This window comes from Pelecanus crispus, chromosome 9 (assembly GCF_030463565.1).
Source record: "Pelecanus crispus isolate bPelCri1 chromosome 9, bPelCri1.pri, whole genome shotgun sequence".
In the NCBI taxonomy this organism is placed as follows: Eukaryota; Metazoa; Chordata; class Aves; order Pelecaniformes; family Pelecanidae; genus Pelecanus; species Pelecanus crispus.
The window spans coordinates 23,180,717-23,324,895 of NC_134651.1; the positions used below are offsets into that span (position 1 = coordinate 23,180,717).

At 40.3% G+C, this 144,179-nt stretch overlaps 1 protein-coding gene across 1 annotated transcript; it reads left to right on the forward strand.

Moving 5' to 3' along the window:
• The first annotated feature begins 11,684 nt into the window (after positions 1 to 11,684).
• Positions 11,685 to 79,888, forward strand: SPSB4 (splA/ryanodine receptor domain and SOCS box containing 4). Its single transcript, XM_075717004.1, has 2 exons — positions 11,685 to 12,378; positions 79,761 to 79,888. The coding sequence occupies exons 1-2, from the start codon at positions 11,685 to 11,687 to the stop codon at positions 79,886 to 79,888; spliced, it is 822 nt and encodes a 273-aa protein (XP_075573119.1).
• Positions 79,889 to 144,179: the final 64,291 nt, after the last annotated feature.

Consider the following 144,179-nt stretch of genomic DNA (forward strand, 5'->3'; position numbering starts at 1 on the left):
TGATGATGAAGCCTCTGGAGTGAGGTCAAGAAGACTCACATGGAAAAGAGCTCTGAAGATAGGGGAGAGTCAAAGCCTTAATTCTTCAGAAGAGAAAATCCAGCAGGGGCACACAAATAAAGTCTTTCCTTCTGTTATGCAATGAGATGAGTTTGGTGTAGAATCTTATGTCTTGATGACTAATGAAAGCCGGTTAGCTTTTATAAAGCAGTCTTGCCTCATTGTAATTATTTTGGGGATGTTTCAGCTTTTCGTGAATAGTTGAGTCCTAACAGGAGAGCAGATTTAAGTCCATGAGGAAGGCTGCATGATTAAGCAAGCCACATGTGGCTTCCCAGTGTTAAAGAAGCGGATGATGGGATTTGCAGGGAAAGGAGGAGGGGAAGGGGTGGAAAGGAGAGGGGGACTGGAAAGACCGGGACTGTAACAGAAAGCCCTTTGCCATAAATCTGTGATGAAGATGATATCTAGGGGAATTGAAGATACCTGTTTTTCACTCCTTCCCTTACTGTTGGGGCAGATTGTTGTTCATGAGAGAGATTCTTCAGGTAGCTAGAAGCATTCATAAACTTCTGGATTTTAACACTCCATTTAACTTCTGTACTGTGTAAATTACTTTCTTCAAACTCTGTTTTTGATCTGTCTTTACTGTAAACTGTAACAGATTTAATGATAAATATAAAAATGCACAGCTGCTCTTGATACTGTGATTCTAGTAGCAATTTCCTTGTCTGCACAACGCTTCTGGGAAAAGCGTATGTCAGTTTGTCTTTTGAAAGACTGGTTGAAACTTAAAACCCCTCAGATTTCTAGTATGTTTAGATACTCCTTTTTCTTAACCTGTTGGCCAAAGGGCTTGCTTTCCTCTACCGAAGCAATTTGTAGTGTTTGTGCAGTATCCAGTGTGGTTTTACACTCAGAGTGGGGCGGTTTGTATGTGACTTCCAAGTCTTTTGTAATAATAAACCATAGTGTGGTTGATAAATGCAAATTTGCATTTATGCTGATGTGAATGCCTTGGTTAGATGTCAAATGATTCTGGAAGGACATTTGTATTTATCAACTCAGTTCTATCCTGCCTGTGCTGTTCTTGAGGATGTGGTAAACAAAAACAAGTCTAGCTCTGATAAAGTTGAAAAAAGAATCATTTTCCCTGGTATTTGTTTGGGAATGTGGACTGTATTGAGTATGTTATGGTTTTGTAACTGAATGGGAAAATGACTCCCCCCTGCCCCGAGGTAGTCCCTTACTTGTAAAGACATTTCTAAATGTTACTTTTATTCTTTATTATGCTGGAAATCAGGGTGGTCTGTATATCCCAACGCAATCTAGGGTTTCACTTGTTTTTCCAGATTTAAAAACTCTGAACTTTTTTTTTTTTAAGACTATACCTGTTGATAGATCTTAGTTTGTGTATACTGATGTACTTTCTCTTTGTGTATAGTGCTGCTGATCCGAATTTAGACTGAGCGTACTTTTCTTCAGGGCAAAGCAGGGGCCTGCCTGAGTTACTGGAGAATCAGTGTCTGGCAAATTCAGAGGGTGTCTTAAAGATTCTTTGCAATAATATCAAATATGGGTGTTTTGTGCAAAGATTAATTGGAGCATGTTCATTTCTATATAGCTTTCGCAAGACTTCCTGAATGTGTTGCTAGTTATTTCATTTCAGTAACAGTAAACCTAGAAATTGAGTACTAATATCTTCTTATTACCATCAAAACTTGCATCCTAGTACAATTTTTTCCAAATAATTTTCAATCTTCTCCCCCCCCTTTTCCCCCAATGCATTAAGGAATGAAATATGATTAGTAATTAATTGTTACAAAGAAAATGCCTCTTGAGAGAAAATTCTCTGTGGAAGACTGCTTAGCAGTGGGAACTTCAGTGTGAAGTTATTTTGAGAAATACAGACCTTGCATTGGAGCTTACAGATCAATGTTGAGACTCCTGTAGGTAGGCACAAAGCTGACTTATTTTTATCCATACCTCTATTAGGAAGTCTAGTGGTTTTTTTTTTTTTTTAAGTACTTTCCTGGGGTCAAAAATACCTGGAATTGTTGGCACTTGTAGCATGAAATGCTTCTAGGATGTACACTGTTAGGTCAGTAGCAGGGAGATGTAAATGCTACTCAGAGTAGCAACTTCTTTCACCATGGCTTTTCCTAGTTGGAGGCCCTCTCTGATTTTTACACTGGAAACGGTTTGGGATACTTTTTCTGTGTAGAAGAGCATTTGTTTGAAAAGGCAGCCTTTCAGCTTAATCTGGCTCTAGGACAATGAAAGATCCAGCAAGACAATAACATTCCACGTAGCCTTCACCACTGCGAGTCCCATTCTGGGTTCTCACCAAGGCATCCCTTGTGTCTTCAGGAGGAGCCACAGACTCTTGACATGGGGACATAACTGGCTGTAAATCTTTAACTCCTTAAATCCCTGTGGCCTTTCCCAGCCTCTCCTGCTTTACCAAGTGCCCTATTTCATAAATTAATAGCCAACACAAACGAAAATACTACTTTGTAAAATAGGAAAGCTTTTATGTGCATAAAGAAAATCAATTTTGTTGCTTGGAGCTCAGGCGGTTTGTTTCTATGATATTACTTCATCATCCTCATTTGTCTGTGCAATTGTTCTCTACTGACAGATGGGCTTTAGCAGAGGCGTGTGTTTAAGACAGATGAAATTCATTGCTGTTGCTTAAAAAAAGTGTTGATTTTTTTTTTTTGTGAGAAAACACTTATTTCAACAGGAAGTTGGTTTGTCTTTTTGTTAGTGCTCAAAAGCTGTACGTAACTTCATTTGTCACCTCATCTGGGAAATACAGTATCATCCGCATAATCTGAATTTGTGATGGTGCTTCCTTTAAGAGATATAAAGTCTGTTTACTTCATTTCTGTTCTTTAAAAAAAGTCACGTTAGAAACTGCAGGACTAATGAAGCGTTGCACCCTGGATTTGTGTCTTGTGGCTGACTTGACTTGAAATCTTTAGGACACTTTGCCTGCAGTTAGAGCTTTGAAGTGAGCTCATTCTCTTCTGGGTTCCTTGGCAAGATGCGAACTCTCAGCCCAGCCTGATCTTCCATGGGGTTGCTTCCAAGGTGTCTGTCCTATCCCCAGCTGTCCCTCCTGTAGGAACATAGTTATCTTTGAGCCTGCTGCTGCTGTGTCAAATTTGGCTGATGGTGGCTATTGACTGAAATAGTTACGGGGGAAGGGTTAGGAGGGGTGCAGATGGTGTCATTGTGTAAGCCTATTTTCCTATTAAACAAAAGAATACGCTTTTGTTCAGGATCGAACTTGTTCTCATGTATTCATCTTCTACATGTTTGTGCAAATACAATGGCTGGGTTCCCTCCAACCCTGCCCTCCCCCTCTCCCAACGCAATCCTGAGTGGAGGGAATGGGCCTGAGCCCTGCGTGCGTTCGTGGCTCCCCCGCAACAGATCACCCACGGTTTGTCCAAGACAGCCTTTTTGGGCATCATCTTCTTCTGAGTCTGTTCAACTTGCTGCAGGGGGAGAGTATCTTCAACTCTTGTCTGTTGTGTTTGGCCAGAGGCACACTATGTTTTTGTCACTGGAGTTTGGCAGCTCTGTTGGAGGTATTAAAGCCGTCCAGGTCAGGTCAGCAACTGCCTCTAATGGGCTGCTTCAGCTGGAGCATCTGATGGCTTTGCTTCTGGCCCACCAACGGTGAGAGCATCTGACAGGTATCAATTGTATGCTGCTGCTTCAGTTCAGCTGAGAACTAAACAAAGTAAGGCTTAAAAGCAAAAGAAGATGACAAAAGTATCTTGGCCATTCCAAAAGCATTGCAAATTTTAAGCTGTTAGTGAATGTCTCTGTAGACAGAAAGGTAGAGAGGCTAAGCACTTGACTCATCCACTGACTGCAAAACATATAGACAGGCACTGTGAGAGTAGAGCCATCTCTTGTAGAGTCTGGTAAGTCTACAGCAGCCTTGTGATTAAAAAAGAAGAGCTGCTATTAGTGGGTGTTCCTCCTTACCCCCATCCTCATCATGATACTGCCCCTAGAAAACCAGTTGTAGACTTAGGCTCCATTGTGATTTACAAAGACTCTCCAGGCTTGGAATACACTGGCATGTATAATACTACGACTGAACCCTGAGGGGCCAAATTCTCACCAGAGCGTGTTATTACAGTTTCTACAATTGCAATAAAGTTCCAGTGAGCCATTGTGCTAAGCTAGAGGAGCTCTCGTCTGTCTGATTGTCGCTTTCTACCATGTTTGGACCTCCCCTCAGTCCGCTTGGGGATCGCCTCTGGCACGTCCCCTGGGATTTGCTGCTGGCTAAAATAAGGAATGATGCTTTTCAGGAGTCTTTCTCATCTATGACTTTCTAACTTTTCTTTCATTTTGAAGGCCAGCTGTCTCCACTGTACCTTACAGCGAAAGAAAGGTAGTGGGAAGGTATTCAGCCGTTGTGGTCATCGTTTAATGAATGTTCTGGTTTTGAAATTGAAGCTGTAGGGGTATTGATCCTCTATAAAGCTGTAGAGGTAAGAGTAGAATAAATTGTCTGAAAAGTGTTAGGCTGGTGAAAAGTAGTAATGACTGGAGAGAAATTGCAATATTAAAACTTAATTATTCTTCTGCCTTTAAATCTCACATTGTCTGACACCTATGGGTATTACTTATTTGGTGAAGCACTGCTGAGTAGAAATGTAAAATGGCAAATGATCCTGTAAAATGCAAAGTAGAACTGAAAACATAATTCTCAATTTAGTGTTAAGCCTTTTTCATGTGTTAGTTTGCTCTTTTAATATAACCCTGACACTTGAATATTCAAAATGGCTACATCAGGCATTCAGGAAAGACAGGAAGGTATTTACTGTAACAGAGGGGTGGCTGAAGGATGAAAGATTCATGGTTTTGTGCCAGTAGGGTAAAGAAGATGTAACCAGAAGCTCATGACTGTACTGAATTTAGACATGAAGTTCAGCTGTGCCCCTTAGGGAACTTTAAGTGACTGTGGAAATTCACTCCACAATTTGGGCTGCTGCTTAAATAGATGGTTCTGCCTTTCAGCTTTTTTTTTTTTTTTTTTCCTCTCTCCCTTTCCTTATACCAGATCAAGTGTTTACATGACTGTCTGATGTGCCAGATCAGCGGGCTTATCCACCTGAAAATAACCTGGCAAAATAAAATACTAGATTTTACCCACTTCAGTTTTCTGAGGCAGACCCATCTTAAGGCCATTTGAATGCAGGTGGCTGCAAGACAAAAGGGAAGAATGAATAGGAAGGGGTGGTAGAAGGGATTGTAGCAGCTTGAAAATCTGTAAGCTTATGGTAATTGTGGAATCACATGGGTATTCCTGTTAAATGCCCTGAAAAGAAAGTAAATGTTTCCTTTCAGTAACTTTAGAACTGGAATGTTGCTGTTTTAAAAGGTACTTGCATAGTAAAAAAAAAAGTAATTTTTATTGCATTATGTTACTATATTTGTTTTTCAAATTACATTGCTGTATTCTAACTGAGAAGTCATCATGCAAAAAACCTCTCTACACAATAGAAGTGGGTTTTTGTCATCTTTGATGTTTCTTCAGAATATAAATGTTTGCATTTAAAACCAACTTTCAGTACCGGAGAGGCAAATCCCAGAAACACATGCAGAGAGATGGAAGGCATAAAACCAACCCAAAACCTCAAATCAGCTCAGTTCCAAAGTACAGTAGATGGAAGTATTTAAAAATATCCATTCTGCTGTATTCATAGTTATTCAACATTCTTTCTGAATTCTTCATCATATGACTAAACTGTTTCTGACTCTGGTGGTACAGATGGTGTGGTACTTCAGATTATTCTAATTCCAAGCGGCTAAACGCACAGTCTGTTTTAATAACAAGCTTATCTTGAATTTTGAAACAATTATATTTTTGTAACAGTACAAAACAAGTTACCCTTTATGGAGGAATGTCCTTGGGATTTTCAGGATTTGCATTCCTTTCAGGAATTGAAGAAGTCATGACTTACTGCTGCATTGTTCATCCCACATGTGAAATGTCATTTGCTAAGCGTGCATGCAGCGTAAAATTTTATCTGTAGCGCAGGATAGTTTAGAGTATCCAAGCATTTTTGGCTGCTTGCATTGTTACTGTTATATTCCCAGTTTGACAAAGAAAGCCAACATTGTTCAAAATGGGCAATAAATCAACAGTGTTGGATACCGGGATCTATGGCTGAATCCAAGCTGGCCAATCTTTTTAGGGTGCCAAAAATGTGCTTAATTCATTGTCACCCTCAAAATGGTGTTGTCATGGTTATGTTGCTGTTTGCACACTGGGAACATAGTTGATAGTCACTGGGCCTCATGCCTTTACATTGAGTGGAGGTGAAAGTCCTTGTTCTTGAACTTATAAACCCTTCTTCATCAACTTGCCCAGCACAGCGAGCTGGTGTTTTTCTTCTTCCTATTCCTTCTGTAGAGACGTTTGGACCAGGGTTAGATTCACAGTACTCAAACCCTGAAGGTATCTCTTCTGTTCAGGCATCTGGGGAATGAACGATTTTGGTGCCCATGGAAAAGAGGCCTTGGTTCAGAGCCTCCTGTTGCAACTCTCTTAGCATTCAGGAGTCCTTGCTTGCTGGTGACAAAACCCAAGTCAGCAGGGGAGGTGGCAGTGAGGTCTGGCTGCAGGAAGGAAAAAAAACCCATGAGGGTCAATAGCAAAAAGAGCGGGAACTGTGGTGTAGAAGTTTGAAATGCTGGTAGACAGAGGGATCACCTTCCATGCTTTTTCTGATAGACAATTTCACCAGTCAGTATCATTAGTTGGGACTCGCCTAGCTTCTCACTTTTTTGGTGTCAATTTAGCAGAATTAACCTAAGCCTTAGCACATTCTTACTGTAGTTTTGCATCGTGTTTATGTGGTGTCATTTCTCATGCATGTTTTTCAAGCTTTCTGCACGTTTAGTTCATGATAATCCAGGGGGAAATATAGCTATGAATGCTGAAAGCTGACTTTGCAGAAAACATGTTTCTTTTATCAGCAGTTATGTTCTACTGATGCCAACATACTGAATTGTTAAAAAATGCAGCCTATTTAATTACAGCAAAGTGATGTCCCAGCAAGCCTTCCTCTGGTAAGTATAATTTGTATTTTTGTTGTGAATAATTTCCCTAAATATTTTGGCAGCCTGCATGAGGACACTGCTAAGCGACACTGACACACTTTTCCTGTTTGGAGTTGGCTTGTTCTTGTACAGTATGTTTAATCTAATCATCGTATCCTGAGAAAGCGTGGCATGAATGTGGAACTGTGAGACAGAAATAATTGAGGTTACAAAAATTAAGTCTTCTCAGCCAGGGATTTCCAGTTGCCACAGGAATGTACTAATGTGTGGTTCTTCTGTTCCCATGAAAACACTACTTTCTTTTCCACAAAATACCTTTTATCACAGGGATAACTGATGAAACTTAGTGTTTCAGTTGTAGTAACCAAACAGGTGTAACAGAGAGGTCATATATATTAAGCCAGATTGAAATATTTTCTTACTTCTGAACTCCTATAATGGTTTGAAGTTACTAGAAGAGCAAAGTTTGGGGAAAAAATTCAAAGCAAAACTATATGGTGAAAATGCATGTTCTTTTAATTTCAGAATATTTGTGTGTCTAGTGAGAAGATACAGGCAAGGAAATCTAAGTTTCTCTAAGTAGTATGATTACAAAAAGTCACAGGAGTTGAATGATGGTGCTGTGCTTTGGCAAATTTTTATTGATTAAGGAGATGGTGAGGAGGTTTTACAACCAAATATTTCTGTAAATGGACTGAATAGTGCATAATCTGAAAGGAACAATCTTCCATCCTTTCAGGTCAACCCACAACTTTTACTAATCCTCTGTGGTGTAGCCATCCAGTCCTGCAGACTGGAAGCCAGTTTGGAGTGCCTTTGCCAGATGAACTGATAGTCACTCCGCTTCCCCTTGTGAGCATCGTGCTCGGCTTTCCCAACGACCGCTGGTGTGTGATAATTGCCTAGCTCCGTGGGGAGAAGCTGCCTGGAGATCCTGACAGTCATGGTGTGAGTGTGACGCTTCCGAGGCTTCTGCGGTGGAAGTATGGTACTACCAGTGGAAGTAGGGAGGGGATGTTTGCCAGTGCAGACAGGCTGGGCCCTGGTAAGCTGCGCTCTTCCGACAGCAGCTTCTGGCGGGGTGAAGGGCAAGATGATGCCTCTGCTGCCGTTCCTCGCCTCAGTGTGGGTCTCTGCCATCTGCTTGATGTAAATGGACAGAATTGGGAATGGGTGATCTTGGCTTTGAGAGAGGTTGCTTCTGCAAGCAACCAGCAGGACTGTTGTGAGCTGCCAGGAGGACTTTCTGCACGAGTCGCTCCCTGTAGAGTTTAACGTTGCATGGGTTGTGAGCAGGAGGCACGCGTTGCAACCCCTCACTGCCCGCTTGTACAAAGTTTTCATGTCAGCTGCTACCAAGCAGCAGCAATCAGAGCTGTTAGATCACAGCCAGGACGGGGTTACACCTTTATTGTTGTACTGGTACAAATGATTAAATGTTGACTTTTTTTTCATTTACTTGTTCAAGTCCACTGATACTTGAATGAGATTAGTGTGGCCGTAGTTGGCCTTCTACCAGAAGCTGAGAACAAGCACCAGCTACACAGAACTAGGATGCAAGAGTGTAGTATGTTACAGTGGGTGGGAGAAAGTATTTGATGAAAGGTAGCTTTTGAGCTGTACTGCTGCTTAGGAACTGCTGCATCTTGAATGCATCAGTAACTAAGGTTTTTACGTCATTGTTCAGTCTGATGTCTACACAAAGCTATTTGGCAAAACATTAAATTATACAATTAAATTGTGTGGTTATGTCTGTATATGAAGAAAGGCTTAATCCTGTAAGATGCAGTTTCAAACGGAAGTACTTACTAAGCACGTCCCAGAGCAAAGGCACAGTTGTGCGCATATCAAGGTACTTTTAATGATGCATTTTACTCCTCTGAATTACCGATCTATCTATTAGCAGCCTATTTATGTTACAGTTTGGGGCACGTTAGGAAGAACGTTTGCCTATGGCTTGCCAAGTGAGTCACTTTGGTGTTTATAATCTCTTGGTGATTTGCCAGGTAAACCTCTGTGCCAAGTTTAGTTTCTCATGTGATCAGGAAGTGCTAGAGGAGGATGCACTGAGGTCTTCCCCGGCCGTCTCCCCCTCAGCACTCTGACAGGAACGTGGCAATTGTCTTGCGCTTTAAAGAAGAAATTTTCAAAGGCATGTAGAGCTAAATCTCTTGCAGAAATTGCTGGGGTTCCCTTTGAACATCTGACACTTTCCCTTTTCATACCCTTCTTTCAAGCTCGAATAATCAAGCACCTTTTTTAAAGGAATTACCCAATCCCTGAGTGTGTGTCCTCCTAGGAAAGCTTACTTACCTGATGACATTTATTCCCTTTTGTTTCCCTGTGTGTATATTAGTATCAGTATATCACTTCCCATGCGATTATTGGTGTGGAATCAAATATTGAACTTGCTTCGGTGCGCAAAATTTGCCATTGTAGCTTTGAAACAACCTATTGAGTGCTTCTGCAACAGTGGAAATGGCAAGTGTTGAGTTAAACGTAATTACTATTCAAACTTTCAGAGTATTTTACATGGTTTGGAAAGTAGTAAGGAGGATTGTTCAAGCTGATTTCATGCGGGGTAATTTTCAAGTTGTGGTACTCCTTCAGTGAGAAGGAGCTCCTGTGAATCGTACTGAATCTTCCTGTAAGCATGATATGAGGGGCTTGGGGGCTTATGTTTAATTCTGATTTTAAAGATTAAAATTAGGTGCAAAGATGTGGTTGTTTTATGCTCAGTTGTGCATGTACACCCATGTGGGACCAGCCATCAGAAAATAATATTTTTATATGGTAACTTAACTACCACATGGATTTGAAAATCAACTTTTTACTTTTTTTGTAAAGAAAGCTTTCACGTAACACAGGTGGTGTTTCATTTCTGTGTTTAATACATGCAGAAAACATTTTACATTGTATTGGCTGTTGTAAATAATGTAAGGACTTAATTCACTTCTAAAACATGGCTGGATGGTAAATTTTACAGGTGTTGTTTTTCTAGATGTCTCTTTATTTCCTTCCATTGTGAGTGCATGTTTCTTACTTGTCTTCTTTCAGAAATGATGTTTGCAATGGGACAGTATATCTGGGGTAGAAGTTCTTTAAAAGGAAGAACATGGACTTGTTGACTTACCAAGTAAAGTCTTGGAATACATCTATGCCCCTGTCTGCTGCTTGGTGCTTTATGAAAACCAGCTATCACCTAGGCTCTTCAGGCTTTTGAGAGCCTGGTGATGTTTGCTGCTTCTTGAAACACTTTATCACTCTGTCGGTAAATAAACAGAGTGGGTCTCCTCAGCTATATTTGAGCATTCCCAGACTTGGCGCTTACTTTGCTAGAAGACAGAAGTATGTCTGCTGGTGCAGATACTTTATTTGATCCCATGTCAATCATCTGCTTGAGTTTATAGGGCTTTGTCTTCATTTTTATCCCTTTAGTACTCTTAGGGGTTCTTGGCTTCCCTTTGCGTTCTACCTGAGCTCTAAAAGGTGAATGTATCTAATTTATCCAGGCTACAAAGAATCTTTTCTGGGTGCTTTTGACCACTTCCAGCTACATTACCATGTTTGTCTATAGAAACACAGAAAGAATACATTTCAAAACCATGTATGCCCCTTAATGTATCTTACTGTGTTCCACTCCTTTGCATCAGCCCAATACTGCGATATAGAAAATGTGGATTAGCCAGTAATCCACAGTCCAGTAGCATGAAGAAATAACTGGTTGTAGCAGATGCCCATATAGAAAAGTCTGCTGAAGAGCTGAAACTGCCATTTTTCATTTGTCCTTCCATGCCTCCTCATCCCTCATTACCTTTTTTTTTTTTTAGCTCCTTTATAAAAAAAGCTAAAGCTTGATGAATTTTTGTTTTTTTCTTTTATTTAAGGACAGGGTATGTTAAACACTTAAACTTTGCAGCCATTTTCTGTTTGCTGTATTTGTTTTAATAATGGCACAGAAGCTGAAGCCCTGTGTCACCAGGACCCAGGGAAGAGAACAGCTAGAAATAAAAGGATTTCCTGACATAGTGCATATTTCTAAGACTATGAAACAAAAGCGCAAGTGAAAGTGAAGCTACCACTGAACATAAAGTTTATCACTGTTGCTGGGGAATAGCGTACGCCTTCTTCAGGACTGCTGTGAACTTGGCCAGACAGAACGGGTGGAAGGGCAGAAGGTGGGGAATGTCTGTATCCTATTATGAATTGGAGGAAATGACTGTCTGCACTCTGTACGCTGGTGGGCTCAGAATATCCTGCTGGCAGGCTGGTTAGCGCTGTAGGATACTGAACAAAGAGTGGTGAATTGTCAGCTTTGGTGTTTAAAATAACTTCTATGGATGAGAAGAAGTTCTTTAAAAATATGCTGTGGGTTTTCTGTTGGCTTTTTTAAACTAACTGGAAACTTTCTGCTTTCTTTCAGGAGCATTTTTTTCTCTGAAAACATTGCTGCTAAAAAGCTCCAAACAGGAGAAGTAAATCCAGTCAGCTTGTCAGGTCACTGGCTCAGTGTAAAAGTGCTTTCATGAGGTAACGTTGGGCCAAAGTCAACTTTTCTTTCTCCTTTGTAAATCTGCAGCCAAGCAATGGGCCAGAAAATCTCAGGGAGCATAAAGTCTGTGGATGTGAGGGAGCCCCCTTATAGACCTGTTAAACGAGAGCTGAGAGGCCCGGACTTCTGCAAGCCAGCACGACTGGACATGCTGTTGGATATGCCCCCTGCCAAGCTGGAGGTCCAGTATAAACATGCTTGGAACAATGAAGATCGCTCCTTAAATATATTTGTAAAGGAAGATGATAAACTGACTTTTCATAGACACCCAGTTGCCCAAAGCACAGATTGCATCCGGGGCAAAGTCGGCTACACGAGAGGCCTGCACGTCTGGCAAATCCACTGGCCCACGAGGCAACGGGGAACTCACGCTGTGGTGGGTGTCTCCACAGCCGAAGCTCCGCTACACTCGGTGGGATACACGTCGCTGGTTGGTAGCAACAGTGAATCATGGGGCTGGGATCTGGGTCGCAACAAACTCTACCACAATTGTAAAAACCAGCCAGGGGTCACGTATCCTGTCTTTTTGGAACCGGATGAGTCTTTTGTACTCCCAGACTCCTTACTGGTGGTTTTGGATATGGATGAAGGGACACTTAGCTTCATGGTAGATGGACAATATCTTGGAGTGGCCTTCAGGGGACTAAAAGGGAAAAAACTTTACCCTATAGTCAGTGCAGTTTGGGGGCACTGTGAAATTACAATGAGATACATCAACGGACTTGACCGTAAGTGTTACCATACTTCTTCATTACACTGTCTTTCAACTTTTCTCATGCAGGATTTTTTTTTTTTCTTTATCCTTTTGTTGTGAACAGAGTGTGCTGAGGGGGAGGGACTGTCTGCAGTGAGTAGGTTGCATCCCATAGTTACTGCCTGCAGCTAATACCTATCAGTTGTGTCTTGTAGTGATGGTATGGATTGTATCAAAATATTTTCCATTTTGGCAAGCTGAGTGGCAAGAAATCTGTGTCCAAAGGAAGTGAACAGACTGAGGAAAAAAGATCTTGAGAAACTTCCTTGGTATATTTAAAATTCTTGTTTACTGGCGGATATGTTTTAAATCTGTGGTTTTCAAATAGGATTTGTGGATCCTGTAAAAATTTCCTGTAGCAGTGGGAACTCTTACATGGTGTGCATAAACATACTTGAATTCAGGCCAGTAGGCTTTCTTTCCATAGTTGCCTTTCCAGGACCCTCAGAAGCAGCTGTGGATCCCCAAGAATCTGGGAGCTCAGGTCAAATACTGCTTTCAGCAGTTTTTCTGAAAGAGAGCTCTGTTCCTTACTTCATTTCAGAAGGTGCTCTCTCAGGGTATTTTCACCAGAGTTCTGGCTTTTTGGATAAGCATTAGCTATTTTTGATCTAAAGGGGTAATACGAAATTAAATCGTTACGTAGTAAGGAACAGCGTGTTGCTGCTGTGACCTTAAAGTAGTAGCCCACCAGAAGATGAGTTGCAGAACTGGGTCTTCTCCAGTTCTTACTGCTGAGGAAGACGCGTGTCCTGCCAGGTCCATACACAGCACAGCGTACGTTCAGTCATGCCCAGTTATCTACAGTCAGCTTATCGGCTGCTGTGAACTGGGGAATGGAAGGCTGCATGAGGTAGTGAGCGGAACTTTGTTCTTGTTTAAGACTGTGTTATCTGAGCCATAGGAGGAACCACGCATATAAATATGTAGATTTAACAAAAATGGATGACTGACAAAATTTTCATGGTTTTTGGGCTTTATGAATGGGACTTGGAAAAGACAATAATAGCAAGTGCCTTTCAATTAGTAATTTCTAAAGGAATTTACTATTTTTTTCAATTAGGATGGGGTGGTCTAATTTTTTTCTGTCAAAAAATTAATTCTCTGCTCATTAGCCTTACCTCTGACATACAAAGTAGAAACATAATTAAATAACTTGACCCTGTTTAAGATTACCTTTTCATAAACATCTGTAACAAGCACTGGGGAAAGGAATCTTTATCCACAGAAACCCTGCAGGTTATTACAGCCAGATGCTAAATGGCAGCTTCCTGAGTGCTTTCATACAGAGGAATATCGGAGGATTGTAAGTATTTGGCAGTTAATCAGACATTGCAAAGACTGGTGTGCTGACAGCTTTTTTCTTTTTTTTTTTTTTTTTTTTTTTTCTTTTTTTGAGGGTGGTAGGGAAGAGATATTTTTGCAAACTGAATATTTGTGTGTGAAAGCAGATTTTATAATACTGGGAATACCTGCCAAACTAAGCAAAGTACAGCTCGGCTTGGTCCACCACGTCCACACAAGGAATCATTCTGCATTCCTTTTGTAGCCTTCAGAGGGCTGCTCAAGGGAGCTCTAGAAAGATGAAAACACAGGCGGGGGAGGTGAATGAGTTTGATAGAAGTTATAAAATAAAAGGGGCTAAGTAGAGAAGGATAGCTGTGGGCTGTGAGATGGCAGAGAGAAAAATTCCCATCCGGTTTCTCGTGGGATAATTTTGCTGGAAGAGGCAGGATAGCTTCCTAAACTATCCCTGAGAAAGTCAAAGTAGTCTCTTTTTTTTTTTAAAACTGTGAACTCATGGCTAAAAGTAAAGTTGTAAACTAAATTTTTATGTACGCCTGAGTGTTAATCTGATCATGTGAAGAGGAAGTTTAAAGCCAGTTTGCTGTGGGGCAGTTTGACATCCTGGAATCACGTAATTTGTTATCACATGTTCACTGATCCGTTACTGTCCTGCAACAGAAACTGCATTCAAGAAACCAAAGTAGCTTGTTTAGCTGGTGGTCTAAAGCAAACACCTTCTCTTCGCTGCTAAAAGTGTTTCTATCCAGCCAGCCCTTATGTAGCAGTGCAGGTTTGGTCGTGGCACTCTTCATGTTCACTCTCATAGCACTTAATATTACAGGTTTTTATAATTGTTTGTTCATGTGAAAATCGGAGTAGATCTTGAAGAACAGCGAGATGCTCATGTTGCATTCGCAAATTTAAATACATTTGAACATACATACCTGTGGGGTATTTTTGTTGTTGTTTGCTTGCTTTTTAACCTTACAAATTCTGTCTTCCCACCCCCCCTTCCCTGGAAGTAGCTCATGCTGCTGATTGCAGCTTTTAGTAGATCTGGCAATAGTAACTTAGCTGTTCTTGAAACTGCGCTGTGAAACAGTGACTTGTAACTTGCTATTTAGTGATTGATTGTTACTGTTCAGAATGCATACCACAGCTTGCAATGGTTGTTTATGTGGTTTCTTACAGAGCAAATGGAGACCTCGGCTGCAGGGATTTCTAGTGTTTTCAATACTTGCTGTTTAAATAGAAGACCTCCGAATACTTTAAAGGCCCATGTATTTCAGTTGCCTGGCAAAGAGTGAAAGGCTTGCAGGAATGGAAGAGCGAAAGAATCAAATGATGGGCTTGTGCAGCTGCAATGAACTTAAACATATGTTGTAGTGGTATAGAGACGGTGCAGACTTTGAAGTATGCTAATTACTGCATAGATGGCAGAATCATAGGAGGATAAGGATGCAGGTCAAAGATCAAGAAACTGTGTGCCCTATGGACTCCGGATATTGCTCCTAGAATAATGCTGTAGTTAAAATCAGTTGTAGTTCTTCCAGCTGCATCTGATACCCAGAGTATTCTGCTTTCAGAAGCTACTTTGAGCATCACATGACGATGTGCTGTGACTTTCACCAGACAGTTTTTCACTCACATTTGAGAGACTCAGAGTTGCAAATATTTGTTAGGGTTTGGGAGGGAATGCAGGGCGACAGGATGGAGAGTGCTCATCATAAGCACATTGAGTTCTTTCCAGGACAAACTTCTTTGATTAAATGCTATCGGTATTTTCCACACTGATGTTTGCCCAGAATTTTTTTGCCCAGTTTTACAGAATTTTATGTCAGACTTCTGAATTCAGACAAAATTTAGAATTTAGTATCTTCCTAGGCGGTGAGAAGGCAGAAGGAGGCTGCAGAAAGATTTTTCCAGCCATCCTTGTGTGATAGAGTTGGTTGAAATGAAATACTGAGTGCTGGCAGGAGGGGTTGTGGGGCTCCGCTGGTCTTGGGAACTGTCCCATGTGCATACGACAGCACAGCACGTTCTCACTAGTGTCATGAAAAAACATCTGCAGGCGTGCATCAGCACTGGCCTTCTGGCCATCTCTAAAAATGCCTGCTGGTAGCGTTTTTAAATGTCTTCACCCTGTAACATGCAGTGCTGCCTGCTACAGCTGCTGCCTTTTTGTGAAGCATCTGGGACATGTTGTGGGATGTGTCCTAATTACAGATACTGTCTCCATATGATCGTGACCATTTTAAAGAAAGCTACAGCTCTTGCCTAAACTCTTGACTGTTGTGCATTTGCATGAAGGAAGGGTAAGTCAATGTCTAAATAAGCTCTAAAAGTCTTGCAATTGCATGTGAAAGGAAAGAGCTCAGAAATCTGTGTTATGAGAAGTTGAGTAGACTACAATAACTGAAGATTAAAAAATTGCACCCCGCTACCACCATTTTTGTGTTTCTGGTTATAAATCCCAAAGCTATTTCTTAGAGATGAGTAAATTTGGCAAGATTTTGGGGTAATGTTGCCCAGCCAACTTTTCGGTAATAATGTCTGATGTCCAGCACAGCCGTTGTTTTACTCTTAGAATTTCTTTTGCCTTTTTTAAGTTCCAAAAAGAATTAACTCCTGTTTTGGTTGAAAATAGACCATAAGACTTTTTAAGATAGACAGTAGTATCCCATTAGCTTTCTTATTCTCTTCCATTCAGAATTTAGCCATCTTGTCTTAAACTGATGTTTTCTTAGATGCAAGAATTACTTTTATGAGACATTTGGGACATTGGCTGGTCTTTATGCCTGAATCTCTTCCTCCTAAATTAGGAATGTCTAGTTCAAAATAGTAACTTTCAATTTCCCTTACATAATAGTACAATTACTTTGAAGTATCCTATAGCAGAGTGTTTATCTCCTTTTGTGTGGTGTTTATGGTTCTTTTTGCCATTTAGGTGTTGAAGAATGTTTCTTGAGCTTGATACCGATAGTCCATTGTGGTTCTTGTGCTAAACCTTGCATAGCCCTTACACAATTTTGAAAATAAGTCTAATTGTCAAGTTTGGGGAGCTGGAAGCATTTGTCTCAATAGAGGAGAAGACTTTACTGACAAATGTAAGTTATGGGAAACATTTGTGTGTACCAAGTTCATATTTTAACCTAGAGATCCTTCTCGTTAGCATTCGGTCCTTATCGACAAGGGTCCCTAGGCTCTCTGTCAGCTGTTGTTGACCACTGCCCTGCAGCATATAGCCTATTTTTAACATCTGTAACTATTTACATCCCCAAATGAAACAGAAGTATTATTCAAAGTATGTGCTTCCAATTTACCTACAATGAATGAACAGGTGGATTAAAGCAATCATCCAAACAGGAATTCTGGGGTCCTGTTTTCATGCAGCCTGTTTGCTGTGCCTGCAAGTGAGCTGGTGCAAACGTAAAACTGAGGATATTTGGAGAACATTAGGCTCAGTTCAGGGAGCCGTATCTGCTCCTGGGTAGAGGCCCAGGAACAGTAGTTCGTGTTTCTAGATCCTGCGCTCCCTCTCCGCCCCTGGGTTGCCTGGGGGAAGGGTGATCCCTTTAGCTCCTGCTTCTCCGAGGTTTGGCTGCTGAGGCTGCCCATGCACCTGCAGCCCACTGGGAAGAAGCCTTGGGGTTGTTCTGCATCGCAGGTGTGGGGAAGGAGGGGGCTCGGGGAGCATCCCCTCTGTTTGCTGATACAGCTACAGAAGTTTTGGGGTCTGGGGTCTATTTGAACCTTTTGCTCATAGCCTTGCAGAAGACCACAACTTAACCCTTGAATCGCTTTCAGACCTGACATTGCATGTGTCTGGCACTGTAAAATAAGGATGATGTTTCTAAGCTAAAATAACAGATTTGGAGCTATGGAGCTAAGCACTACTTCTTTACTCTTTCCTACTGTTCTCAGCTTACTTTAATTTGCATTGCTCTGTCTCTAACATACCAAAAATGCTAATTCTAAATATGGACTCTTCCCCTTGGAGGCCTTTTTACCATAAAGAAATCTAAGTCAAAATCGCAGAATTGTTAACTGCCAGGAGAAATATATAATCTCTCATCAGACTCTCTGGGTTTCTGCCCAAATGGTATTCGATTAAAATTTTTAAATGCATATGGGTTTTTGTTTAGATAAACCTGTTTGTTTTATATGATATTATATATAATACACTACTCTGGAGGTTGCAATGGAAATAATGTACTCTGAAAAACTAGTATTGCTAAACCTTAGGAAGAATTTTCCCTACAGACATGCAATCAGAGGATGAAGTGATAGTAATTAAGCAGCTAATGCTGTGATGAAGCACTCTTTAGCTTTTGAGATAATTTAACAGGAAACAGCATTTTCAGTTCCTACTTCAGGAATCACGTAGCTCATTGTTGGGGTTTTTTGTCGTCTTCCACACGCGCCCCATTTCCCTGGGTTAAGTGCATTTCTTGTCCTTTGATCCTAATTTGTTGACGCTTTCTAATTAATCCTCCGCCTTTTCTCAGCAGGTTGAAGCCAGTACATTGTCACTAGAATACGCCACTGGGTTAATTGGCTTGTTTGCCCCTCAAAAAGGTGGGCTTTTTTGCCCACCCTTCCTGGTGGTCTCTGCATTACATCTCTCTCCAAGATACTCTTGTTTTTTTCAGTCCTCCTGCTTCTTTCCTCTCTTCCCCAGCTGAGTTTCTCTTCTTTTATATTACCACACTCTTATTAATAATAAATTCTTACATAGCTTTTTTTTTTTTCCCTTGTCCTTAACTTCAGATAGGGCAGTTTTTGTTACTGATAACAGTGGAACAGGAAGGACATTTCAGATTTAAGGGTGTGACTTTAGCTGTAATGGTGACTAGTCTTTTGTAATGGTCTTTTGGGGTGAATGTTGAATTTTTTTTAATTTGCATAAATTAATTGTAATCATGCAGAGAATCATCTGATTAACTCAGGTTGGTAGCAGGTAGTTGCTTATGAAAGTATGTAGCTGAAAGAGCTTCTCAAGCTCCTACACTTGTAAGATTAGCCTTGTCTTATTTTATACAACTTTGAGTTAAGACCTCCAGCGACAGAGGCTCCTCAGGCCATCTAAAGCACTCATTAGCTTACAGATAACTGTTTGGTTTTATCCCTTACAATCTAGTCTAGTTTGTTTATTTAGCAGGGAATCCAGTTATTGACCTAAAACATAAGAAGGTGCTGGCATACTTTAATTTTAGTAGCTCCTAAGGCTGAGAACAAGCGTCAGTAGTCCACAGCTGCATCCTGACATATCTGTGCTTTTTCTTCCTGCTCTGGTTCACAAAGGTGCCGTGGCAACTGCCAAATCTGACAGTTTTAAGGAAAGTGTGTTCTGATCATGTTTCCACTGATTTCTCATATATCCTGTTTTTAAGAAATAAGAACCTTGAAGAGCAATGACTACACCTCTGTTCTCAAAATTGAATTGAATGTTGTAATCTAAAGTTACGCTTTCAATATCGTATTTATTACTCTAAAATAGCAATTAGAAATTTGGTAGCCTTGGTTAATGCTTTTCTGAATTTGCTTGAGCTACGGTGCTGGAATTGCTCAGTAATGGGAACTAATTTTCACAGGTTTGTATTAGAAGTGGATATTTGTAAAGGGTATTTATTTTTTGGATTTGCTCTATCTGTATTGCTGTTGGACATTGTGCAGCGTAAATCTAAGCTTCAGTGCAGATAATGATGCTTCTTCAATACGTTATCCAGTGAAATTTTTATTTTATTGACAAAAAGGTGTGTGCTTTGTCCACTTTGACTATGATTTCATACAAGTTTCCTCATAAGTTATATTTCTCCTTAAGATACTATTTTATTTTGGAAGTTTCTTCCCTTCTCTAATCATAAGCTCTTTCTGCAGATGGCCTCTTTTTCTTCCCTTAAAGACAGTGTAGCTTCTCTATTAGGAGAGGCAGATAGCAACCTAATTTCTAGTTTGGGCTCAGAGCAAATTCCACATTAAAAAGATAAACATGAGAGGACCCTGATCTTCCTGGAGTATATTGTGGTGGGTAGCAATTTATATACTAGTCTTCGGATGATAGCAAACTCCGTATTTTATGGTAAATCTACAGGCAATGTGCATGAAAATGAGCATGTCCAGAAATGCTGCCATGTTCTGCAGATGGTTCCACTGAAAGTAGTGATGGTGCTGTCTACCTCCCTGTGTAAACGAGTAGCAGTAACTCTGAGTTAAAATAATGCTGAGGCTGTGAAGTCAAACACGCAGAAGCTGGCAAGTGGCAGAGCGGGATTTGCTTTTTGCAGCTGTAATTCCGAGCTCAGCAGCCTTCAACTGCGCTGTGTCCCACTCTCTCCCAGGCAGCGTTTCACTCTGGTAAAAGGTGGTGAGTTCTGCAAGTCATGCTTTTGTGTTCCTTTTCTGCCAGTATTTTTTTCCTTGAATTTTTTCTCCCCAGTCTTCTGTGTCTGTGAGCTGGTGTATTTTGTAGTTTCCCTGGGATAGCCAGCGGGGAAGTGTGATGGAGCATGACAGCCCCCATGTTTTCAGGTTCAGTTTTGTGTTGCCCTTTGAAGATAACAAATGAAAAGTCCTGCTAGTGAGGACAGGACTGGATCAAAGCTCCCCCTCGTCTTGTTTGATTTGTGCATATACAGAGAACTTAAATAACTTTAGTCTTCACTTTAAACTGTTTTGGGGTGGGACTGGTGATCAGATCTGTCTTCAGGCCTGGTATCAAACCTGATTTTTTGCTGAAAAATCTCCAACGCTGGAAGTGTGAGGTGGGGCGTTTCAACCTGCAGTGCTGAAACTCAGGGTTGAGGCAGAGATGTTACATTAGAAGTTAATGACACAACTGAACTTCAAGTAGAAGAACTATGAGGATTCTTTCAGTTGTGTAAACATTATTTTTAAATGTTAGTTGGTGGTGAAATACAGAAGATAAAACAATGACATCCCTAAGAGGATTTCTGTGGGTAATTTGAAACAAACTGAGCATTTTGTATAACCTTCTGCACATTGACCAGGGTTCTGCATGACTGGTTTGGAGTTGCACATCTTCAGTATTGGTGCTAAGAGTGCCTGTTGCAATGGGAAGATTATTCACATTGGATAAAATATTTTGGTAATGCTTGTTCAGAGTGGCAGGCAGTAATTGAGTAAGACGAGTGTCCAGTGTAACCTCAGGTCAGTTACTCAAAGCAATATATGTATATTCCACGGACATGCCTAAGAAAATGCAAATTTCATAGATGTGTCAAAGTCTTATAATGAGTAACAATATAAGAGTATCTCCCTGCCTTATGTGAACATTTCTTTCTGAAAGTAATGCACTTCCAGACCTGGCATATCTTTGGGCTGTTTTGAGGGGTTTGGTTCTGTTTTGTTTTGTTTTGTTTTTTGAGAAGATTACTTATTAGTGCTGTCTCCGCCAGTTTCCTATCATTGCTTGGCCAAACAAATTATCTTATTCCAGAAAAGTGATTTGTATAAAAACAAAATGTATTTTGAGCAAGGAAGTAGGAAACATTAAAAAAGGATCATTTTTGTTTGAGATTCACAGTTGCATTTTCTCACAACAGGTATTTGTCTGTTTTGTTCCCCAGGGCTCAGTTTTGGGGCCAGCCTTGTTTAATATCTTTATCAGTGATCTGGATGAGGGGATTGAGTGCACCCTCAGTAAGCTTGCAGATGACACCAAGTTGGGTGGGAGTGTCGATCTGCTGGAGGGTAGGATGGCCCTGCAGAGGGACCTGGACAGGCTGGATCGATGGGCCGAGGGCAACTGTATGAGGTTCAACAAGGCCAAGTGCCGGGTCCTGCACTTGGGTCACAACAACCCCATGCAACGCTACAGGCTTGGGGAAGAGTGGCTGGAAAGCTGCTTGGCTGAAAAGGACCTGGGGGTGTTGGTCAACATCGAGCTGAACATGAGCCAGCAGTATGCCCAGGTGGCCCAGAAGGCCAACAGCATCCTGGCTTGTGTCAGGACTAGTGTGGCCAGCAGGAGCAGGGAAGTGATTGTTCCCCTGTACACGGTGCTGGTGAGGCCGCACCTGGAATACTGTGTCCAGTTTTGGGCCCTTCAATACAAGAAAGACATTGAGGTGCTGGAGCGTGTTCAGAGAAGGGCAACGAAGCTGGTGAAGGGTCTGGAGCACAGGCCTTATGAGGAGCGGCTGAGGGAACTGGGGTTGTTTAGCCTGGAGAAGAGGAGGCTGAGGGGAGACCTTATCGCTCTCTACAACTACCTGAAAGGAGGTTGTAGTGAGGTGGGTGTTGGTCTCTTCTCCCATGTAGTTAGTGATAGGACGAGAGGAAATGGGCTCAAGCTGTGCCAGGGGAGGTTTAGGTGGGGTATTAGGAGAAGTTTCTTTACGGAAAGGGTAGTGAAGCATTGGAACAGGCTGCCCAGAGAGGTGGTGGAGTCCCCATCCCTGGAAGTGTTCAAAAAACGGGTAGATGTGGCACTTTGGGACATGGTTTAGTCTAGTCTACCCTTGATTGGCTTAGAGTAGACTTGGTAATGTAGGTTAAGGGTTGGACTGGATGATCTTACAGGTCTTTTCCAACCTAAACAATTCTATGATTCTATGATTTTTATTTCTACAGCACGCTGCATCTCCATTGCAAATGGGAATTCATGTCTGCATGTATTGTTTGGACCTGAAATTTAAAGATGATGTGCTTCTGCTTTTCAGTAAAAAGTAACTATAAATGTTTAATAATATTCTTGTGTATGCCACATATATCTGTATGCCTATTCACTATGCCACTGAATAGGCCACAAAGCCTTGATACAGCATCTTGAAGCAAAAAAAAAAATTGCTTCCTGTTCTCTGTGGTTTCAGCAAGCTTGGCAGCTACAGTATATTTAACCAAGACAAAGTGATTAATTTCTTTTAGATCCTGGTGCATTTCCTCATTTTTTGTAGGGTCTACCTTTTATTTTTTTGGCATTCTCTTAAGCAGAGAGCCTGTAATTGCTCTCAAAAATATGTTCCTCTGTCCATCAAAACAAAACAGAGTGTGGGGTTATATTAGTACCCCAATCACACTTTCAAAATTGAAATGCTTCATGCTTCTGAAAATGCCTCATATCCAACTAATTCATATTATGTAAAATATGCTGTTCGGAGAGGCTTTTTAAAAGATTGTTCACTATAAAGGTTAAAATAATTTTTAAAGGCATAGGAATTAGGGGTTTGTAAGCACTTAATTTTTTTTTAAATTGCAAATTTTAGTTTTAAAGCTAGCATAGGTATTACGAAAATAATGTATTTTCACTGAACAAAGAAATTTTTGTCAGTAAGTTGCCTCTGGTGAAATGTATCATCCAGCCACGGGCACCATGTCAGAGTCTGGCGTTCAAACAAACACGGCCCAGCAGCGTGCCTGGAGTTCACGTACCTTCAGGGACAGCTTCTCTTCCAGCCTGGCTTTGTAAACTTTTATATTCTTTGCAGTATTAACTGCAACAGTGCTGAATTAGCACTTGCACTTACAAATTTGTAAAATTTTGACACTGATGATGTCAAAGGCAGCCACTTTTTATGAAACAAGCACTGTTACAGTCGGTGACTTGGGTTAGATGGGACTGGAACGTGTGCATTGGCTTCTGAAGAAATGCCAATTAATTTCTTAGTTCATACTGAGTTTCATTGCACTGGAAGGTCTCCTCACATATGTGGACTCACTGTATCTTCTGTTATTTTAACTAAAGCAATTGTTCTAATGTGCTGGGTATGGTTGTAGCCATGACTACATTACTGCTCCATGCGTGCTTGCCATATGTGTAAACAATTTGCTGATTTTAGTGGTGTGACCTATTGGCCTCTGCCTGTATAAACAAATGAAGGCCAAAGTTCAGAGAGATCAGAGGGGAAACTTTAAACATCCTGCAAAATCTGCAGTCCATTAAGTGTATGTTAGTATTTGGTTACAGCCAATCCTTTTGTACTTCTAAATAATTTGTTCATGACACATTTGGGAAAGGAGGGTAGCTTCACCTGGTGCATGGAGACTTCAGGGAATGTAACCGCATTGGTTTTCTGTTAATAAACCAGCGTCAGTGGTATTTTCTTGTCTCGGAAAGGGAAGTAATGCTAACACATGCTTTACTTTTCATTTAGATTGAGATTTAAATATTGAAGTTGTGGGGACAGGCCATTGGGAAAAGGGCTGTAGTGTACAAAGAACGAACAATATCACAAGAGACGGATGACCCACAGGCAACAGGATGAAATGTGTGTCAAGGGAGGAGGGAAAGGAAGAGGTAAAGTAAGAAGTGCCAGCAAGATCTGGGAAGATACATCTGCAAGAGCAAATGTGAAGAAGGCACTGTGCTTAAAAGGAAGAGAGAAGGCAGAGAAGTATGCTAAGAGGGTTAAAGGAAAGATGCTGAGATTTTGACAGAAGGAACTAAGCCTTGATGTAGTAAGCCAAGTAGCACATGGAAAAGAAAGGTCAGGACTATCCAAGCTCCTGAATGACCAAACATCCCTACTTTACTTTATTTACTTTCATCAGCAGTTTTTCTGGTGGGAGCACAGGAACTCAGATTCTAACCCGCAGCTGTATGGTAGGGAGTGAAAATTCACCTGGCTCCTCCTGGTGTTAAGCACAGCCATGCTGGGCTTTCCTGACTGCTTGTTTTTGCAAGCCAAACTAAGAGCCTAAGTCAAAGAACTTGACAAATGTTTGCTGTGCTTTCATTGTGAACTTTACAGGAATCGCTGTGATGCTACAGGCATCTCACAGGGTCTTGTCATTTGTGACTTTACAGCTGAACTTTTTTCAATTTGAGTAGAAATGAGTGAGCTGTTAATATTTCTGGATCCCAGAGGCTGAATTAACCCTGCAGGTTTTTCTGACTGAAATGTTCTTAACTAATTTCTGATGTACTTTTATGTTTCTAAAATTCTTTTTTTCTTAATTTGCTGAGACTTACTAAAAATTTAACTCTGTTATTTCTATATAATAGATCTTGTATCCTCTAAAAGAATATTACTAACTTTCAGGTATAACTGATCACCAGTAAGAAGTTTAAGGCATTTTGTAATTTCACTGACCAAGAATAAAGCAGAAGCTAAATCATCTGTGATGCAAATGCTTTCCAAATCCAGCATGTAACTTGATGTAATTGAAATACTGGAGTTACAGATTTTTATCGTCATCCTGGGCAACATTTCCAAAAATGAAACTGATAAATTGGCAGCATTAACAATGTTGTATGCAACCAGCAGCTTCCTGAGTATGCAATGTTTTCCTTAAATCATTTATGCAGAGGAACTTCCGGGCTTCCTCTGGCCCATTTTTTTTTTTTTCCAAACACCTTTAATACATAATGCATATGTAAGCTATAATCTTAAAATATTAATGCAAATAAGTTCGTCTTTAAAACAGAATGGAGATGGAACAAAAGAGCGCGGTGGTTTGGACTTTGTACCAAAGCAGGTTATGCCTTCAGCAGCTTCTCTGGCTGTGGAGCAGCAGCAGTTCTGTACTTCTGCTTCTTCCCCACATGCTGCTTCTCTGCTTTTCTAGATGTCCAGGGCCTGGTACGGCATTGAGATACTAGACACCAAGTTCACAGGTTCAATCCCTGCTCACTGCAGGGGGGTTGGGCTCGATGATCTCTCAAGGTCCCTTCCAACCCAAAGCATTCTATGATTCTATGATGATTCTATGTGAGAACCTACCTGGTTGGGGGGTGTGTATGAGATGCTGCACACATGAGTAGTTAGCAGATGAAAGCTCACTGCTGAGGAGGAGTTGCAGTAGAAATTGGCTAGAGATCGACTATTTCCAAAACTGTCTAAAATAGTCTGCCTTTGGGGCGGGGGTGTCTGTCCACTTAGAGGGGCCTCCCATGTGATGTTTTGCTGCTGCTGTTAGAGATTTTCTATTGTGGAAGTGGCCCATTATTTCGTGCATAGTGCTACTTCCAGAGCAAGAAAAACCATTAAGCTGTTGTGGCGGATGGGTTTCTCGGCACCCACTTGAACATGCTGGTCAACAAATCCTGGAGCTCCGAGTAACTTCTCATCAGACTCGTCGGCTGGAACCACCATCTGCTTTCTGTTCCCCAGATTTCTCTGTTGATAGAAACTTCCTCAAAATGAAAGTATCGAGAAACATTTTGTGTATGAAATATGAGTGAGCATAAAATCTAAATGTCTCTTTTACCATAGTATACTAAATCACTTGCTCCCCATTATTCTGACTTACTGTCATTTTGGTTTAACCGAAATTCACTTTACGTGTACCTGTTTAATTTATAAGACTTAATAAACAGTTACAGTAAGCATGTTACATTAAATAGGGAAAGTGTTTGCTTTCCTAGGCAGAAAATAACAAAATACTATATCTGGTAACAATGTTAGTTTTCCTTCATGTACTCTGAAGAGAACAACTGACTTGCAGATGTAAATATTCAGAACTCATTATGAGCTTGTCCTGGTTTCAGCTGGGATAGAGTTAATTTTCTTCCTAGTAGTTGGCATAGTGCTGTGTTTTGGATTTAGGATGAGAAGAATGCTGATAACGCACTGATGTTTTAGCTGTTGCTCAGTAGTGCTGACACCAGGCAAGGACTTTTCAGCTTCCCATGCTCTGCCAGGTGCATAAGAAACTGGGAGGGGGCACAGCCAGGACAGCTGACCCAAACTGCCCAAAGGGCTATTCCATACCATATGGCATCATGCTCAGTATAGAAACTGGGGGGGTTGGCCAGGGGGCAGCGATCGCTGCTCGGGAACTGTCTGGGTATTGGTTGGTGGGTGGTGAGCAATTGCATTGTGCATCACTTGCTTTGTATATTGTTTTATCATTATTATTAATTATTACTTTATCTTCCTCTGCTGTCCTATTAAACTGCCTTTATTTCAACCCATGAGTTTTACTTTTTTTTTTTTTTTTGACCCGATTCTCTCCCCCATCCCAGTGTGGGGTGGGGGAAGGGTGAATGAGCAGCTGTGTGGTGCTTAGTTGCTGACTGGGGTTAAATGATGACAGATCTCTACCATTAAGTGGCATTTACGTAAGTGCATTTTATGTTCATAGATCCTAACTGACCCACAGATAGAATTCTGATTTTAAGGATTTTTGCTAGTGTCATGAAGATGAAGTCCTTTGCAGGTGGAGGAAGACTGTGATATGAAAATAGAAAAAGCATGCTAATAATCATTAGGCAGGAGGGAGTTGAATTAACATTTTGTACAATTGTTTGTTTTTCCATTGTTGACAATTACTTGCATTAACAAATGTCATTATTTGCTGTTTTTCCCCTGTTGTACGTTTAGTCACCCTTATAACCAGGATAAACTGTAGATACAAACCCCATTAATTTTAATGACTTCTAGGTATGGTCTCTCCTCAGTGCACAACTGCCTTTGCAGTGTTAACTTTTAAAAAAGAGGTTAGGCTTTTAAACTAGAGCTTTTGGCTAACTCTACACGGTTAGTGTTTGAAGTAATACATGAAAGTAGGTGTTTGATAGGAACTGACCTGCTCTTGGAGCAGGTGAAAATGATAGTCAAATGTTCTCTCCACTGGCAAGTTCTTCAGTACTAAGAGAAGAAGAAAACCACATTTATGTAACCAATATGAGAACACACTTTAAGTGTAAAAAACAAAAAACAAAATAAACAAACAAAAAAAAACCCCAAAACCCAAAAGCCTGGTTTTTCAAGCTTTTAGGATTAAGATTTTGAGCAAAAAGGTAGATGATAAATCCATTTCCCAATGCTAATCTGACAATAACGTTCTGATCCTCTGTGGAGCTCAGTAATGCTGTGTGCTTGCCTGAAATCCACATGCTGCCGGTAAATGCTATCTTCTTGTGCAAAAAGTCTTCTTCATTGATTTAGCTGGTGATGGAGGAGTGCCTCCTGCTAGTAAGCAGGTATGGGTAATGCTGATTCTCTAGTTTCTCTGCAGTGAGTATTATAAAATACTGTTTCAGGAGGTGGGGAAGAAGAGTGCTATGTTGCCCTTTTCTGAGTGGACAGCTGTAAGCAATCTCTTCCTCATTCTTTTTTTTTTTCTTTCTTTCTTTAATCTGCAAATGATACTATCTCTGTTCCTACAGATTTGAAGAATGGGCTCTGTTCAGTTGATTCTGCCAGTTGCTTTGCAGAAACAGTATTTAAAAATAGTCTTCTGAGGTACAAAGTGAGAAAAGACCTCTGAAGAAATTGGGATAAGCCAAGTGGATGAGTCATAAAAATGCAGTTGTGCAAAGCTGTCTAGATGTGTCTTGAACACATCTAAATTTGAATTCATCCCCTAAATAAACTCTAATATTTTTAATTTTTTTTTAAAAAAGAACAATTTTCTTTGACTGTCAAGAAGTCATTAATTTTATGTCGAAAATCACGATAAAACTGGTTCAGTTACAGAGCACTCCTTTAACCTTAACCTTGCAGAATGAGAAGGCACCAACGAGATGGATTTTCAGCTGGTAGGTGGGGGAGGCACTGACTAAAGGCCCTTCTGGAACTTCTTGCTGCCAATGCTGGGAAGGGCCTGTTTGGCTTCTGTTTCTGTGTCAAAGTTGGTCTCAGTCACAGGGTGTCTTAAGGGCTCTTTGACTTGGTGTGGCAGCTTGCTTTTCTGTTTTACCCAGAGTACAATAAATTGGTAAGCAAATGGAGCATTTTTCACATAAGGGCTGATGTTTGGTATTACACGACACTTTCAACGAATGAAATGTTCTGGATTAAGCAGGATTAGACCTGTAATTTTTCCAGATCTTTATCTGTTTTTCAGGTAATGACTTCCACATTTGGCTGCATTATAATTTTACAAATAAGCTTCTGCAGACAGAAGCAAAGTATCTATGCTCCTTATGGGCCATCCAAGATGAATACATATATTTAATTGTTACCCATTTTAGGGCCTATCTTGAAATTCTCATAAAACACATTCAGCTATTTTTGAAAAAGTGAAACCAACTGCTTCATTAAACACATAATTGTGTGGTGCAGACAGCAGTCTCCGAAGATGTTACTATCCTTTTTGCTAGGTAATTGTAGTAGGAAATTCAGTGCCCTCTGGGGCACTTCTCCTGCCATCAGTCTCAGGTTGTTTCCTGCCTCACAGGAAAAACAGGGAACAGTAAATGATTTCTGGTTTTAATTAGGCTGACAAAGATGCATGCCCTGAGGTACATTAGAAGGTGTAGTCATTAAGTGTAGTGTCCCTATAGGCGTTTCCTGGATGTCCCTTACAGTTGCTTGTGTCCAGGGATTTGCTGCTCAGCAGGATGTGAGGCTACGCATGCATCTCTTTTGACTTGTTTCTCAGACTTGTGCTGAACCGCCGTCTCTGGTGGTCCGCGTTGCCTGGTGCTGGCTGTCGCCCTGATTGCCGAACCTCCCAGCACGCCACCGGCTGCGTCGCTCTTGGCCTCCGCTCCTCCTTGCTGTTCAGATACAGCCAGCCGAGCCTCCGAACGCGGTGCAGCTACGGAAGAGCAGGGAGTGTGTGACACACGGCTCCAACAGGCTCTGCAGTGCGAGACTTTATTAGCAGCAGCAGTAGTGTGCTGTTGGTCCTGAAAGCGGTGTTAAACTGACCTCCTTTTGGCTGTTGAGAGGCCAGGAATTCATTTTTATTGCCTATTCACTGCTAAAATTTGTACTCGAATGATAGTTTTGAACAAAGTAACTGGCAGCAGTGGTGGTCTTGATGAATGCTTATTTAGAGTTTTCATATAGAGGGATTTAGGTGTCTCTTCAGCCACCGCAATTTGAGGTCAGTCGCTTTTTAATAGTAAGTGCATGAAAGTAGAACTTCTACCACTGGAATGGTGACTCTGCAGCACCTCAAGTAGCATTTTTGTGCTCAGACTACAGAAATTTTCATGTTGGTCCTATTGAGGCCTGAGACCTACTTCTGCAGTACTTTTCAATTTATCTAGATGTTCCAGTTGAGAAAACAAGTATATTTTCAACTATATAGTCAACATTATTGTCATGGTTTAATCCCAGTCAGCAATTAAGCACCATGCAGCCGCTTGCCCCACCCCCATGCCCCTGGCTGGGATGGGGGAGAGACTTGGGTCAAAAAAACCCAAAAAGTAAAACCCATGGGTTGAGATAAAGGCAGTTTAATAGGACAGCAGAGGAAGATAAAGTAATAATTATTATTAATAATGATAAAACAATATACAAAGCAAGTGATGCACAATGCAATTGCTCGCCACCCACCAACCAATACCCAGACAGTTCCCGAGCAGCGATCGCTGCCCCCCGGCCAACCCCCCCAGTTTCTATACTGAGCATGACGCCATATGGTATGGAATAGCCCTTTGGGCAGTTTGGGTCAGCTGTCCTGGCTGTGCCCCCTCCCAGCTTCTTGTGCACCTGGCAGAGCATGGGAAGCTGAAAAGGCCTTGCCTGGTGTCAGCACTACTTAGCAACAACTAAAACATCAGTGTGTTATCAGCATTCTTCTCCTACTAAATCCAAAACACAGCACTATGCCAGCTACTAGGAAGAAAATTAACTCTATCCCAGCCGAAACCAGGACAATAATGTACAATAGATTCCATTACAGAGGGAAACTGATCTAGTTTTTGCTTCTCATTGATCCAGGCTGGAGATCTAGTGTTCAGATAAAGATTCAATTAAAAATTTAAGAAGAATTTGGGCTTCTGCTGTTGGAAACTATAATAAAGAATAGAATTATTAGGCAGGTGAATGTATATGATGATAATTGTGATTTGTTTCATGGAAGGGAGTTAGTGTAGTGTAGTGCTTTTCAGAGTTCTCTGAAGGTAGTAACATATGTGGGAGTAAGGGCAATCCACTATTTTTTGAAATTCCAGATACTTCAGAGAACCTGACAAAAGCATCCCTTCTAAGAAACTTGTACATTGTTGAAGTTGTACAGTTCTTTAGGGAACTTTTAAAAAAGACAGGCAACAAAAGATAGAAGCAAATAGTCAGATTTTAAGTAGGAAGGAGATTATTAGTAGGATCTCTGCTGGGATCTACTTTGCTCAGTACATTAATGATGAACTGGAAAAGAAGGTGAAGTAATCATTTACACAAAATTTTTCAAGGTGGATAAGTCTAAATTGGACTCCAAGAAGAGTTGTAGAAGAGCCTCGCAGTACTTAACAACTGCATAATAAAGTGGTAGGTGAAATCCAGCGATGTTATGTGCCCAGTAATGCATAGTGGAGGATGGGGGTGAAGGGAGCAAATCTGCCTGTACATACTGTGTGAAGAGTTCCTGTGTGCAATGAACTGTTGCCACCTAGAAGGAGATCCTGGAGGCCTTGTGCGTTATATCGTGAAAATATCAATAGCGAGTGATCCAAAGGGTGAATATGATGTTGTGAATTGGAACAGAACAGGAAACCAGGTTATGTTCGTGTGGCCAGCTTGTATCTTGAGTACTGCGTGCTCTTGCTGTCCGTGCCTGTTCTCCTCTACCCCTTCTCCCTAGCTGTAAAAATAAGTAAATGAATACTAAAGCTTACTAGGCTGGATAAGAAGGAAAGTATGGCTTCTGCACAAGGAAAGAATAAATAAACCTGGATCTGACCAATGATCCACCTGGCTGAGTATCCAGTCTTCAATAATGACGATTAATAGCTGGCTAAGGGAGAGTGTGGGAACTGGGTAAGCTTATAGGGTGATCCCTATTCTTTCCCTGATTCCTGTGGAGCTTTTTTCATCCGGGTGATCCCTTAGCCTCTAATCATCTGGATTTCAGTGACTGGCTGAGCCAGATGTGTATGTGTTTAGTAACCCTTAATAGTTTCCTAAACTCTCTAGTCTCCTTTTGTGGAGCTGTGTAAGCTTTTTGTATCCAGAGCATGTTGTGGCAGCTTACATATGTGTTATGTGACAAACCACCTCCTTTTGGTTTGTTTTGGCTTAACTATTCAGCCTGAAAAAGAAATAACTGCAGAGAATATTAAAAAAAGTCTGCGTTCATAAATGGCACAGAAAGAGTGACTATGGAAGGTCTTGTGTCAAAATCTGATGACTGAGGTGTTCCAGTGAAATATCAGGTGCCTTATTTTTAAAAAAAAAAAATCATACATTGAAAAAAAATCAGTTCTATGAATCATTGCAGTGAGATTATGTGGAAATCAAAAGTATAAATGGGTTTGAAAAGGGATTAAATATGTTTATAAAGGATCTACTGATAGTGGTTGAATGTGGCAGTCCAGTTGCAGCCTTCAGCACAGGAAATGTCAGAAAATGGAAAACAAAATAGTGTTAGGTAAACTATAATAAAATTATCTGCTCATAAAAAAAGTTGAAATTTCATACGGTGCTTCCTTGTGTATTAAAATAAATACAAGATTTAGCTATATGTTTATTGAAACTAAAATGCCGAAAGGTAACAGAAGTGAATTTCTGGCTCTACGTATAATGATAGAGCATAACTTGAGTTTTAATAAAATGTCAGGTCATTTTGAAGAGCACTGAAACTGTTACGCGAGTTGCAGCAGGGATTACAGGACTGGTTTGTCTGGTCACAGAGGCAAAGTGGAAATGAAATTCACCTTATATGAATAAGATTAAAGTTAAGTATGGAAATACTACTGTTAGAATTATTTGATATTCTGTTTCTCACATGTGTTTTCCATTACCAACTAAATGCTTAAAATAGTTCCAGGAGACTAAAAACAAGTTTTTGTCAGACAGTTTATAAAATAGTTTCAACAACTTAAAATGGAAACAGCTTAAAACGGATTATTATAGGTAAGCCTAAAAACTGCCCTCAATAAAGATTAAACCATGGCAGAATTCCTGCTGTTGCTCGATAGCAGAGTTAATTCCACCTTTTTTTCTTGAGCTGAATATGGGCATCTGTTCATATTTAGGTAACCTTTGAACCTAAAAGGAAATTGTACCTGTTGTTTGCAGGTATCCTTACAGCTACTCATCAGTCATTCATTCAGAACTGGTCATCACGAACACATTGTAAATGTAAAACCTTCCTCGCTGAGGAAGAGCAGCAATTATTTTGTTTTCTCTCTCTCAAAAGTAGATGCAGCCCAACCTCTGAAGAAGGAAAATGTTCTCTTTAGACTGAAGTACCTTATTAGGCCTGATCTAAAAATCCAGCTGTTCCCCAGACCCATCCCCATTCTTCAGGATAGCAAGGGAAGCAAGTATCACCTCCTGACTGATTTTATATCTGCTTGATTAGATACAACTTCATGAGACTTATATTAGCAGGTTAGCACTGATCAAGTAACTGGTACAGTATCTGAAATAGGAGTTGTATTCAAAAAATGGGTAAAAACTGATATCGATGAAATTGCTCATATGTACCCTTGGAATGGTTCACTTTGAGTTTTGTCTGAGTTCATGGCAAATTTGCCCTCTGGTTTGCTTCCACTATACGTAATGTGCATCGATTCCTTTTAAAGATCATGTATTTATATCCTAAACTTTTGGTGACTGCCATCTTTTTAGCAAGGCCTGTTGTGACAGGACAAGGAATAATGGATTTAAACTAAAGAAACTTAGACTAGACATACGAAAGAAGTTTTTTACAATGAGGGTGGTGAAGCACTGGAACAGGTTGCCCAGAGAGGTGGTAGATGCCCCATGCCTGGCAACATTGAAGGTCAGGTTGGCTGGGGCTGTGAGCAACCTGATCTGGTTAAAGCTGTCCCTGCTCACTGCAGGGGGGTTGGGCTAGATGACCTCTAAAGGTCCCTTCCAACCCAAAGCATTCTATGACTCTATGACACTAGCCTGCTCTGTCTTGTTTCTGCTTACGTTTGGCGATCGATGCTCTATAATATATCCTTAAAGCATTATATAGCATGTGACAAAAGCTGCCTCTTGCCTCACGTTGTTGTCTGCTGTTACTGTAGGTGTTGGTGCATGTTTGGTCTCAGTGGGCTGGTTGTGGAACATAATTGCTACTGAACCTGAAGGCAGGGAGTAAAGCATCAGGATACCATTTCGGCAGTCGGTGAAGTTGGTATGACTCTCTCTCTGTTGCAAATCTTCATCCCCCCAAAACATCAGTAACAAATACATCACTGAAATAGTGTTCCAGTCTAGCTATTAGCAACACTTTGCTATCTAAAAAGGATGGATTATAAGAATAAAATGGCATTCATTTTTAACTTCTCTCTTTCTTAACCCTGAGAAGTTTTTTAAAAAAGATACCAAGTAGGAAAAATCAGTTACAGATATCTTCAGTCATTGAACAACCTTGCAGTAGTTCATTTGCAGATTGACTTATCTGCCAGCAAGCTTAATCTTTGACATGCAACCAGTCCGTTAAAGAAGGTCACTTTCTCATTATTCCCTGAATTGGAGCTTAAGATCCCAAACTGCCCAGCTTTGGCACGGTCTTACATTAGGTGACGAAGCCTTCTCCCAGCCATGAATGACACCCTGCCTTGTTTCTTCCATGTTTCATCCTTCAATAGCACCAGATGTTCAAGAAGCTTATGTTTTCAGCAAACCTCCTGGGCCTGTTTATTGTCGGACAGTTGCACTAGAGAGTGTTGAGGAGGTCAGCAGTTGACCTATTAAAAAAAAGTAATTGATTTCAGAGGAAAATTAAACGCCTTAAGTGACACGTGAAAGCAGCGTGCGTTTTTAATGTTTAATTTTCTGTGAAGCAGTGAATGAACCAGGGCTGTTTTGTTGGCACCCAGTGGTGAGTTCTTAAAAAAAAGCCAAAAAAACAAAAAAACAAAAAAATCCCTACCAAACAAACAAACAAAAAAACCCCCAAAAAATGGCTTTTAATTCATTGAGCAGGAAAACTTGTAGTAGCTTCTGTGCAATAGTTTAACACCATACCCGAAGCTTGGTATTTTCATTTTTTTAAAAAATGTATTTTACTTTTTTAAAATTCAGTTCTCTGTTGACTTTCACTTAGGAGGTCTCCTGTTTCTGAGATACAGATGCAGTGAGCAACCCCTTCGGTCGCTGTAAGTCAGTGCGGTGCCAATGCTGCCGGTGCACTGGGCCAGCCTGTGTGTTAGGTGAGAGTCTGAGCAGCTGTCTGTCCTCTCTGACTAGTTTCTCTACTTGCTGAGGTTTGCAGAGCATTATACAGGCTGGTACATGACGACAAATTCTGCTTGGTATCTCGTTCACCCTTTGGCTTTTCCACTCATCAGTTAAACTCGTAATTTCAGCATTAAGATCTGTTTTGGAGCTAAGTGTGTTTTATTCTAAAGGAGTTACCTGAACTATCTACCTTTTCTATTTTATTACTTTTGTGTCTCTTAAACACTCTTTTCTTGCAAGTGTTAGTTTAAATATGGAGTATAACTTGACAGTATGGTCTGTGCAATCCTCCCTGTAGGCTCCCTGCTGCTGTTTTATTGAGAGAAATTGACCGCTGCAAAAATTATAACTTAACAGTGCTGTGATAATGTTAGGGCTTTGAAACACTTCATGTTCTTTCCTGATATTATGGTCCCATTGAAGTGCCAAAAATACCGAGGAAGGGAATTGGTAACGTGTTGTGCATGTCACACAAAGGACTTGGCTATGGAAAATGTTGCTTTCCTTTTCATGTTGATGTTTTGGGTTTATTGTCAGTTGTCTTAGTAATCATCTTTAGTAGTCTTGGTTGATAAGCCCATAAAGGGGTTCATATGAAGAAAATTACAATCTTCCTCTTTTTTCCCCGCTTCCCCCCCTTGTCCCATCTGTGCTACGTGTACTTTCATAGAATCATAGAATCGTTTAGGTTGGAAAAGACCTGTAAGATGATCCAGTCCAACCATTAACCTACACTGCCAAGTCTACTCTAAGCCAATCAAGGGTAGACTAGACTAAACCATGTCCCAAAGTGCCACATCTACCCGTTTTTTGAACCCTTCCAGGAATGGGGACTCCACCACCTCTCTGGGCAGCCTGTTCCAATTCTTGACCACCCTTTCCGTAAAGAAATTTTTCCTAATTTCCAACCTAAACCTCCCCTGGTGCAGCTTAAGCCCATTTCCTCTCATCCTATCGCTAACTACTTGGGAGAAGAGACCAACACCCACTGTTACAGCCTCCTTTCAGGTAGTTGTAGAGAGCGATAAGGTCTCCCCTCAGCCTCCTCTTCTCCAGGCTAAACAACCCCAGTTCCCTCAGCCGCTCCTCATAAGGCCTGTGCTCCAGACCCTTCACCAGCTTCGTTGCCCTTCTCTGAACACGCTCCAGCACCTCAATGTCCTTCTTGTATTGAGGGGCCCAAAACTGGACATGGTATTCCAGGTGCGGCCTCACCAGTGCTGAGCACAGGGGGACAATCACCTCCCTGCTCCTGCTGGCCACACTATTCCTGATGCAAGCCAGGATCAGTTTTGGTGTTCCAGCCGCAGTGTGTGTTTTTCATCCTTCACAAGCATAGAATTTGCTTTCCCTTGGGAAAACGAAAATATTGGAAGTAAGCAAACTTAGACTGCAGTTGCAACGTAAGAGGAGGCTTACTGGGTCAATATTGTCCAATGACATTTAATACTTGGCTAGATTGCTTACAGGGTATAGGAACTAAGTGTAGTTACTGATGCTGTGTTGAGTGTACTGAGTTAAGCTTTAAGGGGGGAAGAAGAGCATATAAAATCACACAGCATAATTCTTCCCCTATTTATAAAGCTCTTGTTCTGAAGTATCTGGGTAGTGTAATTTAGAATGTTTTATTGAAACTGTAATGAATCCTGGACTGAAAAAGAGAGGAGGGTAACTTGATAGTATAGCCACTTTTGGGGATAGGGTGATTTTGGGGATAGGCTTGTTAAATGTGATTTCATTAAGAAAATTATTTGAGCTTCATATTGGGATTGACTCCCATTCAGACAGTCATCAGCATATTTAAAAAATAAGTCCTGTAAGAAACGTGGAAAATGGACATAAGAGGCTTCTGTATAAGAATCAGGTTTATCAGATGCTTATTGTTGTTGGTATGCATTCATGTGCTTTTTATTTTTGAAGCATTTGTTTGTTGCATAAGCTCTTAGTGCAAATTTTTATTTGCTATTAAATTTTACTGCAAAAATCTTTTGACTAGAGTACTGCTGTATTAGAAACACAGACTCTATTATTTCACTTCCTGCTTGACGTTGTTTTATTACAAAGAAACTTTTTGTGGAGAAAATGGTTCTGTCTGTCTTGCTTTAGGTAGCTACGATTACTATAGAGTTAAAGTGGCCATGTGCTTCTGGAAAGTTTGTAAGGCAAGGAAAAAAGCTTGGTACTTCTTTAGCTAAAAAGCTTGTGTTGGGATGAGGCCAAACTAAACACCAGTACCTCTCCAGGTTTATGATTTGCATCTCTCTCTTCAGCTGTTGGGGTTCCTGGGGATTCATGTAATTTCTCAGGGTCTGCCTTGCAGGCACTATGGATCCCATTATCATACAGAACAAATATATGGAGTGCATCTGGGGAGAAATAAAGTTTCTATTCTTTGACTTTTTAAAGAGAAATTTTACCGCATCTCCCTTGACAGACAGTTCCTGTAAGTGAGTGATTACTGTTTTCCATGAGGGGGAATGTTGAAAAATATGTGGGTGAATCCACACGGTTTTCCATTACGGTTTAAATGTGTGCCTTCAATATTAGATTTTAAAAGTATGTGTAAACCAACCAGCAAACCATAAATTCTCATTAAAACTTACTGAAATTATTGAAATGCATATTTTTCTTAAAATCACGCGTGGACCTTGTTTGTTTGGTTTTGGTTAGAAAAGTTCAGAAACATTCGTTATTCAGAAAACTCCACATCAACTCCTCTGTCAGATTTTTTTCTTTCTCTCTCTTCATATGTCTACGTATCTATATAGATATAAATAAATGAAAGAGCAACATTCTCAAGCTTGGAAGAGCCATCTTCTGTCTTTGTCCGTCAGAGACGAGGCTGCCCTCTGCACTGCAGCTGTCAGCTGCCTTGCTCCCGTCCCTGTATGGTTCGCTTCTCGCCGAATGCTCCTTCAGCCAGAAACTGCATCATGGTTTAGGAGTTTGTATTCAAGGAGAAAAATGATGAGAAAGAGCTCTTTCAGTTAAGGTTAGGAGGAAAATATGACCTGGAAGTAAGTTGCATGTATTAATAGCGAGGGTAATTTGTTATCCTTTGGAACACTTTTTTGGGGTATGCAGTAAATCCCCTTAGTTGCGGGGTTTTTTTAAATTTAAGTTCAGCTACCTTGATAAAATTGTATGCCGTTCATTGGATCTGATGAGGGGTGCAGGGTGAGATTGTGGCTGTCGCTGTGCAGGGTTAAAGTTGGGTGATTTCAATTCTTCTGGCTGAACAGGAGCTGCTGAGATTCATTCAGTCTCTGTAGAAGCAAGTGCTGATTTGGCTTTGTTCTGCCACGGCCAGGGCAGCTCTGCTCCTGATTTTTCAGTGGGAGTACAGCGAGTACCTCTGAAAATGCCACCTGTAGTCACTTGCATAGTTTGTAGCTATGGCAGCCAAGGTTACTCGCCTGTTGCTACTGAGAGCAGGTGTATAACTGTGAAAAGTAACATGATGTGGCCGTTGCAGACCCCATTTTAGAAATGGAAAATCAGCGCAGGCTGGTGTTCATTTGGCTCTTGGGCGCAGCAAGGCAGCCACTAGTCTTTCCCTCCGTACGAGATCTGGAAGTTAAAGGTTTTCAGGAACATATGTTGCAAAGTAACCTTTAATACTGGGTGATTTACATGGTTGGCTGGATAAGGCAGAAAAGATGTGATGGTTTTTTGGTCTGCAAAGCCTACGAGGCCCTTGAATAATGCATGGCTGGCTGACTGACAGCTGCTTTAATAGACCCCTTGTCAGGAATAGGGGTTGGCTGTTGTGAGCAGGCTCGCCCCCAAGAGTGGCACCACAGGATTCTTCTCTTTTTGTCATTAAATATCATGTACTTCCTAACATTTCTTTTAGACAGCAGCTAATGGAATTATGGCTATTTTATGTCATCTCTACATCACTAATGCAATATGGGCCACATAAAGAATTTTTTTGTGTGTTTGGGGAGGGAAGCGGAAAGATAATTCAACTCTTGGCAGTAAGAAATTTCTTTTAGTAATTGTGGTTTGATGTAGAATCTAGTTGTGACCTTGAAGTCACATCTAGAAGCAAGGAGGCTAATTAGTAAAATTTTATAATTACTTTGGATGACTCCCTAAATTATAGCCATGCAGTAAAATCAATATCCCCTGGAGCAAAGCAAGTTGTACTGCAAAGACAGGTTAGTGCTTAGGACTACACTGGTTGCATTGCTATGCTAAATAGGTTGCAATATCTGTATTTCATTGTGTCTGGAAACTCGGTTGTTGGTTGTGGGGTTTTTTGGTTTTGTTTTTTTCCTCCATGGGGTAGCCTGTGAGAAGAATTGTTAATTCTTCTATGCGCTATTTCCACACCTGTTCTCCTTCAGTCAGAGAAAATTAGCACTTCTCTTTGCTGGTGCCAAGTTTGCTGTGTCCTTTGAGAGGATCAGTGGAGTCCTCTAAGCTGCCATCAGAAAGGAGGAATAACTTTAGCTTGCCTGCGACTCTGCAGATGGCAAGGAAATGCTGTGACTTAGCCGACACGATCCAACTCAGGAGCGTATTCAAAAGGAGATGGCGATTCCATGGTGCTGTAGAAAGCATTGAGAATGTTTGCCATTTGTAGATAAGCAAGGAGTGAACTTTATAAGCTGCAGTTTTGGTTGACAAAACCTCCCCTGAAGGCTGACAGTAAGCATTTAATTCAGTATTCAAAATTTCAGAAGTCTGGATTTTGTATGCATGAGTTAACATACACCTGCTTGATTTTGTTTACCCTGGGTATTAAGTATTGAAAAAACTGTATTGATGTGTTTATTTCTATAATTTGATTCTTTTTTTTTTCACACTGTGAAACATTTGTAGCATGTTATAGTCAAACATTTGTAGCAAGCATGCATTTGGGGAGATGATGGGCAAGAAATGGAGTTTTTAACATATAATTACAATTTTTTTTTTTTTTTAAAGAGAAAAAGATTTCAGATGAAGCTTTTGCTCATCTTTATGGTACTGGAACCTTTCTGCTTGAGATGTAGCATTCCTATGTAGCAAATACTTCAAAAGTGTTATTGCCGTTACTGTTAATCCATAGTTCTAATACAGATTAATCTGGATGTTGATATTCCTAACATAAATTGGATAGTGATTTGTGCATAAAGGATAAGGATTTGTAGATGGGGTCTTCACCTAAAACTGCTAAAGAGAAGCCCTTTGGACACATGTTCTCTTCCATTTTTAAATTTTGATAAAAATTTTTTTTTCTTAGACTCAAGATTAACTCTCTTCTTTCCTTGCCACTTCGGTTCCTTACACTATGAAGGAAAGTAACGCACTTATGAACTCTTCTTTTATTTTAGGCTTCTAGGCTGACTGAGGCAATGCTCATTTATCAAATCTGCACCCATCACATAGTAGGATTCCTACAACCGATGAAATTATTGTAGCTTTGTCCAGCAAAACACAGGGCCAAGTGGATGATTAGTTGGGAAGAAGTTCAAGCATGTCATTCTACCCAGCAGGTCATTGTTGAGTATGTGAAAGAATATGAGATGGCTAAATATGTGTTTAAACTCCCATTTTGTTGATGGAAGGTACGCTTCAGGTAGCATTTCCAGATTAAATACTTTGCTTCTTTCTTTGTTTTATATGACAAGGTGATAAAGATAAGTGCGATCTCTCTTCCATGTTGTTTTCTAGTGGTTTTTGAGTAATTCCTTGAAATGGCAAATGGGGTGCTAAGAAATGAGGAAAGCCATTTTGGTGCTGAAAATTCCCCCATTTATGTAATTTATTTAAAGAGAAGTTTTTTTGGTAGGCTAAGTCTTGTGTCTTGATGGAGTAGCTTAGCAGCTCCGTTTTGACTTCAGCTTGTTTATGGCTTAAACCATAAACAAGCAAACTTTATAACTGAAGAACCATGCAGTCAGTACAAATGTGTTGGATGCTTTTTATGTAGCAGACAATATTATATTTTATTCAGTATTAAAGATTCTAGTTCCATGTTATGCTACAAACCACTCCAGGACTTCCTTGTATTGCTCAAGAAGTTCATAGAGAAACTATTTGTACGTTTACCCAGAAGCTATTCACCCAATGCTTATGGACACCAGTTTAGTACAGAAGTCAAACTTCAGTGTCCTTGTGTTTAGTTCAACGAAGGCATGTTTGGATAATGAGAAAAGCTGGAAGTGCTAATGCTTTGGCTGTGTACTGAGCACCAATCCCAGTTCCGGGCATCATCTCTATTTGGCAAATTCTTCAAATGTGTGCTTAAATTCATTTGAACTCAATGGCATGTAGGCACAGGCTTAACTGTACTCAAGGACTTCCTGGTGCCTGACCCAAATCTGTAGGAAGAGACCAACCTACCGGTGGCCGGAGTTGGTTACGTGCGCGTCTTACTGAGCCAGCTGATTCATGAGTACTGACAGAGCTTACGAAAGACTCGCTCTTCTGTTGGTACACCATACATTAAAATAATCAGCTGTCATTATAAACTGACTTACCCGGTTTTAAAAAAAACAAACCCACAAACTCTTTTCAGTGTTTCATCAAATATTATTTTGCTGATGCTGACAGAAACGAGAGGCAGGCATGCTTTGAATACACTTACCCTCTTTTAAATTTGTCTGTGATAATGAAAACTCACATCCTTCCCCATTGGCACACACAGCAGACGTGCTTTTTGCCTGCAGACTTGCTGAGTTGACAGTCTCTGTCAGTCTGTGCTATCGGCCCATCATCTGGTCATATTTTTGTTCTGCTGGCAAATCTGCGCTGTCTAGATAGTTGACGGAAAGAGTCCAGTTTTTGTTTGTTCTGGCACTGCCTCTTCCTGTGATATATTTACATTTATGATCATTGATTTTTAATTTCTTGTATTCTGCTTAACATGCACGATAAAGGGACCTGCACTCATGGCGTTGGGATGTTAGCCGTTACAAGCGCACAGGTGCTGGAACTTTGAAATAAATGCCTGTTTATCGGTGGGTTTACATATACTGAAATCTGAAAAATAATAAATTTTCTAGGATTATTTTTTGTCATTGCACGCACTGGTAAAGACGTACATTCTAATGTATTTTAAATGCAGAGCGAGATCTTTGCAGCTCACCTCTCCTCATGCAGGGGTCTCCCGTGGCAGGAAAGGGGGAGCCGGGGCAGGCGGGAAGGGATCCTCGCTTCCCGCTGGCTGTCACTCTGCCTCCATCTTACTTCTTGTGATTCCAGCTGAAGGGAGAAAAAGGATGAGTCATCCATCAGCTTATTGTAAGACAGTGTAGACAGCTGTAAATATATCCTGCCTGGAGATTCGATTCCAGTAATCAGCACAAAATAACCGTTGACATCACACAGGGTAACTCTGAGGCCGTCTCGCTGGAAAAAAGCTGGCGGGGAGGGAAGGGATTAATGGCGCTGGAATAGCAAAGGGTGTAGACCATGCGTGTGTTCCTGTGGTGTTTGCTGCCTTCACAAACTACATGGAAACAATTAACTTCTAGGCTGTTGCTCTGGGCTAGTATCTCAATAAGGCTTTCTTCTAAAAAAAAAAAAAAAAAAAAAAAAAAAAAATCTAAACAGGGTACGGCAGTTTCTGTGCCTGGGGCTAAACTTGTGGTGTGGGGAATGGGTTTCTCATAGTACATTCCTTAATTGTAGACAACTTGGGTTGAAATCTTGAATTTAGCTTGCAGAAATATTTGAGAAGGATGTGGCTGAAATAGGATGTGTATTTAATTTTTATGTGCATGGCGTTTGTATTTCTGTGGTTAAAGGCTTATGAATTACATTGTCTCCATTTGAACTTTGAAATAAAGTGTGTGAAGTGAACCAGTTTCCCCCGCATACCTTGTGTTTGTTCATTTGGAGTGCTTAAATCTACCAAGGTGTTAAAGCAATATAGCTACTTCCACAGGCAGATTAGAAACACGGCCAAAAGCGAGGAGTAGCGCGAAGGTTTGACATTATTTTCTGTCTGGCTGCACAACAGCCATACAGACAACAAATATCCAGGATAGACTGAGTGAGGAGGAGATTCCACTCTCTCAGTGTTCTTATGGCCAGCTGTAGCTTTCCTTCAGGAATAGTATTTTAACAGTATGAGTGTTTATTAAAGCCCCTTTTTCTTGCTGAAGCTACTACTGTGGTTAGGATCACTCCATAATAACTCTATCCAAAACAGCAGTTACAACTGATATATTTCTTTTATCCAATATTATGAATTTCATAATCTGTTTAAATATGTGTACAGAGTAAATTAGGGATTTTGCATTCATTTGAAAAAAAGCTAATTTGTCATGCCTCATGCAAATCAACCCTTTAGCAAAAAGCCCCAGGGAGCATATGTATACTTTGTTTTCATGCCTTTATCAAATGGATCTGTAGGTTGGAAGCTTTTCACGGTACAGAACAGAAGCAGCAGGTTACTTCTCTGCTTGGCATATGGAAATGAGATTTAAGAAATCATTCAAAAAGTGATGTCTAGATTTACTGCTTTGAAATGGAAATTGGATGCAAAACAAAGATGTTGCTTTTATATGGGTCTCTGATAGTCTTGGTAGTGCTGCTACAGGAGGTAGGAATGAAGTGTAAGGTATTATAATAATAAAACCACCAAATCCTCTTTTTTTCCCTTTCAACCTAGCTGTGTGTAGTCCATGTTCAAAGAGTTGTTGCTTCTGTCAAACTTCTCAAATTAACATAAAGTCTATAATTCTGCTAAGCAAATGTTTAAAATGTTTGCATCAAATGTGCATGCACTAGGATCCGCACATGTGGGTCTGGAAGCAGGTAGCCTGAAAATCCTGCCTGGCTGGTGGCTCCCAAGGCTCCCGTGCCTTCAGGAGCCCCTGAATTCCGTGTACAAGCACTGACAGTCCTGGGCCCCAAGTACTGTGTGTGGCTGTGTGTGGTTCAAGACAAGCACGAGACTGAGCTCCTAGACTGGGGTTTTGAGACGCTTAATGTCCTGGAAATAATTAGTGTCTCTATGGGAGCATATATGACTTAAGCAGTGCTACTATGTGGGGTTGGGTTTTTTTCCTCCTTGTTTTCTTCCAAGTTTTTGGAACCTAATATTATAAAACGTAATTTTAGGTATTTTAGTGTGTGCATTCCTCCTTGAAGCAGGAGCAGGTCTGAAGCAGCTCCACTGTACATGTTGTGGCTGGGGACAAAAGTACAGGTGACTGCAGCCAACACAACGCTGTTAATAAAGAACAGGCTTCGAGCTGGCCAGAGCATCAGTCCTCTCTCATACATAAAGTACAAATAATGAAGTGTTTCCTCTTCTGACTTGTGACTGAGTATTTTTCATGCATTAAAAATTTAAGAGGAGGGTGCTGATTGCGTGTGGTTTGAGGAAAGAGGTTCACCAGTTTAATACTGAAAGATGCATGTGAACTCCTGAATCATCCTCATGGGGATCCTTTGAACTTTAATGTAGCTGAAAAGAAGTGAACATACTTTTTCTGTGCAGTAAAGCATAAACATAATATCTTTCTCGAAGGGGTTAGTATTTAACATTAATTTTGTCATTTGCTTTTAAAAATTTATTTAGAAGTTTATAAATAAGCAGCACCTACTAGATAATTGTCGGAATTAGCATGTGAAAAATGTACGCTCTTTCCCAGAGGGAATTCTGGACGAGCACTTTGAAGTTTATTCTTTGTGCGGCTACCTAATTTTTTCTGGATGACTTGAAAGGCTGCCAGCTTCTCTGCTGATTCAGAACAAGCTGATAGTGTTCTCACTGTCTGCCGCAGAGATATCTGTGTCTTTGGTGACTGGCCTGAATGAATTAATGCAATGTTTCGGGGGTAGAGTCCATGAAGCCAGTGCAGAATAATTTTTAGAGAGTAGTGGTCTCTCTTTTCATGTAAAATCAAACAAACAAAATAGAAGTGTATTTCATATACTTGTAATTAGGAAATTTCAGTGAGGTGCGTGGCAAGTGTTACAGCTAAGAAAGGGCATAACCAAGTGGAGATCAAGAGCTTAGTATTTCTGTGTTTCCCGGTAATTCATACATCAGCTTGAGCCGTCTGCATAACAAGTGGTGTCACGGCGTGTGCTTCTTACGGCTCTTGATAGAATCGGCATTCTTGTAGCAATGTCTTATTTTATTTTGGAAAAAGCTTTGAGTTGAATGCTGTTAAGTTTATTGAAGAGAATGGAGAATATGCAAACATTTCTTGTAAACAATTGTATGCAATTTGAAACATTCAGTTCTTTTTTTATTCTTCTTCTTCTGGGCTGAGATGACTGTTTTACTGTATTGTGGTCTGCTTATTTTAAAGACTTGGGTATGAGTTGCAGTCAAAAGCACAGCAAAACTTGTGTGGTTTTGATTCCTCGTGGTGTGCTGTGGGAGATAATCCTGCTCTCGGTGGTGGCAGTAGGATTTGCAGTACGTGCTGTGGGCTTGTTTGAAAGCTACTTCCATTAGTTACTTCACCGGCTCTGGGCCTGGCATCTCCTTTTCCTTGAGGGCACGTTGCCCCTTTTCTTAATGTTTCCAACCCCTCAACCTTTTCGTTTCAGCTGAGGTGTTGTAGCTCCATGTATTTGGGGTAGTGGGTATATTCTAGCTGTCCAGGTGTGTTGCCGTAACTGTGGGTAACTTTCATCCTTCTGATAACTGAGGAAGCAAGTTCAGAAACTGGAAATTTTATCACCCTGCAGCTTCAAAAAGAGAAGTTACCAGATTAGGATTTACAGGATGTTTTCTGAAACATGTTTCTTTCTGCTTTATTTCTCCTTTATTAAAAACAAACTTACCACTGTAAGATTTTTGCTTTTAATTGTTGTAGGTTTTGAAATTTATGATTAGACAGCTTGCGTTAAAATGTCTAGTGTTTAATTCGATGTCAGTGTGCAATTGTGTGCATGCAATATAGGTGGTATACATTTAGTATTGGATTTGGATTCTTAGTATTGCAAAATAATGTTTGCTTCAACAACAGAGCTATGCCATACAAAATGCTTTTGTATAGATAAATGATACGGAGTGGTAGAGGTTTTGCAAAATTTGTGTTCTGCTTTTTTCTATTAAAATGCAGCCCTTAACATTGCATCAACATAGTCTGATAATGATTCGGGATACTTTTGCAGTAAGTTTGAGGAAAGAAATAAAGTCAGCGAAATACAACAAATGAAGAAGCAGGTGCACTCTGTGCAGAGAAGCCATGCTGGTTTCCAGGGAGAGTGGTGTTCTTGGAGACTGGGTCCATCCCTGGCTAGTTGTGATCCAAGACGGTGAAAGCCCATTGGCATTCGGTTGCAGACTATCAGATTTTTTTCTTAAAATCCTGGGAATGAGAGTATGAGGGGAAGGAATCCAATCTAGGCCACACGTGTCTCTGAATAATGGTCCTCAGGAAGACAGTCTCAGAGAATAAATCTGGTTTTTATGAATGAGCACCTGTCGCTTTTCATGGAAGCGGTAATCCTGGAGCAGCTGCTGGTTAGGACTAGTAGGATCAGCTCTCGGGCCCCACTGGTAGCACAACGTGTTTAAGACCCCATGAACTCACTGATCTGCTTTATGATGAACATAGGCGGCACTTGGTCTGCGAGGACTGACAAATGGGAAGTTACAGAAGGCTCCTTGTTGCAGGTCAGCGTAAGTTCCTTTGCCCACTTCAAGAGGCAACATTAATCATCTGCAAGTGTTAGATGCCATGGGTCCGTGCTTGCTTTTCTTGGACGCTGCAGGGTGCAGCCAGCTCTCCCACACTGCCCTAGACACTGCCTACTTCTGTCTTTCCCTTCCAGCCTCTCCAGAGGACAAAAAGCTCCACAGTGGTTTAAAATTAATAAATGTGTACATTTTGGTTTATTGAATCTGAATTTTAAAATGTCACAGCACAGAAAATTGCCAAATTGTGCAAGGCTTCACGTTGCAGGTTGTGCTGCTGCTCTCGTGGGCTGAACTGGCACTGGCAGGAAGACAGGACATCAGGTGGCCCTGATTTAGCAGGGCCTGGTGGCACTGATAAGCCCTTTAAAGCCTATTTTTAGACTAGAAATGCTGAGGATAGACTGACACTGTAGTCTTTTGGGGTCAGTCTTTTCCCAACTTTCTCTTTATGCTAGCCCAATGGATGTTTTGTTTGCAGAATGATTGCATAAAATGAGGAAAAAACCAAACCCACAACATTTTCAGCTTTTATAAAATCTAATAAAAGCACAGAGTTATTTCTGTATAATTGTAAGGAGCATGCTTCTGAAGCAAGTCACGTTTTTTCCTGTATCTTTTTTTTCCTCCCCTTAAAGTGTCTGAAGATGACCTTCTGAAGATGCAGTTATCCTTAGAAAGGTTGTGCAACTTCTTGTTAATGGCATTTGTATAAACTCACGTGGCTGCTATTTTTGGGTTATTTTATTTGAAAGAATTGGACTGGTAAGTCCCAGGTGGGACTCACCAGCCAGGATCAACTTTGGTCAGCTTCTCAGTGGTCACTGCTCCTTAGCAAAATGCAGTGGGGGAAGGAGGCAGCGGGTCATAACATCTCTGCTGCTACAGTTTGCCTGGGTTTCTGATACTTGGCCAGCTGTGGGAAGCTGTAGTTAGGGGATGCTGTTCTTATAACCACAACAACATGGTCTGCCTTTCTTCCAGTCCTGTACCTGAGCAGAGCTTTAAAATTGTGTGGCTCATGTAAGCAGACGTGTGTTTATAAGCAGAAAATCAGAGCATACTACTTCATAGTTGACCGCTGCCTTTTTTTATATGCCTTTTGAAGAAAATTATATATGCATGTGTATATATGCAGATGAACACACACAGAGTGTATATGCGTATGTATGCATACGCACACCCTCTCAGTATCAATATCATAAAACTTTAGTTGAGGCACAGGATGAGCAGAGATATCCCGCAGTGCCCCCAGAAGAGGCACTTCATTCTCAGAAAAGTCTGCCCAGCCCTGGTGTGGCACACAAGGAAGCAGTTCTTCTTAGTAAGAGAGCTGTGGCTTTCTCAGGCATGTAAAGGTCACAAAGCATGTCACAGTCATGTGAAAGCAGAGATTAAAAATCCCTTTCCCATTCTCCTTCTCTACTTGTTATCTCTACTTCTCTTTTTTTTGTCTGTTTTCGTGTGTGTCTGTGCAACCAAGATCTATTTAAAATTTTTGAGGGACAGGGAAGATTGGTTTTTTTAATCAGTCAGGATACTCCCTTAATGTGTTAGAAATCACCTTTTTTATCTCCATTTATCGCATTGTTTCTTGGAAGCTGGGAGGAAGAAAAGACAAGAGGAACAGGAGTTGCCTGTTAGACAGTTACAGCCTATAGCACACAGCTAGCTCTTGAAATGCCCAGACATTTATTCATGCTTCAACTTCTTTCAGTTTAAATTACAAAAGACAATTTTTAAAATTCTTTTTTGTTCTGGCTTTTGTTGTTGTTGTTAAGGAATCAGTTGTCGAGGTCAAGCAAGCATGGTAAATCCATTGGCAGAGGCTTGTACTGGGCTGCTGTGCAGTGCCTGCAGCACACTTAGCCGTGGGCCCAGGTGAGGTGCTTGGCCAACCCAGATAAGTTGATAAATCTTGGTAATGCAATGGACAGTGGGTCAGCTTTATGTATTTTTCAACGCATTAAATATGTTTATGACAGGAAATGTAGTTACAGTATTTTTAGGCATGCAATACATGCTACCAGTTGTACTGATTTTCTTATGCCACATTTACTCGTTTGGGGTTTTATTTGCAAACTGTCGGAAGAAATCGTGCTAGGTTGCACAGCAGTGTAAATTGGGCTTTCAGGGCGCAGTTTAAAATTGATGAGTGTCTAAATTCCCTATATTGCTTTGAAAATGGGTTGATTGACAGTCTGTTCACTGATTTGGTTAGCAAGCACCAGGCACCATAAATAAAACTGTGTACATGCTATTTAGATAGCTAAGGAATACATAGTGGCTCCAGAAATAAATACACTTCACTCATATTTTCAAATGTCAGATTTCTTTTGGTTATGTTTCATGTGATGAGCTTCTGACATGCAGATGTTGTATGGCTCAGAGGAGGATGGTTTACTGATCCTCAGTGTTTAATGAACGTTGTGACTGTTCCACTGCAACAACGGGGATCAGCGTTCAAAAAAACCAGACCAGCATGCAGCTTTCCTACAGAGTTCACAGCCATGTTTCCTTTCATGCTGGAACATGTCAGTGACATCAACTCAGAAGGCTCCTGTTTTTGTCAAACGTGAGCTGAAAGCTGTTGCCTGCCCAGATCTATCCCAAAGGATGGGTTGTGTCCTAGCAGAGCTAAGTGTTCTAGGCTCTGGAATAGTCTCTACCACTGATGTGTCTTGAGGTGAAAAGTATTTTCCATGGGGGTTTTCTTTCATCCAAGGTCAGTTATTACTGTGAAGCATAAGCAGAAGGTATCTAAGTACTGTTAGAAATAAATACACTGTTTCTTCAGTCTAAGTTAGATGGAAATCCTCATGTGGAGGTTTTCCATTATTCATCCTTTTAGAAGTTCTGGTGAACCACAGTGTTTCTGTAACTTGGGTTATAACATATTTGTTAGTTTTTCAAGATAAAACATTTATCACAGTATCATTAGATCCAGTGATTGAAACAATGCACTTTGGAATGTGCGTAGATGAATAATTGTAAGCGATGCCCAGATTATATCAGCAGCAAATAAAGTAAGATTCATAGTTCAGAAAATGGGAGTACCCATTACACAGCACGCAGTCTTTCAGGAGCTATCTCTGTATCTCGTGCTGTCCTGTACGAGAACACCTGGCCTGGACAGAGAGGACATCTCTTGTTGGACAGAGCAAGGTAAGCTGGTGGATGCATCTCCTGAGCCTGAGAAGTGATAGAAAGATGAGGCTGCTTTTCAGGGAGCTTGTTTTAGGGCATTCTGGAGGTTTGCCTGTAGAGGCTAAGCCTTTGTCAGTAAGCATCTACTGTTATGAAGTACAGTGGCATTCTTCTGGTGACTTCAATAGCAGCAGATCAAGCCCTGTCATGTTTGTAACAGCTGAAGCTCCAGTTTCTATGTCAATTCCTGGTCTGGCAGCATCTGGTGAGCATCTGCATGCTTTGGTTTGGAGCTGCAGCAATGAGGCTTTTGTTGCATGGAGTATTTTGGGAGAGGACAAGGCTGTGTGAACGTTAGTTTTGGGTAGTAGCTCATCACTGTTAGCATGTTTCCTGTCACCCTTTGGTTGATGTTGCCGACGCAGTGGTATGTTGCCTGGTAAGGAAAACGTGAGCAACTTTTTCACAACGGAAATTAAACCACATAGAGGAAATAATTCTCTGGAGCTGTTTGTGGTCTCCTTAATGAGTGGGAGTTGGGATTTGGGCAATCTGTACAAATAGGGCTGATGAAGTGGAACTCTTCCTGCCTCTCATCTCTGGTAGCTTATGATTCAACTATTGTTTTGGTCTCCTACTGCAGCCAGGTTTGGAGACACATGCTGATTAAATTATTTAGTAGTAATAGGTCTGAAGCACTCGGACACATAAATTTATAAGAATAATAAAGAAGTCAAATGCTCTTCCAGGTGGGAAATAATATGTTGAGTAGATGATTCATAATAACATGAGCTCTTAAAACTTTCTCAGAATTGGGGGAGGGGAGGTAGTTTGGAAACACAAACTCTAAATGTCAAAGTTTATTGCTTGTTGTTGTTAATATTTATATATTATTGATAGTAATGTATCCCATAACTGTGCTATGCAGCCAAGTTCTTTTTTTCCAGTTAAGTAAAAGGGTTTAGTATCTGTAGGTATGAAAAAGCAGGGCACAAAAGCAAACCATTAAAAGTCCATGTGTGTTTGCTCTTAGCCTGTTCCTTATTACAGAGACGGCCCAAAACTGTGATGGTACCTGTTTGGGGGGGTGGGTTAAGTGGGTTGGCTGTTGTTTTTTTTTTTTCCAGATCTTACAGTGGAAGTGTCTTATGACTGAGAGTGAGGACTCCTGTCACTGGGTTGGCAGAGGGCCTTTCTGCTGGTCACGCTGCCATCCCCTGTCCTCCCTCCGTGTCCCTGTATGTGATACAGGAGCGGGCACAGTCTGTGCCCACCTGATCTCCTGCTAGTCCAGTGCTTAGTTGCAGATTTCTTTTTTCATGCGTGTTGAAACTTAACTCTACTTTAATTCAGCTTTTAAGCAGTCAATAAGATTTCTACATTTAAATGTTTTTAACAGAGTCAGAACAGATAAATACTGGTTTTATGGTGAAGGCTGAGCAAATGCTACCAAAAGCTAAGAAGGTACGATGGGTGATAAAACTGCTTAATCATAGAATCATAGAATGCTTTGGGTTGGAAGGGACCTTTAGACATCATCTAGCCCAACCCCCCTGCAGTGAGCAGGGACAGCTTTCACCAGATCAGGTTGCTCAGAGCCCCAGCCAACCTGACCTTGAACGTTGCCAGGGATGGGGCCTCCACTACCTCTCTGGGCAACCTGTTCCAGTGCTTCACCACCCTCATTGTAAAAAATTTCTTTCTTATACCCAGTCTAAATCTACCCTCCTTTAGTTTAAATCCATTACTCCTTGTCCTGTCACAACAGGCCTTGCTAAAAAAATTGCCCCCTTCCTTCCTGTAGGCCCCCTTTAAGTACTGGAAGGTCGCAATAAGGTCTCCTTGCATCCTTCTCTTCTCTAGGCTGAACAACCCCAACTCTCTCAGCCTGGCCTCATAGGAGAGGTGCTCCAGCCCTCAGATCATTTTGGTGGCCCTTGTTCTTGTGGGGGACTTCAACTTACCAGATGTCTGCTGGAAATACAGTACAGCAGAGAGGAAACAGTCTGGGAGCTTCCTGGAGTGTGTGGAAGATAAATTCCTGACACAGCTGGTGAGCGAGGCAACAAGGGAAGGTGCCCCAGTAGACCTGTTGTTTGCGAACAGAGAAGGACTGTGGGTGATGTGACGGTTGGATGCTGTCTTGGGCATAGCGATCACGAAATAATAGAGTTTTCGATTCTTGGAGGAGTAAAGAGAGGGGTCAGCAGAACTGCTACCTTGGACTTCCAGAGGGAAGACTTCGGCCTGTTTAGGAGCCTGGTTGACAGAGTCCCTTGGGAGGCAGCCCTGAAGGTCAAAGGAGTCCAGGAAGGCTGGACGTTCTTCAAGAAGGAAATCTTAAAAGCTCAGGAGCAGGCCATCCCCATGTGCTGAAAGATGAGCCGGTGGGGAAGAAGACTGTCCTGGCTGAACAGAGAGCTTTGGCTGGAACTCAGGAAAAAAAGGAGAGTTCATGACCTTTGGAAGAAGGGGCAGGCAACTCAGGAGGACTACGCGAGTATCGTGAGGTTTATGCAGGGAGAAAGTTAGAAGGTCCAAAGCCCAACTAGAACTTAATCTGGCTACTGCCGTAAAAGACAATAACAAATGTTTCTATAACTACATTAGCAACAAGAGGAAGGCTGAGGAGAATCTCCATCCTTTAGTGGATAAGGGGGGGAAACATAATGACAAAGGATGAGGAAAAGGCTGAGGTACTTAATGCCTTCTTTGCCTCAGCCTTTAATAGTCAGACCAGTTGTTCTCTGAGTACCCAGCCCCCTGAGGTGGAAGACAGGGCCAGGGAGCAGAATGAAGCCCCCACAATCCAAGGGGAAATGGTTAGTGACCTGCTACACCACTTAGACACACACAAGTCTATGGGGCCGGGTGGCATCCTCCAAAGGGGAGCTCCAAAGCGAGCTGGTGGAAGTGCTCACCAAGCCACTTTCAATGCTTTATCAGCAGCCCTGGCTAACCAGGGAGGTCCCAGCTGACTGGAGGTTAGCAAATGTGATGCCCATCTACAAGAAGGGCTGGAAGGAGGATCCAGGGAACTACAGGCCTGTCAGTCTGACCTTGGTGCTGAGGAAGGTCATGGAGCAGATCATCCTGAGTGCCATCACGTGGCACATAGAGGACAAGCAGGTGATCAGGCCCAGTCAGCATAGGCTTATGAAAGGCAGGTCCTGCTTGACTGATCTCCTTCTATGACACGGTGACCCACTTAGTGGATGAGGGAAAAGCTGTGGATGTGGTCTACCTAGACTATATTAAAGACTTCGACACAGTTTCGCACAGCAGTCTCCTGGAGAAACTGGCTGCTCGTGGCTTGGATGGGCATACTCTTCGCTGGGTAAAACTGTCGGGATGGCTGGGCTCAAAGAGTTGTGGTGAATGGAGTTAAATCCAGTTGGTGTCCAGTCACAAGTGGTGTTCCCCAGGGCTTAGTATTGGGGCCAGTTCTGTTTAATCTTTATCAACGATCTGGATGAAGGGATCGAGTGCACCCCGAGTAAGTTTGCAGACAATGCCAAGTTGGGTGGGAGTGTTGATCTGCTTGAGGGTAGGAAGGCTCTACAGAGGGATCTGGACAGGCTGGATTGATGGGCTGAAGCCAGTTGTATGAGGTTCAACAAGAATAAGTGCGGGGTCCTGCACTTGAGTCACAACAACCCCATGCAACGCTACAGGCTTGGGGAAGAGTGCAGGATCAGGCCTCGTGGAGGGCAGGAGGTGACAGGTACATACTGCAGCAGCTCCAGCGTGCAATAAATGGACAGTGGGGTGGAGAACCAGCTCCTTTGCAATGCTCTTCCATTGCTGAGCACAGCTTAACATCCAATCCTGTATTTCTGACTTGAGAGTTTTGCTGTCGGATACCCACCACGGGACAGACCAACAGCTATTCAGATACAGAAAGGCACAGCTGAACTGGAGAAGGATGAGCTTATGCCCTGCCTAAGGCTGTACAGAAAAGATTTAGACAGTGGAGGAGGGGCATGCATAGTCAAAGCAGAAAATGGGGGAAGCAGGAAAGAATCAATAGTTCATTAGATCTGTGGAGTAGAAGGAGAAAAAAGGATCGATAGCTCATCAGATCTGGAGACTCAGCTTGTGAGATGTGTTTAGTTAACACAGTATTTTAGTGGAGTCATTGTTCATGTTCCATGTTTTAACTAGTGCACATCATGTAACAACTCATATCAGTATATGTAAAAGAATAAAGGAGAAGTAGAAATTAAGAGTAGTCAGCTTGCAAAGCCTAGTTTAGGGGAAGGCACCCCGTTATCAAGAGCTTATTGACAAATATGAAATAATTCTTTGACATTCTTTGGCCCTCTTTCACCAACACTGTCTTCGCCATGAATAGCATTGCTCAAAATTCTGCAGTTTTCAATTAGGATTTCAGTGAATGTGAGTTTTGTCTGCAAGATTTGGCATTGTGGTTTTAGAAGTTTACAGCCCAGGTGAAAAGTAAATACTGTATTATAACAGACAGATTTCAGACATGGGTGTGAAATTTTCTACAAAATGAGCTCACTTATTTAACACATATGGGCTAGAAGTAATGCAGTCATGCAGTTTCCATGATTATACTGTAGAGAAATAATAGCTACTGTACTATAAAGGTGTATTTTTAGAAAGAAGGTTGCAAACATGCAATATAGTTTGGACTGGCACTTCATAGTGGATGTAAATAGTTTAGTGAAAAGGCTACTTTTAGTACAAAGTAGCTATTTTCTGTGTTTTTATTAATTTAAAAGACTGTGTACTGGCCAGCATTAAATGCTGATGGTCTCATTAGGGCCCATGAAAGCATGCTGTATAATAGCCACATGCTCTGCCATCTTATAGTAACCCAGGAATTCTTTCTTGCATTTAGGAATATCAGTTGACTTAAATATTCCTCTGTGTTCCCTTACTGTGCCCAGGGGAGAACAGTCAAGTTCTCATGTTAGCTTTGCAACTGGAGCTCCAGCAGTGTCTGCGGGAACTGGAAGCAATCGCTTTGCCTGCATGTGGCTGTGTAAGAAATGCAGCAGTTAACTGTCATTTGCTTTCAGATAAAATACTGCAGCTAGCCTTTTTAATGGCTACAAATTACGAGAGCATCAGATTCAGAGTTCCCTGTAGCCCTCTAAGCGGATGAGTGTGCTCCTGTCCTCTGTGCATGAATAATGCATGGCCTTGCTAGCTTTAGTAAGATACCGTTAATTCTCTTGGCCTTTAAGGGTTTTTTCTCCCCCTATTACTACTTAGCTGCCATGCTGTTTGAAGGGAATGAACTAACCACAAGTCTACAAACGCTGGTGAATTTAGGACGACAGTTACATTATATGGATAAATCAGCTCCAGTGTTCAAATTCTTCAGCAGAGATCTGTCTCTCTAGACTTACTAAACGTCTCTCTTGTGCCATGGACATAGTTGGTGCACTAATATTCAGTTAATTCTGTCTGTAGAGCTTTATTAGATGTCAGTGAAACCCTCTGGGCGTTGCTGTACGCAGGAGGGAAGCACTTGGCGCAGCAGGTAGGGCAGAGCCTGGAAGCTGCATGCTTCGGGGCAGGTGGCACGTTGGGAAGGATCTGCAGCCGGTTCCACATGTGTGCCTGCTCAGGCCTGACCCTGCCAGTTAGCGCAGCACAGGGGTACGGGCAGGGTTGCCATTTGCAGTCCTTTTGGTATTTGCATTTTTTATGTTTGATACCGTTTCTGAAGGTCAGAAGACTGTGTTGAAACACTGATGCGCCCTTCCGAGGATGGCTAGGAAACAGAGACTTGCCTTTCTGTCTCTGTTTATCCGGATGGAATATCCTTTTGAATGTCTTAATTAAAGCTTAAATCTGTTCTCTGCTTTACCCAGCACAGCTGTGGAGAGATTTTTGGCGTACTCTGTTAATTTTAGCAACGTATTTGCTTGATGTTGAGTAGGTAAGGCAAAACTTGAGAATGGCAGGGATTGACAGTGCACCTGCTAAAACAGACTGCTGTCTATAATCCGAAATTCAAATGTTTATTTTAAAAGGAAATACTTTGGTTGGCAGGCTATGAAGTGTGTGATGATAGCTGAATAAGCCTATCTGGATAGCAGGAGGTAGAACCAGGTCGTGACATGTTGCGCTTTTTCTCAAGGCATTATGTTCAACAATTTTTCAGCTATTTAACTTGATTTGCTGACCCACGTAAGGAATAACTGAACCAACAAAATGATTTTTGATTCATGAAAAGCTGTAGCTGGACTGGAGAATCAGGAACATTAAAATTCTTTTATAGTTTCTAGTGACATTTACCTACACTCCTAAAATAGTTGAGAATAGGTGAGATTTACTGGTGTAACATGCTAACAGCTCAATGCTGGATCTTAGTTTTTATTCATTATATACTATATTACATACAGGCTTGGGGAAGAGTGGCTGGAAAGCTGCCTGGCAGAAAAGGACCTGGGGGTGTTGGTTGACAGCTGGCTGAACGTGAGCCAGCAGTGTGCCCAGGTGGCCAAGAAGGCCAACAGCATCCTGGCTTGTATCAGGAATAGTGTGGCCAGCAGGAGCAGGGAGGTGATTGTCCCCCTGTACTCGGCGCTGGTGAGGCCGCACCTGGAATACTGTGTCCAGTTTTGGGCCCCTCAATACAAGGAGATTGAGGTGCTGGAGTGCATTCAGAGAAGGGCAACGAAGCTGGTGAAGGGTCTGGAGCACAGGCCTTATGAGGAGCAGCTGAGGGAGCTGGGGTTGTTTAGGCTGGCGGAAAGCAGGCTCGGGGGGACCCTGTTGCTCTCTACAACTACCTGAAAGGAGGTTGTAGTGAGGTGGGTGTTGGTCTCTTCTCCCAAGTATCAAATGATAGGACGAGAGGAAATGGCCTCAAGTTGTGCCAGGGGAGGTTTAGATTGGATATTAGGAAAAATGTCTTCACCGAAAGAGTGGTCACGCATTGGAACAGGCTGCCCAGGGAAGTGGTTGAGTCCATGTCCCTGGAGGTATTTAAAAGATGTGTAGATGTGGTGCTTAGGGACATGGTTTAGTGGTGGACTTGGTAGTGTTAGGTTAATGGTTGGACTGGATGATCTTAAAGGTCTTTTCCAACCTAAACAATTCTATGATTCTATATTGCGTCAATTTATCATTATTACTGTTACTGGCAGGCCAGAGGTGGAGGGCTGGATTCTCTGCTGGTGTGCAACAGCCCAGCTTTGGCTTGATCACATTGCTACAAGAAATGCTTAGGCAGTAAAGCTAAGGAGTTTGTGTCATGTAGTCAGAACCTCTCTGTTGCATCCAATCAGTCTGAATAGTTTTCTTGCTAAGAAATTGTTCTACCTGTGTCGCTGCTGCCTTTCCATTACCTCCAAGATCAAATGGCTCATTTCCACTGTTTGATCTTAAGCGGAAAAGTATTTATAGACATTGCTCCATGCAGAAAGACCACATAACATCAGAAGTGCACGCAGGTTTTCTATTAAGAGCGCTGGATGGGATGAATTGGGATTGAGGGGTGCTGTGCTGCCTAAACTGCCCTCCTTACCTGTCTTGTGCCAGGGGTCTGTGCAGGCAGAAAGCCCCGGGGAAAGCAGATACGATAACCAGCTGAAATGGGACTACTCTGCTGCATTCCTTAGTTCTTTGTTTTTCAGGCTGGAAACAGTCATGCTTCTTCCAGACTCATTTCATGTTGAGCTTCAAAAATATTTATCATCTGTTTCTCTCTTGGCATTTGTATGTTTTTTCTATGTATACCTATACGTACGTGCACATATATATATTTCAATTATAGTTATCAAAATAAGTTTCTAAATGTGGTATATAATTCAGTCACTTTGTAATATTCATCACTATCATGCTAAAAGCATGTAAATGGCAAGCAGTTATGGCACCAGCTAATTTAATAGTTCATAGCTGGTTCATTCCTTGGATATCTGGCTCACTTTATTAAGCATTGCCATAGATAAAATGAGAAAGGGAGGCCACTTACATTGTTTCATAGCACACGAGGAACATTGGAGAAAGACATTTGGTGGTGGTAGAAGCAGTAATTTAGGCTGACAAAATTCTGTGGCTTTTGCTATGCTTAATTGATATTTTTTTATAGAAGTGGTATTGTTAGATAAGATTATAAATCCACAAGTGCATGTTACATGCCATATTTGTCTGGTTTAAATTTTTGCAGGTTCTAACAATTGTTTAATTGTGGTGCATAAATTACTTACGTTTCTTGTTCTTTATCCTGATGATGTTCCACTGAATTTTGTAAAGACTAATTACTGTGGTCCCTGCTGGAGTTGCTCTTTTACATCAATAATCATTCACAACTTGCTAGATGCCTGCAGCTACAAATCAGTCATTTAAGCAACCCTGGGAAGTGTTTTGTAATTTATTTTTTCACGTTATACAGCCCATCTGGTAATGGAAAAAGCTAATAGTTATAAGCATATTATCAACTTGAAATCAAGCCATTTCTGAAACATTGTAATTACCAGTTACTGCAGCCACTGCCATTGACTCCGAGCATGCACACGTGTGCTGCTGTGTGCGTATAGAGGACAGGGGCTTTTTCCCCCCTCTTTCTTTTTTGCTGCATAAAAGACTTCCAGGAGAACGAAAAGTCTCCTAATAGTGGCCTTCCTACTCTTGGGTGGTGCGGTGCCATTTTCTTGCTGTGCCAGCTGCACTTTGTAGATGCAGCCGCTCGTGCACCGCTGATGGTGCCTCGCGGTGGGGTTAGGGCATGGCTCTGTGCCCCCGAGAGCGGGCAGGGGCGGCTGGCTGGTGCCCCGCGGTGGGGTTAGGGCATGGCTCTGTGCCCCCGAGAGCGGGCAGGGGCGGCTGGCTGGTGCCCCGCGGTGGGGTTAGGGCATGGCTCTGTGCCCCCGAGAGCGGGCAGGGGCGGCTGGCTGGTGCCCCGCGGTGGGGTTAGGGCATGGCTCTGTGCCCCCGAGAGCGGGCAGGGGCGGCTGGCTGGTGCCCCGCGGTGGGGTTAGGGCATGGCTCTGTGCCCCCGAGAGCGGGCAGGGGCGGCTGGCTGGTGCCCCGCGGTGGGGTTAGGGCATGGCTCTGTGCCCCCGAGAGCGGGCAGGGGCGGCTGGCCGGGCTCGCGCTTGGAGAGGCTGCGCTACGTGACGTGCCATCATCCAGTGCCGCACAGCACTCCTGCAGCCTGGCCTTTCAGAGGAAAAGAAACGGTAGTTTAACTGATCTGAAGATGGGTCATATGTACAAAATTTAAACTGAAGGCCATAGCTTTGTTTAACTGACCAGGCAGTTTCTGAAGGGCTTTAAAGGTTCCCAAGAAAAGCAGTTTATACCTTGAGACCCGCCTTTCTTGAACAACCTTTCTCTCTGGAACAGGGTGTTGGGAGGTTGTCACTCATCCGTAAGCTTAAGAGACAGGGGAAAGGGGCACGGAGCAGATTTTCAGGAGCAGGAGTTGGACCTGGCTGGGAAGAGGAGCCGCCTCTCCGGGCAGCCCTGCGTCCCCCACCCCGCTCTGCCCTCGCCACGGCACTCTTCCCTGGACTCCGGTGGGAGCGTGCTGAAGTGCTGCGAACCAACACAAACGCAACGTGAAACCTGTTCCGAAGGCACATTTTGCATTGGTCCGTGGTAATAGCACGTACATTTTACAGCAAGAGTAAATTTAAAGAAAAAAGTTAAATTCATTTAAAAGATTATGTGTTTTATTAGGTACCACTGTGTCTTTTAAGAAACAGTTTAATTTAAATGGACTTTGAACAGAAGCCAACCGAAAGTTCACTGCGGAAACACAGAGTAACTTTTCTGTAGGCCAGATGATATTTCTGTTTACATTATAGCTGTATACTTGGTGTTTCATTTTTCCGGTGCCTGTTTCAGTGACGAAGGAGGATGGAAAATGAAAATTTTTTGCTTATCCGTTTTCTAGTTTATCCAATCTAATTATAGATGTTACATCTGATCCTTTTCTACTCTTTCTAATACTTGTTACAAGGGAAAGAAACTTAGGTTGCTCTAAGATAAGACTCGATCAGTTAATGCAATAGTCTATATTGCATTATTTACAGTAGTGTGATATTAAACTCAATGACCCAGTCTTTTTTTTTGTCTTTTTTTTTTGTGGTTTTTTTTTTTTCTTCTGTTCATCTGCCAGAAGACTTAGTTGTTCTGGGCTGAATGGTTTTAGCATCTGTTCCCCCAGCCCTTCGTATTATACAAGAATCAACTGATGAAACTTCCATACTCTGGCTCAGGAGGTTATTGCACAGCTCATTTCTGATATTCATCTCAGACCACTTTTATTTCCAAAGTTGTATGATTTCCTAAGCAGTTGGTCTTCATGCTGAGAGTAACAACGATCTCCCCATTACTGCTTTCATTTTAATGAGTTCTGTGGTGTAAATTCTTTTAATCTTTCCTTCCAAGCTAAATTCAGTCAATCTTAAATCAGGCTTAAATGTTGAATTATTGCATATGAATGTTAGAAACATTAGAAGTGTACTAATGTAATCCATTCATTTACCATATACTACAATTTAATGGTTCTGTACTAGGCAACTGGATTAGGGATTTCATTTTACAGCAAATCTGACAAATTGAAGGCTGTTTTTCTTGTTACAAACTGCAAGGAGCTAGGGGTATGGCTGAGCTTTGCCTCTGACTCACGCTCCATAATTCACTGCTGAAAGACACTTTCTGTGTCCATCCCCTTGATATGTTTTGCTGCCTGTTTTCAGAACAAGCCATCTGTTATGTTCTCAGTATATTTCACAGTCAGTTTTATTCAAATACGCTGAAAGCTGCTGAAGGAAGAGATTATTTTTTTTTCAGGCACCTAAGTTTGACTAAGTGGAATGAGTGACGTCTAGCTTTGCTCCTCAAGACTGAATGCTTTAATAATGGAATTAGGCTGGGCACATCTAAACCAGAGCGTTCCAATGTCATTCCTGCCTGCGTGAAGAGCCACTGTGATTCTTTCCAGCTTGTCATGATAAACCAAACTAAGAAGAAGGGTATTCCATCATATGAATACTTAATTTGACAGGCATTTTTGCTACCAAGTTAGCACTAAAAACTTTGCCAGCAGTACACAGGCTAGCTCTTGGTTCTGGCAAATGAGTAACCTCATCTCTCCTTTTTTCTTTTTTTTTTTTTTTTTTTTTAAAGTTTGGTGATTGTGAATCAAAATCAAAGGCAGGGATGCTGATAGAGCAGCGGAATGCTGTTGGTAAACAATTGAGACAGTGGCTGCCACTGGCTTGTTAAAAGGTAAAATATGAAGACAGTATTCATGAGCAGTGATTGAGTATAAGTGAAGGTGATGCTTTAGTTTAGATTAGAGAAATTTGCAGTGAGTGGTGGTTTGTAGTTGCCATGTTTTCACGTGTGCGGTGGTTTGGTATTCGCAAAGCCTCCAGATTCCCCAGAAACACTGTGGTTCTTTTTACAGTGTTGAAATAATGATTTTTTGTAGTGTTTTGTAGGCCCTGACTAACCAACCCTGAGATGTGCGTTTACACCAGATGCCCACAATCTTGAAGTGATGCAAGATGATAATTTCTTTCTCTGATGCTGTTTTTTATAAGTTAGATGTATAGTTTTAAGTTGATGACACTGTATTTTGTTCTCCCCACAGCTGTGAGCAATAACTTTTCGGTGCTATTTCACTATACATCTCATATTTGAAGTCAGATACCTGAAAATTTGCTGAAGTGCGAATAAAATGATCACTGGACCCAAGTGAACGTGATGCGCTCTGTCCCGTGCCTTTCATGTTATTTTCCTAATTTGTGTCACCACTTACAGGGAACTGATAATGCCCCTCAGATGTGTAAGTCATCCTTTCGTGGTAAAAAAAACCCAGTCCATCAGTTGATGCCAGGTGAAAGTATTTACCACTGGCTGGTACTTCTGTTTGCATCTCTGCTGGTTTAGGAACTCTGCTCCCAGGTTGATGTCCTGTCAAAATGCTCAACTTCTGCGGAAACTCCCGTTAGTGATGCACAGTCTCAGCTGTACTTAAACTATTCCTTCCTTTCTTACAACATCTTTCTATAACTACTTTGAAAACATTTTAATGCATTATTCTTCACCTACAGTGACCTTCCTGGAATGAAAGGTTTGATTAGGAGATTGTTAATAAAAGACTGAGTACTCACAGGCCAAAAATGGAGGATGTATGCGTAGGTGAAGTTCTTCCAGGGGAGAAAGTGTCCCTGCTGTCTTGTACCAAAGCTCCAGCATTTTGAAAGGTACTGCCTGTTGTCTGACCACAGGTCAGATGCTCTTATATTTGAATTTAAAAAAATATTTTGCTGTTATTTGACAAGCCATTTTGGAGCCAAACGAACTAATCTTTGCATAGCATTTTGATACATTCCCCAAACCCTTGCGATATTTGTTCTGTTTCAGATACAGCCGCTTTCCATAATAAGGGCTAGTTTAACTTCCTGTTACTACGGCCCTTAATCCATGTAACGTATAATTAATATAGAAAAAGCAATATATAATTTGCTTCTGAAGATAGACCACACTATTTTATTTTAAAGAGACTAGTAAAACTTGACGGTTTACCACTTAGGAACGTAACTTAAACATTCAGAGTCCATGCTATTTCCCCAGAGTGATTTATAATACAGCAAGAAATGGAAAGCTTAAGAAAAGGGAGGAGGGTGTTTGGATGGGAACACTTAAAATTTCTTGGCAGATGCTTACTGCTAGGGAAGCTTAGTTTTTTTTCTTTCCTTCTGGGAATGAGAGGTTTCAAGGAGGAAATGGCTGATCTGGGTTCCTCAGTGTGGTTTCTGAAGGCAAGCTTAGAGAGCAACCTCATTTACATCACAGACCACGTCCAGGTGAAAAATGTAGCATGGCTCTTCACATGGTGAGGCTGGCTGGTGCTTTTGGGAACAGAGCCGCAGCTGTCTGACAAAGGCACTGCTGCCTGACTGGGGCTCCCTGCACTGCAGAAAGCGCATAGTTGAGAGGTAATAAATAGCCTTTTTCCACTGGAGAGAATGGAGTCACATAGGTGCAACTAGAAACTTACGTTCTTGTTTCTGAAAGCCAAGGTTAAAGACTTGTGTATGATTTAAAGTGTTCTGACATTGCATGAACAGTGCTATTTTGACTTTATCAGGTGAACTTCAGGTTCTTGAAGTGGTATTTTAAATTCTCGCAAATGGTACACGCAGAGGCGGCATCATAGTTGTTACATTTTAAAAAAAATACTGATTTTCCAGCATCATGAATTGTTCATGGCACTTAGGGTAATCATTATTATTTGAATTTCTGATAACAGCTCTTAGTTTTACCTTCTTCTGAGCAGAGCTTCCCAAACACCTGGCTTAATACTGTGGTAGGTAGAGCTTTACTGAGGCTCTGCAGGATTAAGATCATGCACTGTTACGTCTGCAGAGCGCAACTTGCACAGAGCAAGGCGGCTTTGAGGGATCCTGAAAAGAGTCAGAGGCATCAGAGAGCTGCTGGTTTGCTTACTTTTTGTATTCTGTGTCATTCCTTCAACTTCCCTGCTTCACGGGCTCTAGGTTACTTTGTGCATGCAAATATAATTAGTTTGGACATCAATACTAAAGTTTTAGTGATGGATTGGAAATTTATTATGGATGTGTTTCATCTGTATGGCAATGGGTTTAGCTGCATAGTAGCAGTATATTTGTTGCCCTCATTGTTGTAATTATTGTATGTCTAGTGTACCATGTTGCACTGGAAGCGTGTTTGGAAAAATAGGAAAGCCAAAAACATGGCAGGTGTCAGTATGGCTGCCTTTCAACTAAAAATCAATTTGGCATTGCCCTCTAAGCACTTTCTCTGTGGTGATGTTTGCCTTCATTTTCTGTGAAGCTCAGCTTTGGCCAGGGTAGGCAATGGAAAACAAATACAGAAAATCAGAACTTTGACTCTGAAATGGGTTTTCTGGAGTGAGACAGGCAGTACCTATTTGGAAGAACAGTGCTGAAACACAGAAGTCTGTTGAGAGCGGTCAGCACCTGGGGGTCAGTAGGCATTGGGAACTTAGGGAAGACAGAAATGCATGTAGGCTTGCTCTAAGTCCTTTTTCTCTAAATGTTTTGTTACTACTGATAAATCCCCTGCTGTCCCTCTTTCCCCCGCTGGTGCATTTGTCCAAAGAGGAACCTCAAGCCCCAGGTTTGGTTGGTATTCTGGTGGGAAGTGGCATGGTTTAACTCTAGTAGCTTGGGGGAGAACTGCGTCACTGCTGCCAAGAAGCGTGGCGAAGCCTGGAAAGAAGAAAAAGTCCATGCATATTAGTATCTTAGTGTGGAGAACTGGAAATACCTTGCTATTATGAAGCAAAAAAATATTTTTAAAAGTTAGGTGCATAGCTTTTAGAAATGGAATTTGCAGAGAGAAAATTTCAGAGCAGGCCTTTAAAAGGGATATGGCAGTTGCCAGAGGGTGGCAGCTGTATACGAAGACAACTTTGGTCTGTTCTATGTTCTTGTTTCGTGATTAACAGGGAACTCAACCTTTTGAACTTTCTAGATTTGTGGGTTTTTTTTAGTCCATGGGTTATTATTTGGAATCATGTTCTTATTTCAGGACTTCTTGAAAATGGTTTTCCGTTAACAAAATTCTGTAACCAGGATGTCTCTGTAAAATACTTCCCAAAAGTAAGAGAGATTTCATCCAGATATTCTAAATAGCCTCAAAGGAAATAATTTTTTGTGAGACATCCATGTTTGAATGGACCAAGCTGAATCTTTCACCAAAATTGGCCAAAGCCCATAAGGAAAAATACACATAAAATTAATTGAGCTTTACGTATTTAAAAGCAAGGATTTAGCCCTGCTGTGACTACTGAGCACAGAATAGGAACAGATGGTTTTGGAACAGGCAAAATTTTGTGACCTTTTCTGTCAATGGTAATTGCTAAATCTGTATGGATCATCCCAAGCATGAATTTGACAAAACGAGAAATATTATGCACAACTGGCTTCTAAAAAACACAACGCATCTAAGAAACAAGTAGGTGAAACTTTTTATTGGGAATGTCATCACATTGTGCTGGAAGGTTACAAACGCAGTGTGCTGAGTCCTAGTTTGTACTGGAAATCCACACACAAGAGCTGCAGTCTGCTTTCACCGCAGGGTGACTTTTCTGTGGGATATTCAAGCAATGATACAAGTTGCTCTCTATGAAGTTTGCTTTTGCTCAAGCATAGAAGTTCTTGTTCAAAGCTGTGTGGGAGAGAGGTCCAGAAGCTTTGAACAGTTGTTATCTGGCTTTGATGTTTTGAAGGGAAGAATGTCCTGGAAGGTCAGTTTTAATTGATGTTACCTAACAAGGGAAAGGCAGTGATGAATAACATATAGTCCTGCTTTTGTGTTTGGAAGGTGTATCAATAAAGCAAATCATATGAAAACATTGTCGGTTTCTACTAAGCTGGAAAGTCCGTTAGAAACAGTGAAATGCGTATTTCAATCGGTACCAGGATCCTGAATATACAAACCCCAGAATTCTGATTTTTGCGTCAGTAGACAAAATTAAAGTATATATTATAAAAAGATTTCATTCAGAATATGAAATGCATGGCATCAACATACAAATATATCATTAATAGCAGAGATGATGCAAAGTATAAGGTTTGTATTGAAAACAATACACAAAAATGTAACACAGAGAAAGAAGCCTTTATTTTTCTTTGTCCTTTGTTCATTGATATTTTTCCACTGATCTTGGTGTAGTTCCTACCACTCCCAAGTTGCTTTTGTCTTTGTCAATTAGTACCGTTTTCCTTGGTCTCCTGCTCTCCCAGCCTTCCTAGGCAGGGGACCAGCAGGAGGGAGCATGCCCTGCCTCCCTCCCTGCCCGCAGTCCTGGGAATGTCTGCAAAGGAAACCAGGAGGTGCGGATGATGGAGGGCTCCAGGTCTCTGCTCCATTGCTGGCAGCATGGATGTACCAAGTGAGCAGCACACTCAAGAGCTGCACTTTGGAGTTCCCAGGGAAGTACTCCAGATGGTCACTGCCTCTCTCTCCTTGTTGTCTCTTGAGCTGGGACATGCTTAGAAGGATAAAGTCAGCCTGTTACTCATTGCTGTGATACCCTGGGTCTTTGTGTCTCTGCTTTGGTATTGTTTGACTGCTTCTGCCTTGCAGCTATGAAGGAAAGCATCTTCCTTCATTTATTAACCCTGCTTTTTGAAGAAGTTGTGGGGTTTTTTTGTGGGTTTTGTTTTGGTTTGGTTTTTTTTAGAGGACAATGAGATGCAAAACAAGTACCAGAACTTTGGGAAACGGGATACATGAGTGGGTCCGGTTACCCTAAACTCTTCAGTTTTCTTGCCCCCAGAGCTTGACTACAGGCTTCTTTGGGGTTGCAGTTTTGACTCGATGTATGCTTGAGTAAGATTTAAAACAAGCACAAGGTCTTGATCTCTCCTCCTGCACAGGGGAGTAAAAGCATAACCAAAGTAACCAACTCACTCATGTGATGGGTTTAGAGGATGGGTTCAACTGAATGCTCCCTAGGAAGTCTGGGCTGGGTGGCCGTTCCTACCCCTACAAAGGATGATTTTGGAAAGCTGTGTGTAGCTTTTTACTCAGTCATTGTTTACGTGATTAACTGAATTAGTTAAGAAATATCCAAGACATCAAAATGGCATGGGCATATTCTTATGCCCGAGGGGTCAGTGTTTATCTCAAAACTGTGAGTACTTGGAAAAAAAAAATAATCCATTTCATCTTACAGGCATATTGACATCAGGAATGGCTTGGTAACAGGGGAAAAGCGAAATATCTATGGATGGGGGACCCCATTTAGCAGTATTTACCCTGGCAAGATTCCCTTTGGCTTTGCTGACAATACTGGTGGGGTGAAAAAGGCTGAGTCAACAGGGAGCAGAAGGAATTCGGTAGGGAGCAGAAGGAATTCGGTGGGAAGCATTCTTTTGTGCTGTGTGTAATTCTGAATGTGCTTTTAATATTTTGGGGGTTTGTACTTTGGATTAAGTACCAAGTTAAAGAATTTGTTTTGATAATCTAGCATTTCATGTGTTGCATCAATGTCAATTAGGTTTTAGATTAAAAGAAGCAAAATATACTGTGTCTGATGTTTACAGACTCACAGGTAGAATGGCTTTTCATTTTTAAACCCCAGTTCACTGAGTGACACTGTTTGCTTTGAGAGTAGGAGCACAGAAGAAAAGGAAGGAGATGGCTGATAAGAGGAGAAAATAAGACAGACTTAAGTGGTTTAATAGGTCAGAAGATTTGGTTGAAAAGAAAACAGTCATAGTGGAGTTTTTTATATACATATAAATAAAAACAATATATATGTTTATACATGCCACACAAGCATAAAGTGGGATTGACGTTTGTCTCTCACCTTTTTTCTTTCTTTTTTCTTTTTTCTTTCTCACTTTCTCTCGCTTTCTCTTCCTCTCTTCCCTTATAAAAATTAGTGTTCAAAATATGAAGTTGATAGTAAAGGAGTCTGTTCAGAATCTATTAAAACATAATGGGAATTTAGCATACAACTGATATTCCACTAATTAAAAAAACCTCCACAAAACCAAAAGAAAAGCCCCCACAATTCTTCCCATTAAAGAACGTAATATGTAATTTTGAAACTGTCATATCCCAAACTGTAAATAAAACATCAAAGAAAAAGTTGACCAACAAATGCCATCCCTTTTTTAGGACTGGAAGTGGCCTTACTGTCTTCACTAAACTCTGCTGCCTGCTTGACACTGTAATGAATCAAGCCATTTATTGTGGTATCTTAAATATGGGCTTGTACAAACTAACTCATTACTGAATACCTTAACCTGAATATTTACCAGTGCCCAGTTAAGAAAAGTGAGCTGAGTGCCTCAAGCTACTAACTGAATCTCTTCAGGGATCTGAAAACACAAACACATAGAAATTGTTACAAGGATTTTAGTACATATTCAATTTCTTTCATTCTAGTTTTTTATTTGAAATCAGCTGTATTAGTGGGTTGATGGGATTCCCTTTCCTACAGAAATAAGGTGTGCCAGTACATTAAAGAGGTGAGTGAATTGCTTAGCTTTGCTTTGTTGTTCCCAGATGCAATTTTTTAATTGCCAGCCTTACAGATTGACTTTGGGATCTGAAAATCCAGATAAATCTTTGTTCATAATAGCTTTTCTGCAGGCCAAATGATGCTTTCATTTACACCTGTGAACTGCATTAGCCAGCTGGCAGCTGGGGGTGGAGGGAGCTGGAAAAGGCTGTTTATGGTCAAAGTGTATTTGATAATGAATTGGTAAGAAGCAATAAACCCAGACCCTTTGTGATGTTTTATAGTTCCTTCCAGAGCGCAGCCACGCTGCTTGGTGGTTCAGCGCACTTGGTTTTCTCCTCATCTTGTTTGACATCAGTGACGTCCTGTGCAGATGGTGGTCATAAAACTTTGAGTGGACAACACAAAGCATGAGGACAGAAGGACCAAGCGTGAGGCTGGGAGGTGCGTGGGGAGGAGAGGGCTGGGGTAAGAGCCCCCCTGGTCGCTTCTTGCTGTCCTCCCCTTGTGTCTGAATTCATTAGAACAGCAAGCAAGCACCATCGGGGGAAGAGTCATCATGGGTAGTTTAAGAAGTCCAGAGAAAATGCGTTAGCTGGATCTGGTGAGCTGGAGGAGGACAGGGAAGAAGCCACAACTGGTACGCTGCTGCAGGCCTAGTTCTCCAAATATATTAGGCAGTGTTGTGAGGAGTAGGATGATGGATGGATGGATGGATGGAGAATGGCAGCAGGTTCCATCACAACTGCCACCTCCCCTTTCAGCCATTCAGGCCAGAGAAGACAGCTTGGAGAGGTCTCCTGCTATTCATGTATCCAGTAGGACCAAGTACAGGAAGATTTTGCCCAGGAGGTGAAGAAATTCAGTGTGAGCAAAACTTGAGTTGGCTATCAGATTCTAATAATCCCATGTGATATTCCAGATTTTTTTTTTTTTTGATGAGTTTTAATGTTTGTTGTCATGTTAGATGCCCCCTACACGCCCAGGAACAGGAAAAGTCACTTTAGTGGCAAACCACTGTCCCTAGTCCACCTACCCCCTCGCCTCTCCCTTCCCATCAGTGGGTTTTGTGTTGGTGCTTCAGAGGTTTGGGGTATGATAACACATCACATACAGTGGCTGTAGGAATGCATAATATGGAAATCATCTTTCCACACTGTATTTCTTACAAAATGACCAGACCATTTGTAAGACAACATGCCAGGAGTGCCGGTTGTAGGCCATGGCACAGCAGTGTGAAATTTCAGACAGAGCTTTGCCAAGGTTGAAAGATGGTAACAGGAGCTTGTGATGAGAAGAGCTGAGCAATGGTGAGAACAGGAAGCCCTGTGTGCTCTACCTGTGGTATGAGAGTGCAGTTGTGTTCAAAATTAATGCTTTAGAAATGTTTTCAGAGAGCATCAGCTGTGTTTGCGTACCAGGAACAATGACAAATCCTAAATTCAGTATGAAAATAATTCACATCATCTCCAGTACCCATTTTCTGCTGATAAAGATTATGATACTTAAGGAAAAAATCACTTTCAAGAAATCAAAAATATAAATGGTACTAAACGGGATCAAATTCATTACATTGAGCCTAATTGCAACTTCATTGCTCCAGATTTATTCCTATGTAATTCTGTTAATATCAAAACTAGACTAAAGAAGTGATGAGTCAGGCTTGTTGTTTGTGGATCTCCCCTGGAGATCATTAGCTTGTATACAGTTGCATTAAAATTTAAATGACATGCTGCTGTCATTTTTTCGCTTGGTTTGAGGAAATCTGCGTATGTTGCAGGCTCCGGGTAATTTAAATTGAAGCAGTTGAGAAAATGTCATGTAACAACGATATGAGGAATGTAGTCAAATATTTATTGTCTTAAACAGCTCAGGACAAATTGTGTAAATTTAAGTAGGAGTGTCATTAGTTCTGTCGCCCTGTCAATATGGTGAAACTGAAGCAAGCTGCAGTGTGGTGCAATGTGATGCAGAATCAATTTAATTGCTAACTAGAGTAAATAACTTATTATTTAGTATAATACTAAATGCCCATACAGAAAACTACTGTGATAGGTTCCAGCTGAGAATATATGAGTTGTAAGCAGTGGGAATCTTGAATGAGTGTGTGGTTATTTAGTATGGTAGTATTTAGGAAGTCTTGTGAGGCTCTAGCATGCTGGGCACAGTAGAAGAAAAGATGCCAGGGTGTACTTCATTGTCCCACAGAATGAGTATGTCGTACAAAATACAACAGGTAGATATAACGGCCAGTGGGAGAAGGGCAGAAGGGGTGGTTGGGCAACCAGGTGGGTTCAGCACAGAGTTCCAACATTTTGTCTTTTTGTATGCACCTCTTTGATTCACACGCACGATCTCTCAAAAAAAGTGTACCTGATTAGCATAACCCAAACCACAGAATGTGCTTAAGAACAGCTATGAAAAATTACAATTTTTAATTTTAGAATTTTTTTAATGCATATGATTAGGTTTCCCACAGAGAAATCTCATTTCCTGCTGTAATACTACTGAGACAGAAACGTGCCAATGAACTGAAGGGTAGGGAAGGGGAAAGATTCACCTACAAACTTTCTGGTCCCTCCCACCCCTGAACAATAAAGACTTGTTCACAGCCATAAAGGTTGTTATAGGTGTGTACCGGTGCGTGGGTGGTTTTATTTGCCCATTTCTGAAGCACATTTCATGAAGAGATTAAATGCAAGGAATTGTTTCATCATATTTCAGTCGTCATGTTGCATATTGTTTGCAGTGTGTGAACTCCTGTTGCAATAGTTGTCTGCAGTGGTTCGTCCTTGAAACCTGAACTTTCCTTCAACTTTCTCCATTATTGCTTTGCTTATAAATCTGTCCATAACCCCTGAACAACATTGTCTTTGAACTCCAGTGCATCTACTCAGTGAAATTCTTATCCAAGCTTTAATCTTCTCTCACCTTGATATATTTTAACTTCCCTCTTTATGGCCTGGCACACAAGCTGAATTTAATGGTGATAAATGTGTTTCTAAGAGTAAAAGCTATAAAGTATACATTAGAGATTAATCTAAGCCAAATCCTCATTCCCAACATGTTAAACTTGGGGAAGCTTGAGCTGGGAGGAGCTGAGGAGCAAACGGTTGTAGCTTGGGCTCATCTCTAACGTCAAGCACTTCATTTTTTTTGCTTGTTTGTTGGTTTTAAAGAGTGTGTATTTATGTTAGGTGTCTTTCCTACTACAAAATGCTTAGATCATCACTGAAGTAACTGTCTCTATTTACCTTCCTGCTGTGTTCAAGAACAATAGAAGAGCTGTTTTGTGGAAGTGTTTGAGGGGAAGAGAACAAACAACTCAAGGCCAGAAAGCAAATCTTTCCAGCTCATCCTTCCTATTTGCATTTTCCCGATGCACACAGGGAATGAAATCATATGTGTGCTTCCTCTTTCAGAAGGGAAGTGGCCGCCGTTCTCGCTTGCACTCTCTCTGGCAGCGTGCAAATCTATCAAGCTGTAACAAAACCAGTTTATTACAGGGCTTTGCTCCTTTTAAAAAAGGCACTTGTTTGCTGGTAAAATTCATTATTATCTGGCTCTGGTTTGCAGCTTCTGAATTATGTAGAGCAGTACAATTTAGTAATCTGTAGATTGGAGAAATAGTGTGTTAAAATGTTTTCAAATATGAATCATACCTGTGGTGGTTTTTTAAATTTTTTGTTACTGGAAATAGAATTATTATAATGCATTTGTACATTTAAATTAGCTGTTGTAATTCAGAAAATGAAGGTTTTCAGGAAAGTTTCCACAGTGAAGTTTGCTTGTAGATTTGGCCTGGGCCAGACTTTGTATTGCTCCTGTTCTACATATTAAATATGCTTGATCTCAAACTCTTTTTAGGTGGATCATAAACCCACCTGGAGGGTAAGAACTGTAGAGCATGTTGAGCCTCTCCAAAGAGGGTTTCTACAGATATATGTGTATATGACTCTATATATACAGCCTTCCTACGAATGTACACAGACATTACTCTTCTAAGAGAAACACTCCTATAACCAATATGATTCCAAAAAAGTGTTTAGGCATATGCTTAAGTCTGCTAAATTGAAATCTTTAAGAATAAACTTTAAGCCTACATTGAATTCACTGGATTTAGGCATGTGCTCTGGTGCTTATGAGTCAGGACCAGTTGTCTAAGTCTTGCGTCTTCTTCATAGGAGATTGCAAACACTGAAACGCAAAAAAGACATTGCAAGGAGATACATACATGTGCTTAAATGACAGATTCTTTATCGAACCCCTAACAGGAGGCCACTGGCTTTTGGGATTGGTTTTAGTTTGTTTTCATTCTGGTCTGCTTTTCAACCCTGTTCCTCGCAAGAAAGCACAGCTGGAGAGCATTAACTGAAAACAAATGATGCTGCAGAATATCTGCTTGTTCATTGCTGCTTTTTCAGCTTAATTCTGCTAAATGATGCCTGATTGAAGTTTTAAACTGTGCTTAACTGCATTTAGCACTTAAAAGCCAAAGGTATCTATAAAACAATCCCCACCTGCCCAGGAGGAGGGAGGATTAACCGAGTCCTTCCCTCTATTCAAGCTTTCTTGCCTTCCTTTCTCCTTTTAACTTATTTAATTTCAAGTACCAAATTTTTGTGGCATGTGTGTTAGCTCAGATACAGGGGGGTGTTTGTGGTATTTTTGTGTTTTTACTTCCCCACCCTGTCTGCTAAAACCAAGGTGCCGATGTGGTACTGTATAAAGATTTGTTTGGCCTCGTAGACGACTGCTGGCGACAGCGGCTGTTTATCAGCCTTGACTGATAACAAAAAATCTCACCATCTGCCACCCGTTACGCTTTTGAAGAAGCGAGCGCGCCAGCTTCCAGCTGTACATGAAGAAGCTGCACGGGTGGGAGTGCGATGTCGGAGGGGCCGAAGGGGGGTGTGCGTGGGCTCTGCCTGCGGTGACCTCATCAGCTGCTGTGCCAGAGCTGCGGAGCACCCGACTTCTGCAAAACCGGCATAAGTTTGGTAGTGGTCTGCCAGAGCCCAGCGCGCTCGGGTGGATAAATGTAATGGGAGTTAGAGAAAAATGGCAATGCTCTTCTGAAAAACCACGGCGTTCCCCTTTGAATTGCAGAATTCTCTGGGTCACCTGAGCTGTAATTAAAATGTGATGTTCTAAGGTGCTTCGTTTGTGCGGTTTGCTGGGTTAGGCTGCAGAGCTTAAAGACATCTGTGGGAAAAATAGATAAGTGATTTCTTTTATCCTGTTATCCTTTGACTGAATTTTCATTGCTGTTAGGAGATTTATTAGCATTTTTTATGACTGGTCATAGCCTGTGTTCTTTAATATATTATTTGCAATTTCCTTTCTCTAGATTATGCTGTTTAAGGAACACGACTCAAATTTTCCATCAGTTGCATCAGGGAAGCCATAAATATGTCACAGGGGGTGTATTTATGTACCGTATTATGTGGGGGAAAGAATTTGGCCTGTACTGCGTAAAATTAAAACAATAATTAAGCTTTGGCAGAAAGGTTGGAAGGAAAACTCCTGGCTTACATATATTTCTATGTTTATTGTATGTGATAATTAAATGGTAGTTACAAATTCCTGTATACCCTTAAATAGCTCCAATGAAAACGCTTAGGCCACATTCCCCCGTAGCAGGTGTTTTAATACCTGGAGAAAAGGGGGAAATTAAAGAAAAAGGATGTAAAAAAAAAAAAGTGTGCTGCGGTCTGGAGTATGGCAGGCACTCAGGTGCCCTGATGGGGGACAGAGGATTGGAAGAGGTAGGCATCAGGTAGCTGGGTGCTGACAAGCCATGGAGAGAGCTTTGCCTTCCCGCCTGGTTTGTGGGAGTGCCACCAGAACAGGGACAGTCTAAGAATGTCACCTTGCGTCTGTATTGGATCCCCTTTCCATGACAAAGGGTTAATCTTTTGGGGACACCATCCCTCTAAATATGATGATGATCACTGAACTTGGCAAAGTATGAGATTGAGCAGTGAAAGAAGGGCAGGGCAGGAACCTGAGTGATGCAGACTTAAAGGTGGCAAAGAGAAGAGGGCAGAAAGGGGAACCGGGCAATAGCCAAGTACGTAACATGTATAGAAAACCTTACACCCGCTTAGGGTATGAACAGAGGCATCGTGCATTCTCCTAGTTTCCAAGAGTCCTCTCTGCACCAGGCATGTATTACTTTTGCAAGAGGTTACTTGGCCAGCAGGAGCAGGGAGGTGATTGTCCCCCTGTACTCGGCGCTGGTGAGGCCGCACCTGGAATACTGTGTCCAGTTTTGGGCCCCTCACTACAAGAAGGACATTGAGGTGCTGGAGCGTGTTCAGAGATGGGCAACAAGGCTGGTGAAGGGTCTGGAGCACAGGCCTTATGAGGAGCGGCTGAGGGAACTGGGGTTGTTTAGCCTGGAGAAGAGGAGGCTGAGGGGAGACCTTATGGCTCTCTACAACTACCTGAAAGGAGGTTGTAGTGAGGTGGGTGTGGGTCTCTTCTCCCAAGCAGTTAGCGATAGGACGAGAGGAAATGGGCTTAAGCTGCGCCAGGGGAGGTTTAGGTTGGAAATTAGGAAAAATTTATTTACGGAAAGGGTGGTCAAGCATTGGAACAGGCTGCCCAGAGAGGTGGTGCAGTCACCATCCCTGGAAGTGTTCAAAAAACGTGTAGATGTGGCACTTGGGGACATGGTTTAGTCTAGTCTATCGTTAATTGGTCTAGAGTGGACTTGGTAGTGTAGGTTAATGGTTGGACTGGATGATCTTAAACGTCTTTTCCAACCTAAACGATTCTATGATTTCTTTCCCGTTCTTGAGGTGGTGGTGCTTCACCTTGCTCCTCTGCCAGGTAGGTGCTGGGCGTTCCGGGGCAAGAAAGGTTACGCTGCCATTGCCTCATTAATGAGCTGGCTCTTCCCTCATGGCACTGCTGTTAGCACAGCAAAGTTAGGTCTGGGGAGATGTCATCCACTTATTTGATGATGTGCAATTGCATCTCTGTCTCATAACTATTTTGTTCTTCCTTTCTTTTTCTTTTTTTTTTTTTTTAATCTGACTTTGAAGCTGCCTTACAGCAATTGGAAACAGTAACACGAGTCACTGAATGTAAGTGCTTTTTTATAAGTTTAAGGCCAAATATATCAAAATATAAGATAATTTGGTATTTTAGGTAGACCTATAAAACAACTAAAAAAAAAAAGTCTTAATTTTTGGTGACAATGAATTGCACAAAAACTTCGTTTTTCAACCAGCTTTAATTTTGCTTTGGTTGTGGTTTTTTGTTTTTCCCCCAGACAACTCTGATTTTATAAAATGAGATAAAAATATGTTCTTCATAGATTAACGAAAGCCATGAACATTATGTGCTGTTAGAGCTTTAAAAATTTCTTTTAAAAATGAGTATTGTCATTCGGCAGATAAGTGTTGTGTACTAAAAGCTGCTCTTTTGTATGAGCCTTATGTAACATTGCAGTTAATAACATTTAGTGTTATTGGATGCTAAATTACTTTAGTATCTCAACTATAAAAGCCTGTTTGCAAGGATGAGGCAGTCTTGTTGGATTGCCAGATAGTTAAATAACTACAGGTTGCCAAACTAAATGAACTTTTCAGCTGGTAATGATGTGCAAATTGCTATTGCAGATGTGTATTTATTGGAGAAATGCTCACAAGCACATAGTTGTTTCTAGTTACAGATGCTTCTTTGCCTTTGTCCTTAAACTGTCAGTGATGCCATTAGAACGAATATATCTGGATATATGAACACAGCTATTTTGTGTTATTAATAGCTAAATAGCTATTTTTAATTAATTTATTGCATAGCTATTTAAGCTATTTTTAAGCTGTTATTATATTAAATAGCTGTTCAAGCTATTTTAAGCTATTGTAGGTGAAATGCTGCTCTGCGTGAGAAGAGTAGCTGTTGTTGGCCCTTACCCCCAGCTCCCAGGTTTTCAGGTAGAGGCATGCACGTAACTGTAGTGTAAGCAAAGGAAGGCTTGCGACGGAGTATCCTGTACTGTGACCCATGGTGGGTCTGTTGCAAATACTATTCTGAGAAGGAGTGGAAGCAAAGGCCTGTTTCTTACCTGTTTGGGGTTTGTTTTTTTTTTTTAAATGGGCCTTCTTGGAAACTACTGGTACAAAATTGGGAGACATGAGAATTAAACTCTGACATATAAATTAAGCAGTATTATTTTTTCACTGTCTTTTTTTTTTTTTTCCCCCCTCTTGAAAAATAGTTTTCTGTAATGTGACAGTTATGAGGAGCTACCTTTGGGTGAAGAGGTTTCATAGTAAACATTAAATGAGAAGACGATTCCTTAAAGTACATTCCGGAAGGTGATGGGATTTGGCCCGAGGCTCAGTGCATGTGTTGCCCAACAAGCTGTAGCTGCACTTTTCGCTCTGAGCTCTGCTGGAGCCTGAGAGGAAGCGCTGGGTTTCCTGTGCAGAGCTTGCTCCCTTGCCCTGGAGTGTCTCACTTGGAATTCCTTAGCCTGGTTGGGAATCTAATACAAAGAGCCATTCTTGTGAATCATGTTTTCTTTACAATTTTGCATTCCAGCTCAGCAATTCATTCCTCCTTTTTCTAATGGCACGAACATTACGGGAGTTCACATAATGTTGGCGAAGTGGCTGGTTCATGTTCTTCTGGGGGGGCTTGAATGCTCCAGTTCCATTCTGTTGTGGGTTATTCTAAAAATACACTTATAATGCATATTAGATATAGTAAGTAGTGAGATGTTCTGACAATCAGTCAATATCCCTGAATTTAAAGGTTTTTCAAAGGTAAATATTTAATGTTGTGAAAGATAGACTTTTTCAGTAGCCAAACTTACAGCTAACCATGTGGCTTCAGAATATTCATCTTCCCATCTCTTGCATTATTAGAATATTCTATTCTCAGCATTATTTGTATGATCTCAAATGAAAATAGCATTTTGGAAATACTGTTTGGAACGTTTGAACGTGCTGTTGAGTGTTTTGGATACAAGTCTGTGTGTGTTCTAGGTGGGGTGCATAGCAATATATACTCAGAACGGTCGAACTTTTCCTTTCCTTTCCAAAAGGACCCAGTTACTTGTGATACTTTTATTTCTGACTGAATTTCCCTGAAAACCTGAAGCACTTTTGGTGTTTGCATGTGCGTGAAAGAGAGACAGTTCAGCGTTAGAGCAGATGATGAGCAACCTCTTTGCAGTGGTCCACTTCCATGCCGGCATGCAGTGCTGGGCTAACATCATCCTAATTCCCTGAGCCCCAGCATGCGAAATGCCTCGCAGCTGGTGAATCGCCCCCTGTGTGATGGGGGCACGTCAGAGCCTGGGCTTGGCACCCAGCGTGAGCGCCAGATATTGGCAGCCATGCTGTATGCCAGATATTGGCCACCTGGTGAATGTTAAAGCATCTCTGAAATTACCACTTGCGGATGTCTAGACTTCCAGGCGGTGGCACTCTGGCATGTCTTTGCTCTGCCAGTTCCCAAGGCAGGGGACCTGCAGGGGCGCATTGTGGCACCCATCCAGCCCAGGACCCGGTGTGCTGGAGAAGGGTGCACAGCTGAGTCTGTCTTCTCAGCTTCAGGGCAGGGTGCTGCTGCGGGATGCACCCGGATGCCAGAGTTGCGAAGCACTCCCAGCTGCTGTACAGCACAGGATCAAAGGTCTGCATGATCCTTATACAAGCTTTCTCCTGCCTCTTCCTCATATTAATACAAATTCCTCCCCCTGAAACTCACCCACTTCTCAGAACCTAACTTGTGCTTCTTAAAACCCAAACTTCTTTCATGTAGTAAAAATGTGAGATGTGATGGGTGGGAGAGTGTTTGCATTAAGGTACATACCAAATGTTTAATAATGTTTCTGTTGAGTTATGCTGTCTGAATATTGTGGTCTTTAATTTTAAGCAGTTTTACATTGATCCCATAAACTATTTTGAAATCTGAAGTGATTTGTTTTCCTGAATTTAATTTCTGATCATTTAGGACTATTCATAGCTGCCAAAAGTTTTTACTTAAAATGGTGTTATTACAATCTTTCATCGAGTTCTTACAGCCAGCACCCCAAAAATATAACTTTTATTTAGTATTGTAGGACAAACCTGTACTAATTTTGTTGTAGTTTTGAACTGCTGTGGGATAGAAAGGAGAATAAAAAGGGTGTAGTTAAATTTTCAAGTTGCAAAAACACATTCAGTGTGTGTAATTTAGCAGCTGTTGCCAACACTTGGGGACATTTTCTTTAGCATTTGAAAATTCCCTGTAGAAGTGAGACAGGAGACATTAATTTAGCATTTCAAGCTTGAAAAATATTCTAACCTTTCCTTAAATTGTGTTTTGAAGTTTAGGATTAACTCTGTGCCTGGCTGCACAGATGGTTATGTTTTACATATTCCTTTGTGTAGGAGAAAAAAAAGAGACCACATGGTCAGTTAATGGCTTTAAACACGCTTAGTCTTTATTTTACATCATCTTAATGGGACCGCAGAGATTCTGGGAAGATACTCAGAAAATTGTTGTTTATGGTGTAAGACTTGTAAGATGTGTTGTATTCTGTGTCTTGGAACTCATGAGCTATTTTTGCTCCTACTTATTAATCCTGGTTAATGAATTTTACAGCTTCATCCCTTAAGTTTTAACGTTCATAATTCTGGTATGTAAAAATAAAAACTAAGTTCACTGATGTATAGAAAATGTTATTTTATTACTGGAATGTGTGGGCTCTTATTTTTTTAATCTTTTAATAGATAAAATTATAGATTAAGTGGATTTTTAAGGAGAAGTAGACTCCATATCCAAGTCACTGAAGTGGTTATAAAGTTAAATAAGATTTTTAGTCTTTCAGCATACGATAGAATGCTTTCTAAGCTTTTTCCCTAGACACTTTTGGGAGACATCATAGTGAACTGTGGACTATACAAATCAAATGGGATGCTGGGATAACTGATAGAAAGTCCGTTAAGTCAGTGGTGTGTCGCCAGAGCAGACAATTACAGTATATAAAACCAATCCTTAGATTGGATGTTTTGTGCTTTTTTCAAGTAGGTTTTAAAATAATGTCAGCTAAAGGATTGGTAGATTAATATAGTTTGTGTAAATCCACGTGTGGCACATAAAAGAACTCCTGATAAAACCACTGAGTGCTGTACAATGTTGAGCACTTGTAAGGAATCTGTCAAGTTTATAAAAGGTTATCACTATAATACAGGCACACGACGTTATTTTTTTTCCTCCATTTGAAAGTGCTAGTAAGGTTTTAAAGGCTACTACTCTTTTATCATCTAAAGAGGAAGAGTTTCTTATAGTCTTTTAAGTTAAGCTCTTACCCTTTTCAACGCATGTGTGCAACCAAATCCATCTGATTAAAGTTGTTCTTGAAGATAGCTGTAACTGGTTAAAGACTCCACGGCTTTATTCCAGTTCCTGATGCAAAAAGATTTCCATTGCAAACCCTGCAATCACAGAGATCGTTCATGCTACCTTTGGATGGAAATGCTGTGATGTGCCTGCAGTTCTACGCGAGTCTTGCAGGCCAGTATGGGATATAGGGGTGAGATGGTTTGAGATGCTGCAGACCACCGTTTGGGTCTCCTATCTTAAGTGCTATCAGGCAGGCATTTCTGACAGATACTTAATTCATTTCTATTAAACTAAGAGCATCTACAGATGTTTGTATATTTTGGGGGTATTTGTGTATGTATGTATGAGAACACACACCCTGCCTTCTAGTCAGCTGAATCCTCCACCCCTAACTTACTCGTGGAGGAAAAGGTTAAATTTCCTCTAGATTTTTGAGGGTGTTTTGTTTAGTGTTTTGCTTCCAATGAACTTCCTAGAAAGAAAGGCCAGGAGTGTTGCAGGAAAAGCAGTGTTTGCCGAGAAGTTTGGTTACCCTGAAGCACTATTTCCAGTTCCTAAGATGCAGAAGGAACTGATACGTAAAGGTCAGAAGTTGCCAGTGTAGTTCATGTTAGCATGACATGACGAATGTTGTGTTATAAACAGAGTGGAAGCTCTTTGTCTTGTTAGAAATCTGGAAGTGTAATAACTTCTTAGGCTGTAGCTTGGCCTGAAGAGCAGTTTTGGATTATGATTTTAAGCCTTACAGATAAGGAAGTTCAGTCTGAAACTTTGCAGTCACTTCTTATGGGTGAAATGCATAGAATTCTGTCTTTGCTTCTATTGATTGTCTTAATTGCCTCATGGTTGTCAGGTTTTTCACAATACCATTACTATCTTTATGACTGTTTAATACAATACAGAATCTATGTTAATAAATAAAACATTGTCCGTAAATGGAGATGCTGAAAAATTAACTCTTTATTATTTTTCTTCTATTTTTTCAGCGGAACCCCTGCCTTTAATGGACTTGTGCCGAAGATCAATTCGTTTTGCTCTTGGCAGAGACCGCCTGCATGACATAGAAATTCTACCTTTGCCTCTGTCTCTGAAAAATTATTTACAGTACCAATAAGACGTCTAGAACCCTCTGGCCTCACATTGGACTACATCAATGCAAATGGCAGAAAATTGTTTACAGCAAAATATAAATCTTCGTGATGGACACTTAAGTGTTATTTAATTTTTAATATATTTTTTTTTTCTGAACCAGTGAAAGCAGATCACTGTGGGGGACTACTAAAGAATGTGAAAACATTGATTTGATTGAGATTCATGTATTACCTGTTGCCTGTTGTGTTTACAGTCCTGAAGGCCATTATTCTCATCTGTCATATATTGGTTTATCTTTGTTGCCTCTGGTAAATGCCAGTAGAAAGTCTGACCTGCAAGATCCGCTGTCATGCAGGACAGAGCATTCTTCAATAATGTGATTTTTTTTTTTTCCTTCCTTCTCTCTTCTACACCTCACCCCAATAGATAAAAATAAATTAGCAAAGGAAAAATCTTGACAGTAACTTTTGAAAAATATTGAAACTTTGCCTTTGTTATCCAGCTGTTGAGAGCTTTGAGTGTTCAGCACTCAACATAATCAGGCCTATCTAAAAGTTCTAACATTTAAAATAAAGCAGATTATTATCTAGAAGAAGAGTATGTGATTTAAAAACACTAGAGGAAAAAAAAACTGGTATATGTGTCAGAAAGATCAGTTTTTGGATGTGGTAACAGTAAGATGCAGTCCATTGTTTTCAAGACCAAATCTAGTCCCTCCAAAGTTCTGCAGTTTATAACAAAGTGTTCACTATCCCAAGAATTTAGGATATTCATATTTTAGAAAGCTTGTCACTTTTTTATTTGAACAAATTTATAATTTTTATGTGGTATGAACTCTAAGTACTTGGTTCTCTTTTTAATGTATGTGTGGTTATAATGTTTATTTATCTGTCTAGAGTCTGTGGAGTTCTCATTTAACTGTTTCCCATCTTGGGGTGACTGATTTTGGTTTTTTTTTTTTCCCCCAACTCCACCTGAAATGTATTAATTTTTCAGGCTCATCCCATTTTTTAAGATGCTGCTTTCTATTCGCATTTCTTACATGTTGCAAGTTATCTGCCTGATCAGTTATCTAGTTTTTAAACTGGAAGTTGTTGTTATGGCAGAATGTCAAATGTTTAGACTGAGCTGCCTTCAGCATATTTTAATGTGAATTTACTGATGAATGAGGAGAATATTTCTAATAAAGTCTACTGTCCAAAATAAAACTCATGTCTCCTTTGATGACGTGTTAAATAACATAGCACTACATAGTTGAAGTTCAGTTCCTCCTGCAGCTTTGCAAATGTTTCTGTTCAGCACTCCTTTGGAATTGCCGCTTTGGGTTCATGTGCAAGTGACATTGCAGGCCAGGTAATGTCTTGTTCCTGATTTATCGCACCCACTCTGAATATAGCTGTACTCTTCCTTTTAACACAATTCTGGCCAGATTCCTCTAAACAAAACCTCAGTTTTGTGCTAGAGTGGCACTTTGAGACTCCATACTTTTGACGTAGGTTGAAGTTTGACCACTGTGCACTGATGATACAGGCAAAATCACTGAACTGCAATGGTTGCCCTTCTCTCAGTCACCCCAAGGAACAGAATTACAGTTTCAGTTGGGAAAGAGAAACATGAGATAAACAAGATGAAACATGAGAAAGAGCAGAAGCAACAAGGGCCAGGTAACACAGGGATGTCAAAAACTAAAATAACAAGTATTTGCTTGTCTCGACTTAACTAAGTTGAGGCTTGCTTCAGCATCAAGTTACTTTCAGACTTGCTTTCACACAACCCAAGAGGTACATACTGTATTCCTTACCTTAGTCTTGCAAAGGGAAAGAAATTACAGCTGTGATATGTATTTCTTACTTTTCCTACTTGCTTTGTTTAATTTAAACTTTTTGTCTCAATAGGTATATAGGAAGAAGGAGATATAAAGGTGTAAAAACTTGCCCAAAAGGAGAAATATAGCAGTGTCAAGCGGTATTTCATAGGGAAGGTAAGCAGCTGTTCAGGAGTGGCATAGTAATCCTGGTGGACCTTATTTTTCCACCATGGGATTCCATTTTAGGTAAGCATTTCCTAAAATTAGTGTTTTACTGTGTGTAACTAGACTTCATGTTCCTTGTGTTCAAAAAATGTGTAGACGTGGCACTCTGGGACATGGTTTAGTAGGCATGGTGGTGTTGGGTTGATGGTTAGACTGATGATCTTAGAGGTCCTTTCCAACCTTAATGATTCCTAGTTTTACTTTCATTAAAAAAAAATCCAGCCACCAAACCAGGAAACATGAAATTAATAATTACTCTACCCATAATTGGTTTAGTGGTGGACTTGGTAGTGTTAGATTAATGGTTGGACTTGATGATCTTAAAGGTCTTTTCCAACCTAAACGATTCTATGACTCTATGATTTGAATAACTGCAGTGACATGACTGTTTAAGTGATGTCTTCTCTGTTCTTTAACTTGACACAGGCTGACAGCTTTTTGATGTGACAGTAAAGTGGGAACTGATATCATGAGGCAAATTAATGCTGCCTCTGTATGTTGATTAACATAGTTATTTTACTGTTGGATTGGAATTTCAGTTGCTGCCTCTTCTGTGATGATTACTCTAAACCAAACGTCCTTATTTTAACTTTCAAACATCTTTTTTCTAACACTTAGCTGTCTTCCAGGAGTGCTAGTTTTACAGGAATGATAGTTTTATTCTTTTACTGTTCCCTAATTGCATGTTGTGATGCTGTGGATGGTAGATATACACCTTCACTGTGGGATTAGGGCCCTGTTTTCTGGGGTCAAAGTCTTTTTGATATAGTTTTCTTGGTCCACAGAAGTCTTGTAAGGAGGACATACCATGGAAGATATTAATGATGTTAGCTTTCCTGCTAACCATCCCTTTGCAAATACATTCTCTTCTAAGAGGGCTTATAGGGAAACCATAGTGCCCATCTGTATTGCTAAGAATGGGTCAAGCATTGAGGCTAAGCAAGTAGTCAAGAGTATCTCCTCCCAAAATGTACCAAAAAAAGTCTCCTCTCTGTTACTGAACTCCAGCCTGGGTGGTATGATCCTCACATCGATTCTCAGCGCTCACTTTACCGGAACGCAAACATTGTTTACTGTCTGCTTCAGGAGTGAATTGAGCAATAATCTGTAAGTTGGCGATGCATTGGCTTTTGCCCAAAAAAGAGAAACACTGAGTTATAATCATTTTTCAACCAATGCAGTTGAAACTTCTCAGTCTGTCTATCCTAGAAGCCTAAATGCAGCAAGATACCTACCCAGAAGTTCACTCTCAGGCATATCTAACAGAAAGGATGATTGCTACTATAAAGCTGTACTACTATGAGACTTGCAGTAAGATCTCTCTTGTGTCTGTATTTTTAATTTCCAGGCACTTTTGGCTCTCATCACATGAAGAAACATAGACAATAGATGTGATGATTTGCAGCTTTTGTGTCCCGGTGTCTGAGTAAAAAGTATAGCTTTTTTAGACGTGATCTAGAAGTGTTGCCATGGCTGGTAAACTAAGGCTAGCAGAAGCTCTTCAGAGCAAAACACATGAATCTTTATTGTAGTATTTAAAGGAAAGGGGCAGATGCCTGGGAGCTGCCACCAAATTGCAACCTTTGTGATGGATGCATGCTAATTAGTGGGTTGCAATAGGAAGTATTTAACCTACTCTTTGGGATTTGGATCTCTAATATGGCCCCTTCCTAGGAACATGCAGAATCTCTTCTGTTAAAACTGTGGTTAAGACTTGAGGATACATACATCATAGCTTCTCTTCATTATTTTCTCAGTATTGCCATTCTTTATCCTTCTGCAACTCTTGTGAGGAAGGGGGCTTCATTTATGCACTTACAAGCGTTGCTTTTGTGATCACGATTCACAAGTGCTATAACCTCAGTGATGTTTTGGACCACTCTTGGCTTTTAGACTTACTAAAGCTGTAATTTTATAACACCTAAATTTGGGGTCAAATTTGAGAAGCCCTTGTCCTTCGGTATAGCAGCTGTCACACACATGTCCCTACTACTAGGCTGACAAAGTCAGTGCTATGAATGCTTTATTTCTGCTTCAGATTGGACCAAGGGAAGTGTATTGAAATGTCTGTATTCTCATCCAGAGGTAATGTAATACAATCTGTAGAGAAATTGTGAAGTCTTATTTTAGACTTTATATGTAGTCTTTCTGGCATTCAAGTTTTTATCTCAACAGATTGACTCAAACTGTTCCTATTGAGGTGGGATCTAACTTTGCAAGTTTCTCAGTGTTCACTTGAAGCTGGGAAAAACTGTTACAGAAACAGATATGTGCGAATCATTTGAGTATTTCTGATAGTTATAAAAGAGCAGCAAGCCAGAAATGCTATAAAATTTCCTTCTCATCTCCATTACAGTTGGTATTGTTAAACTATAACCACATGTTCTCATGTCAGTCAGCGGCAATCACTACGCAGCAAGCTTTGTATCAGATCCAGCAGTACTCATTCAGGTACAATTCCCACTGACATCAGCGGGAGATCTGCCTGAGTCAGCACTGCTGCTTTTGGTTCCCATGTAAAGATCTCCAAACATTTCCAATACATTGTGTTGAGCGATACTTTATTATATGTAATCAAAGTCAAGCAGATGGTTTCTGCAGCAGTTTTTCTAATTTGGCAAAACATGCTGGCAAGTGTAGTTAGGTAAATGTGAGAAAGTTGAACGAAAAAATGCGTCTAGTTGAGGCTGAGAGTGATATTCAAAGGGGAAGCTAGACTTTTTGGCTCCTTGATGATGATTTTCAAAAGCTTTTTAGTTTATAAACCTTTAAAATCTCACAGTGGTTTTTATTCTGTATACATAAAGGAATGTAGGATCTTTATTCATTCCTGTTTATCTCACAGAAGAATGTCTGATGATCATGAGTGGAAATCCTTTGTTTGCTTGATTCAAAAAGACTCCAGAAAACCTCCTTCCTCCTTGGGAAATGTTCTCTGTAGATACAGAGCCATGAGAAATACACAACGCGCATCAGCCTGAATGCCCTCCCCCCCCCTTTTTTTTCCCTTGAGATTGCAACTGTTCCTTCAGAGAAGAACTGCAGCGTGTTCTGCAGGCAGTGTCTAAAAAATGTTTTGAAGCATCTGCTACAAAGCAGAACAACCTGCTGAAGGTATTATCGAAGCAAATTTGAATGTACTATGGTGGGGGCAGAGAACAAAGGACCAGAGCACTAGAGAATAGCATTTTCTTAAGGGTTTACCTTCTTTTCTTTTTTTAGCCCCACTATAGCATACGAGTAAATTCAGGGGAGAAGAAAAAAAGTCATTCATGCTTCTACCACCACTAGGTGTTTAGTGTTGATGTTTAGGCAATAGCATCTTTTTCCCCACTAAACTCTTGTTGCACAGCCTTAACATCCCAAACCTCTACCACTGACTGCATGTGCTTCAAAAGCCTCTGAAGGACTCTGGGCTCTGCTGTCATATGAAGTAGCACGCTATTCCACATATTGTCCCGTTGGAACTTAATGAATTAACTTCTAGGCAAAGAGCACAGCTGCTCTGTCATTATTGCTATGACTGTAGTAACATATGGGGTACGCAAACTAGCTTAAACATGAGCCAAATGGAAGTCCAGTAATTGGCAGAACGGAGCTCAGTGTGGGGTAGCTCACGGTGCCAGCAGCAGTGAGACAGCAGAGTCAGCATATCTGAAGTGATTAATAAATGGCTGAGCTTTAAAGGGCCTACCTTTCAATTTGGAGGCATCTTTGCAAATCTTGTTTAAAATAGGTGTCAGGATCAGATACTTCTAGTTTCATTTGTGTAGGTGTGAAAATTTGTAAGTTGTTATATAGCCTCTAATCTTGCCAGGTGACAGTAGATGTAAAAGTAGAGCTTGTGTTTTTAATAACTTTAACATATTAGGGAGTACTTAGAGTTGGAACAGATATGTTCTTGGATTTTAATACATTGGTTTTTTGGCTTTTGAAAGCTACTGCATGGAAGGCAAGTGTCTTCAGACTTCTAAGGAAAAGCAAACAAAACACGGAAACGAGCTGATGTTTCTGACAGTCCTCACGTACAACGAATTCTACTGACAGTTTCAAACACTAGTCATACACCATCATTATAGAGGCACTTAGCTGAGGTCAGCATCTGTTCAGTGGTGCCTGGATCAGTTTCCTCCATATTTATTTATTTTTTAAAAAGAAAAAGGTATTAAATAAGGTTATTCAGATTGCAAGCTCCATTTGAAAATGCAGTCTTTTAATGAATAAAATGTTCATATTACACTTAAGACTTCATTAACAGAGACACAAGTAACTGCTGCACACATACCTGGGAAACTAGTGCATGTTTTTAATGGCAAAATGCTTCAGCCTTTTTTTCTCTTCACTAAGAAAATCAGTTTGGCAAGTGCATGGCTTCTCGTGTAGCAACATGTGAACAGCTCTAAGGCATGGGGCCAGAATTTCAGTATATGCATTTGGAAGTGACTTCTCAAGTACAGTAAAGGTGTCTGTGGCATTATTTTGGAGACTGAAGTTTTACCTTTTTATAGATAAATTTTAACTGCATCTCATTCTTGGGAATTAATAGGATATGGATCCTCCTGAGCTAAGTATTCTATGAGGGCTCATCTAGAGATGGAACAAACCAAAACCAAACTCCCCCACAAATTAAGCTACCTGGGTAAACATAGCCTGGCATCATGTGCTGCTGCTATTAAAATGTTTGAGTATTAAATTGACCTCCAGAAGATCTAAGTTGAAATCCAGGTTCTGCCAGAAATTCTGTCACCTTGATGATTTGCCTTTTTTTTTGTTTGTTTTGTTTTTTTTTATATCATTTCCTTATGTACATCCAAAACAGCAGTTATTTTTCTTCCATCTTTTATAGCTGGTGTCTGGGTAGGTTCTAATTCCTTTGTAGGACTGTTGTTTTATATCTAATGCTGTAATTACTTATGTGGTGCTGCTGTAATGCAGATATATATCAGCAATAAAAGGAGAGCCAAGGAGGATCTCCATCCTTTGCTGGATGTGGTGGGGAACGTTGTCACCGAGGACAAGGAAAAGGCTGAGGTACTTAACGCCTTCTTTGCCTCTGTGTTTAAGAGCCAGACCAGTCATCCCCAGGGTACTCAGGCCCCTGAGCTGGAAGATAGGGACGGGGACCAGAATGGAGCCCTCATAGTCCAGGAGGAAGCAGTTAATGACCTGCTATGCCACCTGGATGCTCACAAGTCTATGGGGCCAGACGGGATCCACCCGAGAGTACTGAGGGAGCTGGCAGAGGAGCTCACCAAGCCACTTTCCATCATCTATCAGCAGTCCTGGTTAACAGGGGAGGTCCCTGATGACTGGAGGCTTGCCAATGTGACGCCCATCTACAAGAAGGGCCAGAAGGAGGACCCGGGGAACTACAGGCCTGTCAGCCTGACCTCGGTGCCAGGAAAGATTATGGAGAGGTTCATATTGAGTGAGGTCAACAGGCAAGTGCAGGTCAACCAGGGGATCAGGCCCAGCCAACATGGGTTCATGAAAGGCAGGTCCTGCTTGACCAACCTGATCTCCTTTTATGACCTGATGACCCGCCTGGTAGATGATGGCAAGGCTGTGGATGTCATTTACCTGGACTTCAGCAAAGCCTTTGACACAGTCTCCCATAATATTCTCCTTGGGAAGTTGGCAGGTCATGGCTTGGATGGGCATACTCTTCACTGGGTAAAAAACTGGTTGGGTGGCAGAGCCCAAAGAGTAGTGGTAAATGGAGTTAAGTCCAGTTGGTGGCCAGTCATGATCGGTGTTCCCCAGGGCTCTGTTTTGGGGCCAGTCTTGTTTAATATGTTTATCGATGATCTGGATGAAGGGATTGAGTGCACCCTCAGTAAGTTTGCAGAGAACACCAAGTTGGGTGGGAGTGTCGATCTGCTGGAGGGTAGGATGGCCCTGCAGAGGGACCTGGACAGGCTGGACTGATGGGCCGAGGCCAACTGTATGAGGTTTAACAAAGCCAAGTGCCGGGTCCTGCACTTCGGTCACAACAACCCCATGCAACACTGCAGGCTTGAGGAAGAGTGGCTGGAAAGCTGCCTGGCCAAAAAGGACCTGGGGGTGTTGGTTGACAGCCAGCTGAACATGAGCCAGCAGTGTGCCCAGGTGGCCAAGAAGGCCAACAGCATCCTGGCTTGTGTCAGGAATAGTGTGGCCAGCAGGAGCAGAGAGGTGATTGTCCCCCTGTACTCAGTGCTGGTGAGGCCGCACCTGGAATACTGTGTCCAGTTTTGGGCCCCTCAGTACAAGAAAGACATTGAGGTGCTGGAGTGTGTTCAGAGAAGGGCAAGGAAGCTGGTGAAGGGTCTGGAGCACAGGTCTTATGAGGAGCGGCTGAGGGAACTGGGGTTGTTTAGTCTGGAGAAGAGGAGGCTGAGGGGAGACCTTATCACTCTCTACAACTACCTGAAAGGAGGCTGTAGTGAGGTGGGTGTTGGTCTCTTCTCCCAAGTAGTTAGTGATAGGATGATAGGAAATGGGCTCAAGTTGTGCCAGGGGAGGTTTAGATTGGATATTAGGAAAAATTTCTTCACGGAGAGGCTTGTCAAACATTGGAACAGGCTGCCGAGAGAGGTGGTGGAGTCACCATCTCTGGAAGCATTCAAAAAGCGGGTGGATGTGGCACTTCGGGACATGGTTTAGTCTAGTCTAGTCTATCATTAATTGGTTTAGAGTGGACTTGGTAGTGTAGGTTAATGGTTGGACTGGATGATCTTAAAGGTCTTTTCCAACCTAAACGATTCTATGATTCTATGATTCTGTATGTTGTGGACAACATCTCCAGTTGCATAGTCACTGGTACCAAATAGCTATGAACTTGTTAGTTTATTTGTGGCTGGCATAGCAGAACAAGGACTTCTCTTTCCATGACAGTTGTTACGTAGGAGCAGGCTGATTGCTAGTCTTGGCTAACTCATGGGTAACAGCACTGAACTATGGACAACATCATACTTGGCTCTTTCAGAAAACTTGCGCCATAGTGTAAGTGGCTTTGCAAGAAACAAATGTTGCCCATGACCCAGTTTAGTTTCCATGGGTCTAATGCAGGAATTCTGGTAACAGCCAGTACACTACCCTTTAGGTAGAAGAGTTGGATCTCTTTTGTAGATAGATGCAATTTAATCTACCAGGTCCCTCCTAGTCTCGAATAAAGATTGATGTAAGCCCTGAAACATGACTTTGTAATTTTTGCAGTTTTTCTTTGTCCCTAAGTTTTCATGATACTAATAAAAACATCCAATTAATTTATTCATTGTTTTTAATCTTACTGCATTGTTTCCCAAGCTAAGCTTCATGAAAATACAGTTTCTTGTAAAATGTTTGATATTTTTCAGTGGCAGTGTGTACTGTGCCGTGTCTGAAGGAAAGTGTTTCTTTTTGTTTATTTTGATTTTTCTACTTTGTAATTTCATTTCTTTCCTCACCATCCACACTGGGGAGAGCATCTTTACCGTTGAACTTAACTGTTCGTGACCCCAAGAGCCTACTCAAAAGCATGTTGAGACATGTCACATTAGTGGTTTTCTGTTAACTGACCTAATTTGTTTTTAATAACTGTCCAGTTATTAAGTCCCGTGCCCCCAAATGGCCTCAGTCTGCACATAAACACAAGTACACAAGAGACCACTGCTAGTTTACAGTTTGCAACTAACATGCCTTTTGTCTTGTGCATCTTGTTTGCCTGTTATATACAAGTTCTCTTAGCACTTCCGCTGGGACCTCACTCTGTGAAAACCTCTATGGGTGCTTTAACTTTCAGTGAGCTTAGTTTAATTTGTCTTCTCAGAAGGATCAGCAGTATTTCAAGTACGAATTTGTTTTAGATCAAAGTTCTTTGAGCTGTCACAAGTGTTGCAGAAGATTGGAATAAATATGAACTTCAGTAATAGAGCTGCTTATTGTGGAAGTTTAAAACGTCACACTTTTCTCTCAGATCTTTAACTCACCCCCACTAAGGAATGTTATACAGAACTTTGCTATCAATGATCACTCTGACAGAAAAATAAAATAGTAAATCTGTAGTTGTAATTTGGAAACTTCCTCCTCTCTGAGATCCATGACCTCCAGCTTCCTGCTGAATCTGAGCTGAAAAACAGAGATCTGGAGAGCCTGTTTTCTTGCATTACTTGGTATTCCAATCCCACACAGAAGTGGGAGGAAATTTTTTTGGTTGTCAAGTAACGGGTGATAAATGGACAGCAGTGACAGAAAGCTCTCCTAGGATGTTGTGTCTTCTGCATTGAAAGCTGAAATGAGTGATTTTTTTTTTTTTTCCCCAAAAACTCTCTCTCCCCAGAAAGATCTCCTAAATATTTATGTTGTAAACATGTGCATCCCATTGAGCATAAGGAGATGCTCCTAATCATTTTGAAATCCTAGCCTTTTGGATCAGGGAACTTTTTGACTTGGAAAAAGGGAAGACACATTAGATCATGCCTTCTTTTTATTTCTTTGATTTTTAATTAAGGCTTTAAAGTTTTGTTTGCTTTCTGGTCTTGGAATTTACTTGCAGAAATAAAAAAATGCTCTTCTTTCTTTTGTGAGTTTCCTTACTGAACCTATGTATTTTTTGTTCTTGCTATAATTAAGGAATCCAGAGGGAGAAATAAAGTCTTTTATGAGACCAACTGATTGAAATGCAAAAGAAGAGACACTTTCAGGCACAGAAATACTTCTTCTCCACTGAAAAACAAATGCTAATTTTCAAAGTTAAATTCAGATTAAGAACTGTTTAAACTTGATTCTGCTACACAGAAGTTTTAGAGTCAATGAATATAGTGGTTCTGCACCCTATTATAATTTTTCACATTCCTGAACCACTAGCAATTCTTCTGCTTTCTGACAAACCCACCTCTCCTGTCTCTAAGAGGAACTAATGACTTACTGAGTTTCTTCTTTTTAATATTCTTCCCCCTCCATAGTCACAGGTACAAACTTCTTTGATGATGTAATTGATTAACTTGCGTAAGTTAAACTTGTATCACTAGTTTAAAGTTGTATTTTGCTTTGAGGATCAAAGCTTCAGCCTGCATATCCTGAAAGCTGGTCTGGTTTTTAGAGTATATAGCATTAGTCTCATTAAAGATGTTATCTTTGTCTGTAAATTCAGTCCTGTTTATATCCTGCAGTAGTCATGCCTACGTTCACACCATCGCTTCTACATAGAAGATAACTAAAAAGAGCAGATGTCATATATTTAATCAAGATCTTTCCCTTTCATGATTGTGCTGTTTAAAGAAAACAAAGATAAATGAGTTCTGAGAATTTAAATTCTCTGCTGTTTGCACAGGGCTCCCTTTTGAATGTTTTCCTAGGCCTACACATACTCTGCTCTCATGGAAAAACATGGTAGGAGCTTGCTATGAATTTCTGTAATGCAGTAAAAAGAAGAAAAAAGACTTTCAAAGCTCTCTTTTAAATACAGTAGAGAGGAGGAAAAAGCAGACAAAGTAAAATTGCTTCTCTTCTGTTTTTACCAGTTAGAAGGCTAATAGTGAACTTAAAATTTGAGTGCAGTAGTTTTATTTTCTGTTCTGTCAGCCATCCCATCCCAACACTTCCAGTTTGCTGGTCACATGGCTCCTGGTTTGCCCACAGATTTAAAAACAGTCAGTTAAAGGCACTTTTGTACATAGCAGTCAGTCTTGTATGAAGTACAGTATGAAGTCTTGGCTTCCCTTGGCCTGCGTAGGCCAACACCATCAACTTGTGACTATGTTTCTTGGCTGAAAGCTCTCTCTCTTGGTCTGTAATGGAAACGGGAGCCCTCTGCCTACAGGTCTTTGTGACTAGAGGCAATTTCTAACACCACAAAGTCTCCAGAACCTGTTCCAGAAGTTCATCTGTGAGGTCCTTCTAGATTTATGGTTGTTCATTAGATCATGCAATACTAAAAGCAGCCTTTTCATGAGTTTAGTAAGGGTTTCTAAAAAGTTACTCCTCACTTTGGGTAGCACAGAAGTAGAATAGAGACAGACAGAGCAAATGAAAACTTAGGTGTCTTTCCAGGCCTTACTTTACTTCCCATCATCAGCTATGAATAGGGTTTTTTTTTTATTATTTTAGGCTGGAGTGATTAGGATGCCCTGACACTTCCATGTCAAAGCTTTTATTTCAAATTGCAGAATTTTTTTCACTTTATCCAACATCTTAGCTTTTAGTCAGAAACTGTGTCTCCTGGCACAGACTTATGCCCTCTGTGTTCCTCTCTTATGCTGTCAGTTCCTGGAATTTATAAGTTAATTCACAATGATTTGTTTTCTTTTGTTCTGGAGAAACTCCTTTGCTCTAATCCTCTGCTGCAAGGAAGCAGTACAAAACTGTTGCCTCCAGGCTTATCTGGAAGTTCTACTCCCTTTATTAGCAGAAGAGGTGTGGAATGGTAAGGAGAATGCAGATAAACCAGAATTTATAAATTATAGAGATGGGTTCTTCAAATCATAAAACCTACATGTCTTGGCAAGCTAAGCTGGATCAAAAGTTCAGTTTCACTCTTAATAGGAATTGCTAAGCAATGCATGGGAAACGCAGCTCCAGCACACGTCTCAGTTCTTCTGTCAAACTCAAAGCAGATTTTCAGCCATCAGTGGTTCCTAACTCAAGAAATTCTAGGCAAGCAAAGCTGCTCTTGGCCACCTGTAGCTCTCCCAAGGTCCCTATGCCAGATGTTTGCTCTGTCTCTGCAGCACAAGCAGAGCAAGGAGGTCCCAGAACGTTGTTATCTGCAATACACATTAAGCAATGCAAAGCAAATTTGTGTTTCTTTGGCAAGCTGTGCTACTTGCCCTTGCTGGTGAAGGGAGGGAAAATGATGAAGGTGTTCTCGAGAACAGTTTTTTTTCCATAGCACCCACATAGGAATAGAAGGGGGAAAGAAATCTGATGTTTTCACAGATTTTTAAGTCTAGAAGAAACTGTTAGTTCATTTAATCTAATAGTTTTATAAAGAAGGTCATAACATCTCACTGTAGCAAGTGAAAACCCTTCTGTTGGACTATGATGCTTAGCTAGAAGACAATAAGTGTGTTTCTAATTCATGATTTCTTATTATAGCTTGTTCCAGTTGTGCATAACAACAATTAATGCTGAGAATTAAGGGTTTTTTTCCCCCACCTAAAATTCTCTACCTTGAGCTGCTAGCCACTGGTGGTTCTTTTTGTATGAAATTAAAGAGTGATGTAGCACTCAGTATTATCTTACCAGGCTATGTATTGTAAATGAGCCACAACTTGATCATCTTTTGATGATCTAACCATACAGTTAAATTGTAAGGAAACATCTCTAACTTTTGATAAAGGATGCAACTCTTTCTATGTGCCAGATTCTACCTTCTCTTAAAACTGGTTTTGTCAGTCAATGGTTGACAGCCAGGTGAAAAAAATTCTGTCTTTGTCTCTGTCCCCCACTTCATTATTGATGTGAGGAACAGATTATCCTTTCTTTCCTTCTTTGTTTCATTCACCACGGCATCGCTTTGAAAACTCATATTTTAGCTGCATGTCTATTGTGACCCTAATGTTTTTTAGCTGCTACTTCCTGAAATAGTCTTTTCTCTGATAATTAAAACCTGATGTCTTGTTCTTTGATACCTAACTTTGTTTGGCTTTTTCATCAGTATTGTGTTTGAATGGGTCTAATTCTTCAAGTGATCCAAATTTTTCTGTACAACTGCCCTGTTCTCCCTCATTATCTATCACCCCATCAGTCCTTTTGTAGTCTGTAAATCTGATAAACCATGATTTGATAGTCACAACCAAATCACCAAGGAAACTTCAAACAGCACTGAACTCAACTGGAAACACTTCAGGAATGATCGCCTGTGGATAACCTCTTCAGGAGTTGTCAGCAGCCAGTGCTTATCTACTCAATAGGCACGTTGCTGAGGGTGCCATCATTTTCTAAAATAAGGCATCAGGTACTAGGTCGAATTATTCACCAAAGTAAAAACAGCGCTTTCTCTTTTGCAGCTTAATACAAAGTTCAAAAGAGATATGTGAGGGAGAGGTGGAGAACACTGGCAAACAAAAGTGCATAGTTGAGGAAGGGAACCAAAAGAGAAGGTAATGGGGGGCGGGGAAGAGAAGAAGAGCTTTGTTACCAATTATAGTAGAGTCTCCTGCTGACCCAATGACTTAATGCAGTCATTACAACAATCTCTGAAAAATGTTGAGCAGGTTCTTCAAGGCTAAATGGCAAATTTAAAATTTTGGTTTCCTAGCAGTTTGGTTTTTACAAATTTTCTTTTATTTCAGTCATGATCTTGCTGTTACCGCGCACTCTCCAGTTGTTGAGTGCATTGATTTCTATTATAATATTATTTCTATTTGTGTGCGTGTTTTCTGACTAAAACATTGAGGCATTGTCGGTTCACTTCCATTTGAATATATTTCATTAATATATTTACAAGCACTACACCAGAAAGCTAATATTAGTACTCTAATTTTGTCCCATCTTTCTCATGCCTTATATTATCAAATCTGCAGAGGGTGTTGCAGGTTGGCAGGATGATTGTAAAGTTGCTTTACAAGTGGTTGCCTCAAAAGACAGAGTGCTGAACAGAAATGCACTTCATGCAATGCATGTCATATAGAGAACATAATTGCTTTCTAAAAACACAATGAGGCAAGTTGTCTTTCTAGTTTTGCTAGACTTTTTGTACCTGACTCAAGCCTGTACCTTGGTCACTCCTGCATTTAGGGGTGTTTATATGCAGGCACTATTTCCAAGGAATTAATAGGTGAAAATAGTTTTTTCTAAAGGTGTGCAAACCTTTGATGCCCCAAAAGTACTTTGAAAGATAAAAGGATGCCTGCTGAACATGATACTGAGGTACGTGAGGTTACAAAGCACTGCTGGGGTAGCTTCCATTAAGCATCAGTTTCTTGTTCCTACAGAGGGTGATCCTACCATGCTAATGGATTTATAGTAATGACACTGCATCAAGATACTATATGAGTTTACTGCTAGGGTGGTATGACTGACTTCTGTGCACAAAGGTTTTCTGGGGATGCCTAGATCTTACAGCTTGACAGTCTCACACGTTATCAGTTCAGGAAGGAAGGTTATAAGTTTTAGCACCTTGGCAGGGTTACCCGATGCTCTGTTAGCAGCACAAATTGAAAATATGCTTGGCCAGATGAAATTTGGCTCAGCACAGGCGGTGAGGGAGGGCTGGGGGAGCAATGCTCTGTGAATCACTGCATACCAGCTGGCCGCAAGCTCGCTGGTGAGCACTCATTCCTGCCTGCCACAGCGGGAGGCAGGAGGAGACCGAGGTGGGCTTGTGATCATACACCTCTCCACAGCAGCTACAAGCGAAGCTTGCCTCTGAAAGATCCTGCTTGCTCCCTGCCCTTCTGTATTAGCACTCTCATGTTATGATTTCATTTATTTCCAGTCAGATATAATCGCTGTCTAAAACAGACCAGGAAGTGTAAAACCAAACAAAAGCTGTCATTATCCTTAATTCCTCTTAAAGAGACCATTCTTCAAGTCTTTGGGGATAAGCTTAACAAGTATGGCTGTCTTTTCTATCTTAAAGTTTCTGCTTAGTTCTGCATTTTATATTCATTTTCTTTCACTAGATGATAGCAAAAAATCATTGAAGTGTGGCAGGTCGCTAGGTAAAGCCTTCAGTTATCTTGGCACCACCCCATAAATTTACAGAGCTCCATCTCTGATGCATTGTTGGTTTCTGCCTGCATGTCATATAGCAAAATGCTGTTCCATTAAAAACTGAAAACTGTGCTTGTTTTAAAGCTTACAAAATGCATTCATGTTCAGTCTACGCTCCCTTTGTTTCTAGGCCAAAGAGCGACTGTTCCTCTGTGTCATTTTCCCATGGTGTGGTTACAGATAACAACAGCAACCTCTCGCCTGTCCACTGGTTTGCTCACGGGCGATGTTGTTCAGGCGTCCTCCCTGAGCGAGGGAGCCTGTTCCCCTCACAGCCCTTTACCGGGCACGGACAACCACAGCTGTTGGTAGGGCTCTGGGTGAAGTCCCATGAGGGCTCGATACAACTCGCATTCCTAGGTCTCTTTTTAGATGGTACTTGCCTTATTCACAGGTCTGTCATATTGGCAACTCACCATCACAAACGTGAGCTGTTCCTCACACCCTCTTCCCCTCGGGTATATTTCTAGACTATAAAATACAGAGTCAAGGACTATTCTCTAGCCGTAAGGCAGAGCGACACAGACTAGCCAAGGTCGAACTGTACGGTAAGCATGTGTTTATGGGTCTTTCAGTTGAAAATGTCTGAAATGGATGAGGAGAAGTCATAGCTTGGAATTGGAGCCTGTAAGGCACCAGAGGCACCAAGCCACCGGGGCGGTGTGGTGGTACATCTCCCCCTGCCCCTCTTCTTCTGTTCTGTTTTTCCCCTTCACTTCGGCCACTTTACAATCTCAGGAATTCCAGGCTGCAGCTTTTGTGTGGCGAGTTGGTCAGTTAAGCGCCCCTTAATTGTACCAGAAACTCCTACATGGCTGGAGCAGAGAGCAGCTCTGGTCTTATCAAGATTCATATTATGGCTAACGAGGGGAACGAGAACAAACAGCTACCCCAGACAGCCTTGAAACAGGGTGGTATCATCGCTGCTGGAATTCCAGCAACAAGCTGACCCAAATTGTGGCTCAGATGGAAATTTACTGGTGATTAAAGTCAATCATCTCACAATCCTATAAACGGCAGTCCTAAGTGATGCCCTTTGAGCTCTCCTGGATCGCTGCGGGCCGCACCAGCATCTCCCTCTGATCAAAATGTCTCTCAGAGTCAGCAAAAACTAGCAGCCTCCGAAAGTCTGCTGCTACCAGAACTCCATTGCCGGAGATCGACAACGGAGCCTGGGCTGCTGATATTCTTCACTCCTCGAGACTCTACTCTCGCCCATTGAGAAATGCCAAGGCATTAGACGTGAGTATTTCACTAAACTCGAGGGGAATTTTTAACAGGTATACTATTTTCATATATGCATTTATAGTTGTAAGTGTGCATGCATGAATCAATTTAAGTAGTTTGTAGATGTATGATTTAATTTTAAAAGGAGTTTTATATTGCTGTATTATTCTTATAGCATTACTCTCCTAAACCGTTGACCAAGTCTGAGACTAAGACTAGACCCAGCTGCACCTCGGCTCCTCTCTGAGAAGGAGTTTAGAAAGCAAGGGGGTCCATTCTGAACCTCGTGACTCAACGGGAGGGTTTCCGTATCCCCTACATACAATTTCTCTCTCTCTCTCATATAATCCAATTTCCTTTATATATTTTTCCTATGTACTAGATATACATATATGCATATATATACATTATACTTATCCTTATGAACCGTTGACCAAGTCTGAGACTAAGACTAGACCTAGCCGCACCTCGGCTCCTCTCTGAGAAGGAGTTTAGAAAGCGAGGGGGTCTAGTCTAAACCTCGTGACTCAACGGGAGGGCCCCCCCCACCTTGCCTTTATTCCATATATACGCAATCCTTTTATGAATCATTTTAACTCACTGTGATTTAATTCTCTTTTATGTGCTTCTATGTAGTGAGAGTGAACCTTGCCATCTTCGAACCTTTAACTAAGTCACTGTTGTGATCAATTTTGTCGAATCACTTTATTAATCATTGATGATTGAGTGCTATTGAAAATATTATAATCAAATTCTGCAATTCGCTAGAAGTAAATTCTAACTTTTACTAAATCAAACTGTGTAAAGTCACTCATTCATAGTGAATTGACATGATCAGCAGGATTCACAGACCTGCATTCATGACAGGCGGTGGTGCGGGGTGATGCGGCCTGGAGGAGCCAAACCCGCAGCAGTGTTGTCCCCGTCTCTGGTGTGGCTGCCTCCTGAACACTGCCCAGGCCCTGCCTGAGGAAAGCCGTGCCTGGAAACTTCTGACAAATAACTCCTCATCTTCAGCGGTGTCAGTGGGAGGGAGGCTCTGTGGTAGTGACCAAATCACAACGAAGTTTAGCGCTGCAGCAAGGGGAAAGTAGGCCGTATAGATTCAGTATGTGGATATCAAATTTAGGAAAGAGAGTTAAATGGATTCCCCCCGCCCCCCCATCAGCTCCCTGCCTGCCGACACAGCCCGCCTGGCTCTGTGCCGAGGGGCACTCGGCGCTTCCCCACACGGCCTGCTGGGTCAGTAATGGCGGGGGGCCGTCATCCCCAGCCCCACCAGTGCCCAGAGGGTAAATGTGTTTGTGGGCCGCTGACCTGAGGGGGTGACGGGCTGCAGGGCTGCAGGCCAGCGCTCAAATGTCTGTTGTCCTTGCTTGAGGGGCAGGTGCTTTTTCCCCAGAGGAGGAAAAGCTGGTGGAGGTGAAAGGCAGGGTGGAAGGAAGGGCGGGATTTGATTCAGTTGTGTCTGTGTATGGGCATGGTGGTGGAAAAGAAGTTGGGCCCAGAGGGGCAGCGCGAGTATAATGCACATGCCAGGGAGGGAAACGCAGCTTTTAAGGTGAAGAAGAAATATGTGTTTTCCCAGGGAAGAGTACCACAGCAGATACTCCTGAGGTGGGAGTGGGCTGGCCATCTCCTCCGGGGCAATGGTGGTCGTGCCAGTGAGGTGAGCGGCTGCCCCTCAAACCCAAAAGGCCGAGTTGGGGGGATGCAGATGCCCCTGTAATGTGCTTGGTGATGTTTGGTCTCCTCAGGTAACTGCATGGTGGGTTTGGTGGTCTGTCCTGAACCACAGGAAGGATTTGGCTGAGCAACGGCTCAAGCAGCATAAACCGCTTTTAAGTTTCGGGTATAATTTGTCCCTTCAGCCTGGTCACCCTTGTCAGATGTAAGTCAAAATCGAAGGGGGAGTTCAAAAGTAATTCTCTACCCCTCAGCTCAGGCCAGGCACAGTTTTCATCTGTCCTTTTCCACAGCTGTGTTTAACTTCTCTGCTCAGCTTCTGGCCTTAACTGCATTGTCGGGGAGTGGGAAATGGGGCAATTGTTTTGGTATACTTCATGTTATTGCTGTCTTTTTCTGGCATGTCTGTAGGTACATATAGAAAGTCAGGAATCCAACTTGGATTGTGGCCGGTAGTGCCGTCTTCAGACTTTTTTTCCTGAATGAAATCACGAGTTGCTGTTAAATAATTCAAACCTTACTCAAATTGATCCATTTTAGTGTATAAGACCTGAAGAGATGGTACGATACAGCAAGAGGCCACGACCTCATTGGTTACTACAGAGGGGAGGTACCCAGTGCTGGCACACAGCATCAGCTGTCAGCGGGTCTAATAACCCAGCACAGCCCACTCAGGCAGACTGACAAATATTTGGGGTTTTCTTCTTTCTTTTCTTTTTTTTTTTTTTTTAATGGTGTCCTTTTCCAATTTTACTTAAGAGGCTATGATATGATAATTGGGTGTTATTAACTTTTGCCTAATTGCATCAATATTCTGTATTTGGCTTCATGTTTTGCAACACCCTATTCATAAGTTACTACATCATGATTCATGTCCTGTTATGTCTGTTGCTTAATTTACTCCAAAGAGTGAAATACAGCATATATTCAGCACTTTTTGCACAGAAAGTTTGTGAATGCTCTGAGCTGCCTGTCTTGGAAGACTGCCTTGTGATGCTAGGTGGCTTGTGGTGTACTTCGTTGTAGCTCTTCTAGCTGGGCGTTTCAGGTTTCTCATAAGTTGGAGTAATAGGAAAGATTAGAAAAATGTGGCTATTGTATGATCTTACTTTCCCAGGTTTACTGTCATAAATCACTGTCATAAGATCCTGTAGCTGCTGCTGAAAAAGGCCAATCTTTTCCTCTCATCCACAGAAATGATTGTGCACTGCCTTCCCTGTGTTGGTGCTAGCAGTTGTGTGGCCATGCAGGCAGCAGAAGAGGAAGAAAACAAATTAGCTTTCAGCTGTATCAGCAAGCTGGTCTGACTTGCCACATACCAGTGATTGCTGGTGGTGACACAAAAAAGGGCAGAAGGATACAGAGATGAGTGTGGGTTCACATGGGTTTAAGTTGAAGATGAAACCACATCTTAAGCAGCAGCATAAAGAAAGGCGAAAGCATTCATCTTTTGTGCAGATAGACTGTATCTTGAAAGAGACTTCTGTGTTGCTTTCATCTTTCCAGCCTATGGACTATTGCACCCAGCCATCTGTTATCACCTTTCTGCATGCAGCGCAATGCAGTGCAAGATCTCATCTTCACTTTTTCATTTTACTTTTTTTTCTGAATTAGCTGTTTGCAAATAAGAAACATCTTCCCAGTTTTCATGTGCAATTTTTAAAGCTTCCTCTTGTGCTGCTTATCCCATATTCCTCAAGACAGTGGAGTATTTACTGAGCAGAGGGAAGTGCACTAGCTGAGGAATCATGAGATTGTGTGTGAAATCATTTTGGTAACAGTAATATTTCATCCCAGCATGTTTTTGTTTTCTTTCTGACTTCTGTTAATCTTAAAAGGTAGGCAGACCGCTGTTACTAGATTATGAATGGTAGCCCATTGTCTTTTTTGGGCTCTCATAAATCAATCTTAGTGCAAGTACTTTTTTTTTTTTTTTTAACTTGAAGTTTGCTCTGTATTTCAGGTATTCACAGAGTTCCTTGTTTCAGAAAGCTTGTTTGTTTCCTGTCCATCATGTGTCCCCCCCGTCCCTGTCCCCCCATCGTGTCGTGTCCTGTTCCCCCCCCCCCCCCCCCCCCCCGTTTTATTGGAAAATAGCTCAAGGTTACTGTTTTAGGCACTTACTCTTATTAGAGCTGTGTAGGTCACAATACGTTTTGTAGGTTTTCCTCAATTCCAGACTCTTCCTCAGGAAGATTTTATTTTCATTATTTTCTGAATATTCACTTGATATTGAATGCACTGGGGTGGGTTTTTTTGTTTGTTTTAACAATATCCATCTTATTGAGAAATTGATTTATAGTCCTTCTGCTTTTAGGGCAAAGTCTTATATAATCTAACAGAAAACCACAGTCTTTCTCTGAATTTTCTTAAAGAAGCCTAAGGATTTTCTAATCATCTCTAAAAACACAGTACGTATTTGCGATACAGATGTAGAATCCTTACTAAATGTTCCATATATGAAATACTGTAAACACCTAACATGGCCAGGATGAAGTATGGTACATCAGCGAGTATTCTCTGGTAAAATGCCTCTCGCTGAATGGGGATATTTTGTTTGAATGTTCAGGTAGTTTCTGTGATGGTAACAGATTCAGTGAAAGACCACATAGATTTTCACTAATTTTGGGTTTGTTTTCCACTCAGCAGTCAGTAATGTTGTATAATCAGGAGATTCTAGCTTCTGATAGCTAAAAAATTGCTATCCCAAATCTTCAGCTCTTTGTTTTGGGAGTTCTTATTTCACGGTGGGATCACGCTAGAACTAAGCCTCAGTGTTCAGAGTAAGCCTTGCTACATCGCCAGATGAAATCTTGTTTAACCACAAAGTTTTCAAGCAATGCGATTGAATCCCATGCCAAGAACTTGCTGTTCTGCCGTAGAGAAACAAGATTGCACTTCCATTTAGAGAAATGAGAATCATGTAAGAGAAAAAAGTTTTGCTTCCTTTTTTTTAATTTTCTTCCTATTGATGTTGTATATGCATCTTGAGGTCTTGTCTAACTTAGATGATTCATCTCTCCAAAGGACAGTAAAGAAATGGGAACATCTAGAGGGCAACTCATGCTAGCCTGAAGTCATTCCAGTGAAATGAAAAATAAAGGTTTTTGGGAGGGGAAATGAAACATTTTTCATGTCCAAAAATATCGTCATGTAATTTAGAATTGTGATATTTTAAAATTTAAAAGTATTCTAATTACATTTAGAGAATTGAATATATTTAAATGAAAAGTATTGTTTTACAGCTAATCTAATTATTTCAATTATAATGCTTTCGTAATTGTTTTAATTTTTTGATTAAACGCATTGCAAAATGGTGAATGGTTTTGATCAAGTAACCATCTGGAAGCTTTTGCTCCTCTTTGTTTTCCAGAACCATTTCATCTTCCATGTGCATTTGGTCTGTAGTGGACTCTTTCACAGGATACTGCAAAACAGACATAGCAAATAGGTTTTAAGGGAAAAATCACATAAGAGGCACTGTTCATCCTTTTCTGGAAATGTGTGAAGAGATTAGTGGGACCTATCTGTGATCAATTTTTCAGCTGAACATACCTGTGTGTTCTCTAGTACTTTTCTATGATGATTTTTCAAGCTCTAAGCTTATTGAGACAGCTGCATTTTGTCATTTGAATTCCTGTTCTTTGGTTATCTCATCTCATTTTCCAGTCTCTGATTGCATAATTGCAGCTTGGGGAAGAGTGGCTGGAAAGCTGCCTGGCCAAAAAGGACCTGGGGGTGTTGGTTGACAGCCGGCTGAACATAGGCCAGCAGTGTGCCCAGGTGGCCAAGAAGGCCAACAGCATCCTGGCTTGTATCAGGAATAGTGTGGCCAGCAGGAGCAGGGAGGTGATTGTGCCCCTGTACTCAGTGCTGGTGAGGCCATGCCTCACATACTGTGTCCAGTTTTGGGCCCCTCAATACAAGAAAGACATTGAGGTGCTGGAGCATGTTCAGAGAAGGGCAATGAAGCTGGTGAAGGGTCTGGAGCACAGGCCTTATGAGGAGCGGCTGAGGGAACTGGGGTTGTTTAGTCTGGAGAAGAGGAGGCTGAAGGGAGACCTTATCGCTCTCTGCAGCTACCTGAAAGGAGATTGTAGTGAGGTGGGTGTTGGTCTCTCCTCCCATGTAGTTAGCGATAGGATGATAGGAAATGGGCTCAAGTTGCTCCAGGGGAGGTTTAGATTGGATATTGGGAAAAATCTCTTCACCAAAGGTGTGGTCAAGCATTGGAAGAGGCTGCCGAGAGAGGTGGTGGAGTCACCATCCCTGGAAGTGTTCAAAAACCAGGTAGATGTGGCACTTTGGGACATGGTTTAGTGGGCATGGTGGTGTTGGGTTGACAGTTGGACTGATGATCTTAGAGATCCTTTCCAACCTTAATGATTTCTAGTGTTACTTTCATTAAAAAATAATCCAGCCACTAGGCCAGGAAACATGACATTAATTATTATTCTACCCGTAATTGGTTTAGTGGTGGACTTGGTAGTGTTAGGTTAATGGTTGGACTGGATGATCTGAAAGGTCTTTTCCAACCTAAATGATTCTATGATTCTGTGATAGTGGCATCTTCTAGCATATACATTATTAGGTAAATAACTTGGATATCAAACATACGTTGTTATAAAATGTTCCTGCAATTAAGGATGCTTGTGAAAATAAGCACTTGTAAGTGCAGGGGACTCATCAGGCTGGCAGAAGAGTAGGGCATACAGCATGCAGAGTCACCAGTGAATTGTGCCAAGACCTGAATTTTGCTTGTATTTTCCAATTAGGAAAGTTTATAGATCCTTGGAGATGAGAAAGTTTAATTTCTTTATGATAAAAGGTGGAAGGAATGTTAAAACTGTTCTCTCCAGAGCTAAAGGGGCAATTTGAATGCTTCTTTCTCACTGTATGTCCTTTACTGGTGTCCTGTCCACGACAACTGGCTGCATTTTGCTGATGGGAGTTTGCAGGGTAGGGATGTGACAGGCTCAGTCAACTAATATTTGGGGTGAAATCACAAGGTAACTTTCTTCCTGTGTCCTGACAGCTAGAAGTATCTGAGGCAAGGAAAGCAGTACGAAACTAAGGTAAATTTCTCTCCCTTCTAAAAGGAGAGAAATGTTTGGGAAAGCACAGTAAAAGTGCTGGACATGAAGAACAATGACGATGACTGTCTCTGACCTGGAAGAGAATACAGTTTCTTATAGAAAAATTTGATGTTATTAGCCTTATTTTGCAGGGTCATCAGTAGAAAGGGGGACAAAAGGAAGAAGAAAGGATGGTACATTGAATTATATTGGCAGAGGTGCAGAGTACAGAACATAGGAGGCAGCATTTCACAGTGGTGTGTGCTAGTTAGAACGGCTTTGGGCTGCTGCCATGCAGTGCTGGCTGTTTCACAACAGTGAGAGGCTGTGATATTCAGCAGTTAGGCTGAAACCCAGCCCCAAGACATCAAGTTAAAGGAATGTTTGAAAGAAATGTTTCTTTTTTTATCCCCCACTAGACAATATTCTTCAGGGATAAACTGAAGCTTTATATTTTGGAAGGAGGGGACAAAGCAGGTGGAAGCAGATGGCTTATAGTGGTTACCAATAGAAATGTGAGAGCCGGAATTAAATAAAAAGCTTGGACTACATATTTCTATGCTGAAATAAATAAACTGAATAAGGCTGCAATTCAGCAAAAGCTTTTCAAAACCATCTCCAAATCCAGCCTTATTCAGCAACAGCATAATTTTTCAAAAATGCCAACCTGCAAGTGAACAACATTTAGTCTGCTAAATTACTTGAGTGCTCTTGAAAATGTCACACCATAACAAGTCACAACATAACACTGATTCAGGAAGAATGTGGGGAAAGAGTGGGGAAAGAGTTTAAACAAGGGTTTATGTCCATTTCTGAATTAGGACTGTTAATGTTGCTTTGATGACAAATTGATTTTCACATAGCTTAAGAATGTGTTTAAAGATAGTTAAATGGTCTCTTGAATTAGGGCCTAGCTTAGCAGAAGGAAACAGCTGAAGCCAAGTATGATAAATTAATTGAAAACATCTAGAAATTATTTTGGGGGAACGTGACTGAAAATCAGGAAGATGGGTTTAAACTAAGCTGAAAAGTGGCATCAAGAAAATGTGTTAATTCAACCTTTTTTCTTTACTTTCTTTCATGTGTCATGAACAGCTGTAAAAAAGACCAATTTTGCACCTATGAGACAGGAAATGCATAAGTTCTGAGGACAATGAGCAGCATGCAGCAGTCCTTTGAAAATAAGCTTCCTGAGGCAGGAATAACTAACGGAGATGAGTGAGTAACAGTGGTGGTTAGTGTCTCGTAATGCTGGTGGTGCTCTCCATTTAAAACTTCCTTGCCTATCAATCATCCAAATCAGTACAAGCTATCTCCTCTCAAATTTTAGGCTTTCACAGTTCATGAAAATGTGAAGTTAGTCAAGCAAAATAATTCTGTCACCACTGTGTAACAAATCTTTAAGGTTTATTGAACTCATTTGAAAATAGTCCAGGAGAACAGCTGCATAGGATTAATCATTTTCAGGGCAAAAGCTGATTTTTCCAGACCTTTGCATACACTTCACAGTCTCTCTTTCTCAAATGAAAAGCCTGTTTCTATTAAAAAGCAGAAACAAAGAAATCAACAATTAATTTTAACAAATTTGTCATCTTGACAAAGCAATGGACTAACAAAAATCTCTGGGAGCAAAGCAACTAAATGATGACCCTTTTGAGTGTGGGCTTTCATTAAATTACAGCCCCATCACTGCACTTTCTAATGGCTGTTCAGTCCTCATGTGAAATTAGGTCTTTGCATGGCAGTTGGCATCTCCAAACCTACACGACTGGTTCTTTGTGTCTTACTGGGTGGTAAGCCCAGGCCTGAAGTGTGTGAGGATTGAAAGGGTCCCTGAAGAGGTCTGGAGCATAGTTTCATGGGGTTGTGTAAGACGCATACATTGTCACTACTTACCTTATATCAACTGCATGAATTTAACAGATGTCTGCTGTCTGCCTGCTGGGTTGCCAGCTGAGTATTTCTAAGTTCATACACATGCCAAAAATAACAGAAGTTCCAATTTATTTTTATTTCATCTGTTTTTGTTTTTCTTTAAAAAAAGGGAAGCAAATAAAGAGTTTATTTATGACAGAAGGAAATAATCTCTTTGCAAAAATTCCATGCTCCAATTTACCCTCTGGCTTTACCACATCCACTCCAGGATGAGAGCTTTCTATCGGCTCTTCCCCTAGCTGTAGCTGTATCAATATTAGTCAATAGGAACGCTGAAGTCTGTGGGGCAAGAGCTGCTGTATAAAGAAAGGTGACTTTAGTAAAACAGAAGCCTTTGCTCTGTGGAAGCATTTTTGCAGCAAGTCAGTGATTTCTCCCTATGTATTAACATCAATTACAGTTTCCATTTAAAATTTGGAAAATTCATTACTCTTTTTCTCCCTGTAAGAATGGAGCTCGTAATTCTGATCTTGCATGTGCCACTGCTTTTGTGGGAATGACTCCAGAACTAAGCAGTATGAGTTCAGGCTGAGAACCCAGGGTGCTTTTGTACTGAAGTTGACTTGGTGTGGAACAGTTTATACTTTTGCAGATAGCTGATCTCTGAAGATGTACTTGGCAAGCTATTCTACTGAATTTTACATCAGTAAAGATGAGCAGCTTTTTTTTGCCTGAGAAACTGATGATGGGTGTGGTGCATCTGTAAAGTAGAGATGGCACTCTACTACTATAAGTAGAGGTACATCAAACTTTTCTGACATTCGAGCTTTCTACCTACATGAATTCTAATGTTTATTTTATGGAAGCATATTCTTTTTGGAATATATTCATAAAGGCTATCTATTGAGGTACACTGAATTTTCAACAGGTATGAGCTAGCAGTTTGGTGATGAACAGAATGAACAAGCATTCAGTGGGACACATTTTACTTACATTTTCTCCTTAGAAAGCTGAATTCTAAGCTGATGAACCTGAAAGCACAGTGGCTCCGAGTCAGAACTGGTTGGCTCTTGCTAGACAAACACTTTTTGTTGTTTGCTGTAAATAAATAGCTGTCGTGGTTTAGCCCCAGCCAGCGACTAAGCACCACTCAGCTGCTCGCTCACTCCCCCTACCCCGATGGGATGGGGGAGAGAATCGGAGGAGTAAGAGTGAGAAACACTCCTGGGTTGAGATAAGAACAGTTTAATAATTGAAATAAAGTAAAATAGTAATGATAATAGTAACAATAAAAAAAAAATAATAATAATATACAAAGCAAGTGATGCACAATGCAATTGCTCACCACCCGACGACCGATACCCAGACAGTTCCCGAGCAGCGATCGCTGCCCCCCGGCCAACCCCCCCCCCCACCCAGTTTGTATACTGAGCATGACACCATATGGTATGGAATAGCCCTTTGGGCAGTTTGGATCAACTATCCTGGCTGTGCCCCCTCCCAGTTTCTTGTGCACCTGGCAGAGCATGGGAAGTTGAAAAGTCCTTGACTAGCATGAGCAGTACTTAGCAACAACTAAAACATCGGTGTGTTATCACCATTCTTCTCCTACTAAATCCAAAACACAGCACTATGCCTGCTACTAGGAAGAAAATTAACTCTATCCCAGCCGAAACCAGGACAATAGCTAAGGTGCCAGAGAGATAAAAAGAACAAAACACTATGATTACCTGCCAGTGACGTGGTCTATTATTCTGTACTGATACTAATTTTAAAGATATTCAAACTAGAAACTTTTTTTTTTTAAAATACAGGCCATAAGCCTGCAGTTCCTTGCTATATTCTTATTTGTTAATAATTGGGTGTGATGGATTTTTCCAGCTTATTTCAAGGACCAGGAAAAAGAAAGCTGTTTACATAAGAAAGCAGTGTGTGAGTATTGCTCAAACAAGCCTGCTAGACTTTTCCAGCTGGAATGAAAGAACAGCAAAAGATCACATTAGAATAATTGAACATCCTGCATGCCACCCCAGTGATTCTGGGATTCAGTAACTGCAGTGCACCTGGCGCCAGACAGTGTCTGCATTTTCAGAGTGTTTCTCTGGATAAGAATGATCCAGCTGTCAAACACTGAGTCTGGAGAACTAAAAGATGAGCATGATACAGAACTACAAAACTCTCTTGTCAGATTATGTTTCTGAAAGAGCAAAGTTTAAAAGAATTCCTCGAAAAACCCCACTCTAATTTTTCAGGACAAAAATAAACATAATCATTTTGGGGATAAGTCAAATACTAAACAGGAGACAATTGCTTATTTTTAGGAGTAAGGAGCTGAGCTAAAACAGGGTTGCATGGAGCCACATGCAAACACATAAATTATTCAAATGTGTTGCTGCTATTACACAGATGCTCAGTAGGATGAATTAAAACTTGCCTGCAAGGAACTAGGCAGGAATCCCTTAACCCTACTACTGCTTTTTATAAGCTGTGCTCAGTGCTTATGGCTTATATGTCTGGAAAAGGGATAGAGTGCTTTGTGGGAGCTGTTACATGAAATTTGCTTCAATGGGAAGTTGTTTAAATCATTGAAAACAGTATACCACTGTCATTGCTGTTATTCTTAAATCATTTACTCCAATGTGTTATGAAGAGCAATGTTCTGCTTTGCAGCATCAAGCCCTTGGTAGCCTGAATCTTGAGTAGTAGTATGCCATTATTATATCCTCTGCAGCCCACCATCAAAATGGTGCCAGTAAAGAGTAAGGATCTTTCAGACAGGTCGATTTGGCATTTAAAATGAGCGAGAGCTGGAGGCACTGCACTCAGAAGCAAATTGAAGTGAATTTCATACAAAAGAGCACAGAACAAAACATTTTTTAAAGGCTATGCAGATAGGCAAACTTTGCATTAATTTGAAGTTCTAATAGATACTAATAAGTTTTAAATGTTCGTGACTCTTGAGAGATATTGCCTTAAATAATTTAGACTAGTGTTTGCTAATGGCTGTACCAACCAGAATATAAATACATACAAAATTCGATGCAGATATAATAACCTTCTTGTCTTAATATAAATCTATTTACATTCAAATAATTTATAAGTTGTGGTGTTCATAGTATGCCTATAGAATAAATATTCAATACAAGGAGAGAAATAGCAGAGGCAGTATGAAATAGCAGATTTTTATGTTAACCTTTCATAGGTGGAATATATATCTCTGTATAACGGAGCCCTTATCCGTCTATTTACATGTTATTCCATTCCTTTACAAACCAACCCTGGTTTTTTTTTTTTTGTGAAAATGTGTTGAAGCTCGTTGCCTTGTTAGTTTGAGAGTGCTGCCTATTTGTGAAAAACTGAAAATAGGAACATCCCCGCCAGTATGATCAACAGTCTCACTTTGCCTCTCCAAAATACAGTCATCTACTCAGTGAGTCCTCTAGACTCCTTTTTAATCAATGGAAAAAGAAGGCTAGTCTAATTGATGACCTCTTCCACATACCCTAGATACCTATATTAAAATATGAATGTTGGATTATTTTGCATTGTCTGACCCATATTAACGGACCATGGAGCAAAATGGTCGTTGTAGTTAAGTAGTTTGTTGTTAAGTGAGTAATAAGATTAAAATACATTGCAGGGTAGTTCCAATGAGCAGGATTTAGGTCTAGATCCTGTGCTTAGTTGACCCTCCGTCCTTACCCCTGAATTTTGTGTTTAATTATTTGACTGCAGTCTAAGACTGAGCCTTTGCAATTTTAAGGTTTCCTATTGTGTCATTCAGTTTAAACGGAATTTCTTGTCATCTTGTGTGACACCTGGACCAGATCCTTAATGGCCTAAGTCTGAAGGTATGGTGCTTTTGCAAATAGCCTGCCACACATTTCTGATGTGTGGGCTATATTTAAGTCTGAGGCATTATATTTGACAGCTTTCAAGGTAGCTTTTTTTTGACATTTTTTGTGTTTAGAGCTAAATGTATTTACTTTGCTTGTGCGGTCAAGTCTCTGATATGACAAAGCAAGTTTCTAATACAGATTTCAGCAGGTGTATAGTATATTCTGTTTGTGTAAGTTGTCCCATGTGGATTCTTTATGAATACAATTTGGTGGAAGAAGTTGAGGTAGAAAGCCTATGTGATCCCATGTTTCTGTATAAATCCATTGTTGGCACTTTTCTCTTCTTTTCTTTTTGCACCTGGACTATTATTTGAATCCTTGGTTTATGGTAGTTTTTATTTTCAGAGAGATGAGCGACTCCTAGAAGGCAAAGCTGGATTCATGATACCCAGCTTCTATTTCTCATTTTACCAAAGGTCTTCAATGCGACCTTGAGTGAAGTACATCTCAGATGTCTAAAGGTACTTCTGAGCACATGATCAAATTAAGATCAGTCACGTTCTACTTCAATTCCCTGTCTTTCCTACTTATTCTAAGGAGGTTCTGAAGATAAATAAACAAAATAAAGGCTTTGTGGTGCTTAGATACTACTGTGAGGGGAATTGCAAATGTACTCAAGACAGTGAAATTATAGTTCCTTTCTAGACAGTCCTTGACACAGCCCTCACAATATCATTGTGTGTAGCTAATAAGGCTCCTGTAATGCAGAGCAGTCTGCTTCATTATTTAAAATTCCGCGACATTCTTCAACTGTAGCAGCATCACAAGCTATGCAAGCTGTTATCAACATTAGCAAAATGCCACTTTCCTCACATCCAAAAAAAATGCACTGGCTATTAGCAACAATCTGCCCACCTGCCAATGGATTTAGTGCATAATCTACACAAGTCACTCACTACATTTCAACATGATACACCACTGCAGAGGTGACATCCAAGAAAATGGTATCCTTTGCCCAATCTGTCAAGTGGAGGCTGGGTATTTGTTATTGAGTAAAAGGGGATGTTCTTCTTTTTGTACCACATTCCTGAGTAAATTCTATGAATGAATTTGCATGATGGTTCAAATGTCACCTCAAGCAAGTGCTCTCTTCTGTGTCAAAGAATGTTGTAAATCAAACCAGGTATAAAAATTCAAGAGCTCTTGAGATCACTATACAGCTGGTACAAAGTAGAGTAGAAGTAAGTAGGCGCTCTTTACTACAAATGTATTCTGGTAGCAGAGAATGAATGTTTACTTTGAAGTGAACACTTAAGTGAATTAAGCAAAACTCTCTCTATTAAAGTTACAGCTAACAGTGTGGTTGTTGAGTTCTATTTTATCCATTTACAACCATAAGTGAAAGTTACCAGCCCCATCCTTTGTAAGGCTGAGCATGGAAACACTAAACACAAGTAAATAATGATCTCCTACAGACCTGATAATGATAATCCAAAGGAACAGACTATTGTAAGAAAAAAGGGCAAATCCACAAGAGATGAAGGAGGTAGAAAATATTGATAATTTTTAAAAAATTTCTCATTCCTTCACTTCATTTCTTCCATTTCCCTATTGTTACTATTTTCATCCAACGTGGTAACAATTATCTGAGGGTATCTGAGAGTCATACTCATGAAGTTTTGGCAATATGTTAATTTCCATAGTAATGTGCTTCATTTTTCTTTCTATATTACAGAATTAGGTTTGGCAGTTGTTAGATTCTTACCCAAAGGCGTCCCGATGGGGGGGAAGAGAGGCTCAGCCCGTCGACTGATCCCAGAGGTCAGAGTAGTACACGATGACGTCTTCCCTAACATCCCCTCTCCCTTAGGCCAATTTTATAGTATTTTACACATTAGGTGGAGCTTGAGGGACTCTAGTCATACATACTTTTGTTACGATTGGTGTAAAACTTTCTCGCTTCGTTTTAAAGGTACAGGCCCAGAAAAATTAAGAGCGCAGGCTCAGTGAGGGGGGGTCTTACCTTGGAGGCAGGTGGGTTTTGAGATGGGAGTGTGTTCTAGTATTATAATGATATTATAATGAGTAAAAGTTTACTAAAGGACAGCATTTTCGTCAACATCATGATAGTTTGCTGACGCAGGGTATCACTTATGCAGCTTATCAGGACCATGGTGCCCCTCCAAGTTCCCTTATCACAGGGCTTGGCCTGATGTCTCCACACCACTCCACCCCCCGGGGCAGCTCCTCTCAGAATCAGCACACCAGGCTCCCCTGGGTTGCGACATCCAAGGTTACAGGCTTAGGAACTTCCTGTGGGATAGATCCCTTGCATCCAGCTGCATTCCATCCAGAAAGCTTCTTCAATGCTGTACCTTTCTTGTAATCGTAAATCTAAGTCTGGTGTCTAAGTCACCTCCAGCAATCACTCCACAGCAGTCTCTGGAGGAACTTCAGAAGTGGAAGTTGGAAATGAATCAACACTACATCAGTCATATTTTACACTCTTGCCACGACAGTAAAGCAGTTGTGGACTGGGCTCAGAGTTCCAATGCTATAGGTACTTGTCTTAACATATGTAGATGTAATATGGTCATGTCAGTGTAATATGGTTGCATGAGAACACAAAGTCAATCACCTTAATCTAAGTGCCTGAGACCTCTGATGTATTTGCAAGAAATGTCAAAAACATTAGCTGCACTAAGGTTTTGTTTGTAAAAGTGACAGCTTAGCTAAAACCTGATTTCTGTACCTTGCCTTATCTGCATTATATTTTTTTCTATCAAATATGAACAACTTGGAAGACTACTGTGCTGACTGCAAAGCACTGCTGTTTGGTAGTGTTAAACAATCGGCTCTGTCACCACTATTGCTTCTTTCCTCATGCCAGTCTTTGCTGCTGTCAGACTTATATGCCGCACATTTAAATCTTCCTGGATCACACAGATGTTGTGTAGGCTCAGCTAAGAGTTCTTGTTTATAATGAGCTCCTGTGCAGCCAAGCTTTCTCTCCTGAGTTTATCTGTGAAAGACTCCCACTTATGCTTACAGCTGTTGTCTGTGATGACTGAACTGCTTCGGTCTGATTTGTTATTTTACCCTTTTATGACATGGATGAGTTCACAGCTGTGTGACTTACCTGCGATTTTCCAAACAGCAAACATAGCACTTCATTTTGTAATAAATCATAATGGGCATGAAATTTGGTGAAAATGGGCACAGTAGCAGCTGCTATTCAGTACTAACATTTAGTTGCAAAGTAATACACAGATTTTGAACACCTAGTGATGTGTTCAAATGTACAATGGAGACATCTTGGGAATACCTATAAAGAGCTCAGTACAAACCTCATCTCACCACCCTCATCTGCAGTGGCACTGGGGAAAAGAAATGGAGTTTTTAACAAAAATGGTTGTATTTGTGCAGCGTTACAAAAGGAAATGAGGGTAACAGTAAATACTATAATGCCATTATACAAATGAGTGGTACGTGCTTCTGAAATACTGTGTTTACTCTTGGTTTGTACCATTTTTTTTCTTTCAGATGCTTCAAGGTTGCGGTTAGGAATTTTCTTTATATGAGACTATATTCTATGACAGTCCCAGTGAATAGCTAAAAACATGATTCAGACTCATAGTAGTAGTTAATGTTATGTGCCTTTCTATGCACTTTTAAGTTCCTGGCTCTTTTCTTCCTATAATACATTTATGCAACAAGTTGCTGTTGTCCTTACAAAACTGTTCTTTTCTTCTACCTCATTAGTCTGTCATCATTTTTTAAAAACCCAAGGAACAGCTTTGACACATAGAAGTGTGGGCACCTTCTCAGAAATAAAATCAATACACTAGAAAATGGTTTCATTGAGAAATTTAATGTACAAAATGATTGGTTTGTCCAGTTGTGTGGTCTGATAGCACAATGTATGTCTGTGAAAAGGGGGAAGTGCGTGCTAATGAACAGGTATATTTTCTCATGTCAGTGAATGACCACAGTGCAACTGTTGCCTCAGCAGAGCAGTAAAGAAAAAAAGAATTACTAACTCAAACCCTCATTTTCATTTTTCTGGAATGGACAGAGTGGAATATCTTAATGTATAGTACAATTAATATTATATTAGTTTTCAGGTTTGAGAAACTGGGGAAGTGTGAATACTGGAAAGTATGGCTCAAAGCCATAGGAAGCAAACTCCATTAATGTCTTCCGTAAGAGATCCCAAATTCCCAGCCTGAAGTTGGTGTGTGTTTTCAGATATGATACCTTTTATAGTTGCAAATTCTTAGCATAAAACCAAAACTGACCTAGGTAATAGTGGGAATATAATTTAATAGGGATTAGTTTGTCTAATATAATCTAGTTTGTTCATTTTAAGATAAGGCAGCTAAGTTGTGAAGACCTCTGTCCATCTCAGCTGGTAGAGAAAGATGTAATTTACCCGGCATTGTTCACTTAGCCATTCCCCGTCACTTCTGTGTTTGGTGTTGTCTTGTAAGTATGATTTCTTGGAAATGACAACCTTGTTGTGGTTGGAATTTGTTGTGCCAGGAAGGACCCCTCACAGCCAGCTGAGGAGCTGCCACATTTAAGAAAATGAACATGGGAAAGGAGATTGAACAGCAATCAGTTTGGTCAGGCCTTGCTTGCTATTTGTTCAAAAATCCGGTATATGTGTGCTTTACTGAATACTCATGCAGTCTATGTCTGTTGTCACCAACTGTTTGGGGTTTTTTTAAGTATATGTTTAAAGGCAGATAATGGAGACATTAAAAAATAAGAATGGTGTTGGGTTGATGGTTCCTCTGTTTTCGGTCTCATAGGGAGACTTGTTGCATGGTCTATGCAGCAAAGTCAGTGTTCCCCTTCGTTACCTCCACTTACAAACACAGGAAAAGCCAGTCTATGACTCTGATGCTTTTCCACCTGCACTGGTAGGTAGCAGGAGAAGGTATTTGCTTGTGGAAAATCAGTAGTTAGTACAGCACGAAAAGCGTAGAGAAGAAACTATGTGCCTGCAAAAAGATTGGTAGAGATTGCTTTTCTGTCAAGAAGCATGGACCTGGGCTTGTACCCGATGGAATCAGAGTTTGATTCCTGTTCTGCTCATCTGGAGGCTCAGAAGAAAAGAAATTAATTTTTTGATGTAACAGTTCTAAACCCCTTGCTAAAATTGCTAATTTTTGTCATAATCTTCCGTATAAGTTTAACCTTTGCTATCTGTATGCTGTGTCTGCAGATGACAGTCCAGCTCCTATAGCTCTAGCTAGGAAATGCTTACTGACCTCGACTAATAAAAATATGCCACGAACAAATTGTGATGCTCCTTTACAGAACCTGTGATGAATCTGAGGCATGGATTTTCTCCCACAAGTAATCAAGCCAACTAGGTTAGTGAGATTGAGAAGTGCTTTGGAAGAAGAGGAAAAATAAAAATAGAAACCTGTATTTGTATGATGGGAGTGTTCAGACTTTAGATTTCAGGGAGCAATGTGCATATGTGTGAAAACTGGGAAGGCATTTATCCCTTCCTAAAAGTTTACCCAATTTTTTGATTGCTAAAAGAAGATTGGATGGAGGCATGAGGTTGCACTAGAGGGATTTTTAATAGGTTCTAGAAAGCCCAAATGGGGGAAAAAAGAAAAATTGCAGTTCCTTAATTTGAGCTGTTTGTATGATTGCATTTATAATCTGCTAATTATCCCTGCCAAAGAGAACTTGTTTTTTCTTTGTAAAAGTACCCACGTATGTCTTATTGCCTTCAGAACAAGCAAGTTGCTAGCTTAAAGCAACCCATCTGTGTGATCTAATACAGGTCCTGTATGCTGCAGAGAAACAATTTTAGTCATGTACCCCTGACAGGAGAGGAGTGGAAGCGTCAGCCACAGGTTGGCCATGGTGATCGAATGAATCTCATGCCTACAGTACCCCATACAGGCAGGTCACTAAGCCCTCTCCTCTCCCAGACATACTAGGCTGTTGAGTAGACCAGGGGCGGGCACTGTCGCCAGGCCCCAGGCTTGGGTGTTGTTCAATAAAAGCAGTGTTTGTCCCTGCTGCCTGCAAGAGCCACAGTCTAGTGGACCCAGTATGGCTTTCTCCATTTCAGGGATGAACTGATAGTTTCAAGGTAATGCTTTGGACAGGCAATTATGCATGCCCTGGGGAGCTGTGGGAAGTGTGTCGTTGTGCCAGCAGCGTTCCTGCTTGGGGTGTGCCTTTGCGGTGGCCTGCTTTGGCAAAAGTGACAATCCTCTGATTGAATAGTCGTTCTTGTACATTTGTGCTCTCTGGGCTAGTCATACAGCTCTGGTTTTTGCAGTTCTTTCTGTGTATGCTGAGGTTTTTTTGTTGCTGTTTTGATAATTACGGAATGTATATTTTGCACAGGTTTCCAGCCGCTGCCGCCATCTGTCCTCTACCATGCCACATAAAAATTTTTTTTAATCAGCACTTGGTCTCTACTGCCACAGGAGCCAGTGTGATGCAGATTCAGTACTGCTAGGGACAGGCAGGCCGGCAATGGGTAGAATGAGGACTTTTTAATGATTCTCATGGGGTTGGATTCAAAAAGTGGACTATGTCTCTGTAAATCTGTCCTTGTTTCAGTTGGGATAGAGTTAATTTCCTTCCTAGTTGCTGGCATAGTGCTGTGTTTTTGATTTAGGATGAGAAGAATGCTGATAACACACTGATGTTTTAGTTGCTGCTAAGTAGTGCTGACACCAATCAAGGACTTTTCAGCTTCTCATGCCGTGCCAGCGAGAAGCTGTGAGCAGGCACAGGCAGAATAGTTGACCCAAACTGACAGAAGGGCTGTTCCATACCATGTGACATCATGCTCAGTATATAAGCTGTGGGGAGTTGGCCGGGGGGGCAGCGATCGCTGCTCGGGAACTGGCTGGGCATGGGTCAGCAGGTGGTGAGCAATTGCATTGTGCTTCACTTGCTTTGTATATTATTATTACTATTATTATTATATTGTTATTATTACTACTACTGTTTTACTTTATTTCAATTATTAAAGTGTTCTTATCTCAACCCAGGAGTTTTCTCACTTTTTACTCTTCTGATTCTCTCCCCCATCCAACTGGGGCAGGAGGAGTGAGTGAGTGGCTTGTGGTGCTTAGTTGCTGGCTAGGGCTGAACCATGACACAGTCTTAAATCGGTTTCCTCTGTATCAGAGATTTGGAATGGGCTATTGGTAATACAGGAGCACACAGGAGTAAGCCTCAGAGCTAGACATTCATTGTTAGAAGTAAATGGTGTTTGACATTCACTGTAAAGATTTCCTACTTAAGCTGTCCTCCCTCTTGTTTTAAGGGGCTCCATCTGTACATATCATTTCCTTTTACAATGCTAAACTTAATTCACACCATGCTAAAAGTGCCCCTGAGGACAGTTGTCCCTGATGACTCCTTGCCCTGAGTGACCTCTCATCTGTTACTAAATTTAGTTTTCTCTTCAGTACTTTTTGTCTTTAGTATTTGGAGTGAAACAGAAATGAATGCTTCAGAGCATGCAAGATTATCAAGATCTGTTAGATCAAGTGGAATAGTCCCTCATGTCACTATACCCAATAGATAAGTATGTGTGGATTTATCAGATCTCTCCTCACTTTATTTTGAGTCATAGCTTCTTTTTTTTGAACTTTGATGAGAATAGCACTATCCTTTACTTACCTCTGGTACAGACCATGGACTACCTTATACAGCAGTTTCCAAACAGATGGCTGATTTCTTTCTGTGCTTTAATGCAATTTCTTTTCATTTTGTTTTTCATCAATATTGTAGCATAAGGGAGATCTCTACTGAAAGTTGATAAAATTCTCCTTGACTTCTATTGTTGTAATAGCCTAGGAGATCACTTTATGATTTCCAGCATTATTCCTTTGGGCTTTCTGCTATCTTAGCCAAATTCTCCGTCATGAAGCTTTCTTGCAACTCTTAACTGAAATACATTGCTCTGAATTAGCTTGTTTTAAAAATATTCAGTGTGGCTTATTACTCTCAGTTAAGTAGTTATGTATATTGCTATTGATTCCAGCTTGTTTCAGAATCAGAAAACCCTGATTCCAAGGTAAATATCCTTTCAAGAAGATAAATCAAATTGTACAAAAGAGATTTGAAAAGTAGTGAGTAAAATGTGCATGCTCTTGTTGAATGTTACCTTGATTTAACTAAATCTAAGAGTAATAGGTCTCTGGCTGGTGTAATTACCCCATGATTAGTAGAACAAAGACTACAAAGAATAAAGGAATAAATCTTGCATCAGTCTTGAACTCACCTGCTCTGTAGCAAAAGGTTGCGGTGAACCATTGAGAGGGAAGAGGTGGAAGTGTGAACTGCAGATTTAGGTGATCATTATTAAAAACTAACAAAGTTTCGAGTTAGAAATAGTTAAATAAGGAGGGATGGAGAAATTGTCTAACTCCTTCGACATTATAACATAAAGATTTCCTAAAGATTTCCACCCCAATTCACATTGCCAAGCATCTGGGCTAAGCATGTAGCTGGGAAGCAGAAGGGATGAAAGGAGCGTGTCCTGGAATCTCATGGGGACTGCGCAAAATATATCAATCCCATGGACTGTTGAAAAGGGACTTATCAAATCAATCTATGTTTTTGCCCCCCTGCCAATGAACAGAGCCTCTATTTAGGATGTTTCCAAAGTAGCTTTTCAGGCTTATAGAGGGGTAGAAGCAATCGTGATGTAAAGCCACTGATTTCCCTTTCCTTGCTCAGTGGTAATTCCACCTCTCCAAGAGGGGCACTCAGTCTTAGAAACTATTTCTGTAATGTTTCTGCTTCCACCCAGATTTTTAACAGATGTCTAAAGCTGCAGCTACTCTGAAGGGTGAATGAGACCATGACTCTGTTGGCTGGTTGGACTTTTTATGCATTCCATATGGAAGTAAGAAAAACATTTAAACAACAGTATTTTAATGCTGACAACCGTGTCAAAGAGAGCTTAGCTAGCAAGAAGAGCAGGAATGGTCTGTATGAACTCCTTGGAGGCCTGCAGTTCTGTCCTCATGAAAAACAAAGGAAACAAACAAAAACCTTTTGAAGAAAAGTAACTTTGCTATATTCTTTGTCACTTTTTCAGTTCTGTTGTGCACAAGCTGAGGAATGCAAGGAAAGGGAGATGATGGGTTAAGACAGACTTGTGAGATAAGTGGCAAAGAGCTGACTATACTCTTAGTTTAATCCCACCATACCTGCCATTGTCACTGGGAAGGTCATGGCTCTGGCACCTTGTACCTCTCTTACCTCAGGTAGGCAGCCTGCCAGCCAAACTGAGAAAGAGTACTGGACAGTGAAAGGAATGAGATGGGTTTTCTAAATAACACATGAGATTGGAAAAAGAAGAAAATTAGAGAACATAGCTAGTTCAAGTGTTTTTACCAAGCCTGAAGTTTTATTACAGTCTTTACAGGTCAGGTATACACCCAAACTCAGTCACAGCTGAATTTTTATTTCAGAAGCTACTCTATTGTTTCACCTGAATCACTGAGAATTGCTGTTATATGGTACATGTTCGTGTGGATGTTTGGTAAAGTGAAGTGACCTTTCACTGATGCTTAAAGGAATTTTTACTTATCAAGATTTATGTTTATTTATAATTCTGGAATTCTGGATCATAATGTCCATGATGTTTCTTTGGCTTGTTTGATTTATGTGACCTAAGATCAAAGAAGGAAGCTGAATTATTTCTATGCAACGTTATTTTCTTCTGTCTTCAAATTGGCTAGGTATAGGGCTGCACCATTTTATTATTGTTTATTTATTATTTATATGGCTGAACATGAGCTAGCAGTGTGCCCAGGTGGCCAAGAAGGCCAACAGCATCCTGGCTTGTATCAGGAATAGTGTGGCCAGCAGGAGCAGGGAGGTGATTGTCCCCCTGTACTTGGCACTGGTGAGGCCGCACCTGAAATACTGTGTCCAGTTTTGGGCCCCTCAATACAAGAAGGACATTGAGGTGCTGGAGTGTGTCCAAAGAAGGGCAAGGAAGCTGGTGAAGGGTCTGGAGCACAGGCCTTATGAGGAGCGGCTGAGGGAGCTGGGGTTGTTTAGTCTGGAGAAGAGGAGGCTGAAGGGAGACCTTATTGCTCTCTACAACTACCTGAAAGGAGGTTGTAGTGAGGTGGGTGTTGGTCTCTCCTCCCATGTAGTTAGCGATAGGATGATAGGAAATGGGCTCAAGTTGCTCCAGGGGAGGTTTAGATTGGATATTGGGAAAAATCTCTTCACCAAAGGTGTGGTCAAGAATTGGAACAGGCTGCCCAGAGAGGTGGTGGAGTCCCCATCCCTGGAAGTGTTCAAAAACCAGGTAGACGTGGCACTTTGGGACATGGTTTAGTAGGCATGGTGGTGTTGGGTTGATGATTGGACTGATGATCTTAGAGGTCCTTTCCAATCTTAATGATTCTTAGTTTTTACTTTCATTATAAATAATCCATCCACCAAGCCAGGAAACATGAAATTGCTACTCTGTCCTTAACTGGTTTAGTGGTGGACTTGGTAATGTTAGGTTAATGGTTGGACTGGATGATCTTAAACGTCTTTTCCAACCTAAACAATTCTATGATTCTATGATTCTATTCAGAAGCTGCTGTAAACTACACGTTTCACACTTTGCTCTTAAATCCCTGCATTATTTACTTGATATGTTGCCATTTCTGAGTTATACCAATATAAATTAAATCAGAATCAGGTGTCTGTCCACAACTTTTCCTTTGCAGAAGGTGCTTCTGGGAAAGCCCCACTTTTTCAGAGGTTCTCAAGTATTCTGTATCCAATCAATTTAAGTTCATGGCTAGATAAAGTTATCTTTAATTTTTCCATGCACAATTTTAATGCTATTAGATAAAATATTAGAACATCAGAGAATGGCAAAAACTTTTTTGTACCGTGGTTCCATATCTGGGACCTCTATGTTTTTGTCTTTCTATTTCTATCTCTATAGGTGAAAAGAGGTCAAATCAGATTAAAAGAGTTGCATGTTCTGTGTTACTTTACTACTTTCTTTTTGTTATATTACTTCTTTGGTGGTCTAACTGAAGAATTTTGATCTCAGAGAGTATCCTCAGTCAATTTATGATTAAAATAAGTAATCAGCAGTTTTCTAAAATCAACCTCCCTTGGAGGGATTCTAAGCATCACAAAAACATTTTGTAACAGCTGTGTTTGACATTATACTGTGTTGATAAGGGCTATTGCAGTGTTATTTTGAAGCTTCATATCCTCATGTACTTTTGTGGGTAGGGTCACAGGATGGCACATCAGGGATGCTGTCTGGAGCTCATCTGGAAAATGAAGACTGTGACAAATCCTGGGACATGGAGTCCAGTCAGGAAGCTCTGGCTCTGGGCAGAGTGGAAACCAGATATATTCTGGCACTTTTGGTGAATATTGGCTATTGTTGAAATGAACCAAAGTGAACTTCAGATTGAATACAATAAGTAAAAATTTTTCAGAACAGGTTCATATGACCTGAAGAGAATCACTGTCTTCTCATCAGGGAAAAAACAAAATTAAAAAACCTTTGAGAAAAATCAAAACCTCACTGTAAAAAAAAAGTCAGTTTTGCAGAAACTGCAGTGAAACTTGGTAGTATTGTACTCTAGAAATGGTCCTTTTCTGCAACTTTTTCATACAGAAAACTCCCCTAATTTACATTGCCCGGACTTTGAGTTTGGTGATTAAAAACGGATTCTCTTCTTCCGTCATTCTTCGGAAAGTGGAAGGAGTTTTTCCCATATGGGGAATGGGAGGCAGAGACCATGTGATCTCTGGAGAGGGATGCTCCCTGGAGGTATTTTGCCTTGTGAGCATTAGTCTATATGATTTTTAATCCAAGGTATAACATAGGAATGTAACTCACTAATACGATGTAATAAACCAGCAAAGTGCCCTTTTGAGTCTTGAGAGTGAATTTCCTTCCCGCTGCTTCACAGTTCAGTTCTGCCATCCTTTTTTGTGCAGTGCCTTGCTATGCAGGCATTCCTGTGAAGGAGTGGGGCTGCATACATCAGAGTACTCCGCCTCGGCAAGGGTGACAGAATCAGGCCTTCTGTGAGTTCACTCCAGTCACACCCAATTAATCCCTGTTAAATAAATTTATAACTACGGAGGGAATGAGGCATTCTGTGGGAAGCAAAACTTTCATCAGTGCCTCAGTTCCTGCAGAGAGCAGAGTTTAATGCTTTCAGTGGGAATGTCACCCACGGTATGTCCCCAAGTGAATACATCAGCTGCTCATGAAGTTAACACATCTCTAATTGTTAATGATTGTCTTCCTTGCAGGATTAGCTATTATATAGAGCTCAGCTTGTTCTTCAGTTTGATGTAATTAGTTCATGTTCATTCTATGTCCCAAATCATCAGTCTGGTGACTTAGAGCACTGATTCATTAAAGTCATAATTGGTCCTCATATTTATTTAACTACTAAGTTATTTTCCATACTGAGTGAATATACTTAGCCATTATTGGGAGAGAATTTGTTAATCTAATTAAAAATGACACACATATGAGGCTTATAGACTTATTAGGAATGTATAAGAGGTTAAGAAGTAAGCTCTTTTAAAGCATCATATTGTTAACCTTGACCACAGTGTCTTTCCTGCAGTGTGATCTCCTTTTGCCCAAAAGAAAATGTCAAAAAAGAACATATCCACAGATCAGGGGCCGCTAGTCCAGGCAAACTACAGCTAACTTCATTTTAACATAGATGAGAAAAAAAATTCATTATTTTATCTCAGCATTTCCAGTAGACTGTTTAGCCCTGCTTTTAGTTTATAAATTTTCCCCTATTATTTCTCATGTAGTATCAGAATTTACTGTCACTTGCCATGAAGAAAGATTATTTTTATTTATTAATATTGAGTACTTTATATATAAACAGGATTTCTATACTGAGTTAAATAAAAACCTTAAATATCTATATCTGTAGAAATAAAATACCTTACTTCTGCCATGTATAACTACAATCACTATTTTGATGTGTTTAATATGCACAAAATGTATTAACTTTGTAACACTGGAGTTTCATACAATGAAAAAAGAAGCATTAAGGAACTTAATTTTATTCTGCAGTTTACACTTTAATGATTCTGTAATGAGTTTGCTTTCCTCGGAAATAAAGCAAGTGTTGGGAATCTGATAGCATGGTTCTTCAAAACCTGCCATAATTGCAACGCTCATTTTATTTTGTTCCAGTGTTGCAGCAGGAGAATGTTTTAAAGAAAAAGGGGCCTAGGGTTTTCTCATCAGAAAGCACCATCTAGTGTGAGTTTTTAAAACTTTGGCTGAAAATATAAAGAACAATGCAAAAAAAAAATCTTGGGACTTCACTGTAAAATAAATGAAAAGTCTCGAAAGGAGAAAGGACATTGACTGTGCGAGTCACAGTGCTGCTTCATGGGACTAGTATAGTAAAAAGATTTCCTTGGCACTCTGAGTAATAAGTTCACTCTAGGGTCCTTCCAAAATGTTTTGAATCAACTCTCACCGTCATGTATTTTTGATCTCTTGCATTCCAACCTGAGACACAGGGCAGAAGCATTTCCTTGTGACTTAGATGCTTGTAAAATATCTATATTTCATACAGAACGTAAGAGAGAAATGACTTCATTCAGCAGGCAGGATGCTGTAGTAAAATCTGAATTTTTTTTTTTCCAAAGTATGCTTATTCTTGTCACAATGTTAAAGCCATTTTTTTTTTCTTCTAGTTTATGTATTTTATTGTTTAGGCTTGAATCTAAATCCATTCACCTATGGTGCAGCACTCAGCAGAGTGACTATGTTTACACCAAGCCTCTAGGGTCGCCTGGCTTCTTTGGCAATAGTAAACCCCTGATGATTAGTCCCCCCTAACTCATGTGATACAGGAGAAAGCTTAAGTTTTGGTGGGATGACAATGAGGAGGACTAGCTGTAGAAAGAGGATGCTTCTTTCCTTACAGCTCATGTGCTTGTAGTTAGGGCTTTACAAAGGGATACCTGGGCTCTCTCTGCTGCCCCAATGAGCATTTTATACGTGTTCCAACAAAGCGTTTCATAGAGAATATAAGAGTTTCAGCAGAGACTGCTGAGAAGGACTTGCCATTGTATTCCCTCTAGCCCAGGGATTAGAACAGCCTCATGATGTGGGTGAAAGCTGTTTATCATTTTATCATCTTTTAGCTAGTAAGGAAAACAGCCAACTTTCTGGTGATAGGACCTGTAGATCATGTGGATGATTCCTGAAGTTGCAGAGTACTCAGTGCTCTTATCTCAGTAGAAGCTCCAGATGTACAATCTCTCTGTGAATTGCTAACATATAAAGTACCTACTGGTGTCTGCTGTAAGGAAAACATCTTAGACATGCTATAGCGAAGGTGACATACAGTTATCTCCTTTGGGAAAAAGATGGAATTAAATTTGAAGTTTAGCTGGAAGAAGGATGAAGCAGCATTTAGCTTGCCTGATGTCTTTTGAATCTAGAATGTTTAATATGTAGCAGAATTTTAAATTTCAGTCCCTGGAGAACAAACACATGTAACAATAATTATAAAGAATTTGATCTAAAACCTGCTGGAGTCTAGGAAACATTTTCAGCAATTCCACTTTGGATCTGTCCAGAAGTAAACCGTTTGATTAATAAAGTGTAGCATGTTCTGAGGAAATCAAAGGGTCATAAATAAAGAACTGGCTAATAGCTAGGGCAGCCTTAGCAGAATTCCTCAGTGAATTAATATCTTTTAAAGTTGAAATAAGCTTTAAAGTTTTAGAGAACCATTTTTCATATGTGACAAGATTTTGGCACCGGAGAAAAAAGATGAAACAAACTGACTGATGACCTATGGGTCCTTGAAAGAATTCCAACAAAATAAACAAGGGCTAGAAAGAAATGAAATACAATGATCTGAGAACTGGAGGCAGGAGAGATGCTATAGAAACCATCTGAATCATGGGGAAAAGTCTGTACAGTGACTTAAGTTTGGAATTTAATGGGAGCAGTGAAATTCAAATTTACTAGAGGCACTAGTGGTAGATAAATTGCTATTGTTACCTTTACTGTGATAGCTATTGCTTTAGAATAAATGTAGTTTTTACTCAAGAGTAAACCCGGGGAACTTTAGATGCCTTAAGCATTTAAAAAAATGGTTGAAAAAACACGTGAAAACAACTTGTATCATTTTAGACCAAACCAAAACTGAACCATAACATTAAAACATAATGTTTCAGAATATTTGGGGTTTTTTAAGTGAATGTTAGCTTTTGAGGAAAAGATGAAAATGGAGGAATGTTCTTGTTCAGGAAAGTCTTGTTATTTATCCAAATAAGGAAGCTGAAAGTAAGTGGAGAGGGTATTGGAACACTAAAAGGAAGTGCTTACCAGAGAAAGACAGCTTGGGTGCCAGGAAGGACAGAAGTAGGTTAAGTATTCTCAAGTCAGACTGCATTTGCAAACAAACACGTACAAAGGGAGACTTCACAGACAGAGCTGCGTTTCTGCATGGGCAGAATCTTATCATGTGGTAGTTGACGGAGATGTGATTCATGGGCCTCTGTTGTCCCTTCCGTTCCTGCTAATATAGTGACAAGGAAAAAGATCAGAGTAACTTATAATGCAATAAGATGCTCTCTGATCCTTATTCTAGCATGCTTCCGAAGGACAGATGAAGCATGGATTGAATGCCAGAGAAAAAAATGGTTGAAATTTGGAATGCAACCTAATTATAAGAGCATGCAATTTATTGAACATAATCTGCACTAATCCATAGGTTTTTATAAGTTGACAGATTCAGTAAATACCTCAGGTTTTGGAGCCATCCCTAAAACATTAAACTTGAGAAATACAGCATGACTGCTTTCAAAATTGGTGAGTTGATCCCAGCTCTCCCAATACAAACCAACTTTCTTAATGCTCCTGCTTCATAAATCAACAGTTTATAACAGAATCGTAGATGTCTTTTTGAATTTTGCATTGTTTTCAAGGTAGTAGAAAGACCTTAAAAGAAATGAACTTCATATATTTAGAACTCAGATGATTTCTGAAACACATACCAAAATATCTCATTGTATTTAAGACCATTTAATGATTTTTTGTAGCTGGATTAATGTTATTGGAATGGGGGGGGAGGTTACGATGTGTGCAGAGGAAAACAGAAGAAATAGTCTGTGTTACACCTTGTTTTCTGCTTGCATGGAAGCCACATTCTTGGTTTTTTTATCTTGAGGCTGCAGGTGAATTTTGGATATATAGTGACTTACTACCCACATACACACACTATGTTACTGTCTATATGTATATGGATATGTATATAGTGATTATCAGTGTTCTTTGATGTTTTGACCTGTAAAATTTTTCCAGAGAAATGGACCACTGAATTGAAAATTTAAGTCTGCTGAGAGTGAGTGTAGTTTATAGTTACATTTTGCAGTCCTCCTAGAAATAGTCCATGGACCTACAGACACTTGGAGGCCTAGCTCGAGAACTACAGGTTTACCTATAAATACATGCGGTTACATGATGTGAGCACTAGATGGCAATAGAAGGACACTGGAAACATTTCAGTGCTATTCTGCTTTTAATTCAGTGTAATGAGAAAATGAAGGACAATAAAACTGCTTTGACCCTGTTGTTTGAAAATGTTGATTAGTAGGAATAGATATTCTGCCCAGTGAAGCATGGTTTTCTATTGAGGAAGGCCCAGGATTTCACAGACAGTAGGTTTTGAGAAGAAATCAATTAGAAATTGCCTCAGATGTCAGTTTGTCTAATTCTGAAGATGCAAAAATAAACTTTGTAATGCATTAGTAGCTGTATTAATATTAGTGGCAGCCTACAGCTCTTTCTTGTTAGCCACAGTCTCAGAAAAACATGAAACAATAGCAAACACATCTGCTCTGTTCATGGGAATACAGTGAAGAGCTGCCTCAACTGGCAGCGCCCAGGTTGTGCAAGATAAGCGGCACAGCATGTAAAAGAGCAAATATCATAGAAAATCATAGAATCATAGAATGCTTTGGGTTGGAAGGGACCTTTAGAGATCATCTAGCCCAACCCCCCTGCAGCGAGCAGGGACAGCTTTAACCAGATCAGGGTGCTCAGAGCCCCAGCCAACCTGACCTGGAATGTTTCCACAGGTGGGGCCTCCACCGCCTCTCTGGGCAACCTGTTCCAGTGCTTCACCACCCTCATTGTAAAAAATTACTTTCTTATGTCTAGTCTAAATCTATTCTTCTTTAGTTTAACTCCATTATTCCCTGTCCTGTCACAACAGGCCTTGCTAAAAAGATTCTCCCCATCCTTCCTGTAGGCCCCCTTTAAGTACTGGAAGGTCGCAATAAGGTCTCCTCGCAGCCTTCTCTTCTCCAGGCTGAACAACCACAACTCTCTCAGCCTGGCCTCATAGTTGTGGAAGGAGCAGATATTAGTGTGGGAGCATCACTAATTTCACTAGTACGTTTCTGGTTGCATAGTGTAGGTGTACCCAGTGGTGAGGAAAATTAGTTGTCTCATCAGCCCAAGATATCACTATGTTTTGCAGAGGTGCTCATGCAAACTGCTATGCAAAGGCTCTTGCAATACAAGAAGCATGGGCATACCTGTCTCTGGCATTATTCAGGTTGCAATACTAACCTAGAAAAGCTTGTTGTCTAGAAAGAATATTAAGTGTGAACTGGCTAACGACCACAGAAATTAAAATACTTTTTGGTAGATATTATTAAAAGAAGGTATGTTAGTAACTGAGATTTGGTTTAAATCTGTAGTTGTGAGTGAGTGTGACCTACCATCTGGAGCCTTATTGAATTTTATATCCGAAGTGGCATAGAGTTCACGAAGATGAGAGGTGATGGCTCCAGCAATGAGCATATAGTTCTGAAAGTGAGACTCCAAGTACAACTGTTTTTATCCCCAGGATAGCCTCAGAGTTAGTTTTCACAAGAACATCTTTTTATAGCCATTTTATCAGATAAATTACCAATTGTTGTTTTGTCCTGAACCAGTAGGAAGGAGGTTAACTATACTGTGTTGGCTTTTACATGAGATTTTTTTATGTGTGTGCTTATGCTAGGGGAGTCTGACCCTAGCAGCCATCTGAAAGAATTAGATTCATTTCAGTCAGCAAGATGCTTTCTGCCTGTGAAAGTCTGAAAAAGCTAAAGTGACACTTCTTAAATTATTCTCACCATCCAGTTGAAAAACATTTTCTCATTCAATATTCTTTTCATTTTTTTTTCTTGCAAGGGATACTTCCTTGTTGTGTTACTTAAAGAAGTACAAAAGAGGTTGACAACCTCATTTAATTTTTGTCTCAGCTGAAATGATTTCCCCCCCCCCCCCCCGCCCCAAGAGAGACCTGTGGAGGATCTTAAACAGAGAGTAAAGAAATGTGAAGTTTTTCTGTTTATCAGATTGTGTTGCAGCTGCAAGTATTAATCACAGCTAGGGTAAAGATTAGCCTGTTACCGTGTTTAATATTGAAAAAGTAACCAGATAGCTCCCAGGTGCATGAGCTAAAAGAGCATAATGAAGGTTTCTATCATGCTGAATTTTGACGGTGAATCAGTATAATATTTTTCAACAGACATAGTCATACATTGACTATATTGTGTGTTTGTATGCATAGAAATAAAAGCACCCACACGCATCTTGATGTGGACTATTAGTAACTAATGTGAAAAAGTCTGCAGTCTGCAAGGTGTTAAAATAGAACTGGTAGCAACTTAATTGGTGACATCTTTTCAAAGGAGACATCTGGGTGCAGTAGAAAGTTACCTTGAATCTATAGCAGCATTTAAGATCTCTGGTTGGCTTAACAGATGGCAGATAGAAAGCTGTAAAAGAGTAGGACTGAATTAAAATGCCTATAACCCATTTTGTTTCCTCTAATAATCTGGAAGACCTTGGTAGAGGTCTGAAAGCTCATTTGATTGCAGTAAGACTAGGTGATATATTCTCTAAGGTACCATAGGGAAGACATTTTTCATTATGCCACAACAATAATATTAAGCAGCAAATAACAAGGCAAACTCTGAATTTAGCTACTGGTTTACAGTTTATGTATGACACTCTCTACTTTTCACAAAGCTCTTTTTCTGGCCTAACCTCAAACTGTAGGGAATTGAATCTCTCTTTTACTAGCTGTACTGCTACTTAGCTGCATTGAGATAGTGAGAAAGTGAAACCTTTTTCCTTCCTGTCCATTCTACTGAATATCCTGTTTACCAGAGGATGGAAGCACCTGACTTCTGATCTTCAGTGAGCCATTCCTTTTCACTGATGTAGTTTTCATGTTAAACAGTCAGTTTTAGTTCATAAAGAATAAGAAAAACTCGAGGGCAAGAACCCCTTAACTTTTTTAAAAATCAAGTGCTCTTTGTTAGTCTTGCTTGGAAACTGATCTGTGTTCATTGTTCTTAATTTTCTTCCTGACATTAATTTTTCTAGATTCTTCTGGCAAGTGAACTACATCAGCATGTAAACTGCACTTTCAGCTTACACACTAATGGATTTTCTTCCCTTAAAGCCGTAAGAAAATTGTACCAAGAAGTGGAGTGGGGGTTGGCAGCATTGTTTCTAACTGAAAAGTGTATGTGTGATCTGCTCTTGTCCATTTAAATATCTATAGAGAATCTATTTGGCCACAATGGCTTTGGCATTGAGGCACATAAAGACTGAATGGGGAGAAGGAGAAGGGCCAGATTTGCTGCTCAACTCTCTATTTCCCTTTTGATTTATCACATCATTTTCACTCTTTCTAGTAGAGGCAAAGCTGGACCTATAGATTGATTATGGTCAAAGGCTGTATTATTTTCTGACCCCAGTGTTATTAGAAATATCTATCATCTTTGTGGCATTCGGAAAAAATGTATGCTATAGATTTTTGGTAATCTTTACTAAATGTGATAAACTGACTTCAATTAGAAGAGCAGAAAGGTAATCCCATTATTACGGGGTCATTCCATGGCTAGTGCTATTGGTTGAACAGTTAGAGAAGTTGTGCTGCTGTTTAGGAAATATCATTTGACTTTAAAAACAAGGAGGCAAATCTTCCCTTTTGCCAGGAAAGGACTATTCCTGCAGCGCTCTACTCAACAGCTTCCCAAATTCATGGCTCTTGTCACTGTCTTTTGTCATCTTTCTTTATCTTCATTGTATATAGTCTGGAACAGTAAGGGTTATTTTGCTGCCTTGTCTATATTATTGTTCTCTGTTTTGTAATCTGAGTTCTCCATTAACATGTCTACAGTTCTGGGCAATTTCATGGACCTGCTAGATGGTAGGAAAGGACATTAACACAAGAGAGTCATAACAAGTAAGACAATTCAGTATAAAGCCCAATGAGAAGAGAAGAAACAGAGATGGACAAATAATCATTTCGTATAACAGGATTACATACAATGTTACCTCAGATCGACCTTCCCTCTGGTCTGCTTTTGTTTGATGCCAGGTTATATCTGTACAGTATGATAAAGACAAGCTAACATGCTTACAGAAGCAAGCTAACCAAAGCACTGTATACCACAGCAGACTCTTATTTTTACTTTGTTAAATGTTGTTGAATTTACTTGCAATCTGAATTTGCAGGGTCCTTTTTTTTTTTTATTTAGAAGATTACCTTGGCATTACTCTGTCAATAGGATGATCTGAAAAGCTTCTGTAAACATTTGCTGGTCAGGTCATGATTGTCTTCAATAATAGTTATTACTTTCATTTTACAGATGGGGGTTTGAAACAAGTGGTTAAACAGCTTTCCTAAGGTTGCATTGTTCATTGCAAAGCTGGGCCAAAATGTTACATTTAAGCAAATAGCTTTTTATGTATGTAATGGCTATTCATTTCTCACAGTATATATCTCTCATTTTAAGCAATTCCAATGATACCAGGAGCTTGACATTATCATTAAGAAGTTATTTAAGTATCAAAAAAATCACATTGATTTGGATTTACAGAAGCCTTTTGGATTCAAGGATAAAGATGGCATTATAGTACTTCACAGAAAGTTTGCTAGGTTTGCTTGTTTTTCTCTGCCATTCTGTGTAGCTTTAAACTTTGATGCAAAAAGTCATCAGTTTATAACAGCTGTACCCAGGATCATAATGAATCATAGTATTTATAAACCACAGCAATATGGCTCTGCATGATCCACTCTCAGCCTTGTTAGTCCGAGTATAATAGTTCTAAGAAGTTACTTGCATAACTGTTTTGGTAAAGTATCTAGAAGCAAAGGTGTAAAGGGATATAAAACATATAGGATATATTTGAATTAGTCATCAATGAAAAAGAGAGCTAAAAAGAAACCCTATCTATTTTCTTCAAATCCGTGAAGAGAACATTATTACTGCTTAATCAGTTAAAATGAATAAAATAATTATTTTGCAAAATTTAAGGGTATTAATATTAACAGAAAATATGTTCAGTGTTCAAAATAGATAATGACAGTTCAGATAAGGTGTGAAAAGTCTAGTTACTTGCCTCTGAAGCAGCACAGTTTACCAGACAAATAGGTGAAGGGAGATTAACCTTTTGACATCTGGAAAAACTCCAGGTTTTCCTCAATATTTTTCTTGCTGATTCCCCTATTTGTTAGTTAAGAACAATTTAGGGTTGTAATAGTCAAAATATGTGCTTTTCGCAAAGATACAATGCCAAAGTAGTATCTCTGTTGGGAAAAAATATGATTCTTTGTTGGGAAAAAATATGATTAACATTTCCTTCAAACTGCCACCGTGTTAAGGCTCTTTAAGCCACTGATCTAAGTTAAGGCAGGAGTATTGACCCGTGAGGGCGTATTGTAGGGATATAGGCACTGTGCAGGAGTATTGGCCTCAGGTAACACAGAAAAAACAAGATGATGTTGTTGATAAGGAAGGTGAATTGTGGTGAAACTTATGAATTTAGGCTACGCTGCTTTCTTAGACGTAGCAAATCAAAACAGAGCAAGGTGGACAGGCATCTTTCAGTGGGACTTGAGGTCTTTGTAGCCCTCTGCCAAGGTGGATATGGTAAAACCTGGAGCAGAGCTTTATAGGGGAATTCCCCCCAATAAGCGCAGGCCGATGTCTCTAGTGCAAAGAGAGAATGACTGAGATGTACCCTTTGATCCTCAGCAATGCCTGAAGTGTCACTATGAAATGCAGCCTGAGGTTAGCTCTGCACTTGAGAGATACCCTTTGAATTTTCTGCGAGAGAGGAAAGTCATAGCAGGTCTTCCTTCTGAAACTGTGTATTCCTCTTTTTAGCCTGTTTTCATGCCTTAGCATGGCAAGGGGCTCCAATTGTGCAATGGTTTTAAAATCAGCCATTAGGGCTCTACCCTTATGTATTTTATTTTGGGGGGAGGATGTTAGTCATAAACACATTGGTTTCCTGATACTAAGTCAGTATTAGATACTTGACACATTTCTGCCAAGCTCAGTTGAAAATGGAGTGTATTTAGAGCCTTGGGCAGGGAATCAGGTGTTGTTACCAACGGGAATGGATCAAAAATGGCTTGAAAGGATGTTTTTCCACCTGTTTGTGTTAAAATCTGAAGACAAATGTGCATCACCTCCATCGTAAGAAATACATGGACTGTGCATGTATATCTTTACTGTGTTAAGGAGAGTAACCAAACATTTTTGAATGACTGAAGGTGAAAGGGCTACTCTAGCTATTGTGACCTGTATTTTTGAAATTTCAGCCCTTACAAATGGGGAAACTGATCCTGGGTTCTCTAAGTGTCTCTGTTATTCTGCAGCATTTGTTGATAAATGAAGGAAACATGCACAGGTTGTTCTGAGTGTTTGATTTTTAGTTTTTGTCAGGTATTTTTCATTCCAGAGGCTTCCTGGTCTATTATCTACCTTCCCTTGGGAACTCTGAGGTGTTTAGAAAGAAAATAACAAATGATGGAATTTCTGAGTCAAACATTTTTTATGGAGAATGTTAAATGTCTGATAAACTGAGCAACATTTTCAGTTTTCAATTGTTAATATGATGATCATTCTCATTATATTACAGGATCAATGACATCACACCACACATAACAAGGAAATTAATTTGCAGTTTTCATTGATGAAATATTTGCTAATCTAGCTTTTTCTTTGACCAGGACTATTGTGGAAAAGAGGAGAAATATTCCATAATAAATTCTGTATTCTGTAGCCACTGCCTTTTATGTGTACCAGAGGATTAATTGTACAGTTACATGAAAAGCAAATTGAAAAATAAGTGAGAAGAATGTATTAAGAAACAGATAGTCAGGATAATGTATCCTGGAGCTAAATTTACAGTGTAAAACCAATACTGTACATCGATAGCACCTGAGAGTAATGCATGTGCTAGAGAAAACTATATTGCAATATGCCTTGATTACCTTCTGCTTGATTTTAATTAATTTCCTTAATTGGAGAGCAATGCATTTTCTAATTACGCATGAAAACACCACTAGCTATTGCAGAGTCTTTATCTACTGCACAAACTCTCCTGATAGACCCACTGCCTGTCTAATTTATAAAGCGTCATCTCAGTGAACACGGGCTGCTTGGCAGACTCTTGACAATTACTCAAATTAATCACACGTGAAGCAACATTCCAAACTTGTAATTTAGGCACAATAAAATTCTAACTGTGAATAACTTGGCTCATACAGATATAAGGGTGAAAACTCCACCAGAAATGTAATTAGAAAACAATACAGTTGAAGGTAGAATCAAATTTAAAGTGAAATGTACCATCTGAATAAATGCTTTGGAGATAATGGCTTTGACCACAAGAATGGAAATTAGTCTCCATACTTTAGACCAAAAAGATAGTGTAACATAAAATTAACTTACCAGGTAAATAATAAAATATTTAAGCCACATAATCAAAACATCAATCCCAGAAGACAAATTTATTCTACTTGTAGCTCTATTGAGATCTAACTTAGTTACAGCCAAAATAAAATTGGCTAAGTGATTTAAACTAGAATTTCTTCACATTTATGTCCCTCTTTTCTGCAGACTAATGGAATGAATCTATCAAGGTATTGCCTATCTTGTGGCTCAATCTTCTTTTGGATATAGTCCATCACAGTTCAGCAAGGCACCCTTTTATAGATTTCCATTTTTCTGGCGGAAGCTTGAGTGTGTCCTAAATAAGAGTAAGGAGGCTTAGCTCTTATCTGACTTATCACCTGCCTCATTTTTGCAAGATTAATTCTATGCCAGCTATTTGAGTTTTTATTAAATGGGATCACATTTAGCTTTATTACTTGATTCTGTCTTCAAGGGCAAACTGTGAAAACTGGATGGTGCCTGGGTTGGGAAGAGGAAGAGGTGGTTCAAAGACAAAGAACTGCAAGGGCTTCCTGTTCACCTCGGACAAAAGCAGTTTGCAACACTGCAGCAAAATCCTGCCCTTATGAACGAATGCTAACTAGTTATTCATTCTGACACATCCCCTGTATGTTCTTTGAGACCAAATTTGTTAACTGACACATTTCTGGAAGTTTGAAATGTGCAAAAGAAAAAAAGAACACAAGTCAGTGTTCTTAGTTTGCAGAACAGAATATCTGTTGATACGTGATTAAAAAGGTCAGTCTGGCACAGAACCCAACACAACCTTTTCAGTGCTTTTGACCAATACTTTACTGGACATGAGATCAAGTTTCCATGCATGATTTTGATCCTTCATTCTTTAATACCATGATGAGATTAACAAAACTTGCACAGAATACTGTTAACTCAGGTAAGAAATAGAGGAAAATAGGTCAAGCTGCAGCATATTGCAAGGGCTGGATAAAGTATCAGACAAGCAAATTCAGGAAAATAGTCATCCAGAGGACAACTAAAAAGGGCTTAATTTCTAAGGAGAATCTGAACAAGGAACTTAGGAAGAACTGCAAAACTGGTGAATGCCTGCCACACACCAAAGGGGAGGAGAGTGGGAGAGACTGATTACTTTGTTCTGCAGTTGTGTTCCTGGCTGACATGGGAATTTTTGGAAGAGCTGACCTGTTACGTGGTTGCAGTGTTTAAACAGCAAAGCATGTGCTAAGTATTTTTTTTCTACATATATTTATTACTAAAAGGAAAAAAAAAAAACACAACAGAAAAAAATATCTCCAATGCATTCTTAGGATCACAGTCTCTTGTTGCTTGGGTACAATGTGTTTGGAGGCTTTCCATATAATTCCTGTGCAGGTTTGAATTTGTCTGCAGGTATTCTATTGTATTCATTATGTGAGGTCTATATATTTGTTTTAAAGCAAGTTTAATCAAAGAAAAGTGATGCCTATCTTGACTCTTGATGTGCTTTTTATACTACTTTCAGACTGTGAAACATTTCATTAATCTGCTGTGCATGCGTTTGCCAGTGGCACTAATCACTGAGTGTCATTCCTTTTAGGAACTTGAATGGAGCTCTTTGAATGTGTCAAAATGTTTTTAATAAGTCAGTATAAGGAAAGCTACAAGGATGTAGGAAATTGATCTTTGGAAACAAATTATCTGAATCAGGGACAAGAACCGATTTGTCTCAGGACTAGCCAGCCTGGTTGGGGTTTTGTGATGTTCTCTGATAATCCAGTTACACAATTTGACAGTCCTGTCTGTGATCCCATGACTTTATTTAACCTCTGTTATCATGCTTAAATGCCAAGGATGAGCCTGGACCTCCAGCTTAGAGGACTATGTCACCTGAGGCAAAAGAGCAAAGTCTCCCAGGGAATAGATATTGTAAAATGATAGTGTTGGCACATATTATTCCTCTCTTTATCCAAGTAGATGAGATGGCCTTGCTAAAGTTAGCTCCATGTAATCATTTTGCTGTAATTCATGCATGAGAATTCTGTCACCTGTAGATTGAATGTCCAGGAGCACTAGGAACAACACATAGATAGAGCCTGGAAGAAGATGATGTAAATTGTATGAACCTATGTGACCACATGTAAAAATAGATACTGGTATGCTAATGAATTTGCTGAGAAGACCTAACATGTAGACATAATGATGGAATGAAATTTTTCACATAGTGTTTAAAATTTAAAAATTGAGATTCGTTTTTAAAAAAGTCTTCATGAAAATAATCCAGCATCTCTTGTGCCTTCATTTTCCAGGATAATACTGACACTTGCTAAAGCAGTATTTTGTTTGATTGACAAACTGACTTGCAGCCAAGGACAGACCTGCAGCTGGGAAGATTCACACAAGTATCTAGCAGTCCAGGTCTCTGCTAATCTGAGAAGGGGAAGATAACAGGATTGTGTCATACCCATGAGTGTGCTGGTATCTTGGATATCTGATGTAAAAAGACATCTTGTGGCCTGTTGTTTCAAGTCTCAGGTTAATAACATAGTCACAGCCAAACCTTGTGCATAATAGGATATCCACACTTGTGCTGGTATGGATACCATGCAATAGCAATGTCTTCTTTAAATAGCTGTACCTTATTTTGGCTTTTTAAGGGAAAAATAAACAGCTTTGGCACATATGTATATGTTAACAATTCCCAGCAGAGAGTTACAGACAACACAAACATCTCTACTTGAAGATGCAAAGATGAAAATAAGGCTATTGGAAAACTATGTAGCATGGATAAACTTCACACTTCTGAGAAGACAGTTGCTAGTTAATTAACTTGCAATAACTTTTGTTAAATATGTAATAATATGTCTAGTTGCAGTGTTTATTTTACCTCATTAAAAACGAATAGATCAATAGCCATGTTTTTCAGTTTCTTAGCAACACAAGAAGATATGAATCTGAAATGTGACATCACTAAATGCATTTCATTAATCATTAATACTTATTTATTAAAAAAACCCTAATTGCATCGCAGCATTTAGCATAAACTCTTTTTAGAGACATCAGCCTGGGTTTACTCCGTGTTTCTGTTGGTTTCATTACTGAACCCAATGAAGTTGCCTAATATCAACTTGAGTATTGTATTACAGCTGCGTTGTAAAGTATGCCCAGGTTTTCCCTTTGTGGCTGTTCACAAAGGATGTACTCGAAGTTAGTGCCAAATAATTGCTTCTTTTTATGTGAAGTTTTTAATTTTTAGTTAGTGACTAGAAACTCATTACATATTTCCAGGGTTCTCTGGCAGCTGTTACCAACCCTCCTTATTCTCCTTCCATCCCATAAATGTTCTATTTTAACACTATTGTTCACATAAATAATAGTGACATTTTTTCAAAGTGGGAGACCTAAATCCCTAGTAGAAATACTTATAATGGTCAAACAATAATAATAAAAACTCTTTTATGTAATTCTTCTGTATCTGAAGTACAGAAAACAACTCAGGAGAATTTTATTATCCTGGTTTTAATCATGTGCCTCATATACCACCAAGAAAGAACTAAGAAGATATTCAGTCTGTCTCTTCTCATATACTGACTCTAAAGGTTGCAGTTCAAATGTGTTACATACAGATTTCAGGAGGGCTTTACTGGGACTCTTAGCTGATTTAAATGTTTCAGTCACAGTAAATATCACATTTCATTTGACTACTACTGATAACGTAACTTCCAATTATTTGGTATCATTTAAACAAAAATTTACATACTTGAGAAATGGACCATTCCTCAAGTTTAGTCTCAAACAGTCCATCTCCTCCGCATTGAGCAGAGCTTCCTGGGATGTTCCCTGTCATTCTCTGAGCACATGTTCTTGCAGATTCACAGCTTCTGAACCAGCATGTCGCAACTGCTTGGCTGTGGGTGAGGGTCCTGCCTCCCATGCTGTCTGTGCTTTGCCACTCTCTTGGTAGGCACACAAACACTGAGGTTCCCCAGTTCTGTTATCAGACAGTGTTGAAACTCTCTTACTCCAGCTCCCTTACTTGCTCTGTGCCTCCTGAGCCTGTGCAGCCCAGCTGAGTGAGTGCTTGATGATGTGTCTGGCAGCAGTAGTCAGAGGCTCTCATTCTCCTACATTGGTGTGATATCCTATATATGTAGGAACAGAAGGAAAGTTTTTAACCTACCTAGACTACATTTGTTAGCAGAAACCTTTCCGCTTACTACTGAGGCAATTCTGCACTATCAAGATATGCCAAGCCTGGATAGCCACGCCAGGAAAAGGGTTTTCTCTGAGAAGGCAGGGAAACCTCAATGGATGTTTTATACGCTCTGTGATCCAATTTCTGTTCTGAGGCATTCTTACACTTATTTTATCAATGTGTTGCAAAGAGTTATTTCATGTAACTTTAAAAATTCAAGCATCCTATACCAAACTATAAATACAATGGGCAGAAATTTAGGCTCTTTATGCAGGATTACACTTTTTGTAGCAGTATTTGTCAGAAAAATGGGAATAATTGAATTTAAGGGAGTAGAAATTTGTTTAAGGTGGTTTAAGTTAGCATGCTGGGTCTAAGTTTTTATTATCTCTGCTTTCAGTCTACTAATTTTCTAATTTAGAAATGTAGCCAATGAGCATGCTGTATCTGACAAACTAGTCAAGTCCTTGCTATGTTATGAATAAATACTCAGAATGAGACTGGACAACTTTCCGGGACTAAAGAAGGAGGTAGACAACAGAATCCAACAATAGTGATGTGTATCACACAGGACATTTCTTTAACTTCTTCTCAGGGAAGTTACATATAAGTACCAATGCAAGGTAGCATTAGGGAATTAATTTAACATCTGTACCTAAGATTAAATCTCTGTAAGAATATTTGTGGCCTGTCCTTTCCCATAGGACATTTTTGACAGTGCTTGATGGGATATACAAATTTTTTACCTTCAGGTGACAATTTTCTTGATGCATTTTTGACAGAATCCTGCTACTCTTTTGCTAACGACTGATGGGAAGCCAGATGGGTGTACTACAGCAGGAAGCTAGTGCTGACCTATTTGCTGGGTGGTCCTGAAGCAACAATCTGCAAGTCAGAGCACTGCTGTTTAGAGCCAATTATAATGTCGATGATTTGTGAACTGTGGTGGGTGAATTTCTTGTCAGATGGGTTTGCACAATTACCAAAACCATGCTAACTTTGACAGCAAAATTATAAATAAATGTCTCTACATTCTTTTTTTTGATATACGCATATAAAGACTGCCAGCAGTAAGGATGCAGTAATGCAGACTTACCAATGCATCTTCAGGAGAACTGATCTCATGAGATTTAAACTGAAGAGGATGATTACAGAGTGGCTGTATTTTAAATGGCATAATTCTAAATTCTTCCAGCAGCTCTTCAAGAGTAGTTTTGCAACAATCAGAATATTGTCTATTCACTTTTTTTCTCTGATAGTGCCTTGGGTTTTGTTTCTAAGGTCAGTGACTTTCAAAGATTTGCTGCTAAACTATTAAATTTTCTGACTCAATTCTCTCTGAAGGAACAAAAGATAAAATTCAAGGGCAGACTGTAGAAGGGCTAGATTTCTGGAGAGCAAAGAGTAATGATGAATTGTGTACAAAATAGCACTGGTGCTCCTGCACCCTTCCCTCAGCAATTTCTCAACTGTCTGGAGGTTACTTCAGTTGCCTGAAACTATCCCAATATCAAAAACTAGGAAACCTTTCCAGCCTGGAGGTATATGATATTTCATGTCAACAATAGAAGAAAGTGGATTGACATGATTAGCTACATTTTGTATCCAGCAAGAGTTTGCCAGGAAGATAAAAAATGTTATTGATGACCAATTAATCTTTTCTTTTTGAAAGCCTAGGATGGGAAAAGTCTCTTTAGGGTTGATTTGCAGGAACATATAGGCACTAAATCTTCTTTTAGATGCCAGTATTTAGATGTCACTAGTATTCACAAAAATCTCTACTCAGCTCTTGACTGACCATGGAGGCAGCTGTCTCTCAGCAGTGAAGTTTTTGCTGGTGAAGCCCCTGTAGATTTTGTTCTGCTGGATATATGTGTAATTACTTGATGGCACTGCCATAGTCCATAGCTGACACATGGCAGGATTCACCAGCAGTCTTGTATCCATATCCAGAAGCTCTTTATAATGGTGGTGCAATTTCTGCCTCATATGCAGTAGTGCATCTGGAAAACAGCTGGGAACAGTCCTACCTTTGACTAATTTGGAGTGGGGATTTGAGTGTGGATCTTCCACTTCTCCTGACAATTTGTAATCTCTGATGCAGAGAACATTCTGGAAATAATTCCAGTTCTCAGTCCTTCCCCTTGTTACAGTTTATGTATAAAATTAAACATTTCTTAGAGCATACTTCCAGCTGAAGTAATCATCAAACTGTAGAGTCACTCTCAATTTGCCATTGGCCCAAAACATGCTTAGAAAGGACAGATAAAAGCTACAACTTTTAACAGTACAGACTGGGTGGAATCAACCAGACACATCACTGCTTTTGACAAAGAAATTCAGAGACACAAATAATAATTTGGTGTCCATCTTCTACTAAGCCAGTTTAGTTGGACTTGGATTTAAGGGTTTGTTGAGTTTTGTAAGAAGGGGACAGATTTTCCCTAAAAGCAAAGCTGAGTGAAAAACAGAAATACAATGTAATTAAAAGCGGCAAAACACTGGAATTGTTTCCAATTTACTTATCCCAAACAAGTTCATTTTAAACAATATTTTCCATAGTATTTTAATATACTTTTACAGTCTTATGGAAAAAAATTATTAATTAGGGCTTAGATACTAAACACTTCATAAATAATTTAAAGGAAGTTGTATAATATGGTGGAAAACATAGTAAAACCATGTAAATGATGTTCCAATTTTCACTTTTGAGAAAAATCTGTATTTATATGTGAAAACTTTTTGGTCAGCTCTAAAGACTGATATGAACAATGTATGTCTGTGGGTTATGATGGAGCATACTTGTGCTTCCAGATTATGGCTGGAATTCATACACTATTCAAGATAAAATAGAGGCTAAGATACGAACCTTGTGTCTTGAGCTATGATTCAAGGAAAGAGTCCTAAGACTTGTATCTGGTACTAGTGCTGTCATTGAGAAAGAAGTACTCTGGTAGCTCATACAAATACTGTTATTTTTCTGGCTAGGGTCCTCTGGCCTACAATTGAAAGAAGGTTTACCTGTAACTTTCTGCTTACATCATTTGGAAGTCAGATATTTGAATAGATGGTGGTTTGGGGTTTTTTGTTGGTAAGTCTTATGGCATAATAGAAGATACCCTAGTCAGCTGCTGCTTCAGTATACCGATTTTTTTTTCAACGGTAAACTCATATTTTTCACATGGACAGTCTATAGCACACAGCCTCTTCCTCTTTGTGAAGAATCACACTTGCATTAAGAAGTTGTGGTTGAGTTACTGATGCAGTGGAAATTGTAACTTTTTTACAAACTTCACTTGTTCTACGTATTTGTGAACAAAAATTTTAAGAAAAAAATCATTTCTGTAATAAAAAAGGATAGTAAAGTGCACAAAAGGATTTGTATGTGAGGCTTACATAATTCAACTATGGTTCCTTTCAGTCTATCCAACTACTCTTACAGGCTTCTCCAAGAGTGTTTTTATCTTCTGGGACTGATTTTGAAACAAATAGTTTAATTGTTTAATATAGTCATTGCTTCTAATGGCAATCATTCCAAAAAGACAGAAATGTGCAGAAGTTGCAGTATAGCAAAGGAGAAGGTAAGAATCTCCAATCTGAAGGTTAATGCTGTTGGTAAAATATTATGCTTTAGTACTCCCTGATGCAAATTTAAGCAAAAGATTAGGCTTTACTTATGTCTCACTAACGTTTCATGTTTTATTGTGAAAAAATGCATTTCCTTTATGAGAAGTACAGATGGCAGTGTTGAATAAATTACTGGAGCTGTATCTTCACAGAAAAAGTGACAATTTAGCTTGCTTGAAGTATAATCTAAAGCTCAGTGACTGTCTCTCTCATTATTCAACCAGGTCAGTGACCACCTCATTGTATTACCTTAAATAATTAAGAGGGTAAAGCTTCTGCTAATAGTGGAGAACAGCAAGGATTTTGTACGCTGTATAAATTGAGCATGAGTGAAGAGCTTGCCAGGTAGTTAATCAAAGGAAAGGGCTGCATCTTGAATCTAGCTTTTTAGATAATCTAAAATGGTGTAGTTCTGTCAAATGCATTGAAATTATGCAGATTACATCAGCTGGGAATTCATATTTTGAATTTCTTCCTAGAATGAAAATCTCTTCTCTTTTAAATTTAATTATTTCGTTATTAGATATTACTTGAGTTTAAAACCATTAAAGGCACTTGCTAGCTTCCCAGATAGTTAAAATTAGGGGCTGACATGGCAATCTTGGGTGCTGCGGGCATGAGCAGTGCCATTGGCTCTGAGGACGGAGTAGACTGCATTTGAGAGAAACAATCCACCTATATGATGGTCACAGCTCAAATTTCAGTAACTGTGGCCACTGAGTGCCCTGCAAAATTATAGGATGAGTCCTACTGAAGGTTCTGCTCCAGGTTCAAAAGCTGTTATCAGTGCTGCAGAGGACTTAAATGATTTTTTTGAACTGTGACTGAGGGAGCCTGGTTTCTTCTGGATTTGTACATTGTAGCTGACTGCCTGTGATGTTAAAGAATCCCTGACTGAAGTCTATGCCAGAGTAAGTATATACATGAAGAGCTTTATTTTGTGTGGGTTCTCTGGCATCTAGCATGGAATATTTTTAAGTCTTCTATCATGTGGCTGAGTTTCAGGGAAACTGGCCAATGAATTTATAAGCCACAGGCTGACAAGTTTTCGTACATACAGTAGAAAAGACCCAGTTTCCAAAGAAGGAAAACGGAAGTATGTGGATGAAGGGGAATGCTCAGGGTATGAGAGGGATCAGAACTGTAACAGCTCTGCTGCAGCTGCGTGCCTTCTGCTTTGGGGGTAGCAGTCAGAGGTATAAGAAGTCTAGAGGAGGGACAGATAAGCTTTAAAACAAACATCCGCACAGAAAGGGGGGGGCTTACCTTCAGGTGGTTGAGGATTACCATCTCTATCATCACTAGGTACATTTTCTGCTTTGCAACATCATTCTGTGGAATTTCCTCCTTGTGTATTTTGTCTCTCTTCATGTCACATACACACAGACACATAGACAAGAGGCCACGTAAACTCGCCGATAGGGAATGCCACATATATATTACCATTACCTCTCTTCTTATTTCTATGCACTTTGTTCAGTACAACTGAGATGCCTACACTTCATTTAATTTTTGCAGCTCCAAATACTCTTCCTTCTTTAAGAATCAAGGGAACTTCAGGCTTCCTCTTAAAAATACATGGTGCTTTGGTGTTCTCCTTTACTCAGTGGCCTAGTACTTAGTGCACGAAAGAATGCTAATTTCTGGGATAGGATATTGATTTCAGAAAGAAGGCTGTGAACAAAAGCAAGCATGACTTTCCTCAGAAGAGGTCCACCGAGGTTTCAGTGAGTTCCAATGCATTTTCTACATTAAACAAGGGCCAACTGATCAGAGATTTTGAAGAACTGATTTTTTTGCTTATGTCCCAAATTGTGTCATAAATCTAGGGCTAAATCTCTTTAAGCTTGCCTAGATTTTGTAGTTGTGCAGGTATTGTACTTTCCATCTTTTCATGGTAGGAGTGAAATGGATATTAAAGCTCTTTTGGGATCAGATCCATGAAAAATATTAACCAATCATAATTTCTATGAAAACTTGTTGTTCGATAAAAGAACATTACCCAGGTTGTCTGCAAAATATTTTCCACAATAAGGCTGCGAAAGGCTAATGGCATTTTCTAGTTCCCAGCATAGTCTGTTTAAGTTTTGTTTCTCGACCCATTTTGACTAAATGTACTTCACACAGTAATAAAGTCCATTAGAACTAGAGGTACAACACTACTGCATTAGCTAAAGTATATAGTATATCTGTTTTTCCTGCAGAATGTATGTTCTCAACATATGATGTTAAAGTCCTAATCATTTTTTTGTGGCACTCTTTACACTAGCATCTGCATTTGATACAAACACTCCAAGAAAGGAGATTCCATTATTACCCCAGTTATGCAAATGGGAAATTAATGTCTGAAAACATTAAGATCAAAAGTGTGTATTATTTTTAATATCAATAAAAAGAACACAGAACTGAAAATACCTGCTCCTTAGCATGGTAGGGAACAGCTTCCCTTGGCTTCAGTTGCAGTGCTGAGTACCCAGTTGTTCTCCTGTATCTGATATCACATACTCAAAATACTAGTATTGCATATTATAGCTACCAATCTATGCCTAGATCCTGTCTTTCCTCAGCTCCTTGCCCTTTGCCTACCATGTCATTGTGTGTCCCAGGGAGACGCAGTGTCCAGGAGCAGGCTGCAGGTCTTTTCTACCACTAGATGAGAGATCAGAAAAAGTAATTGGTGATTTAGCTTCCTTCATTGTATAATTAAGTTTGCCTGTGGGCACAGCTCATTCTTGCTGAGTAAAAATGGAGTTGTCCAAGAATTTATATACCTGCCTTTTAGGTCATGTTCAAATTCATAGGTTTGTTGGGTTTTTTTTTTAAGTAAAATTAGTGCTAGTCATATGGAAGTGGTTTTCTGGAAGAAAAATTAGAAACATTTTCCTTATACAAAGGTATACTTCTACAGTGAATTTTAATCCCTCTTCCAAAGACTCAAATGATTGTGATAGAAAGTTAAAATATTTTTCAACATAAGCAAAACAATACATTTTTCTCTAATTATGTCTTCAAAGTTGGCTGAACCAGTTATGCTGAGGTATTGTCAAAATACTAATTTTGAAATGGAGCCAGAATTTGTCTGACAAGTTAACGCAGTAAAGTACTGGTTGACTTTTAACATAAACACCACCATTTGCAAGTTTAAGAAATGGGTCTAGGCATTCAAAAAAGAAAAACTGTATCAGTTAAAGGAAAATAGATGCATACTTCAGAAATGTCAGATCCTGAACTGCTGTGGATCAAGGGTTTTACCCTGTGAAATTCACAGTCAGACTGGAAGTATGTTAATGCTAGTAGAAATGTAATACTCTAGCTTC

Coding starts and splice junctions, on each gene's coding strand:
- SPSB4 (XM_075717004.1), top strand. CDS start 11,685: ATGGGCCAGAAAATCTCAGGGAGCATAAAGTCTGTGGATGTGAGGGAG. Junction 12,379..79,760: donor ATACATCAACGGACTTGACC/GTAAGTGTTACC, acceptor CTATTTTTTCAG/CGGAACCCCTGCCTTTAATG.